This window comes from Epinephelus lanceolatus, chromosome 6 (assembly GCF_041903045.1).
Source record: "Epinephelus lanceolatus isolate andai-2023 chromosome 6, ASM4190304v1, whole genome shotgun sequence".
In the NCBI taxonomy this organism is placed as follows: domain Eukaryota; kingdom Metazoa; phylum Chordata; class Actinopteri; order Perciformes; family Serranidae; genus Epinephelus; species Epinephelus lanceolatus.
Genome location: NC_135739.1, coordinates 37788577 through 37924196, shown reverse-complemented (window position 1 = coordinate 37924196; position 135620 = coordinate 37788577). Strand labels below are relative to the sequence as shown.

The following is a 135620-nucleotide window of genomic DNA, read 5'->3' as shown; positions in this document are numbered from 1 at the left end:
TAAGGGTCTGGGGCTCATAGGACATGGTGTTCGTATAAGTAATTTCAAAAACAGACATATTAGATAAACAGTGATATCAGATCATTTTTCCAGAGCTAGAAATAGATTAATTTGTCAAACTATTACTTCCAAGGTCAATATGAACTTGAACTTTAGTACATGACCATGTGCATATAATGCCTGTGTATGTATATGTGCTGTATCATATATTTTTTTATGCCTCCATGCTGTCTAAAGCTGTGGCCGGAGGCGTTATGTTTTCAGATTGCCCATCCATCGGTCTGTCCATCCCATACTCTTGAATGTGGTATCTCATTTAGCCTTGATGGAATTTCTTCAAATTTGGTGCAAATGTCTTCTTAGACTAAATTATGATGAACTGATTAGCTGGTGGTGGTCAAAGGTCATGATCATTGTGACCTTGTGTCCAATGCATTCTCAAGAACACATTATCTCAAGAAGGTCTGGAGGAAATTTCCTCAAACTTACAAATTTGCAACTGGACTCAATGATGAACTGATTAGATTTGGTGGTCAAGGTCACTGTGACCTCCAAAAACATGTTTTTGGCCATAATTAAAGAATTTGTATGCTAATTCTGATAACATTTCACACAAGATAATGTAGTGATGAAATTTTACATCCAAAAGGTCAAAGGTCAACTTAACAGTTACATCAAAGTTCTGTAAAAACAATTTTCTGGCCATTACTCAGCGTCATAACTTAGGGACAGAAGGGGAGACATTTGGTCAGATACTGAACTGGTGACCCTAATCTTGGGTGTCCATCTTGAAACTGTGCTGATTGCATAGATCTTCCGTGATGTCAGGTTGAAGATGTGTGGGAAGCATCCAAATTTTTAGAATTTGTAGCTTATTTACAGCAACATCTATATTTGAAGCACCATCAGCTTTCATGGCTACATATGAGTCTGGGCAGACATGGATGTAAAGTGCAACTTGACTGGTTTGCAGAGGTATACAACAGGGAGGCAGTAATTCTTGTTTTAATGATTTTAAAGAGGAGCCTTTAGAGACAAGCCTTTGGGCTAAAAGACATCAAAATAAACAAGACTTTAGGTGAAGCTGTTTCTGCAGGTTCGGACCAAAATTCTTGGTCTCCCTCTGGATCTGAGGACAGAATGATCCACTGAGGCTTTTAAGCACCCCTTAAAACATATCAGTCTTTTCTGGCTTTAACCTACCTCACCACGTTTGCAAATTGTAGTCGTAGCTCACTGACTTCACTCTTTTTATTTTATAGGTCTACATGTGTTAAAACTGTAACTCCAATTTAAGTAGTCATCTCTCTCTAATTATTTTTCCTCTTGATGTAAAACCTTCTTTGTGTGGTGCTATATAAATAAACCTTAAACAGCTTTAAGTTGTTTTGGAACATCAAATGCAGCATTACTTTCCATCTCATATCCCCACTGGCTCAATTCAAAGTGTCTCATCTTTCCTGTTTAGCATCTTACCGGTGAAGTGCAGTGAAGTGAAGTGATACAGCAGCCAAGGCAGCGCAACACAAACACACTGGCTCCATTTCTCCCTCTCCTCAAGTAAGTGACAGCTGCAGATTTTTGGACCATCCCTCCCTCCAGGATGCCTTGACAGTCCCCCCGTTGCCATGGCAACAGAGGCAGTAAGGCTAGCAGTTGTGACTGATATGCTGCTGAGGTGTTTCCCAATCTGACACCCTGGCTTCCTCTCTCACTCTCTCTCTCTCTCTCTCTCTCTCTCCCTCTCTCTCCCTCTCTCTCTCTTCTGTCCTCTCTCTCTCTGACTTTCTTTCAGGTGGTTTGAGATGATGAGTGCAGCTGATGTGTTTGTATCTGTCTGCACCACGGTGACACAGCGCCCTGCCCTGCCGGCTCATTGTGCTCACTGACATTTCTCCAAATTGAGGCTCTGACATCAAGGACGAGGTGGTGCAGATGAAAGCTTCAGAGGTGACCGAAGCACACAAAACCATCCCACCGCCCAATGCAAAAATACAGACCGTCGGTGAGTGGAAGAGGGTGCAGACATGCAGTGGTGTCCATGTGTGGTACAAGAATCTGTGTGTGTGTATGTGTGTGTGTGTGTGTGTGTGTGTAGATGTGTAGAGCAAGTAAATCCATAAATTTATAATAAACGTTGAAAATGTCAGACTAAGTCGAGCAGCTCCCAAACCAGGTGACCCTGAGATTGCAGCTTTGATTTGTCAGGCACCCTGCTCTCATAATCACAGCTGGGTGATTTCCTGTTTATGGACCCAGTGTGTGTGTGTGTGTGTGTGTGTGTGTCTGTGTGTGTGTGTGTGTCTGTGTGTGTGTGATGGCAGCCAGTTGGCAGGGAGACACAGAGACAGATAAATGGGACCTTAGCAGACTGGGATCTTGAGCACATTCATGAATAGGAGCCCTCCACTGGGGCTGAGGAAACTGCTGCTGCTGCTGCTGCTGCAGTGTTGTTTGCATTCATGAATAAACCTGCTTGCTGTCATTCATACAAACACAATTAGCTCCATGCTTCTCCTGTGGAAGACAGGAATAGATGAACACAGAAACCAGCTCTCATGCATAAACAGTGATATTTATACAGCTGCTAAAAGACCTTGTGAACCGCATTGTCCGCATAATCACTGTGCAAAGCTAAATGGATTCGTTCTTACATCTTTACATGATGTTAGCATGTATGAACATGCTGAAACAGGAGGTCAAAAGAATAATCTAATGAAAGAAACCTTTAAAGCTCTCTTTGACACCTCTATGCTGTTGCTTTGATGTATTTTTAAAGCACACAACAGCCCGCAGATTGTACGCATGCATCCATATGCACAAGAGGAGAAATGAAAAAGACGAGAGGAAGACACAAAAACAGAGTCTTCAGCAGTAGGCTGTGTGTCGAAGTGTGTGTTTACGTGTGTAAATGTGTGTGTGGCCTCTTGGGTTGCAGTGTGTGTGTGTGTGTGTGTGTGTGTGTGAGTGTGGGAGTGCTATTGAGAGATATTTTTAATTCTGTGTGTCAGCTCCTCTCATCTCCCTCAGCAAGAGATGTCGGAGGAAAACTGAAAAACATTTCCAATGCAACCATCATTTAAATACACACACACACACACATGCACGAGCGTCTGCTTGCATGCACATGCGCACGCACACACACACACACACACACACACACACACACACACACACACTCGTGCAAAAACACATGCAGTTTCAGAACGCTTTCATATGGCACCAGTTGCATCTTTGAAAGTTAAAAAAAGCTGACAGATTGTCGGCGTTTTTTATGAATTTCCCTCTGAGTGTTTGTGAGGGAATTTTACATGAACACGATTAAAATATGAATGCAATCCTGAATGGATACAATTCCAGGAGCATCCAAATGAATGATAAAAATCGTCCTGTCAAGCCACAAAAAAACACTGACACTGAAAATGATAAAAGATTAAACAGACTAACTGCTCGTCATGGCTTCTGAGAAATCAACAGCTTCTGCTGTTCACTTTGAAAGAAAAAGGGTGCTTTTAATTCTCTTGACACCTCTGAGCCACAGTCACTAAATAATACTTCACCATACGGTAGATAATGACAATAATAATTCCCTGTGGAGCAGCACTCGTCAACCTAATGACTTTCTTCCATGCCACTGCTTTTAGGAGTGTGTAAAGTCACTGTGGACTACAAAGTAGGATTAAAGTCATCCTGGTGGAATACGCAGGATTTCTCTTAAGTAAAAAGGTAAATGGATTTTGCTCACACTCTTATTCTCAGTGAAGCTTGTGAACAAACACAATTGTCTCAACCACACATCACACAGCAGGGTGTATACTCTGTTCATGTGGCCACCCTCAGCATGAAAGATACTCTGATTCTATTTGACTATCCAGACATGACAGATCTACAGACATACACAGTGTACTCCAAATGTGTGTTTATAGATTAAAAAAAATAATAATGTTTTTGAGCCTCTCCTGGTGCACCAGCACATTATTAGCTCCATGGCTGTTGAACATTTGGGATGGATCCCAAAGGTGAATCACAGGAAGATTAAAATGGTTCCTTAAATGACTTGGAAATTTAGTATCTGAAAAGGTAAATACGTACTTGAGGCTGCTGCAAAGCAGATTGCCCAGGCACCAGACTAATCTGCGAGATCATGTTTTATTTGCTCTGGCGGATACATCAGGTCCCCCTCCACTTTGGACACATTTCCAGCAGCCTGAGAAGTGCCGGGCCAATCACCCATTTATCTAACATGGGACAGCTTTGAGACAGAGGCCATAAAAAGGAACACTGTTAGGGCATTTTCAAAAACAACAAAGATGGCTGCAGCTAATTTGGAACTTTTTGTTTAAGCCACTATCACATCAGTATTGAATAAACTTTTTGCTTAAAAAAAAACAATCAACTGCATGCAAAGCTTTACCTGAGAAGAAAGGTATGTTTGCAGACCATCCTACAGGACTCGGCAATTATTTAATATACCAGCTCATAATGTACCACAACCAGGAGAAACCTCAGAGATCAGGGCGAAAGTAGTCTGACTCACAGGATGTTGAATGTAACTGTTAGCCTGCCCATGGTCAGCTATTTAAGATGCCATTCTCCCCTCTTTCACTTTCTGTGTCTTACTGTTATCACAATCCCATTTGATACAGTACAACAAAAATCTCTGTGCTAACAACCTACACGCTAAAAATTGCAAGTTTTGACGAAGACTTGGGTCATATAATAAAGCACGTCTGCTTTGTTCTTTTGGTGAATTGTTGTAAAAATCTACAATGAATGAAACAACTTGTGAACGCACCATGGAAAACACAGACCCTGTTTCACAGGACTCTTGCTGTCAATCCGTTTCATTTTACCCTGGCAGCAGCATGGTGACTTCACCAATGTACTGATCCATTCCACGCCACACAAGCTTCTGTGATATCATCGTAATAATATTCTGCATGAGCCAGCAGCATCAAATGTTAGTCCTCCTATACATTATATAAATTATATAAAATTTATCACCTCAGGTCTGTGTGCTCCAATATACTTTCCCTGCCCTAATATGCTGTGATTAGCTGTCAGCTTTATTAAAGGTGCTTGTGGTTCACATTTGTGTCAAGGTTTCCCTGACCAGAAAAATGACAAGTGTTCTAGTGCAGTGGTTCTCAACCTTTTCCATGTCAAGGACCCCTAAATTGATACACATTATGTCACAGACCCCTATTTGATAATATTTCACTTCAGGAACCTGCACCTGACATGATGTTGTTGTTAGATATGATGAAGACCAGAATTCTTAACTTGTCAAATACAGTGAAACCTATGATCAGAATAGTCGCGTATGATGCTTGCTCACATTGGGAACACCTCTGGAATAAATGAAATAGTTAAAATAAAGTACTTCCCTGGCTTCCTATGGTTGAAAACCACTGACCAAGCACCACAAGGGCTTACATTTCCTGCTGCATCTGCCACTCAACCACATCAATGATATGTATTTAAGTGGGGAACTGCCAGTGGTGGAAGGTAACTAAGTACATTAACTGTAAGCATTGTACTTAAGTACAATCTTGTTGTACTTTATTTGGGTATATTTCTACTTAACTATATTTCACAGGAAAATATTGTGCTTCTTTACTCTGTGTTTTATTCTAATGTTATCTGACGGCTTTAGTTACTAGTTACTTTTCAGATTAAAAATGTACTCAAAACCCTATAATCATTTTTTCTACAATGATAAGGATAAGGATTTTATTACCAAATAAAGTTTATGATGTGTATTTAGTATGGCAGTTCACCTCATCTGGCTACACATTAATAGTAATCATAGAGTAGGCTACTAATAATCGGGTAATATAGTATGACAGGGGCCATTCTGCTGCCTAATAAGTACTTTTGCTTTTGGTAGTTTAAGTACTTATACTTTTACCTTACTAAAATGTTGAGGGATTTTACATGTAACAGAGTATTTTACAGTGTGATAATGCTTCTTGCTGTATCAGTTTTAGCTAACTAATATGTTATTTAGCCCACACTGGATGATCTTACTTTGAAGGTGACATTTCTCCAAAAAATTGTGTTAATTAATGTCTTTGTTCACAGCTGGTGAGGAGGTGATAGTTCAGGCAACTCCAGACACCAGTACAATTAGCTGCTGTATTAAGTGGTTTCTGAGGTTGCCTTGGTGACAGAATGAGTCGCAGTAGCAAGCTGAAGAAGTTTGACTGTCATCATCTCAGATAGCAGTGGGAAACAGCCATGCATGTTTGTGAATGCACTGCTGCTGACCTGGGCCACATGGCTGCCATCATATCTGTGTTAAAAACTATGGAGGCAGCAGCTGCATCCACTCACTGTCTGGAGGAACCCATAGGTTAGAGATCTTAGTGGGTGGTTGGGTGTACAAATAACTTAATGAAACATTAATCACTCGGAGTAGATCAGAAAACAGGTAATGATTGTGTTTTTGTAGGAATTACACTGCATGCAGAAATCCCCCAAAAAGGCAGGAAAGTGAAGTAGGCTGCAGTACAAACCTGATGGAGCATCACCAGCGAGGATATCAATTGTCTCTAATGTCTGCTGGTCTAAGACTTCAGACAGTCAAAAGTCAGCAAATAATGAATATGATGACTTTACTTATGCTCATTTGTCTTATTACTTTTAGTCAATTAAAAGGAGAGTAAAGGGAGGTGGACAATAATTTCAACACTGTTAATCTAATGTGGATGTAAAGCTGGAAAACAGCACTTTAAAAAACAATTCCAGTTTATTATGGCTCCGTGCTGGTGACAGCTATGGCCAAAGGCGTTATGTTTTTGGCTTGTCCGTTCAAATCCTCAGAATTCAATATCTCAAGAATGCCATGAGAGAATTTCTTCAAATTTGGTACAAACATCTACTTGGACTTAAAGGGGAACTAACATTTTTTTCAACCTGGGCCCTATTTTCCAATCTACTTTTGTCTAAATGAGTGATAGGATGTTCAATATTTGACATTTCTCCAGTACTGACCAGGGCTGACCTGCCTGCAGCCCGTGAGCGCGCGCTATATTAAATAATAGGGCACTCAGACGGCGTCAAACAACATCAAAATATTATCTGACAACATAAGGGAAAGGAGAAATGAACGTCTGTGTTTACCTTTAGCTGGATTCGGTCATGTTCCTCTGCCTGTTGCAATTTTAGTATATGTGCTACCGAAGTAACACTGCTCTCTCTCTCTCCTCATCCACTCTTCAATTTCAATGAGCTCTGCATCCATGTACGTCTGTGTACTCTGTGTTCAAATAAATAGGGTCCATCCAGATCCAGTTGGTCAAAATCGGATAAAATTTCGGACATGTTTGTTGTGGCAAGTCAAAACACTCAGAGAGTGAAAGTCTGGCTCTGAAATCTCACGTCCCACGAGATCCTTCTTCTTCTTCTTTGGTGTTTTACTATACAGTCTATGGTGTTTTACAGCATTTGGTCTCGCAAGATTTGAGTTGTTGCAGGAAGTTACCGCTGGAGCAAGCTTACAAATGCGATTGTTTGGAGTAGTCATGGCTGAATTTTTACCCGATTATGATCAACTGGATCTGGATGAGCCATTTGAATTTGATGACCGCCCGTATTTATTTGAACACGGAATACGCAGACGTACACAGAGGCAGAGCTCATGGAAGAGGGATGAGGAGAGAGAGAGGGAGAGAGGGAGCAGGCAGAGGAAGTGTTTTGACTTGCCACAACAAATATGTCCGATTCCAGCTAAAGGTAAAGACAGATGATCATTTCTCCTTTCCGTTATGTTGTCGAATAATTATACTAACAATCCGAGCCTATCTGTGTGAAAAAAATGCACTTTTAGTGGACGTATTTTGACGTTGTGTGACGCGGTCTGAGTGCCCTATTACTTAAAATAGCGCGGGCTGCAGGCAGGGAAGCCCTAGCTTTGTACTGGAGAAATGTCAAATATTGAACATCCTATAACTCATTTAGACAAAAGTAGATCGGAAAATAGGGCCCAGGTTGAAAAAAACGTTAGTTCCCCTTTAAAGATAAAATTGTTAGATTTTGGTGGCAGGGGCACAGATGGGATTTTTGAACTGGGGGGGACCAAGCTGTCTGCTCCAACTCAATAAGTTATTTTGTGTAAATACATATACACACACATATATATATATACATATATTACATATATATATATGTGTGTGTGTGTGTATATATACATATGTATATATATATATATATACAGTACAGGCCAAAAGTTTGGACACACCTTCTCATTCAATGCGTTTTCTTTATTTTCATGACTATTTACATTGTAGATTCTCACTGAAGGCATCAAAACTATGAATGAACACATGTTCATTAGAAGAGATAGAAGAGATTTGTTTGGGCCAAGAAACACAAGGAATGGACATTAGACCAGTGGAAATCTGTGCTTTGGTCTGATGAGTCCAAATTTGAGATCTTTGGTTCCAACCGCCGTGTCTTTGTGAGACGCAGAAAAGGTGAACGGATGGATTCCACATGCCTGGTTCCCACTGTGAAGCATGGAGGAGGAGGTGTGATGGTGTGGGGGTGTTTTGCTGGTGACACTGTTGGGGATTTATTCAAAATTGAAGGCACACTGAACCAGCATGGCTACCACAGCATCCTGCAGCGACATGCCATCCCATCCGGTTTGCGTTTAGTTGGACGATCATTTATTTTTCAACAGGACAATGACCCCAAACACACCTCCAGGCTGTGTAAGGGCTATTTGACCAAGAAGGAGAGTGATGGAGTGCTGCGGCAGATGACCTGGCCTCCACAGTCACCGGACCTGAACCCAATCCAGATGGTTTGGGGTGAGCTGGACCGCAGAGTGAAGGCAAAGGGGCCAACAAGTGCTAAACACCTCTGGGAACTCCTTCAAGACTGTTGGAAAACCATTTCAGGTGACTACCTCTTGAAGCTCATGGAGAGAATGCCAAGAGTGTGCAAAGCAGTAATCAGAGCAAAGGGTGGCTATTTTGAAGAAACTAGAATATAAAACATGTTTTCAGTTATTTCACCTTTTTTTGTTAAGTACATAACTCCACATGTGTTCATTCATAGTTTTGATGCCTTCAGTGAGAATCTACAATGTAAATAGTCATGAAAATACAGAAAACGCATTGAATGAGAAGGTGTGTCCAAACTTTTGGCCTGTACTGTATATATATATACACACACACACACACACACACACATATATATATATATATATATATATATATATGTATATACGTATATATATATATATATATAGATAGATAATTGTGAGTTTTTGTTTACCAATAAACATTGGTTAACAAAGGCCTACCTGATCAACACTAGCCATACATGATCAAACTGTTATTTGTCTGGTATATCAATCACGCACCAAAACTTCATGCCTGCAGGCCAGGAGGACAATGTTCTTCAATCTTATAATTTCAGTTAACAGTTGCTGCTTACTGAAATAACATTATACATAAAAATAACAATATTAAAGATATTCACCTACAGCCTAGAATGCTGTTATTTTACATTTAGCCTACTTCAGGTAAGTCCAAATGCCTTCTTAGTATTGTCAGACTAGCTACTCAACATTACAAAACAAATATTTGCCACATCTGGGAAAGTCAACAGGTATAGGATATTTACATCTTTTGGTTCTTGAAAAAAACACTGTGATTATTTTTCTTACTTCTCTGGCTTCATCTGGCAGAAAAATCACCAGCTCAGTCATTAGACAGTTGTATATGATCACTATGGTTACCGCTACAGGCACAGGCACAGCTACCAGCTCCTCTTAGGACCCCGGGGTCGAGAATCATAACTCTGACTTACGAGTACAACTGAACGCACCATTAGTCATAGCACAAACACCAGGCTATCAATGGATGAGCTGTGCAGTGTTATTAACCGAGAATTACGTGGAAAATTGAGCACCTTGCTTTCCCAACTCAGCAAGGATCTGCTCAAGCCTTTCCCCTTCTTGAATCGGTGTAATGTGGATTGATCACTGACAAGGCTACTGCCGCTGCCATTTCAACTTTGTGCTGCAATGTAAGTTAGCCTAACTAACGGAACATTGATCCTCTTTTTTACCTATGTGTGGGGGGGGGGGCAGTGGGGGGGGGGGCAGATCAGGGTCACTATAAATCTGGGGGGGACATGTCCCCCCCGTCCCCAGTGCCATCTGCGCGCATGTTTGGTGGTCGAAAATTAAAAGTCAGTGTGACCTCACAAACCATGTTTTTGGCCATAACTCAAGAATTCACATGCTAATTATAACAATATTTCACACAAATGTGCAATAGGATATAATGATGATGTAATGACATTTTACATCCAAAAGGTCAAAGGTAAACTTCACTGTGACATCATAATGTTCTGTAAAAACCCTTTTCTGGCTGTTATTTAAAGGAGTTATATGTAAGAAATCTAAAGCAAATAGTTGTAAAATCATCCTAATATGTCACAGAGACTAAGGAATAATGTTAATAGAACATACTGATCTCACCAACAACAATAGTACAGCCAGAATATTTGCATTTAAAAAAAAAATTATGGTCCGCAAATCATGTTTATGTTTTGAATTTGTGTTTTGGCCTGTTGTGCCACCCACCGCCGTCTACCAGTCACGCAGTCAGTAGAGTCTCAGCATCAGTTACAGTTACGACTGAGCTACAGCAGCATGGCAAGCAGCATTAGCAATGTCCTGGTACATAGCATTAGCAGCCGGCTCCTCCTCAGCTGTATCCCGGCAGCAGTGTTAGCAGCAGAGAAGCCGGACTTGCTCGAACGGTCCGCTGGAAAACCGAAGATCAAGGACGCGGCGACGCAGCCCTGCCACGGCAGCCGCCCGTGGGCAGACAAATCAGTCTCCAGCGTTCCGCTGTCCAGCAACCTCGAATCTGTAGGGGAGAGGGGGCGGACACGACTCGTGGAAGTATTTTGAATTTGAGTGCAGTAACCGTTTTGGCCACATTCTTACATACAGCGCCTTTAACCTCATAACTCGGAAACAGAAAATTAGACATTTGGTCAGATTCCGAATGGGTGACACTAATCTTGGGTGCCCAGTTTAAACTGCTATGACTGTATAGATCTTCTATGCTGCTGGGGGGAGGGTGTGTGTGAATTTGTAGCTTCTCCGCAGCAACATCCATATTTGAAGCATTGTGTGATTAGAAAAGACCAGCATGGAGAAATGTGCCTTTGGTGTGAACGGCCAGGCGACTGCTCGTGCAACAACTGACATATCTGAGCGCTGTTGTGTGTAGTGTGAACATGGTGTTAGCTAGATTGTCTCAACCACTTTATGTGGAGGTTGAATTGGAAAAAGTTCCCTAAAATCTCTGGTGATACACAGCAATCCACGAAAGCAACAGCCAATGACACTGTATACGCAATTTTGCACAGACAGAAACTGAAAATATGATGTTTGTAACTTTAAAAACTTTAAAAAGAAAGATCCTTTTAAAGACAATGTTGAGAGAATATCTAAAATACAATCACCTTTAAATGCTAACTTTAGGATATCCCCTGACCTGAAGGACTGAGAGTCTTCATGTTGAGAGAATATATTTTTCAGTTTGATTTTTAACTTAAAAATCATCCTGACTATGTGTGTCTAAAAGGAGGCACAGAATAATTAATAAAACAGAGCAGACTGTGATGAAGGTTTCCGCTCTCATCGTCCTGATGTTAATAGGAGTTAAAGGCATTTTCTCTAACTGTTCTGAGAGTGCGGTTCAATAGTTTCATTATTTTCAGATGAGGGAATAGCAGGTGGCCAGTCTGATCAATGCAGGAGAGACAGAGAAACCCTCGGTGACCGCGGTCTGGGGTCGACTTCACAATCAACCTGACACATCAAATATTCAGCAGCGGCTCTGTGACGCTCTGAAGAAGCTCGCAATAGAGACAGAGGGGAGAGAAAGCCAGGGACATAATCACAAATCACCAGGATCTGTGTGTGTGTGTGTGTGTGTGTGTGTGTCTGTGTGTCTGTGTCTCTTCACACTTAACACCGGCACTTATCCCCCCAACGGATTATAGCTCCACACATCAAATATTAAAGTGGCGGTGTGAATTATTGATCCCAATCAATGTTTGCAGATCAGAGCTCTCAGCTGGCAGAGGAGGAGCTAATGAGTGGAGGCTAAATGGATAGATGAGCAGTGCTGTGGAGCCCCAGATACACTCCTGCTGCACAGAGGTGCTGATGATTAACTCTGTGATGATTATCGAGACAACTCACATGTTACAAGCCTACCAGCATCATGCTTTTTTCCAAAGCAAAAATGTACCAAAAATATCTGTCCTCAAAGTCCTCAAAGCTTTTCCTCAAAATATGACCAAAGTGGAAGATTGTTGGCCTTCTCCAATCACTTCTGTCTCTGTCTCTCCACATGAAATAATCCAATGCAATACAATACAATACACTTTTACAAGCCAAAATATATTAAAAAAACAAAACAATCGCTTACGTAAAACATCCCCAAAAGTGAAGCCAAAACATCTCAGTCGCCCCCTGGTGGCTGGCTGCTGTATAGGTCATTAACCCCGCCACATCTCTATGTTAGTGCATGGGACATGAGACAAATTAAAATCTCAAAATACACCTCAAATAAATTTTTCCCAAAGTTATTTTCTGTCATTTTAGGTACTTCTCATCACCCTGATTTACGTTCGAATCTCAGTTTTTTTGTGTTTGATTCTAATTAGTGATCTGATGCTATAAAAGGGGGATTTTATGTAATGATTGAGAGCTCTGTGTGCCAATCAGTGACCTTCAGATCTACAAGCTAAATGCCAACTATTCAATCATCCAGACAAAGATAAGCTATCTTTTTTATGCTAACTGAATGCTAACAAAACATAGGCTCATAATGTATAATTAATCTACTGGTATCCACCAAAATGAAATACCTAATATTTTCCGACCTTTGTGCCTGACAGTATACCATACTACATTTAGTGTTTTGATTCTTATTCGCTGTGTAGTGTTTTGTGTTAGTTTGGCAATTCTTTTTGACAGTTAAACAGCCAGCAGACAGCACTCTTATCCTTATCCTTAAAAAGTGACCGTTGCTGTTGATAATGACACATTCCCATTCCCTATTACCTGGTACAACAACATCATACAGTGGCAGGGCAGTTGATGTAATGCTGCAATTCATTATACTCAGAACTCGGGGGAAAACAACGACCTCCAGCAGGTAAATGTGCAAGGGAACAGTTATTCAAGTTCGCCTACATAAAAGCACCTCACATCACAGCAACATGGCAGCACACACTGAAGTGAACTGGGCAGAATGACCTTTTCATCACTTTTTACTTTATGTAGTATTTGTGCTGTCAAACGCACTGTAGCAGTGTTGTAGCTGCGATTTTCATTGAGTTTATGTGTGCTTTATAGAAGCCTTTGTGAGCACGCAGATGTCTGTCTCCGTCTGTGTCGCCGTCCAAGTTTATGATTCTGGCTGTGGTGGTTCACATTATTACCCTCAGCACCCTTTTACACAATTTTGAACCGTTGTACATTATTTGAATGAGCAAAGAAGAACAAGACACGCCGTTTCTTTTTGCTAATGATGCTGTGGTAACTGATGAAGGTTATCTGTATGGCAAATCTCTGAACCTTAAAAGCATCTACAAACCCGGAATTATCGATTTCCTACTTGAGGGGGATTTGCAGCAGTATAATCCATAGGCAGTATAAAGAATGCGTAGGGAGGGGGCGGGATGGTGGATGGACCAAACAAATACAGGACTTTTACACAGGAGACTGCTGTTGGTGTTCCAAAAGTCAATACTGACTTATTTTAACTGTACATACTTCCATACATCACATAAGGTGACGTATTTATGGGCCCTTGCGTGCCCTTATGTGACCGGCCTGCTCCACCACATAATGCAGTGCTAAAAGGTCATGGTCATTTCATTATTTCTGTGAGATCAGGTTGGAAAGTCCCAGCAATCAAACATTCGTAGCAGGTTTGTAACGTCACGAAAACTCTGGTTTTCCACATGACAGTCGGATGCACCACATAAATCAGGCTGTTCATAAACTGTTCATACATTTTCCTACAAAAAGTCATGCACCCAAATTCATGCATATCCTACATAATCATGAACCATTAATTTGAGCATAACCCACATATTTTGGAAGGCTGTGATCACGTGATCAATGCACTGATGGGCGTTAACAAGGAAGCAGTCCTAAGCAGTCTCTAAAGATGCAGGTTGGGGTGGTGGATGGGTCACAAAACCATGGACTTTCCCAAGGAGACGTGTGTTTGAAACAGTATGAACTTTGAGGCATTTTAAGGTACGTCCTCACCATGTTTCTTTTGCTAAACCTAACCACAGTAACTTTACTTACCTAAACATAATCTCTGTGTCTTTAAAGTAATTACGTAACTGTACGTTAAGGATGTAATAGCATTTGCGGGGCACTAATTTAATATCATACAAACTGTTGTGTGTGCATTTTTGTAGGATATCATATAAACCTTTCTATGAGAATATGTTGCATAAATACATATGTAGGTTTGGGTGTGTACCTCTATATTGCAACAACAGCGGTGTCCCCAAATCTTTTGGTCAGGTCTGCAGTTCCTACACTGTTTACCCACTCTGAACAAAACACCCTCACAGAAAAAAAAGCTGAAAGTCCGCAGCTTCACCTCTTAGTCACTGTTTCATTTCGAATCCAATGTGCTGGAAGACAGAGCCAACACAACAAAAATGTGTCACTGTCCAATACGGCACTGTATTCCTCTGTCTGTTTTTCCTGCACACACAGACTCACATACACACACTGACACACTCACAGGTAGAGCAGCTGTGAGCCCCACATCTGATTATGTTATTGACACTAGGCAGGAAACACAAGTGGAAGCGTGCCTGATCTGAGTGTAAAATACACAGAGGACAAGGCTGCTCCATCACATTAAATGACATAACTAGTTTACATCAGGGCTGCTTTACAGCGCGCAGGGAACAAAACTGACAGATTAGCACAGTGGAGCCTCGCAATCCATAAATCGGTTTGTTTATGTACTAGAATAGTTAATGCAGCGTGCTGGTTTGCCAGCCTTAGTTGTGTCTGAGCGTCTCTAAACCCCCGGGGTCTGTGCTACAACTGATGATTAGCATTTACATAATGAGCTAAATGTTAGCTGCTGCCTTAAACTGCTACTTCTCAGCTGAAGGGGGCAAGCTGACCTCCACAGAAACAAACAGGAAGGCTTGGGGAAGGGGACAGTGTTAAAGTTCAAAATGGTGGAAATCTATAAAAGAAATTCTATTTTTGGAAGTCTTTTTAAGGAAGGTTTGATGATAGTTAATATTTTTTTATAGTTAACAAATCCCATGAAAGACCTGAAGCAACACTGAAATAATCCTACTTACAGTTACTGTGTGTGTATCAGAGCGTGATAGATCTTCCTCCTCTGTGCCATAGAGCTCTGTCGTTGTCCACAGACTACTGCATTAAAAATGCATTAATGAGCCACACTGTTGCACTGGGTGACATGCTCCTTCATTATCATGAACACGCACACTGTAGTTTATTTTGACTGAATCTCACATACACCATCCGGACCAAGGGGGACCTTGAGGCAATGTGTTCTCATTCCAACTCGTCAAATGTCAGTGGACTTTCGCATGTACATATGACATGCTAGGTATCCTCCTGCATCTGCTGACAATGTTCTGGGATGCTGAGTTAATTTACACTTGTTACATGCATTGTGTCTTTTTTAAAGTACACTTCCATTTGTATAGAAAAAATGTACAGTTTCTGCTCATCAGATGCACATAGTCTATCTCAAATTTAACTTACAATGTCAGTGTAACACAGCATATTTATTCTTAATTCTTTGTGCAACAAAAGCACATGGTTAGATTTACATCTTGATTTGGCTCAACATTCACACAGGAAGCAAACAGTGGGCTCCCAGGTAAAAGTCTAAGGTCTAGTGGGCCCATTCCCCTCCACTTCTGCCCAGCCTGTCGGGACATTCCACCATGTAATAATTTTACATTGTTACCAGTAGAGTTACAAACTGAGGCCAGCCAGTGCATTTCATAATGCTGTGAAAGTTGCCTTTGTGTGTCAGTATCTTATGCAAACGTCTTCTGACTGATAGCATCAGTATTTGATGACTTCAGTTGGTGGCTGCGAATTATACAAATTGTACCAAATCGCTGACAAAGCAGCCTTAACATTAATTTAATTTTTCTTTTTTGTAGGACTACAGATTAAGCAAACAAGATATAACTTAAAGGTCCAGTGTGTAGGATTTAGTGGCACTCAGTGATGAGGTTTCAGAACTGAATGTTCTCCCGAGAACTACGGTTGCCGACACGAAAATACGAAAACTTGAATGGCCCTATTTAAAGCCAATGTCTGGTTTGTCTCTTCTGGGCTGCTGTAGAAACAACATGGCGGACTCATTGGGAAAGGACCCATGGAGTTCGCCAAAGCATCATACATTTGATATGTGATTTTTTAATTTTTTTCGTTTTTGTATGTAATGTGATGTGATGTTTGAATGTTTAGTATACATAATTGTTTGATTTATGTGTCGGCCCCTAAGAAGACTAGCTGATGCTAGGCCATTAGCTAATGGGGATCCTAATAAACTAAGCTAAACTTAACTAAACCTGCTAGATACAAATGGCTCATTCTAAGGTTAACACAACAATTCTTATTTTTAGTTGATCATAAACTAGTGAAAACATGGTTATGAATATGGTAGGGATGTAACGATATGGAAAATTTGATATCTCGATTATAGTGACCAAATTATCACGGTAAACAATAATATTGCGATATTTTTTTAAGTGCTGTAAAATGTCCAAAAAATAGATACATTGAAATAACTTCACTAAATCTTGTAACTTACCTGCTAAGCTTATCATACTAAAATGTTAACAGCCAATATCTTACATTAAAATGAAACTTTCACATTAAAGGGGCAAGGGATTGGCACAGGAACAGAAAATTTTATTTTAAATTAACAAAATATGTAAACACATTACAGGAGCAAAGCTTATTTGTCTGGTGCATTTTAACAGTCAGCAAAATATGTAAACAATTTATTTATTATTTATTTATTAGCACGAGAGGAAAAATATATATATAAAACAAAACAATGCAAGAGTAGAACAAAAGACATACAATATATAGAATATATATCACAAATGTGCAGGAGAAACCAAAAAAAACCCTAAGGGCAATGGTCATCATTACACAGAATAATTCACACATTAGAAGTGTACATGTGAGTCAGGGGATTACCTGTATGAGAAAAGGAGTGCATCCTCTCGGTCAAAGGTTAACACGACAGCGCTTTATGTTGTTTCCTTGGGCTTATGTCGAGAAAGCATAACTGGCCGTCTATATAGGTTCTAGCTCGCCATACAATAACCATAATCACAGTGATTCAATCATAGTTGATCTCAATTAGCGTTACGTTACGTCGGTTTATATTCTGTCGGCTCCGCTCAGTGTTTTCAGCTCTGTTTCGTTTTGAAACACTTAACGTTAGCAACATAGCTGCTAATACGGCTATTAGCTACTCAGCTAGTATTAGCTCCTAAGTGTCTTAAACGAAAATGGAAAACCTAGTCGCCGTTTAGGAGGACAGATACGGCTCAAATGTCCCGTATACGTCGAGAGTTACACATTATGACAATCTTAGTAAAACCGAAGTCCCTCACACAATAACGACGTTTGCATAGCATAACTTGCATTGGCTGTAAAGCTGTGGATGATGGTCACGGAGATGAGCCAGCAGATTTGTAGTGTTGCTACCCTTCGCAGAAACTTTCTTTCTGCATGTTCTGCACACAGGATAGTTGTCCTCCTCCAGCTGTCCCTCGGCATTCTTCAGAAACCCAAAGTACGCCCAGACCTCAGACTTTGTGCGTTTAGTTGGGGGGAAAATGTCCTGAGTGCCGCTATCACCACCTTCCATGTTTTCATTCTTTGTGTTTACACATGGTACGCATTCACACAGCGCCTGCATCGCGAGACTTGAATGAGGCTGTTATTACATGTCCTGATAATCCACCGCGATAATGCAATTAATTTAAACATAAACGGTAATTTTTACCGTGTAAAAATTAACCGAAATTTACCGTAATATCAGTAATCGTTACATCCCTAGAATATGGTATTCAATTTCTGCCAATATATGCCCCTAAATCCAACACACTGGACCTTTAAAATAGCCAGCTGCTGGCTCAAACTATATATTCACTGGACAGACATAAGAGTGGTATTCTTCTCCCCCCTCTATCTCCGAACAAGAAAGCAAATAAAATAGCCTCCTAAATGCATAAAACTTATTTTAAATACCCCAAAATACATAAAACATCTCTTGTCCTTAAGGGTTTGTCATTGAAAAATCAGCATCATCTGTATCTCCATGTCTTTGCTCCTCTACACAAGGCACAAATCCTCTGCCTCTTCCTCGTCTTCTTCCTCTCTATCACAATCTGTCTTCTCAAAACACAGACAGCTTGCCTGACCGCCTGGAATACACATTCGGATCTGCTTGTCACTTCACATCTCCCTCGCCTTTGTCTTCCCTTCTCTTCTCTCCACCTCTATCTGTCTCGCTCTCTTCCTCCTAATCTCTCTATCTGTCCATCTCGACCTCCTACTATATGTGAGCCATGCTAGGCGATAGAGACATTCAGCTTTTAATTCTTCAGCCAAGCAACCAAGGGACGACCAAGTGCAAGAGAAAAGGGGGGCTCTAAATCTAAAGAGTGGGGGCTCTAAATGTAAACAGTGGCACGCAGAGCAGCTTAAGAGGGCTATAAATAGAGGAAGAGAGGGAGCAAGCAAGAGAGAGATAGCGCGAGAAAGCTTTGCTTACGGAATAAAAATTGCTCCCGACAGTCAGGGATTAGTGCTTCCCTGGAGGATTTTCACTCCAAAACCCTATCTGGGGCGATTGGGAAGAGCACCAGCCTCAGTCATCTTAATTCAGTTAAACCCTGACCAACACATATAGACAACATAGATGCTTGTTTGTATGCAATCATACAGAAATGTACTGAGATGCACACATTTAGCTGGAAGCAGCAGAGGGTGAAGCAGGATAAGTGTGGGGCTGGGGGGGGGGGGGGGGGGGGGGTGGTGATGGGGGGTCAGTTTGAAGAAGATGGAGAATATAGAAATAGAAATGTGGTACATACTGACTGAGCTGGTGCAGATGTTGAGCTGTGTGTTTTGGTGGGGCATAATTGAAAGATACACCACACTCAAATGCTACCATGCATGTATACACACACACAAACACAAACACACAAACACACACACACACACACACACACTACTGTGAGCCTCATTACCAGCAGATTACTCAGCACCTGATCCTGCTAAGCTTGTTAAACAACACTGTTCTGCAGCAAAGGCATACACACACACACACTCACACACACACACACACACACACACATACACTCAGAGTGAGGTACTAAGAATAACTATTGTCGACCAAAACAAAACACTGGAAACATCCTCACCAGTAAAAATGGCTGACGTTCACATTGTCACTGTCTGATGGAAAATAGAAATAAAAATCACTAAAGTGCAGTCATTTTCAAAGTAGTTTTATAGATTTTTGGCCACAAGGGGGCAGAAAAACATCAAAACAAACTGACACATAAACCGCCTTGTCTTCAGTTCATGAAGTTAGGGCTGATGACAGGTCTAGACCCCAAGATACTGGCCCAGTAATGTCCCAACCCAATACACATAGCTCATTTACACTCGACTACAATCCCGTGTGGTGTGTCAGAGGGTAAGAAAACAGATGCAGCAACTGGGACACATCACAACCTGTCCTGCTTAGAACAACTTCTTGATGGTCCTGACAGGCGGAACAGTGAAGTTGGTCACTGTCACCTCCTTTCAGATCACCTACAGCAGTGATACTCAACTTACAGGCCGCAAGTTGAGTATCACTATGCAAAATCTGGCCTACAAGTGCTGGGTGCCCAATTCACAATTAAAATAAATTGATTCACGCTGGGAATTTATTTTTGTACTTCTAATCAAAGTAAGGGTCCAGAGTGCATAAAAAGCCTCAGAATAGAGCTTGTTTATCAGTGCCAGGGGAGGACCTCCTGGAAGTCTGGGCTAACATGAATGTCCTCGAATCTTAGAAACACCCCTCTGTACACCTGACCTCTGCGTGGTTGACCTTAAGTATGTACATCACACAAATCTTGAAAGATGGCAAGCTATGATGGCCAGTCTGTAGTGTCACTCGGCCAAGTCATGGCTAGTCATGGCTAATCTGACATATTGTGTAGTCTGATACCAGCATTCTGAGTTACCAGACAATCACCTGTTTACACATCCTGAAGAGATAAAGCAACTTCTAATTGAAGATAAAGTCAAACAAACCAAACAAAATATCACCTTATAAAAGGAACTACAAGGAACTTTCCTTTTGTGTTGATTTTGGTGGCCCCTGTGGACATAAGCAGTAATGTTTCCCAGAATGAAGACTGCATTTCCCATGAGCCCCAATGCCTCGTATCATAAAGATCTTGATCTGGCTACTGCGTGCATTTGTTTTGGAAGCGAGAGAAAGGGAGACACAACTTATTTTTAATACTATTTCCCTTCTTAAACAGCTGTTTGCAGGATGCATAGCAGTAAGGTAATGTATCTATTTGTGGCTATGTAACATTAATAACTGTAATATGGCAATGGTTAAGCAAAATTAACTTTCTTTTAGTCCCGTTCATACACCTAGGTTACTTGTAAGCTTACAACTTACAAATTTGATTGCCCAGTAATGGTAATTTTGTTGAGAAAAAAGTTAGACAAATTACATGCCCGTCGAGGAGTAAGTGGGCCAATTAAAAATCGGTTTTGAATTCTCTCCAATCCTGCAGATCTCTTTCTGTTGAATAATCAAGGTTGAGCAAACAAGGCTGGCTTGTGTTTTGCCCCTGCTATGTCGCTATCCCTTGCAGTACTTTTTTGTTCTACGGTCACTCCTTATCTTTTTCTCTTTGCTGATCCTGCCCCAGTATAAGCCATAACTTTCAGTTACATTGTGACCTGGTTCTCTGAGTGAGGATTTTCTCCCCACCCAGTAGTTACATCATAACTATGGGAATTATCCCCATCTGGGGTAATCCATGTGGAAAATGAATGATCTTTAAGACACACCATTTTACACGGCTGGCATGCGCCAGGCTATAAAAGCCCCACCTTGCGCATGCACCCACTGATTTACATTGACCACCAACCACCCAGTAGTTGGGAACCCTTTAAGACACACCAAAAAGGGGCCCCAGGAGACAGATGCAGGTCCATAAGCCCCCCCCACCCAGCATTTGAATGAGACATCCCCACCGCCAGGTGCATTAACAACAGAAAATACCCAGTAGGTGTGTATACAGAAAAACACCAATGAACTATAAACAAATGTACAACATCTTGCGCATTCAACGGTCAGTGACACCACCAGACGCTGTGTGCAACGTACCAATGCCCAGGCGCCAGGCGCCAGATGCAACCATGAGCACAACCAACCCTGCCAGATGCAGGGATTGGGTGCAGGAAGACCGCTCAGTTGGCCAGCTTGCTGCCAGGCCACAGACAATAATGTACAACATCACCCTGGCTGGGTAAGGCGCCCCCCTCAGCTCAGGGGCATGGAATTACATGACCTACTGTGTGGTGGCAATCAGCATACACTCCCCAACAGAGGTGCCAGCAGCCACCTTCAGGCAGTAAAATCTGGCAAATGTGGATGGACTTGACCATGTAGCAAGTGCACAGACCTCAGAGAGGGTGGCACCCTGCCACAAGGCCCATTAGGTAGCTACACCTCATGTTGAGTGTGCCCGCGCACCTACCAGTACTGGCATGCCCACCCCTCTGTAAGCCTGCTGAATTGTCTCTGCAACCCAATGAGACAGCCTAGCTTTCGACACCTGCTGGCCCTGGCACTGGGCCTTAAAGCAGATAAAGAGTTGGTCTGTCTTTCTAAATGCTGCAGTGCGCCGGACATAGACCTTCAGGGCTCTAACAGGACAGAGATTTGAGTCTTTTTGACACTCATTACCCTTCTTGGAGGGGTTGTAGGTTCGCAACTCAACCAATTGATTCTGTGAGTCTGTGAGTATGTTTGGCAGGAATGCAGGGTTTGGACACAACATAACACCAGTGTCATCCGGCAAGAAACAACAGCTCTTATCTACTGACAGAGCGTGCAGTTCCCCCACTCTCTTGGCTGACGTCACTGCCAAGAGAAAAAAACACTTTAAGAGACAGCCAAGTAATACTGACTGACTCAAGAGGCTCAAAAGATTCCTGCTGCAGGGCAGCCAACACCTGACCCAGGTCCCATGGTGGAATGGCCGGCCTCCTGATGCACAGTGCAAGCCTCTGCGCACCCTACAGGAACTGAGAAATGAGGCTGCAGTCACCATCTGCATCCTATTATCCCCTGTACAAGCAGCCTTGATAGCTGCCAATGTGCCTCTAAGAGTTGAAGGTGATTTTCCTGCCTCCAGCAGCCCCTGCGGGTACAAGAGCACCTCTGGGGGAGCACATGTCAGTGCATCGATCCGGTTTGTTGTGCACCATGATGCAAAGAGCTCCCAGTGGTGAGAGTATGCAGCCCTTATAGACGGTGCCCAAGCACTCTGCATGGTCTGAACCACTGACTGTGCAAGTCCCAAGCCTAGCAGACTGGCCCTCTCAGGGGCCAGGCCCAAAGTCTGAGCCCCTGTGTAAAGGGATGGAGCAGGGCCCCCTGCGCCTGACTCAGAAGGTCCCGCTGGACAAGGAGCTCCCATGGCCTCCTGGCCAGGAGAGGCACCACCTCCGAGAACCATGTCACGTGGGGCCAGTTTGGGACCACCAGGGTCAGCTGCACTTTCTCCTTCCGAACTCTCTGCAGCAGATTTGAGAGGAGAGTGAATGGGGGAAATGCATACAGCAGGCCTTGAGGCCACTGGTGTGCCATGGCATTGACGCCCACAGGGGGAGAGTCCTACCCCATGGAAAAGAACACTGGGCAATGAGCATTGTCCCTGGTTGCAAACAGATCGGCCACTGTTTTGCTGAAGCGGAACCAGATCTCCCCGACCACCTCCCATTGCAGCCTCCAGTCCCGTGGACTTGGGCCTCCCATGTCTGTACCCAGGTCCACAGCCTGTGTGCTATTCTGCAGAGGTTTGGGGAGCCCAGGCCCCCTTGCCTGTTGACATATGCTGCTGCCACTATGCTGTCGGTTCTTACAAGCATGTGATGGCCTTGCAGACTCAGGAGAAAATGCTTGAGGGTGTGGAAACAAAAGTCAAATGGTTGGGAGCTGGGCCAGAATGCTCGCGACCTTGTTCCCATCTTCTCGAACAAACTTTCTTTGTTTCTATTAAATACCAAAAACTCAAATGCTTAGAAGTCAAAAAAATCACTGGAGACACGTAGAATCAGATGCAACTGAGTTTAATGTGCTCGCAGTTTCCACTTTTTTCCTTTCATCCTACCACCATAACGGTGTCATATTTCTGCTGAGCTTTCAGTTTTCTCCTTTCATCCTAAACCCCGGCTCTTTACTTGTACTCGTAATGTTTTCCTGAGCAATCTAAGACCGCCTCCTCTTACCAGGGTCATATCAGGACAAGCTGTAATTCCCCTAACTTTCCACCAGTGTTTCTGAGCCCATCCTCATGCTATTTTTAGAAATGACGCCTAGGTACTTCTCCACCACAATACTTAAATGCTCAGTGAGTGTGTGTGTCATAAGAATACATAAAATAATAAACCAGTGGGTGTCTTGTCAGTGCACAGAGTACATTGCTTCAACACGTATCTTTAAAAGTCAACTTAAAGGTACAGTATACACACTTAAGTAAAAATTACACTACAAGGGCCAGGTGAATGGTTCTCAGTTCTACAGCATTGATATGCTGGCCCCTCCAGTGGGTGCTCCAGACCCCACTGTTCCCCCTGCAGGTCCCGATTAAAACTCAATCTTCTTCCTTCACTTCCCTGATAGCTGACTTCACCATGTGCTGTGCTGGTGGTCTGCAATTATGGAAAATGCAGCCACCCTCATCAGAGAAGGTATCGGATTTGCTGTCTAAGGGCAAGGGAAGGCTGGGAGTGATGTAGCGTCAGGACTGAGGCGTGGGCTTGGGCGTGGGCCTGGTTTCGAGCCTTCATGGCTCTTCATCAGATGTCTTCTTCAGAGCTGTGAAGGCTTGAAGCATTTCTTGTTATGTGGTAAATCCATATTTTTTGATTTTTATTAAAACTCACCAGTGTGCAGCTTTTTTCTTTTTCCATGTTTGTTCCTTAGCCAGCACCTGGACCTCTACTACAATGGATATGTGCCCTTTTGAAATTTTTCTACTACAGCATGGACTGTGATGGCGCCTGGATACCCAAAAACTTGTCATAGCACTGCCAGTCGCTTCACCCTGCTCTCTCATGAGCTTTGGAGGAAGTGAGGAGACACATTGTAGTTCGGCTATTAGATCCATACTACACCCCTCCTCTAGCTGGCCAACCAGAAGCGCTGGTACAGGTACAGTATGGCACCTGTGTACACCAGCTGTGTCTGGACTGTCATGGCTCCATGTATTTTTCCCAAGAAGCCATCTATTACCGTGCAGTTTCTCGCAGTTTGCAGTTCGCAGTTCGCCTTGCCCAGCAGGGACTTTGACGGAGCCACCAAGGCAGCCAAAGTCTGGTCCATGGGGGGGCAATGGCCCACAGTCTATCCTCCCCCGATTGACAACTGCAGCCATACGACGACAGAGCCCCAGCAGTCACCTCCTCGAAATCAGAAAGGAGAGGTGACTGCTGGTCATTCTCCTTTACAGGCACCTGCTGCCCCTATGAGGCCAACTCATCATTTTCTAAGGGCCCAAGGTCAAGAATGTCTATCTACTCCTCTGACCCAGTGGAGGAGTGGCTCCTATCCAACCCAGCAGAGGGCCCAGGAGCACCCCCTACTGAAACTATAATAGTAGAGGTGGGGGGCACCCTGATGGGCCCCCGTCCCCCACTACCAGACCCGCCAACCTAGAGCGCTTAGCTGGCTGCAGGCCCTGAGAAGGGGCTGGTGGAAGTCTGCCAAATGAATGACAACAGGCTTCCCTTTGCCTAGCAGACATGCAGAGGCAGTTCATGCATGAAGCTAAATTATCACGAGCAGCACTGCATAGTCAATTCCCAAACATAACACACAGCAGTCATGTTTCATGTTTTTTTTAAAAAAAAAAAAAAACATTACAAACCACACAAGAAGGGTCCTGCTGGCTTTGGAGATTGATGTCACTGTAGTGTGACCAGAAAGTGCACTGTTTAGCTATAGAAATAGTGCTGCTAACTGTCTTTAATTATATTCCCTGAGCCTACAGATGTGAGTGTGGCCACAGTATGGATTTTTTTTTTTTTTGACACCAGACAGCAGGACACTTCTATTGGAGGGAGATGTGTTTTAATGAGAAAATGGGAAGCCTCCACAGGTGCGAACCGGAGAACCAGCTACACCTTGCAGTGGCTACCTGTGGAGGTAAGCCGCTAGCCGCCCCACGGCGCTAAGTTGTAAACTGCCCCCCAATTCTATCAGGTTTGAGCAGGCAACTAAACCCCAGAGGAACGTCACGAGCTGCCCCCCAGCTCTGTCGGATTTGAGCCAGCAATGACCTCCTAGAGGGATGTAGCATGCTGCCCCCTGACTGAGTCAGGCTCGAGCGAGCTGCTATGCCTCCACCATGACAGTTGTGGAGCAGATATTGGACAGCTGCAATACACGGATATGGCACCCCTCTCAACTGTTTCACTCATTGTCAAGAAGAAGAAACTGCATTTAGCTATCCTCAACAGGGACCCGCGAAGGCCAGCTCTCCAACCTAAATGAAGGTAAGTGGACAAAATGCTAAACTGCTCTCTCTTTACTTTCTTCTCTCACATCGACTCCGACAGGTGGAAATCAGTGAATCAGTGAGTGAATGCACAAGGTGGGGCTTTTATAGCATGTAGGCCAAGTAAAGTGGTGTGTCTTAAAAATTATTAATTTTCCTCATCAAGTACCCCAGATGGGGATAATTCCCATAGTTACGATATAACCACTGGGTGGGGAGATCATCTCGATACAATAGAGAACCACAAAATATGACATCAATAATAAATTATCTAAAGGAAAATCTTCTCCTGCTTCCTTTTAACTAACTTACGTGCTCGTCACTGTGACACTTTGCCTGGGAAAATGTAAACATAGTTTCTTCCGTTCTACGTGCTGTAATTCATTTTATCTTATATGGCAGGGAATCAGACACATGGACAAACATTAAGAATAGCGATGGAGAAATAAACAATCTTCTTGCTGATGGGCTTGTTTGCTTATATAGGTCATACATGCATAACCTGTTAAAAACTCCTCATTTAAGGTGTTTGGCAACATGATAGCAAACAGTTGCCTTTTACAGCTCCAGACTGGACCAGACAGTAAATGTGCTGCAAAACCAAAACTATGATCTATAAGAGGCTTAAAAAGTCTGTAGAGCTGCAGTCAAGAGAGTCTCAGCCCTTCATTTTACTATTAAAACACTTTGAAAGCCTTTTGGATTATCTCATAAAGTTTTAACAAGGTTTTTCTTTTCTGACTTGATGAAAAGTTTTGGAGATAAATGTCTGTGTACACAAGTGTACGTGCAGAGGCCCATGCGCCCCTTTACTGCTCAGCAGTGTGTGAGAAATGATGTGGGAAGTGTGTATACAGTAACAGTGCTGCAGGCTTCCTTCTGCTGAGGCGCTACACACATCTTAGTTCCCACAGCAACACATTAGCACTCAACTCTACCATGGTAGAGCCAGTAAACAAAATCCGTGTGTGTGTGTGTGTGTGTGTGTGTGTGTGTGCCTCTGAACTTCAATCTTTATGAGGACCAATCTGATTGTTAGGCCTTAGAAGTGAGGACATTTTGAAAAGTGTGGACAGTTTTGAATGTGAGCATGTCTTGGTATGTAACAGCATTTTAGAAATTTGTTATCAATACTGGAACATGAGGACATTTTAACAAAGTGAAGATATTTTTGGAAAATCAGCACATTTTGCAAAAATAAGGATCAAGATATAAGGATTATAAGGATTTTCAAAGTGAAAACATTTTTGGAAGGCAAAAACGGTTTTGGAAATTGAGTATATTTTTGGAGCAGGAAGACATTTTCTCAATGTGTAGACATTTTCTGAGAATAAGGACATTTTTGCAAAGGGAAGGCATTTTTTGTAAATGAAGACAATTTAGCAAATGTTTGGATATTTTTCAGAGAGGAAATATTGGAGCCCAAAAACATTTTGGGAAAGTAAGAAAATGTACGATACTTGTGTAAATTTAAGTGGGGACCTTTAGGAAAGTTACTACAGTTTTGGAAAGTAGGGACATTTTTAAAATGTTGGCATGTCTTTGGACTGTAACAAAATTTTGGAAAAATGGGATAAATTCTGGAACATTAGGACATTTTTTGGGAGGTGAAGACATTTTACAAAGTAAGAAAGTTCTTGCAAAAAAACAACATTTTGCAGCATGAGGAAATGTTTTCAAAGTGAGCACATTTTTGGGAGGCAAACCCATTTTTGGAAAGTGAGAAAATTTAGGTCATGAGGACATTTTTCAAAAGTGAGGACATTTTGAAAATTCACAATACTTTTGGTAATATTTTTATAGTGGGGACACTTTGCAACCCAAGAATGTTTTAGAAAAGAAGGGACATTTTTGAAATGTGAGCATGTCTTTGGATTTTAACAGCATTTTAGAAAATTGGGATAAATTGTGGGGCATGAGGGCAATTTTGGAAAGTAGGATATTTTGCACATATATAATACTTTTACAAATTGTAGTGGGGACATTTTGAAAAGTGATAACAGTTTTGGAAAGTAGGGAAATGGTTTAATGTAAGTATGTCTTTAGGCTGTAACGACATTTAAAAAATTGAGATTCTGGAACACAAGGATTTTTTTGGAAAGTGACATAATTTTACAAAGTGAGAAATTTCTTGCAAAGTGAAGACATTTTTTTGTAAATTAGGACATTTTTGCAAAGAGAGGATATTTTTCAAAGAGGACATTTTTGGACGGCCAAAACAAGGAAATTGAAGACATTTTTGGAGCATGAGCACTCTTTTTAAAAAGACATTTTACAAAATTAGGATATTCATGCATATTTTGAAACAGCGGGGACTGTTTGGAAAGTCAAGACATTTCATAAAGATGTTTGGGGATTAAGAATTGTTCACTTTAGGGTTAGTGCAAGGGGGTGTATTATCTGAATGAACATCCTCACCTGTGTGTAAGTACAAACCTATTCATATTCCTGCAAGTAAAAACAAAAAGTACATAATATTTGCATGCACAAAAACACTGAGACGTACATGGAAGATGCATATCCTGGAAGATATTTTTTTCATTAAAATGTAACTAAAGTTTTCAATGTGATGAATAATGATTCATACTGAAGACTTCCTCCAACTTTCTGTCAATGCAGACACACAAGGTCCACACAAGAAGAGAAATCTAAGAAAATGCACACACACACACACACACACACACACACACACACACACACACTGTACATAAATCCTACACAGTCATACTGCAGATCCTCTGGCTAAAGTTTTTTTTCTCCCCTGAATGAATAAAGTATAACTTTTCCTGAGTGTGAATTAAAAATCGATAGCGCTGAGGGTAGCAGGTATGTGGATGGATGGAGAAGAGGGTGGGGGTGGAGGTGGGGTGGTGGGCGTCTGTGGAATCAAAGTTAATTCACTTTCACAGTTTGCCAAACGAATGAATAAAATATGATGCTCCAGATTGAGAAGAAGGGGAGAACGATTCTCTAATTGGAATTTCTGTCAGCTGAACGAGAAGTTGTGGAGAGACAAATTATTCACACACACTCATGCATACACACAGGCACACACTCACACACACACATACTGTACATTTAATCAAGTTGGTCCATTAGGTAACCCAAGGTGTTGGCATGAGCCCCGTCCTTGGCGATGTGGGAATATAAATGTCTACATTGATTAAAATAGGACAAAAATGCTCTGTTTAAATGTGACTCTATATATACTAACTTCTACAACTTTATTCATGATCCACTATTACTTTGCATCTTATTTCGCTCCTTTTAACGAGCCAAATGGCTACAGAAATACAGAAAGTCAAACATGCGGCCCGAGGTGATAATTCTGAACAAATACTAATGAAATATTTTCAAATGTTTATACAAAATAAAGCTGACAAATTTCTGGGAAATCAGCTACACTGCCTCCACCCTCCAAGTCCACACAAACACAAGCTCCTGTCCATTACAGGTTACATGTGGGCACACAGCTCATAAAGCTGGTGGCAAGAAGGGCTGCCACAGAAGGGGAATGTAACCGTGCTGACGTGGTTGCTGGTGACACAGTGACATTGACAGACATATTTACCAAAACATCACGGGGGCCTTGGCTGAAGAGGAGAAGACGCTGCAATTCTTATCTTTATTGCAACACTTCTTCTAGCCCACCATCATGGTTTACATCTGTGACTGATTGACAGACAGAGGGGGAAGAAGTATTCAGATCCTTCCAGACTGTGCTATGTTTTCGCCTTTTATTTTTGGTGGATCCAGGGTGTGCTGTCTGCCATAGTGTCTTTCTTTTCTTCCACAAGGAGTCACCTAGGTCAGAGCCTTCTAAATCCTACAGATAAAGGTCTCAAGAAAATAAAGATATATCAAGATGTTTTCTTAAAAATCCATTGTATGTAAAAAGCCTGTATTTTAACCTGTAGTTAAACACTGAATCTTAATTGGGGTCTTCATGCACCACTGGTTGGGGATGGAGACCTGACCTCCTGACCTCAGTTTTTCTAAAATTCAGGATGTTCAATCCTTAAAAAACCATAACAAAGTTTTCTTTAAGCTGCCATCCCAAAAAAGCCCAGACTGCTCTGACTGGGCGGCACTTCTGGGTCTTCTGAATTTCAGCAACTCTGTGCCATCATTGCAGCCAGAAGGAATGACTGCAACAGATTATAGCAGCACTTTCTACCATGAGAAATCACCAACAAAAGTTTCTAAATACAAGCGGACATGTTTTAGCAGGAATTTGATCCAAAATCTGGGATAAACTGACAACACTAGCAACCAAGATTACTTGTATCCCTGGAGCTACATGAAGCAGTGTAGGCTACATAATGTAAACACTTGCAGTAATGTGCCTGGAGCAGATGACCATCAGTGTCCGGGGTAACGGGTTACAAAAATAACATGTTACAGTAATATACTATGTTTTAGCAGAAATAAAGTAATAGAATGCATTAACAACGAGATTTGGGGTTTGTAAAAAACATGCTATATTTTGAAGTATAGTGAATTTCCAACACAGAGATTTTATTTTGAAGTGCTGTTTCTTGCTATAGAGTGAGTGACTAACGGACAGCTACTTTACAGAGACAGCAAACCAGCTTGACGACATGGCCAAATGCAAGTATGATGCTGGATATATTAAACTGTGTGGACCTCGAACTGATGACTGAAAATGTTATATTAAAGTCTGACCAGAGCACAAAGCTGGCATCTGGTTCTCCTCCTGACAAAATTATTGTGTATATGGAAATTTAAATAAAACATTGTGAACATGCCCTCAGTGCAATGTCACAAATGGAAACAATTTTAATTCAGTATGTAACTTGTCTTACTGTCCTACTATGTCCTGGAATGCATGTAGAGATTTAACTTTATATTACTAATACAATAACTTAAGCTCATGTTGTACCTTATTAAGGTGGAGCTCACTTTACTATATTTTGTTGGGTAGTTTGATCCATAGCAATACATCTAATTTTGTAAATCAATCATATGTTTTGCATATAAAACCTAAAATTTCAAATTAAGTATAGAGCTGTTAGTTTAATGTAGCTGACTAAAAACTGCAGTATTTCCCTTTCAACTGTAGTGGACTACACAGTATGGCATGAAGCTGTTAAACTTTGATGCTGGGCACTCACTAGCAGCTTGCATGTTTATTTAGGGATATTCACCAAATTTGCACAGCAAAAAAGTAAATTAATGAAGATGTAAAAACTAGATTTTGGCACAGGGTCCTTGTACAAGACAGGCCCAAAATATTAAAAGAATAGTATGACATGTTTGGGAAATGAGCTTATTTGCTTTCTTTGCAAAAGGATTTGGATGAGAGGATTGATAGGCCTAGGACTTGCGTGACTATGGTAAATATGAAGCTACAGCTAGCTTAGCTTTGCTTCGCATAAAGACTAGAAGCAGGGGTAAACAGTTAGCCTGTCTCAGTCCAAAGGTAAATATAATAATAATAATCTTTCCTCTAGTAACTCTAGAGTTTACTAATACCTCGCATGTTTAAATTCGTACAAAACAATGAAGTGTAAAAACTCTGATGTGTGCATTATTGGAGGGTTTTTCGCAGTGTTCCTTTAAAATGTAAACAGTCTCCCAAAATAGCTAAAATTGTATGTGAATAGTGAGTGAGTTCTTGAGGCTGATGAGGGCGGTGTGTTTACAGGATAAAGAACTTGTATTTTCAGACTCATTACACTCTGACCTACATTTTTCCCTTGCTTGCATCGCTTCTCTTTTACACCTTATTTCTCTCTCTCTCATACAGCCTCTCTCTCTCTCTGACAGGCCTAGCTGGCAGTACAACTCAGATTGGTGTGAAATCGCCGCCTAACAGGCGGGAAATTGGCTCTGTTATTTTTGGAGCAGAGTCATGGGGGACAGTCGGACCATCATCCTTTCTCTAATGAGCAGGTGATGGAGGCGTAGCTGGGGAAGGAGGGAGGGATGCCCGCGTCTCAAACACCACACACATGGCAGATGTACAGATGAGAGTGGAGAAGGAAAACAGCACTACTGTAGCTGAGAGAAGGAGGGTGAGGAGGAAGTGGGAAGGAAGAAATGAGAGGCAGTGATGAGATTTCATGTGGCTAATATGAATATCACCATCAGATTAGCCAAATATTAATAACCTCTGCTGCCACTCCTGCAAATGAGCGTTAACGGAGCTGGACTTGGCCTGTGCACAGTGTGTGTTTATTGTGAGATGATGGAAGTCTGGTGGGGAGGGTTGTTTGTGGCCAATGAGGAAAGTGTCAGGAACAATACCATCTTTAGCCAAAGCGCATCGTCTATATCAGGCGGTGGTTCCCACGCTTTTTGTCTGATGTACCCCCACAGCACTGTCAGATTTGTCAAGTACTCCCTCATCAACACTCCCATCATGGTCTAAATGGATTTCTACATCTGTAGAAAACGTTTTTAAAGGACAGGTTTCCATTTTTTCAAGTCTGTCTTAAAACAACACTCACGTGACAATATGTACATTGAAACATGGGTCGCAGTCCAAACATGAGTCGTGGGTCCATTCTGAATGGACCGCATGTTTTTTAAAAACACACTATTTTTAAGTGCAGTGAATTTCCAGCACATTGGTTTTATTTTGAAATTTCCTGCTGTAAAGTTAGTGACTAATGGATAGCTAATTGTCAGAGACAGCAAACTAGCCCGCCAATATGGATAAACACAATCATGACGCTGAATATATGAAACTGTGTGGCCCTTGAACCAATGACTAAGGAGAAATCTGGACCTTGTAGCTGGACCAGTTAGGAACCACTGATTTAGAAAGAATGACACACTTTTTGATGTGACAACCATATCAGCAGGACGGCATCTGTCACAAATCTCTAATAAAAAATAAATCTATTTTATGATGTGACAACACTGATTAAAGAGGCCCCATTACACTTTAGGGGGGTTTACCTTTTCTTTAGTCTGTTATACAGCATTTTTGTGCATGTAAAAAGTACAAAGTAACAAAGCCCAAAGTCCACACCAAGGAGAGCTCTCTCTTCCGCAGCAGACACTGCTCCTACATTGCCCGAAACACCTATTTGCATTCCAGCCTTTTCTTCTGTGACTTGGTTACATCAAAATGTAACCCATTTTCTATGTGCACAGCACCCACCTACTTAGGCAAGGTCTCAAACAGGCCTAGTTAGACCAGAGGCCGGAAAAGTTTGAACTGTTATCGGTATGTTGAGGAGATGCAAATTATCCTTGTATGGACTACCAAGGAAGATGAAACAAGACTAAGTCAATAAGGGGTTAAAATTCATTTTTTACAAGCATTCTTCAACAATATAGGCCAAACATTTTCAGACCTACCAACCTTGGAGAATATTTTTGAGTACACATGCGAGTGCGCTTTGCGTGCGAGTTGAAAATTTACAAGCGCGCTAAGCGTGCAAGACGGAATTTTTAGCCCATCAAAGTCTCACTAAGAAACCCAAAGCTGGAAACCCTGACAACCAGCGGCAAAGATATTGTTTGAACATTTTTGAGCATCAAATACTTAGGCTGAACGTCTATGCTCCAATTTGTGTTCATTCTGCATCAATTTGTGTTGGAACTATATTTATTTATTTATGTCAACAAAAAGTGGAAGGAAAGGTCCCACACACTGTCCTCACTGGTAAATACAAAAATGTATTTCCAGATAAACGTTTTGGAACAAAATACCTTCGTCTGACTACAGTGTGCGGGACCTTTCCTTCCTGTACCTGCAAGCTTGATGCTTTGTCCAACGCACCAGCAGAGTTGGGTATAACGCGTTACACGTTGATTACGTTTTGCAGTAACGAGTAACCTAACGCGTTAGTTTGCTGTTTGAGTAATCAAATACTTAAGTACATTTTCAAACAAGACATGAGTTACTTCCGTTACTTTTAGAAGGCTGGTCCTTCAGCTCCGAAAAAGCAACGGCTGTCATTTGGTTCTAATAACGGAGATAACGTTAAACCTATCAGTCTGAAAGAAGCCACAGAGCTTGTGGCTCGCTACATGGTCGGAGAAATGCTGCCGTTGTCTACGGTGGAGTCTAAATAGGTGGAGTAGGACTCACTGACAGACATATTTCAGACTCAGGACTTGCATTATGCCTGGTACACGCTACACTCTGGTACACACCAATTATCCCCGGTCGTCTTTCATGGTGTGTGTGATGTCATCGGGTTATTCTTGTCCTGTTTTTATTACTTTGACTATTATTTGAGTCACTGCCAGAACTGTGTCTGTTCATGTGCCAGCCGACATGTTGTTGTAGTCACCTAAAAGCGTGAGCAGATGGCAGGAGCTACATTTGAAGTATCATATGTAAACTATCAAGCTACTGTATCTTCCACAGGAAGTTCTGACAAATGTTTCAGAATAAAAGTCTATTTAGAAAATGGAGGGATTCTCTCAGCCAAGGTTATAAGGGGCTTTTAATTTGAAACAAGTGTTGAGTTTGAAATCATGGTGAGATATGTTAACTTTACAAAGACAACAGAGCAGATAAAAAGTAAATATATAAACACACAGAAGGATTAATAAATAACGGACCATCTATAATGTAGGTTGTTTCAAATGAAGCTGGGAGCCTCTGCAGTTGTGGTGAGTAAAAGCCCTGCCGTTATTTGTTAATGTTATTACTTTATGTCCGACTGTGAGGATGTACCATTGTTTGTTAGCTTGATGCTAATGACAGTAACGTTAACTCAGCGGGTTGACAAAGTGCCTCTGCTGTTTCACACCATCATTTCCCCCTTTTACTCTGTGTGGTAACATCCCTAGAGGAAATATTAAAAACGCTGGGGTGTTGTTGTCATACAGTTGTCTACGGCAACAGATCGTTCTGTGTTTCTACTGGTCAAAGTGACGGCTGTCATGGGAGAACTGGATCTCAGTGAAGGGCAAGTGGTCCATAACTTTAATTTTGGAGACCAAAAAATGTAAGCTTAGCGCCCTGTGGTCCATTGCCCAATAGGAAATGTAGAATACTCAAAAGTACTTTAAAAGTGCTTGAGTTACTTTTCTCAGGGAGTAACATTGGAAGTACTTTTAAAGTAATTGAGTTACTTTACTCAGGGAGTAACGCAGTAAAGTAACTGGTTACTTTTTTAGAAAGTAACGCAGTAACGTACTTTGATTACTTTTAAAGTAACCCTTACCCAACACTGCGCACCAGTCATATAATGTTTTACAGCATGCATTAGCCTTTTTTGTCTGTAAACAAAAAGACAAAATTCTGGCCGAGCTGATATTACTGAAATCTACTGAATTTCTATGCACCAATGTGTGCCCATTCTGCATCAATTCATGGTGGTGGTGGTGGTGAGTATTTTATGCAAAAGATGCACCCTTGGGAGTAAAGTGTACACTCTACAGACAACTCGCTTGCCTTCTATTCCTCTCTTCCACTGCTCGTCCTCACTGACCTTTCTCCACACCCCCTATTCAATCAATCAATCAATCAATTTTATTTATAAAGCCCAATATCACAAATCATAATTTGCCTCACAGGGCTTTACAGCATATGACATCCCTCTGTCCTTATGACCCCCTTAGCCCAAACAGAATGGTGTCTTTTTTTTAGGGGTGCTCACTCTCTCATCCTCCTCCTCGTCTGACATTAGCTGGGTTTCCATCCAAATGTATCACAAATTTAAAGCGAATTTTGTGAAAATGCGCAAAAGAAAATGCTAATTTATGCACGTTTCCATTCATTATTGTTTTGCGAGTATTGGGAGTCAACAGGTCGAGCAGAAGGTGGCGCTTCTCATGAAAAATAAAATGCAAAAGACACTGACACTGGAGTAACTACCTCTCTCTAAGTTCACACAGGTGTGTGTATGAAGTAGAAGTAGGATTCGGTAGTCTACATCATTGTTTATTCGCTAAATCTGTTTCCATTGCCAAAAGTCGCATTTTCCTAATATCTATACGCTGACTTTTCCACCCCCTCCAAGCGTAAAAACTTTTTTGCGATATTTCGGCCCTTGTTCAAATTTCTGGTGTTTCCATTCACGTTTTTTTTTTTTTCGCAATTGTTGAAAATGCGAATAAAAATAGGTGGATGTAAACCCACCTATTGTTGTTGTCTACCTGCAACAAGCTTGCTCATAAGTCTAAAACCTTTCAGTATTGGTCACTTTTTGCCCAGCAATCAGAGTAATATTTTCACTTTGGTCAGCTTAAAGATATGTAAAAGATGTTCAAATGTCTTATACTCTACGGACAACTTTACCTGCCTTCTCTTCCTGTCACACTCTGCTCCTCTCCTCACACTGTCCTTTCTCCACACCTCCTATTTAGCCCAAACAGACCGTGTTTCGCATTAGCTTTGCTCCTGCCAAAACACAGTCCTTTCAACCACCGTTAACTTAAAAAAAAAAAAAAAAAAATCAGAGGCAGTCTCTTTGAGAATGGCATTCATGTTTAGAAGTGTCAGAAAAACATTTCAAAGGCACTTGCCAAAGCAACAGGGTCTATTCTAAAATGATGGCTAACGTTAACGCAAGCTAGCAAGCGAGAAAACAATACAGCTAACATTAGCTAGCTAATGGACATCTAACCATGACCTCACTGACTTGGCTAACGTTACATTTCAACAAACACACAGATAATCAAATAATCGAGATTAACGTTATATTAACAAGAAGAGATATAATAATAATAGGCCTAATTGTTACATATTATAATAATTCTCTGTACACTTAACATCTCTCACGGTAGCCAGAGCCCCATGAAACACCGGTTGCGCTCTCGTTGACAAAACATAGGCTGCAGGATGCTACCAGGAGGATCGCTTTGTTTCAGACAAAGATTAGGACACATTTTGACCAATGAAAACTGGTGAGGTGAAACGCTAGGCTATACAAAAAAAGCACCAATTCACATCTGATCTAATCCGAGGGGTGTATAGGCTACAGTAAAATAGCCAACCAGACACTTTCTTTTTTTTTTTGCGTATTTTCAGCGGACTTCTCGTACCTCTGTACTTTGGGTAAGAAATGCATGCTTTGTACGCAGGATGCATGCACGTTGGTAGACTTGCATTTTAAAGTATCCTCTACGTTTTCCTGATGACTGCTTCATGAACTGGGAACAGGTTACATCTGGATTTTCGCAGCGGAGACACGGGGCATTTCACTTTGTTGGGCAAATATGGAGATTTGGGATAACAATCTGTACACTTTTGAGTTGTGAATTTGTTGTGTAAAAACAAACAAGGACGCCATTACATAGAGTTCAAGTGCAGAGTCGATGGTTGTTGCTAATGTTAAGCTGTACACCCAGTGCTTAGCTTTAGACCCCAGCTAACTTGCTAGTTAGCGTAACTGTTTTGAAATGCTTTTGTTTCTCAGGTCATAGTACACTGCTAGCTAGGTGGTTTCAGTAACATGAACTGAACGATTGAATTGTGGAGAATCTAACCATGCTAACTATGTGTAGCATGTCCATGTGGACAAAAGTTTAAACACTGATATTTGTCATGGGCAATCTAAGTAGTGACCGTTAAGTCAAGCTGGTAGCAGATAACCGTTTCCACACAGATTGACTTGGTTAGGTTTGGGAAAGATTGCAGTTTTCATTAAAATTACTACTTTGATAAGGTTTAAGGGATCTTCATCATCATGGTTACTTGGGGTGTTAATTACAAGCTTCATCAAGATACAATATTAGATTGATTCTCTGCAACGACATGATTTCAATTCAATTTAGGGTCAGTGATCCATAGGGGACTAAATCATAAAATATCCTCATTGTCTTTTTCTTGGCTGCTTGCCGTTGCCTGCCTGGCGTTAGACTGCTAGTACTGTTTGAATGTTTATTAAAGATGTGTGCTTGGATGGAAATGTTGGCACAAACGTGCCCTGGATATTTCAAAATAAAGGTGTATCTTAAGATTGTGATATGCATTAATGTTTTCACTTTGCAATGATAATATCGGATGATTGGATCGTTGATCATTGAATCAATATATCAGTCCAGATCAATGTATTGTTACATCCCTAATGGTTACAATATTCAACACATGGTTAAGTTTAGAGAACGGTCGTGGTCATGATTTAAAAAAAACAAAAAAAAACTGACTGTCAACTTGAAGGCCTTGTTGGTCTTGCCATCCACCTCGAACTCCCCATGCTATGTTGTTCCATAATAACATCACCCGACTTCTTCATTTGCTCCTATCCTAATAACTATGGCCACTAGATAGCACCGTCACATTAATGTAAACATATGGAATTTTTTGACTGCTGCTGAAACTGTCGTTCTTATTGAAAGAGTTCACAATCAGTGTGATCATTCCTCATGTTTATACTGATCCCTTCCTAGCATGACTCCCATGTAATCAAACAAGGAAAACAAACAACCCTGTCCACAGTAAATGCTACAAGTGTTGCTGGAGTTTCTACGCATTTGATTAATCTCCCTTCTCCATCTCCATGCACCTTGGAACTAGGTGAAGTTACTCCACAAACCCACAGCCTGCTTTTGCAAAATCCACAGCTATCATTCTGTGTAAAAATGCTATCTAAAGCCCCTTTCCCACTGGACAAAAGATGCCATCACCCACTTTGGCCTCTGTCTTTGGCCTTTAAGTGGGATAGGTCACAATCAGCATTCATTTCTGGGAAAAATGACCATGCAGGTGTTACAGATAGTTATTGGCTCGAGCTCTGATGGGTACTTATGGACACAGGTGGACACGCTAGTTTTGTATTTGCACCTTTTGAGTCATTATGCAGTGACATACCACCACAAATTCTGTCGCAATCCAAGCAGCACTTGTACATTGTTCCAAATTAGTTGGCAGAGTTTAAAAGAAAGACTGAATAAGTAACCGTTTCTTTAAAAAAACAAAAGGCCACTGGCCTCCATGCTGCTTACTGTTTACTCACCTGCTCTCCGGCGTATTTGTGGCATCACATGTGTAACACCAGAAAAAAACAGCAGAAATGGATGCTCATCTACTGGCAATGGAAGCTGAGTCAATCAACTATGTTCAGCGACTTTTCCAGAGTTAAAAAAAAAAACACATATGGGATTCTTTTGGTGGAAAAGGGGTATAAAATTCAGCTGAATCTACTAACTTTGTCACATCACACTGGTTACATCCCTCTTTTGTTTCTACGGACTGTGTTTCTGCCAAGTTACATGAAGGGATATAACCCAGTAGCTTTGAAAGATACTCATATGATTTCACAAACACATTGCTGAAGCTTTAATTTACCTTTGGCTCAACTTTGTTGTGGCTCTAAAACGGTGGTTGTACGTTGCACAGTGAGGTTCTAGGATGGCCGTAGTCGTGGCCTTGCAACAAAAGACAGCCTAGGATAACATTCTGAAAATGTCAGAAATTTGGGATGACCATGTCACAGTGTGACCTTTGTTACAACTTACGTCTACTAACCAACCAATAGAAATGAAATGCCGCACTGGCACTAAACCCAAACAAACAGACGGACAGCAGCTCGCCATGGAGGCAAATGTGCTTAAAGAAATGTGTGAGATTCCAGTAAAGAGGTAAACCCTGTGGAGTTGTGACACCAGAAGCCTTGCCTGTATGATGTGTCCTCCAGCTCTTACCATGAACACGTAAAGAAGGACGAAGCATGGAAGGAACTGCAGTATATAGTGGCCACAGAACTTTAGCTTATGTAATAATGTGACCCTCTATGTTGTGCTTCACAGTTGCAAGAGTAATAACCCATGCAGCATCCTAGTGTACTCAGTATGGAAAGCTATAGTACATCGTAGCCTGCGATTCAGTGGGCACTGTCATCATGCAGTATAGTCAGTAAACATCAAACTTGATGTTGCACAGTGTAGCTTGCACTAAACTTATAAGACTGCTAAAATCACAGTCTGTAGGAGGCTTAACACTTAAAGGTTTAGTCAAGTTTACATTTGTGCTGTTACAAGTGGCACAAGCTGAACATTACACTGAGCTACTCTTGTAGCTCTCTACTTAGACAGCTTGTGGTGCTCAGATGTTACAACTGACTCAGGTTAGCTTGATGTATTGCAATGGTAGAATGTAAAAAAATAAAATTACTCAAGTACAATTATTAAGTACTTGTACTTGAGTATTTCCATTTTATGCTTCTGTGTACTTCCCCCTCATTAAAACCCAAAATGGCAGAATATTAATAAGTGTAAATTAGTTCCATCTTAAAATAAGTAAAAAAAAAATAAAAAAAAAAATCAGAGTACTTTTTCCACCACTGTTCTGGTGCAGTTCAACTGTCACAGCTACATAGTGTTTTGTTTGTTGTGACAATAACAATACTAAATGTCATCACACTAATTTATATTGTTATGTGGTTATTTTTGTCCTCAACACAAATTTGTGGATATTTGCCAAATCATAATTTCATCCTATTTCAATGAAGTGAGCTACTTCACATTGTTTCCACATACAGTACACCCTGGCAATTGCAGGGATTCCCATCCAGCAGTACTTCTCTGCTACCAAGGACAGTCACATAAATACACACACACGCATATGCACACACACACACACACAGTACTGGACTTGGCCTGTGTGGTGTGTGTATTTGTTGACAATGGAAGTACTGGGGGTTGGGTTGGCTGAGCAAGAGGTGTCAGGCACAATCCCATCTTTAGCCTGAGCAGAACACCTACAACAGACAGCATACAGAGCACCATACAGTTAATACACACTCCTTCACTACCATCCCCATCACCACACACTGCAGTAATAAAGTAATAAGCTCTGATCCTTTCTGATTCACACTGTTGCATCATTTGCAACTCATGCAGTATTTTAGGTAACGCATGCACATATTATGAGGAAGCTCTGCAGTGACACGCTTCGGTTTATAACAGTATTCATTTATTCATTTCTTATGAATATGCTGTTAAAATCATGTCCGAACCTTAACATGCATGTAATAAATCCATCTCCTCATGACTGGTTTGGGGGATGCACAGTCACTGGTTTCCCTGGTTTTACTATGGCTTACTCATGGCCACTGGAAGGCATCATACACAGTATTCATCACTGCCCATAAATTCAGACAACATTGAATTGACTGATACACACACAAAATATATCCCAGGCAGAGCCCACAGATCCTTTAAAAGGAGTCAGGTTTTTTTCCCCACTGGAGGAGTCATAGCTTCAACAGCAGCAGTCAAACACTGCCCCCTACTGTCTGACCTCCAATACTAACTCAGGATAAAATGAGTGATAACATTGGCCTACATGTGACTGTATTTTAACTGTTGTCATTGCTACTTGTTTTCAAACACTCATGAAAAAGTTTCACATTTGTAACTTAAATTTGGTGTTGGCAACAGTCAGTATAGGGCACTAGTGTTGTGTGATTTGGCATCATAGCAACATCTGCTACAATGTTAAAAATTCTAAATTGGAAATGAATTTTTCATTTACAGAAAAATTAAATAGTTGAATCTGTCATCATGTCCTAATTCAGAGAATACATAATTAAAGCTTGACACCACAAAGACAAAATTTATCAACTTGAAATTAAATGCCTTAAGTTGTGTGCATGCCATTTTATCTGTTTAACAGCTTGAAGAAACTTTCCTTTTTGTCTTTCATTTTGTTGGCATTATTTTCAGGAAGCCTGTCTTCACCCTGTTTATGTTGGGTACTCCTTGTATTCAACCCAGTATTTTTGGTATTTGTACCAATAAAGTCCTCCACTGTTAGACAGTCTGGTCTGTGTGCAGCTGACGTCCAGGACTCATCTTTATTTTGTCTCAGTCTCGTGGCGTGCCAGTGCAGGAGGTAAAGTGCTCCCACAGGGGCCCTGGAAGTGGAACCTGGAAAACAAAAAGGAGTAGTTATGTCTATGCTGCAAACGTGACAAATTAGTGATATTTTGTGATGCGCATTTCTGATTGTGATTAAGTAAATAAAACGTACATGAAGCGCATGGTGGCCGGTGTGTCTTCCGTGTTGAATTCAGCCACAGGAACACCTCTGGCTGCCACCTGAGGAGCAAACATGGCTGCTGGATACACAATGGAGGAAGTGCCAACCTGCAGTGAGAGTGAGATTTTATTGAAAATTTGAATGAAGTGAATACCTTGACAAGTTGCATTAGCGTAATTCCTACTGCAAATAATCTTATATAACATTATTTTTCCTCTTTATTTAAACACTGCACAGATCTATTCATTTTTTCACAGATATATGTTACATATCTTTTACTGTGAATTTCTTTTATGGTATAAGGAGTTATCAAAACTTTAATAATTCCTGAGTCTGGAACAAATTTGCATGTTGTCAAAGACATTTGTGAGAAATATCAAACAGTCATACAATTATAAATGAGTATGTAAAAAAAGTGGCAGGCACATAAGAGAATTTAGCAGTAGCATTGATGCCCTTTATAATTTTGGTTATGAACTCTATCATGCAATCATGCAATCTCACACACACACACACACACACACACACACACACACACACACACACACACACGTACCACGAGGCAGAGGTCACAGCTGTCCAACACTTGCTCTGCTTGGCTGAGGATGTTTGAGTTCAGAGTCTCTCCAAACCAAACCACAGCTGGTCTCAGGAGACCGTGACAGCCCTTCTGCTCACACCTGAAACACACACACACACACACACATACACACTTTGTCAAAACAAATAGCCTCATTTGAAAAGAGCAGAGCACTAAAGAGAACATGAGCGCGTGACTTACCTGGGCAGCTGATCAACAGGGATCTGGGCATCAACTGTTTCTGGGTCTGGAGCTCTGAGGAGGCAGTTTGATAAATTCATGTCATTTAATACTGACACAAACTCCCTATCTGATATTTCTGTTTTCCTTCATATAACAGCTACACAGGGCATTCTTCAAATACATTATAGTTAGTAAATCCAAAGCATCTTAGGTGAGATGTGTTTGACTATCGAATCTGTTTTTCACACAATAAAATAATAAAACAAACAACATGAAATACTGACCAAAAAGACACATTAGCCTGAAAACTAACATGCAAAGTAATACTTTCAATACTAATTTATTTAATTTGATCTCATTTTATTTACTAATCTTCTCCATGAATATGTTCATTCCCACTAATGTTTAAATTCAGCTTTAACACAGTGAGATGTTTAAGTCACCTTTATGACTGGAGATTTCATCAGAATTACCATTAACAGTCCGTACAGATCAGTTTTAACGTTACATGATCTGTTCAGATAAGCATTTTGAATCTCAGCACAGGACTTTTGTCATTTCATCCAGAGCAGACACTGGATTTATTAGTGGAACATTTCCGCTATTAAAAACATCCATCTTAAATGTCAGATAAGTGACAGAGTGACATTTCGTTTCAGTCACGTCATCAGGTGTTATTTAGCTGCTGACATCTGACAGACTGAAACAGACTTTTTTTCTGTCATTTTGTGCTCAAATAAATATGATCAATATCTCTTCTAGCACATATTCATATTGTAAAGGACAACAGTCCTATTCAGCAAACGTCAGAGGAAGCTCTTACCCTTTGCCGTCTAGAGCGACACAGATGGGGCTCTTGTAATTGGCTGCTTCATGGCCACAGCTCATACAGCGCGTTCTAAATAGACTTCCTGGATTTATAAAACAAGAGACAACAGATTAGTGCTGAAACAACTCAATTAATTAGTTAGATGAAGAAAAGAACAAGTGCAATAACAAATTGGAGAAACCATCTCTCAATAGAGGAGGTCTGCAACACCACCTATAATGCTGTCCTTTCATCCTTGCCCAGGAGATTTAACAGCTTAACCTCTAAAAACAACGGTCGTTCACAAATGGCCTCATGTGACTCTAACGACTCCAACGACCACTGTTACAGCAGGAGTTTCAACGACCGTCGTTGACACACCATTGGAGCACTAACGAACCAGTGACATCTTTGGCCTTGTGAAACCAGAGGTTAAATACCTGGGTTGTTTCCACACCAGTTTGTCAGACTAGTTCCAGCCTAGTCTGACAAGCATGAACTGATGAAGCCTCTTGGATAAGAGGTGAAATGTCTTCTAAGACAAAACTAAGTCCAGTTGCGTTCGATTCAATTGCCTTGAGATAGTTAGAAGGCAGAAAATTAAACAAGTATTCTAACAATCAATTAATTTTGTGTAATATGTAAAAAAACAAAAAAAAAGCCAGAAAATTTTAAGTCCTATTTTCTCTGGGTTGAAAATGTATATATATTAATCGTTTAAAACTTAAATTATGAACAGTTCTTCCTGTTTTTATGATATTATATGGACTAAACAAATTTGCAACTTAATTATTGGGGTCTATAAAATGGCAGAATATAGTAAATGGAGCACATCACAATTTCCAAATGTCTGAGGTGATGCCATCTAATTTACTGTTTTGTCTGACCAACAAAGAAAAGCAGCAAATCTTCAAAATTTAGAAGCTAATATTAGACAAATTTTGGCATTTTTTTGCTTGAAAAGTTACTTTTTAATTCTTAGTTGAGTGCTAGAATAGTTAAGAATACATTATTTAATCCATGCTGGTATTAGGTGTCTTCAGTGTTTTCTACTTGCCATGTATTTCTAGTATGTTTTTGGATCCAGCACGGCGGTGGAGCTCGTCGATATTTTGAGTGATGACTGTAACTGTACGTCCCTGTTTGCTCAGTCGCTCCTCACACTCTGCGATGGCCTTGTGGGCAGGGTTGGGCTTTTTAGTCAGCATGAGCTCACGGCGGTAGTGGTAAAACTCCCAAACAAGGGAGGGATTCCTGGAGAAGGCCTCTGCCGTGGCAAGGTTCTGAAAGGTGAAAACGTGAGAAAGGGTTATTAACATCGACAAAAATCAACGCTGGTCAAAAAGTTTCTGAGAAGAAAATTATTACCTGAAGCTCTATTTTTCACAATTGTTGACATTCAGGCTTGATAATGGAAGACAGATGAAAGAGCTACAGAGACAACTGAGTGCAGACTCCTCTACACAGCTTCAGAAATGCAATGAAGTTCCCAATGAATTGGTGATCTCAGTTTCTAACTATTTTTAGTCACAGTAAAACTTTCAGCGCACTCCATGGATTGTCTCTGAGATGCTTAATAGATAAAGACTCCTCGACCAGAAGAGGACTGTAGAGTTACTTGTTAAGTTTCTTAGCACTCTCAGAAAAGTTTCCCTCGTGAAAGATTATCACAGTTTTATGAGTCTTTCAATCATGCAATGAAATTTGTTAATATGCTGCTGTGCAGTTTTAACAAATTAAAGTGATAGATTGATCTGTGAAAACTGAAGCAGCAGGAGTAAAATGTTCCTTATTCTAAGGAGGATTGTCGGTTGCAATATGGATATGAGTATTGGGAGGGTAGTTTCTTACATAGTTGATTTACAAAATTAAATTACCCCTCTGGGTCTCCTACTAGTAGGTGTAGGCTGGGAAACCTCGGCGTAGACAGAGAACATGCGAGATTATTTATGTCATCTGGCCTGGGAACATCTCAAGATTGCCCAGGAGGAGCAGGAAAATGTTGCTGGGGAGAGGGACATCTGGACAACCCTGTTTAGTTGGCTGCCAATGTGACACACCCCAGGTAAGTTGCAGAAAATTATTAGATACAAATTAAAATGAATATTGTTGAAAACACTCAGTTGCCAGTTTGTTGTATATACCTAGCTGAAACTAATGCGGTCTAAATACAACAGTCCTGCAATGAATCATCCCTTTATGAAGGTAATATAGTTTTTTCCCCAGACTGTTTAGACTTCACAATCATTTGAAAGGTTGCAGTCTGCGGTGCAATACAGTTCAATAAAATAATAATATGGTTGCAAACCTGTGATTGCCATGTTCTCCAGTAGCCTCCAGTTCCTCTGAAGGTGGGGACTCCACTCTCTGCACTCACCCCTGATCCAGTGATGATGGCTATATGGTTGGCCTTGGAGAAAATCTCCCTGAATGATGCCAGGTCTGAACATTAACACACCCAGAAACACAAATATATGACAGACAAATGATAATAATATAAGTTAGTGGATTTGTGGATGACTTATACTGTATAATAATTGCTCATCAGGAAGAGGAGGTAACAAAAGCGTTAACTGTAAAGAATAAAGACGACCTGAACTTGGTCTGGCCATGTCTTGGCAGCCCCGCAGTCTTTTCAGGTGGCCATGAAGGTGAGAGTTTATGAGGCCTCTACAGGTGAGCTGGCGCACAATCATTGGATTTTGGCTACTAGGGAAAAAAGTATGACTGTGTTCACAATGGAAATAAACACTTTATGCAACCAGTGTGAGTACTGGTTTTACAGTTGATACGTTTGCACACAACGTTATTTTCTTCAAATAACTGCAAGCCAAAGTAGCAACAATATGTATATATATATTAGGATTGTCACTTCTGGCCGCCATCTTTGTTTGTATGAACAAAAAAAAAAAAAAAAATAGGAAAACGAGAATTTTTGTTTGTTTGTTGCACTCTAAACTATTGTTCTGACAACATGGAAATGCTTTTAAGACTGAGGTGAGAGTCTCTAAATAGCCACACAAAGATTTTCTTCAAAGTTTGACTAGTTTTTATCTTTCACTAAAACATTTGCTAAGGTCTGCCAAAGTCTCGTGATGTAAAAGCGACCTGGTGCTAGCTCACACTGTGGTGATTTTTGTTCTCAGGAAGGTCACTGAGGCTTTATAAAGCTAAAAGGTCACCTAAGCACAAAACTAGCCTGCTAACGTTACTTAATTATATCTAACAGTTACCAATAAGACATGTGTAAGGGCATTACAATAGATTCATTCAGTATCACACTAACGTTAGTAAATACTACGATAGTTTTCTTGCGCAATAACAAGCATGGACCTTCCTTAACCGTATTTTACAAAAGCTGTCGATAGCTAGCGTTGAGATATGCTTGCTAGCTAGCTGAGCTAACAGCTTGTGAGCACATTTAACGGAAGCTAGCTAGCGCTACAAAGCCATTGACGACATTACGCTGTGAAGGCAATGTGGTGTGCCCATGGCTGTATATGTATTTCCAGAGATGAGTCGTGGGACCTTTGTTAGAGCTGTATTTTCCTAACGCTCCCTGACTAACGGTAGCTACCTGGAGCCAGGACCATCAGCTGAAGGAGGCAGGAACTGTGTCGTTGTTATCTGTCATTCACCAGCTCAGCAGCTGTAGTTAGTGGATTGGTTTAGCTGTGAGGGAATGAGCCTATGAGGAGGGTGAGCGAGGTAAAAAACAACCCCACCAACAACAACATATGACCAGCAGAGGGAGCAATTCCACTAATGTAGTCTTTTTACTGTATGTGTAATAATGTTTTTAAGTAACATTGACCACCAAAGAGACATCATTGTGGGCAGAAAATACAGCTTCTTGTAGGCATACTTTTGAACTTTTTAGGTTTGTTCGTAATAACTACATATTTAATGTGCTTAATCATTTACTTTTATTCATAAAAGAAGAGTACTCACATCTTACAGTTGAGTAAAAGTAGCAATACAGTGAAATACTGTATTAAAGTAAAAACCCTGCATTCAAATGTTACTTAACTAAAACTACATAAGTATTAGCATCAAAATGTACTTAAACGTACTTATTATGCAGAATTGCCTGTTTCTGAATAATGTTCAGTGATATTATTGATTATAATCACTGATGCATTAATGTGTACATTCTGTCAGTACTGCTGCTGGTAAAGTGATTTTTATATTTTTCTTATATAGCCTGGGTAGCTTGGGTATTTTACCAATGGATCAATAAAGTCTTATCTTAATTTATAATAATACATCAGAATTTATTTGTTGGAAATTTTTAGTATTATTTGTCTGAATCAGAATCAAATAAATGTAGTGGAGTCAGACGTATCATGTTTCCCTCTGAAATGTGGTGAAGTAGCAGAAATGGAAATACTCAAGTAAAGCACTAGTACCTCAAGTCCTTCAATATACAGTTACATTCCGCCACTGACCATAGCTGCCAATCACAAAATAGTTCATATTTACATTAAATCACCGTCCCCTGAGTGTGAATTCTTACTCAAATAACAGTGAACCCATTGAACCCATTTATAATCATTTTTTACTCTTCATTCTCCACTAGAGGCCAGCATTGGATAAACAGAGTATAAAGCACAACATTAACACAGGAATATATTATGGTGTTTCTACTATGATCATTCTGTGTGACCTGAGATTGATTGACAGACTGGTTAATTACTCAAGCAGTCCCAGTGGGGATATTTCAGTGTTACAGCAGCCAGATCATACAAACAGATGAGGCACGCAAGAATAATATTATATGTTTTAGCTGGTATGAGACTTTACTAACATTACAATTTCCCTTTTTGTACTACTAAACTCAAGTGCTCTTTCAACTGGTCAAGGCAAAGGCCTTTTCCACAGTTTCCATCCCTGTAGTCCTACTCCTGCTCCATGTAGGGAGTGTTAAATAATACTGTACAAGAGCTGGCTTTTTTTAAAAAGAAAAAGCAGCTGCAGTGTTTAGTCTATATAGATTTTGACAGTAACCTTATTGGTTAAACTGACAATGCCATTGTCAAAGTACCATGGGCGTTCTCATGGAATATATAAGTTTGGTATTTTTCTTGTCTTTATTTACTCCATTATCTGTAATTACAACATATGTTTTTGTCAAACTTTGAATGCATTTCTATTGGCCAGTCATACAGGTGCTGTTAAACTTAAAGACAAAGCTATTGCCTGTGATGTCAGAAAGCTTCTCTCAAAGAGCCATATGATGGTTTGTTTGCTCAAATCAGAATTTAAAGGTTTGACATTTCTTGAAAATAACTTTAAAGAAAGTGCTTGTAACTGGGGCATTGTCCTCAGTGTAAAGACATGAGATTGGCTATATATTTGCAACCAGCAGGAAAGAAATGTTTTGCAAAATATGACCAAAATTGTCCAAACTGCACACAAGCATGTTTGGATTCTGGATAATGACTACTATGAGTGCTTTAATTCACTAATGACATTTCAGTATTAAGTGTGAGCTTTACTTTTGTTTTTGTTTTTCCTACATTATAGAGTGACTTAAAGGCTGACTCATCCTGAGAATCTCAAGATGTGTGCTGCAAGAAATGATTATTTTCATTATTAATGCTAGATGCTGGAGATTATTTGTAGATCATCTTTTTCTAAAAATAATCAGTTAACTAATCAGCCTAATACATGTCAAATAATAGTGATAATGCAATCTCAAGTTCCCAGACCCCATGGTGACATCTTCAGAGTGCTTAGTTTGTTAGACTAACAGGCTGAAACCCAAATATATTAGTAAAAAAACGAAAAAAAGCCACAAATTCTAACATTTGAGAAGCTGGAACCAGGTTGTTTTTGCTTGAAAAATGTCATTTTAATCAATTAGTGGTCGATTAATTTTCTGTCACTAAATAATTAATTAACTAATTATCTCGTCTCTCCTGTAGATATAGGCTAAGCCACACAGGAAAGGTGAAATCCAGTGACTGATGTGAATGTGCTGTGTTGCTTGTATTGGCCTGTGTGTTCTGAGCGTGGAATTGGAGCTTGAGCAGGTGGAGCTAAAAAAGAAAGGATCAGAAGCTCATCAAGCCTACCATCTCTCCTTCTCCCTCTCTCTTTCCCCTCCTACCCTCCATAGCCATTACAATAGCCCGCCCCCCTCCTACACCGTCTGCCCGGGCGGGTGCACGAGTGGCTGCTGCGGCGCCGAGTCTCTCGCAGTCCCGCCGGTCGCCAGTGGACGCTGCCCGGCTGGCCGAACATGGCGGCGGCCCCGGAGGAGGAGGTAGACCGCAGACCGATCCGGAGGGTCCGGTCCAAGAGTGACACGCCTTACATCAACGAGGCGAGGATCTCTCTGCACCTGGAGACAGGTAGGCAGCCAGCCAGCCAGCGACACGGATGCTCCCCACTCCATGTCGGGGCGTGTTAGCAGTCCCCACGGGGGAATATTATAGGGAATCGGTGTTCGCTGTGAGAGAAATTGCTTCATCGTTTACTGACAGTTCCCACGCATCAGCATGACTTTGGGCTTTCATTGTGCAGCTCTGGCGGTACCCATGGTGCTCAGCTGCACCTGGGTGTATGATAACCACACAGTGACTCACGGACTGAGAGATGAGCTGGGAGAGAATTTCCCACACATAGGCTGGCTTTTATTCCAACTATGCGTGTGATATGCGGTCTGCGGGGCACGGCTAGGTATTGGGAATGTAATTATCCCCGTAAGACGATTGATTGCTATTGCTCCAACCAGACTCCGCCTTGATTGTCGGCTGCAGTGAAATGCTGTGCGAACTTGGCCGCCTCTGGCTACTCATTTAAAATGCAGTTGTTATTATTGCATTTGGAGTAGGGTGAGGAATGGATGCTCCGGCATGCCACATCCTCGCCCTAATGTGATGTCTTAATCCCAGTTAGTGTGCACGAAAACAGGGGAGATAAGTTATTGTTTCCTTTAGTTGCCATGGTCACGATGGTACGCTGTCACGGAGCCTGGATCATCGGCATCATGGTATGGATTTACAGCCGGATCCATGTTCATTTTTTTGTCTTTTTCTTTTTTTTAAAAATAACCTCTTTCTCCTATGAAAATCCCTCCTCATCCTCGAGGGAGGCTGCTTTTATATCACATTAGTGCGGAGCTGTCCACTGCCCCTCGGTGCTGAATATGCCACATAGAATAGGCGAACAGAGCCCGGAGGATTTGTATGGAATCGGCATTCCTTTATTGGTGATCATCCAAATTACATATATGAGAGTGCTGTCTGTTTTTTAATGGGCTACTGCATCCGAATTGTGTTCGACCCTCCCCCAAAATTGGCCGATGTGACAAATCCTAGTCACATGGTGCTGTATAGCCTGGCAGTCTAGGCTAGACTCAAGCCTATATTTTCCAGTGCAGACAGATGCCAATTGCAGAAAATTCCCCTGCCTGACTATTGTTCTGCTTTGTCTTAATTTTCCACCACTGGTCTGTTGGACATGTAGCATGCAATGTCTTAGTCAGTAATGATTCAGTCAAAGCTCTATAGTTAAACAGAATTTTAATGCAAAGGTTAGTGTGTAAAATAATGTGTAGATGTGTTTTATTATTTTAAGCCTGTGTTGTTTTTGCCTCCAGCAAAGCTGAGAATGTGTGTTCAGAGCAGCCTTACATAAATCTTAATGAGATCAGGATTTACTCACTTTTTTTTTTAGCCTGCTTAGACCTTTATGACTCATAGTGCTCAGACCCACCTACCCATAATCTCTCTCAGCTGCCCTCTCTCTGGCCCTCAACAATCTTCCTCTCCATTTTGTTTCCTATTAAATGCAGCACCTCCTCTTAGCGAGATTAGCAGAGCCTTCCCAATATGAGTAACACTATTCTTTCTTGGAGCTTTGTGTCAGGCTTTCCATCAGGCATGGCTTGGATCTGAAGGAGGGGGGGGGGCTCTGCTGTGTCTTGCTAACAGTGCTGCTCCTGGCTATTAGCTGAAAACAGAGCGGGCAGGCTGCAGCTGCATGAGGCTGGTGTGGCATCATCAAGAATCCAGCAGGCACTGCCAGCTACGTCAGAAGAGGGATATTTGTCTTCACACCTTTTTCTTGAACTGCCAAGCATTCTTGATTTCTTTCCTTCCCTTTCTCTTTCTTTTCCCCCCAAAATTGCTTTGGTCTAATCTCATATTTTTTCAGCCATCTGCCCACCCACTCCCTCCATTCCCATTTACTTCATGTTTGTGTGTTTAGCTGCTGTTGTTTTGCATAAATCCAGCCCACTCTTTTCTTTGATGTGTGTCACCATTCATATGTGACAAATATCCATGCCATCTTCAGTGTGCATGTGTGTGTGATTGCCTGGTGTATGTGTGTGTGTGTATGTGTGAGTGGGGGGGGGGGGGGGGGGGCTGGATGTATGTGAGTATCGGATTTAGTAAACAAGAGTTTATCACCAGGGCTTTTGCCAGATGGTTTGTTGTTGCTCTCTTGAGCTCAACCTTGTTTAGCCACATTCTGTGCTGAACCACAAGGTGATTTCACTACAGTTCGTTTCTTTGCTATCAGTGCAGAATCATCTCTCTGCTACTTGTTCGTATTGTACTCCAGGCCTTCATTGATGATTTTTATTAGTATCAAAACAGTTTGGGGAAAACAAACAGCAATTTTAAAGAATAAAACATGTACATAATCACAGATCTTGATGTCTCCTAAACCAATACATAGAGAAACTATGAAGAGTGGCATTTTCTACCCTTTTGAACCCCAATTTAGTCCTCACATTTCCTCTTAAGTGACTTTATAGTTCTTGGAGCTATATTTGTATTATTTAACCAAGTGAAATATTTGTTATTAGCATTAATAAAAACCTTCAGAGGGTTGAGGTCTGGGACAGTGAATGAGTTGTTGAAGAATATGGTGTAGACATGCCAGATTGCTTTTCATTCCCTGTTTCCTACCAACAGTTGACATGTTTTTTTCTTTTATCCAATTCATTGGATTCTTTTGATTGTTAAGTAACCTTAACCAAGTAGTTTTATGCCAAACACAAAATCTAAACACTTATACTGAACCAAACTCAAACACTCATAAATGGTCATATGAATAATTGTTGAAGCAGTCATTTGTAAGGATTTTGAATGATGCTGACAAGCAATGTTGTCTCGCAGATGGAATGTCAGATCAGAGAACACTTGTCATTTCAGAAAGCAATGACAAATCATCTAATTAGCCGTTCAGTTTGGAAGAGATTTTAAAGCTGCATCAATTTATTTGTGCTCTATTTGACAACAACTTGTCAGACAGATGATTTATTATGGCTTTTGGACAATGTAATGGCTAATGCGTTGGCAAACGTTTGCCTACTTAGACATCCAGCAAAAACGGTGCAACATAAACGTTAACTGTGAGTCGTATTTGTCCACCTCATCATTTTGAATTAAATGTTCACTTTCCTTCCAGCTCTGGTTTCTCTCCTGAGAAAAATGTGTGGCTCTTTAGCTCCTAGATTTTCTTTTTTCTTCACCAGCTACTTTCTGATTTTGTCTATCCACTGTTGGTGCTGGGCAGATAGTTCACAGTGTCAGAGCTTGTGTCCGGAAAATTGCTACTAAAAACTAAAAAAAAGACTTATGAGAGTAGTGGACTTCCATAAAACCAAAACAACGAGCTAAAAGAGGCTAAAAAGCTCTGTAGAGCCCAGAGTTGGGTTTGTCACCACAAGTGACCCCTTTCACTTTATGCAGTTTATTTAATTCAATGTTAGTATAAAAATATTAATTAATGCAGCATTAAAGTCCTGTGGGTTCGAGCAATGATTCTCAAGTACAGCATGCATTTGTTATAATAGACCAACCAGTCAGTCATGATTGAGGAAGTTACTAAGAATAACCTCAAACTGAAAACTCTTGCAAAATTATTTTATGCTTATTTATGAGCCCACATCCATTTCAAAGCCTGGCACTCCTGCTGCACTCCCTTGTTTTGAGCCAGTCCAGATCCCAGGAAGCGCGGCTCCGATCCAGCAATGTAAATCCAGGTCAGCTCAGTAAGAGCTTAGCCCTTCTCACAAAGACCAAGACGCAGGCATTACCACGCTCTCATTCAAACACAGAGAGTTCTAATAAAGACCTGAATGAAAGACTGAGACAGAGAGGTCTTAAATGAGAGGAGGTAGAGGAGCAGGAAGAGTCTGAGGAGGAGGACAGGGTGGCAGGATGGAGGCTTTTTTAAGTTGTGGCAACATAAAGACTGGCACAGTGAAAAAGAAACAGAGTTGGCTCTCATCCATAGAATATGGTGGGAACGGTGCACACGCATACCTCCCACTCTCTAAGTGATACTCTTTTGTCTCTCTCCTGCATGCACATACATCAACAGTGCTATCTGCATACATTAGCCAGGCCTTGAGCAGCAGAATGGTAGAACTACCTGGGCAGAATACAAAAGGGACACACGGAGGAAGCATGAGAGCTTTAAATGCAGAGGAGTACTTCCTGCCTTGCTGCCTCCCACCAAACATACAAAACCCCTCACTCTTCCTCCGCTGGCACGCGGGTTCATCCATTCAGCTCAGACAAGCTAACCATTGTGTTCAGAGAGAAAACCTGAGCCAGGGAAGGCGTCTGACTCAGACTGAAGTTGACAATCAAGATAGTGGGAACGTATCATAGCCTCTGTGATGTCACAGTACAGGAGCACTAAAAAGTTTGGGATAAAGGAAATGACGCCTGTGTATAATCTATGAGGTGTTAAAAATCTGTAACATCAGATCATGACATTTACCTTCTCATGCTTACCATGCAAGTGTTCCTCTCATATTTATGTCTGCCATAGTTACAGTATGAGCATCACAGTGGTGCTGTGGTCAGCACTGTTTTCTGTGTGGAGTTTGCACATTCTCCTTGTGTCAGCCACAAATTGCTATTGGTGTTATTGTGAGCCTGAATGGTTTTCTGCCTCTATGTGTCAGCCCTGTGATGGTCTGGAGACCTGTTTTCTGTCTTGACCTGTCAGACCAGTGTCAGCTGGGATGGGATGGTGTTAGTGTACTCAGTTTGCAGCTATGACACAAATCATTGCACTTTTGTACTGACAGGAACAGATATAATACGTAAGTGCTGACAGGTGGCAATCAGATCAGTTTAGTTTTCTTGTGAACAAAGTTTCTGTTTACATATATTGTTCTTCACCCAAATGCACTGTATATGTGACTGAGGTCTAACAAATGTGTTTAAGTAATTCCCGTCCTCATTAAACATTAGCAGTCATTGAGCATTTTAAAACCTGCCTTGTTTGGATCCATGTTAGCTAACCAGCAGTCTTCTTCTTCCCTGCCTTTGTTGGCTCATTGCTGTATTTCTTGGCTTATTACAGCCATCCGTTGATCTGTAGACACGATGTGAAACCATTGGCTGCACCGGGTTTCACCCCACCCATGTGCACTACCACATGCGTGCCCCTCGTGCGCAAGACACAAATAAAACCCACACATTTAAGATTTTCCCAGAGGTGTCTTACCATCTTTTGTTATTTGTTTAAACATTTTTGCAGCTATGAGAAGTTCCTCTTGTTCCTCTGCCTGTCGCACTGTGAGAAATATGTACCGTACATAATTAGCACACTCAAAATTCTAGTTTTTTGTAGATGCATTATTTTAAATGTGCTAAATTTTGGTACCACTTTATAAGGCACCCTTTAGTGATTAATGGCTTTATTAAAGGTTAATAGATCCTTAGTGCTTTATGGGTTAGTAATAAGCTAATACAGTGCTACTGTAAGAACATGTTTTTGTCTGACATTACTTTTGTATTAATTTTGTCACTTCCAGTAAATTTCCTCCCAAGGTTAGCCTTTAGAATAGAACTAGGACACAGTTTCTGTGATTTTTGTTTCCCTGAATGCCTTTTGATGGGCCTCAGACAGCATGTCTGAACTTGTTGTATTCATCACCCATATGTCAGGGAGGGCTAAAGTGATAGTAATACTAGTGGCATACCAAGAGAGGACACATTTCCAGCTGAGATAACGCAAAAGTTTCTCAAATTGCCATGTCTTGTGGGTGCATTGCGTTATGGGCTGTTGAAGTAGTCTGTCACTGGAGAAAAATGTCTCTGACTTCTGTATATGGATTTCTTCCAGGATGAATGTTAGAAGATGGAGTGTTGTTGATGTTTTTGAAGTTTGTATTTCTTTTTCTTTTAGAACTCACTGGCATCTGTACTGTAGCATCTGTGATGGAACCCTGGAAGGGATTTTTTATGCCTCTGCGCCTGCAACAGCGGTGACCAGTGGCAATATGTTTTTGGGTTGTCCATCCATCCCATTCTCGAGAACACAACATCTCAAGAATGGCTGGAGGGAATTTCTTCAAATTTGGCATAAACCATAAACTCGGACTTAAGAATTCATACGCTAATTATGACATAACTTCATACAAATGTCAAATGTACCTAAAGGGACAAAGATCAGCTTCACTGTGACATCATCATGTTCTGCAAAAACACTTTTCTGGCCATCATTTTACTTCATATCTCAGGAACAGAAGGGGAGACATTTGGTCAGATACTGAATTGATGACACTGATCTTGGGTGTCTATGTTTCAGAATTTGTTGCTTCTTTTCAGCAGCATCCATATTTGAAGCACTGTCTGCTGTCATGGCTACAATTTAATGTGATATAATTTTTCTCACTCCACCACAAAGTCATTGGTTTTGCTGATTTTGAGCTTTAGGTGTTTGTCATTGCACGTGAGAACTTTGTACTCCTCTGTAAAAATAATTTCTGAGTGAAGACAGCATGTTTCTCACTGGAAATTATTTGTACATGTCAACAACAATACAGTAATAACTTCCATAACCTTTTATTAAATTCTTCGAGAGTCTTCAATATTTATAGAGTTTGGACAGACATGGATGAAAACTACAGCTTGTTGGCAGAGACGTACAATTGTGAGGCGGTAATCCTAGCTTTAGCATGAGTTTATTCCCCTTATCTTTGTCAGTTTCTGAACCCAAAAACCTTAAATTGGCCAACAGATTATCATGCAAATGGGTGGTGGAGGTTGCATCACCATAGCTGTTGTTTATAGACTGAGACAGCTGTCAGTCAAAGAAACACACCACCAAACATGTTAATTGTGAAGTCTTAATATCTTTTTTAATGAAACCACAAATTGTTACACATTGAATTACAGTAGTGTACCTCTCGTCTAGTTAACACCATGTGACTTTGTATTTTAAAAGAGAGAGAGTTCAAGTCACTTCAGCACAGCCTGAGATGAAATTCTGGGGTTTTGCTCGAGCCCATTTAATCAATAACAAGGGCCGATGTCATTAGCTGATTACTGATATGTTACATGTTGAAGAAATCTCAGTAAATAAATGTTTTCAGGTTGCAGTTTTACAGATATCTCATTGTATTTGTTCTCTTTTTAAGCTATGGTTATTATTTATAGCTTAATTTTCAAAATGACTAGAATACTGTTTTGTATTGACTTGCTTTATATTTACTGTCCTCTGATGTCTACTGTTTTGTATCTTTGATGCAGATGTTACATGTGCAACTATTAACTATCTGGCTTTAGCATAATATCAATTTTTTTCTCAACAAAAATTCCTTAAAATGATTGTATTTATGCACAAAGCAAGTACAAGGCAGCATATCTATATTAGATTTTTTTTAAGTCTTCTACTACTTTTTGCAAATTCTGTGTCCTCCCAAATTTAAGTCAGGCTCATGTCAGGCTATTTCTTTGTGCATGGTGCATTCTGTAATGTCATTTTCTGGTTCCTAATCCCTTATTGGTTGCCTGCTGTGTTGTACTCCTCCTCATTTTATAGTCAGTCTATGAGCCTCTCTTTGATATTTGTCCCCCCTGTGGTTGCTTTTAAGTGTGCCCCCTTGTGGCACTTAACCTGTGGGGTTAGCTGCAGGAGTTGTCCTCAGACAGAGAACACACATACACATCCAAACCACAAAATGCAGACATCACCAGGAGCTGTTACAGCGTTTTAGATTTGTTTGTTTGTTTCTTTCCTTAAGTATGCTGTCTGTGTTGGTGAAGGCCACCTATCAAAACAGATGAGCTGCATACAGGAGACAGAGAGAGGGAGAAGAGAGGGTGACTCATATCCCGGTGATATGCCAAGTCTCACATTCACACATTTACAGGAATGCACACACACACACACACACACACACACACACACAAACACAACCACACACATACACGAGCTCCTACAGGCTCTGCTGTTCTGTCACTTTCTATTAATTCAGCACATAGCGGGTCCAGTCACAGAGAGGAGGGAGGGAGGGACGGGGGGTGTTGAGGCTTTTGAACAATGAATGGCAGCCAGCGAGCAAGAAAGAGATCAAGAAACAGTAGGAAGAAGAGAAAACATTGAACTTTTTGTTGCCTTTGAACTCACAGACTTCCTTTGTCCTTCCTCATCACATCACACCTTATTTAACTCTGTTCCCCCGTGTTTGTTGCTGTGTTGATGCTGACACTTTTCTAGACAGACGGAGGAAGAAAAAGAGACCAAACAAGACACAGAGGCTCATGTTGTCTCACAAAAACAGTGTAAAACCAAGTTTTTTTATATTCAACATTGTGTTCGATTTTATTTATATAGCTCAAAATCACACATTTGCCTTAAATGGATTCACAGTTTATACAACACATAACATCCTCTGTCTTTAGACCATTGATTTCAATATGAAAATACTCCACTCCCCGACAAGAAAATTGCGAAAAAAGAGGAGCTACAAAGGAGATTTCCTTCTTTCCATGGCTGTCTTGCCTCAGGATATTAAGTAAGTTACTCATGTGACTGAATATACATTGCATAAATACAGTAGCTACATACACTTTCTGAATAAAATTGCAAAGTCAAAACATAATTCTTTCTAAACACACCACACCCTAACTCTATCATGATATTTGATATCACAAAACATGACAGAGGATATTGTACATGCTTCTTCTAGTCTCGAGCTTAGGAACCCTAGGCCTGAAAAATGTTGGAGGCTGGAGGCTCACTGACTCCTTATGGGCATGTGTCGTTTACAGCAACAAATTAAATTAACTAAAATTAATCAATTGTTTGTCAACTGGTTAATCCATGAATCAATTTTCTGCCTCTTATCTAGTTCCAGGTCATGGTAGTTGATTAATTATGTCACAAGAAACTAAGGATGAACTGATGTTCCATCGTTATTTGAAGGGTATGAGGGTATTACTGTAAAAAGGGTGTTTAATTGCATTCAATGATGTGTTAAAATGGTCTGATAATAATGACATAACGCCAGACAGACAGTCTATCAGAGTGTTTATGCACATCCTGGAGTGATGATGATGAGAATTTTGTCGATTTAGCACAGTTTATCCACTGGAAGCCAGAGGAAGCAGCCTCTCTTTGCCCCACCTGACTTCCTGCTTGTCTACTGAAGAGAGATGCTGTGAAGTCTGGTAGAGTTAGTAACTGGGCAGTGTCCCTGCTGTGTGGCTAAATGGCAGAGGGAGTCTGTTGTAGACTCCAAGCAGCAGGTCTCCACCTCTCCTGTCTCAGCAGCAGAGCAGCACATTAACTTTGCATACTAAATCTCTGTCAGGACTGTAGTCTCAGTTTGGGGCCCAAATTAGCAGCAGCGTCATCAAAGCCCAGGGGATGATTAATACTCTTTGCCTGATGGAGATAGAAGCCCAGATGGGATGAGGAGGTGATACAGTTTGTGGGGTAATGGATAGTCATCAGAAATAGACGAGAGGGAAGGTTATGTGGTTGTCCAGTATGACATTAATCATATAGACAGTAATGACCATGAATTTAAAACCTCTTAACACAGGAGGAGGATAGGTTGGGTTTTATTTGCTTGAGACTTCAGTCATTCGCCCAAAACAGTGGAGAGGAGTGGAATGTCATATTCATAGCATCAATAAACTCAACAGCAGTGGATCTTTGCAGAATCAATGTCCCGGTCTTTCAGAATACTTAAAAGACTATTGCTTTTGTAGAAAGTAGTTCCTATGAAATCTATCCACTGTGAGATTTATGGATTTTTCAGAGTAACTGGGGCTTTGTTTCTAGAAAGTCACAAGTTTGCCTCAAGGGTTTTACAACTTGTACAGAATAAAATGCTATTTATCCTTCAACCTGTTGATATGAATAAAGTAAAATAAAAACAGTGCTGCATGAACATAGCAGACAGAACTTGCAATAAAAATGTACACCTTCTTCTTTCGGCTGTTCCCTTTGAAGGGAAATTTCGGTTTCTTTCAACCTGTCTCCTATTGTCCTAAATTTGTTTCAAGTGACTAGTGACATAAAAATAATAGTCAGCATGTTAGCCGTTAGCCTAGATACAGCCGGGCGCATAGTAGCGTCAGACCTGTTAAAACGTAAGTGAACGGGCAACCTTCAAGTGCAAAGTTAGTCCACTAAACAAGCTTTTTATATAAAATTTTTAGAAATATATCTCATGAGCTCTAGATAAAGCCCAGCTGGATACTACTCCAGGTGGAGGTGTCTCATCCTCGGTCACATCCAGACCTTGAAAATAAGGCTGCAACCGGTCCCATTCCTTGCAACAGAGGCATTCCTCTTCTGTGGGCACTGGAGCACAGCATTCACAGGTACACCACCAATCTCCAGAGCTACTCAGCCTTGCAGCAGCCATTCCTCCTCTCTCGTCCTCTACCTGTTGCGCCTCTCTCTCTCTCCTCCTCCGTTCTTCAATTTCATGAAGCTCTTCGTCAGTGTATTCTGGCTCAAATAAAGAAAGGCGGCCATCATACTCTGCAAAATCAAATTCCTCCTCCAAAAGTCGAAGTCTGGCAAAAAGTCAGCCATTATTCTACAAATCTTTCATAAAATAAATGAATGAACTTTTCAGGCTACCGTCCGGTTCTGCCTTCCAGCTGTTGCTGCTTGTTCTCGCGAGATTTCAGACACGGTATGAGATTGCTGCTTGATCTCGCGATATTTTGGCCGCGCTTTGGAAAGCAGAGGTAAATGGTAAACAAGCATGGCACCACACCGGTAAGGTAAGACAACACGTTTACATGTCGTTTTCTATATATTCTCTGACATTAATCCTAACGATATGAGGCGGTCTTTGTGGAAAAAAACCTTGTTTAGTGGACTAACTTTGCACTTGAAGGGATGCCCGTTCACTTTCGTTCTAACAGGTCTGACGCTACTATGCGCCCCGGCTGTATCTAGGCTAATGACTAACATGCTAACTATTATTTTTATGTCACTAGTCACTAGGACGATAGGGGACAGGTTGAAATAAACCGAAATTTCCCTTTAAGGTTCACCACAGCGAATCATCTGCCTCCATATAACCCTATCCTCTGCATCCTCTTCTCTCACACCCACTGATTATATATTCACTATCCCTCCTCTTCCTTCGGGACAATAAAGTCTATCTTATCTTATCTTACTTCATATCCTCTTTCACTACATCCATAAATCTCCTCATTGGTCTTCCTCTAGGCCTCTTGCCTGGCAGTTCCAACCTCAGCATCCTTCTACTGATATATTCACTATCCGTCCTCTGAACATGTCCAAACCATCTCAGTCTGGCCTCTCTGACTTTATCTCCAAAACATCTAACATGAGCTGTCCCTCTGATGTACTCATTCCTGATCCTATCCATCCTCGTCACTCCCAAAGAGAACCTCAACATCTTCATCTCTGCTACCTCCAGTTCTGCCTCCTGTCTTTTCCTCAGTGCCACTGTCTCTAAACCAAACAACATCGCTGGTCTCACCCCCATCTTGTGCACCTTTCCTTTTAATCTTGCTAATACTCTTCTATCACACATCACACCCGACACTTTTCTCCACCCGTTCCTACCTGCTTGCACACGCAAAATAAAAATGTACTGTACAGTACAGCAAATTAGAGCTGAAACAATTAAGATTGGTTAATAAAGTAGTCGATCAGAAGAATATTCATCTGTACTGCAACTAGGTTTGCAGGAGATTAGTCGACTAGTCAACTAATCGTTGCTACCTTCACTAATTGGCACCAGAAATACTAAACTTATTGATAAAACTGTTATTGTTTCATTAAAGATTTATTTTCCTAAAAATTATTGTTTTTTATGAATATTGTTTGTAGTTAGTAGTTGTTAGTTTTGTAGAATAATGTGCAGTGTTCATAATGCATGGTACAAAGTGCCACACATTGCAGCAACATTTAAAATACAATTTAATTATTGAAAAATGCCATTGACAAAATTTCATATGACTTTTATAATAACCACAAATGTTTTATCTTATAGATTACATTATGCTCAATTTTGACTGTTTTGTGAGTGTTTTACTTTTAGACTAGTTGACTACTCTAAATTCAAACTACCATTTATACGTCGGTTAGTAGTTAGGAACTAACTCCCTGTAACTGTAACAGCTTTTATATTCCATTTATCACTGTCTAATCAAGCAAACATGGCAAATATTTGTTGGTTGCAGCTTCTCAAATGTAATGATTTATTGACTTTGTGTGTTTTATTCTTTATCCTTTTTCACTACATTTAATAGATCTAAAAGATTAACTGATTCATTGATAATTAATTGAATAAATAATGACTTGGTTTGTCACTAGGAATAGCACCTTTTAAGTAACATGTAGTCATTTGATCCAGTGTCAGTATTAGAATGTTCATTAGTGCAGATAAAAGTGTAAATGTAAGTTTAAAATATTCAAATAACCCCAGCTCAGCTGACTCATTAAAGAACAGTAGTTATGTTTTTCTCTACACATTCTGAACTCTTCTCGTAGAGTGGAGCAACAGCGCTTTAACAGCATGTATTTGTTAAAGTGGGCAGCATTTAGCTTGGAGGCATGATTTAAAAGCCAGTTTGACCTGTGAACAGTGGGCCAGCATCAGCAACAGTGCTGCTATTGATCAGAGCATTTTCATTTGGCAGTTAGAGTGTGGAGCTGTATAGAGCACTGTAATTGTTCATTTATTTTACTTAAGTTTACATTGAAACAGCTATATATTGGTATACTGCTTTTGAAAACACAAGTTAACAGGTGTTTTTCAAGAAGAAAAAAAGGGAAAGCAAGTAGTATTAAGTGTTCAGCCCACATAACAAAATGTATAAGATCAAGGACAGAAACTGAGACTCTCAGAGTCCAACAGCAACAAGAACTAAAGCATGAGCACCATAAGCTGTCAGCTTAAACATAAAAAGAAAGTAGAGACAAAACAGCAGTGAGAGGACAGAAACCCTGATAATTAGGGTTGTCTATCTGGGCTTCTATCCTCTCACTGCCAGTGCACAAATATGGCCATCCTGAGCCACAAGCACATATACTGTATCAAAGTTCAACTCTGTTTTATTTTTACATCCGTCGGTTAACAAGCTTCAGAGTCAGTGTGGTAGCTCATTAGAGTTGTCAGGTAGACTCAGCACCATGGAGATGTGACTCACTGCTCAGGCAGGTCAAGGTGAGATTGATTCAGTCGACGCAGATGTGGATCTCCATCACAGTACAAAGGCGCAGAGATAAGAAACTCTATACGGCTGCTGATGCAGTAACGTGACTGCGCTGAGAAGGAGACAGTTCATGAGAAAAACATGCTCAGACTGCTGGCACCAGCAGATGGATGCTGTTGGACAGGATGGTTTATGGTGAGACAGATGTAAAGAGCTCAGTGTCTTACAGATAGAAAATAATCTGACAGCTGTACACACCACAGGCTGTCTAGCAGAGGACATACTGCCATCTCTGATGTGTCAAGCACACCTGTGGTCTCATGTATGTGTGTGTGTGTGTGTGTGTGTGTGTGTGTGTGTGTATGTATGCATTCACACATGTATTTCTGTCTGTACATGTAAGTGTGAGGTGGTATGTTTCACAGCTTGACGTATATCTGAAAGTGCGCCAACTTGTCAGACACATAGAGGCATGAAGACCATTACTGTCAGCAGCACATTGAGTTGTAACCTGCCAGACCTTTGTGCCCCCACTGAGCCCCTCGAACAGGAAGCCTTTCTGACTGAAACCAAGTGACACCTCCTCCCCACTGCACTTCTGTTTCTTGTGGCTCTTTTTAATGCAGTTGAAATTCAGATTAATAAGGCAGAGGGTGGAATGAAATGAGATTTCGTTCTTACGGTATGAATAGTTAAAACTATGACAAAGTAAAAATATCTTCATCTAATTAGACTGCACTGTGAGGACTCCTATTTTACATAAGGATATGTCTTTGAAATACTGGTGTATTGATTTCCTCAGGATACAAATCTGACATAACCTTAGTGAAGACTGCACTGAGTGCAGCTCCAGCATTTAAATGAATCATATTGTGTGCTACTTATACACCAACTCTGGACCATTATTAATTCGAAGACATACAGTGCATGACACGATATTGCTTCATGAGGCACAGGAATTACCGCAGCATCCAGCAATATACTCTGAGCTTTGATGTGTAAAGAATAGTAAATACACCCACTGTATTTCTGAGTTGCAATTAGGGCGACCGTGGCTCAGGAGGTAGAGCGACTCTGGCTCCTCCTGTACACGTCTAAGTGACACTTAAGACACTGAACCTCAAATCTAGATAGTTGTAGATTAACTACTATCTTTGTTTGAGTGTGGGTGACTGTCGCCACCATCACCACCAGACCAAGTCGTAAATGGGAATGTGCCAGAGCAAATTAAAATGAACTCGCAGAATCATCTGGTAGTATGAATGGGTAAATGAAAAGCAAAACTCTAAAGCCCTTTGGATGAAGGCACTATATAAATAGAGCCCATTTACCAGTCTTTAGTAACCAAGGACTGAATGTAAGTAAGGTACTATTTTATAAGTTATAGTCAGTAGTTATTTGCGTATTAAAGGAGAAGTCCACAGATTTTACACACCTTATGGTCAGTTTACTCATCAGAAGAAGCACACTGAGCCTGTGACAACAGTTGTATGATGTCTTCTGTGGCTCTAGAGGAAAACTGTCAAGTCTGAGATTTGCTGATGATTTCCTTCGGGCTGCCCCTTGAAACTCAAAGATTCAAATCACTCGGAGACCCTTCATTCGACTGAGATTGTTCAAGTCGCACAGCTGTTTTTTTATTTTTTGTTTGTTTGTTCATGTCAGTAAGTGTGCAGTGCATTTCTGGGGAGTTTTCAGTCCTCTAATGTAGCCGCCGAGTGAGTGCTCCTCACTTCCACGCTGCTCTCCGTTACGGGCAGCTGTGAATCCAGACTCAGGTTGAATCTGAGTGAGCTTGTTCATACCTGGTATCAACATGCCTTTTGGTGACCTGAGCACAAGTGGACAGCTGAGACAGCTCCAGCTGACCAGTTGTGTTCAGATTTTGTTACTGTCACCAGAAGATCAGAGGGCCCTGCGGATGGTTATTACATCCACACTCTTGCTAGCTACTCACTAGCATGCTCGCTAGTCATGTCAGCAGTTGTGTAGGTATAGCTGGTGATATAGCTGTCGGCAGAATTCAACACATATCCCTTCACAGGGCAAATTAGTTTATGTTCACGCAACACTTTGTACCACGTCCTGCACTGATGATGAAGTCCTTGTCGGGGATGCATCAGTTCACATAAGCGTTTCACAACAAAAGATATGTGGTCAAATGCATCCCATCTCGGCAAGTGGTTTGAGACACCAGACCAGACCGCAGTGGGTCTTGTTGACTGTTTACACTTGTATTTTGCACTGTCCACTTGTGATCAGATCACACAAGACCCATGTTAATACCAGGTATAAACAGGCTCAGTGAAACGGAGGCAGCTGCCCCCAAGGGAAAGTGGCTTTGTCTTGTCAGGCTCTGAAATAACATTATCTTTTGCCCTCTGCTTAAAGTGGTAATTTTACAGCTCACAGCAACTTCATACGATAAAGTCTCTGGTACTGTTTGATATCGAGTGCACATTTTCAAGTCGTCATTAATAGTAAACCCCCATAAGCTCAAACTCAAATTTGCTTCTATATTATATTACATGAACATCACTGTCACCCTGAGTGTCACAGCTTTGACTTAGAGTGATCAAATTAACAACAGATAGCTAATATTACAAATTTGGGGTGTGTGAGATTTGAAAGATGTGAGTATGTATCAGACTCAGGAAGGAAGTCTTTAAAGAAAAGATGCAAAGAGATATGCTATCTATATCCATGTTAAATGTAGGATTCAGATGCTTTGGATCTCGAATTAAAAATATGCATATCTTAGTCTGTGCTGCTTGGCTTTAAAGACACCCTCCAATAAAAAGTTTTTCAGCTTGTTAACATGTCAGTGCTGTATTTTTTTTAATATGCAACAAAACTTATCATGAGCAAAATAAGCAGTCAACACCATGGCTGAGCATTTCGGCTTTGGAAATGCAGTGTACCAGTGACAAGTCTCCATAACACAGATTCCAGACAGCCAGGGTGTCATAGGTCACAAACCTGAAGAAACAATCCAGTCAACTTGCAGGGTGGGGCTTTCCATATCATTAGCATAATAACACAGCACAACAAGGGGTATTTCAGCTTGTCAGAGCTGGCAGGAAAACGTTTATCTAACATACACAATGCATTGTTAGCTGTTTGCTAATGTAGTCAAGCTAACAGTTCATGTTCTGTATTAGTGTTAAGTTTCTAACAGTCTAGAGAGCGATGAGCAGAGTCGAAGATAAGCAGGAGCACTAAAGCTGCAAGCAAGCAACGGGTGGGTGGGGATACAGTTGGGGACAAATTTGCGTATTCATAGCTTGATACATATTACATGACACAAAGGTGTAGACTTACGTTTAAGCCATTTTGAGGCATGAAGGGATTTAATTTTCATGTAAAAAAAAAATGTATAAATGTGTAATTTTGTTGAAGAGAGATGAGTTTTTAGGGGTTTATTCAATGCAAGGAAAGGAACTAACTATTCTTTTTTTCTTCATGTGTCTCCTGTGACACCCCACACTTTATTGAAGTACAACATTTAATCGCTGGAGCACCACATCTTTACATACAGTCAGTTTATAAACAAGTTGAGTCCTTAGCCAGTCTAGCAGCTCTGTGAGGCAACACTCAGACATGCAGTCGTGCTCTGAGCTAAATGCTAACGTCAGCATGCTAACATGCTCACAGTGACAATTTCAACATGTTGATGTGTAGCAGGTACAATGTTTTCCATGTTCACCATTTTTGTTTCCATAAGCTAATTAGCACTAAACACAAAGTACAGCTGAGGATAATGGGAAACAGTTTGGTGAGGATTTGGTCAGAAATCATAATACTGACCTGCTGGTGGCACTAGAGGAAGTCAGGGGATCACCAAAGTCTTAAGGATTCATCCTTAGAGCACTGTGGATATCTGTACCAAATTCAATGCAAATGCATCCAGTAGTTGTGTAGGTATCTCAGTCTGCACCAAAGCGGTGGACCAGCAAATAGGACAGGGTGAAATGCCCATCCTGCATAATAAGTATTTACAATTGATGCTGAAGTAGAAGTAGGAAAGCATAAATGTGCTTACGTAAAATATCCGGATACTTCCTGTAAATTAGCAATGGATGCTCTCCTGTGTCACTTTTGTATGTAATGAGCATCATACCTGCAGTCCTCCCACCTTTGCTCCCAGTCACATTAGACAAACAATAGGTCTCAGCCTGTGTGTAAGAGAGTGAGACTATGGATTTATTGATTAGCCCTACACCACCAGTGCTCTCGTCTCACAGCTCCTCCTCATTAGAGAAAGCAACAGCAGTTAATGGGTGGTATGAATCCAGCCACTCATCAAAATAAGACCGGTAGAGGAGAGAGTGAAACCTGTGATACTTGAGATGAGGAGCAAACATTGTCCTTTGTACTTGGTCCATGTTTCCACTTCAGTCAAGCACTGTTGTGCATTCAACTGTCCTCTTCATGAAGCAGCTGTGCGTCTACATGAGGCAAATCCCTGAGGTTATGTATTTACCTGTAACAGTGATGAAACCTGACAAAGTGCATTTACTCAAGTACTGTAGTTAACTGTAATTTTGAGGTGCTGGTACTTATGTATTTTCTTCTCGATTCCACTACATTTCATGGTGAAATACTGTAGTTGTTGCTTCACTGCATTTATCTGGTAACTACAACAGTAAAGTCCTGCTTTTACATCTATGCATGAGTAATAATAATCCAATGGTATAATAGATAGCAGTATAACTTTTACGTTTAATACTTTAAGTACATTTTCCTGATCACACTAACATACTTTAACTTAAGTATCATTTTCAATGCACGAAGTAGGAGGTCTCCTTCCAGACAGCTGGCTTGTTCACTAAACTGTTCCCCTTTCATCTTGCGATACACAGCCTTGTACTTTGAATTTGAAAGCCTTCATGACTCATCATCTGCAGTGAGGAAAATGCAGCGTATGCTTTTGATCTCAGTGTTACGTAAAAGACATCAACACACACAATGTACATGAGTGAAATGATAACATACAAAGTAGCCTCAAACACACATGTCCAAGGCTTTGTGTGCCATGCACCTCAGCTCAGTGTTGCAGAAATGAGGGAGATAACAGAGTCAACTGTGATTAGACACTGACTCCTCCTCACTGGTCTGCACCCTGTAGCACAGTCTGTCACTGTTTTGACAAATTAATTTCATCCTTATTACTTGTGAGCGAGCTCCACCTCCTGGCAGTGGTCTGTTACTACAAACTGTGACCCTCTGTTGGCCTCCACAGAATATAACCAACTGTCTCTCTCACAAGCATATTGACTCAGTTGTGAAGTCTTTTTTAATGCTTTCTAAATTTGACTTGCTTTTATCCCCAGAGAATCTTGAAGCTGTCATCAGTGCCTTTTTTACTTTTATTTTCATAACATTTTAGATTTAGCAGAGAACATGAGTTGCACTACAAAAACATTTCACTACATGGGGATCAAAGTGCTGTCGTGCCTTAGATAACAAAAAAGGAACTTGGAGAGAGAATGCTGATTAGATAAATGCAATAATTAGTGTTAATTTAGAGTTACAAATAATTACCATCCATTACATTTCACTCGTGTCTTTCTGTAAGTAAAGGGTGTACATCATCTTTTTCATTGGGCAAATTATAGCGAGTGCAAATCACACATGTCAGACTGCTTACAGTTGAGATCAAGATTGATTTCAAGATCCTATTGATTACTTTCAAAGTCGCTGTTGTCTTGTGACCTGGTTATATTATTACACTTTTAATTTTATATGAGCCTGTTTTGCGATTTAAGTCACATCTAAATATCTTTACAGTTTTAAATCCATCCCTTTTTAAAATGTAATTTGTGTTATTGTCTTAATTAGGGCTGGGTGGCATGAAGAAAATCAAATATCATGTTTTTGACCAAATGTCTTGGTATTGATATTACAACAGTATTATTGTGCTGACTGTTGGTGCTCTCACAAAATATTTACACAATGAGATTTTTGATAAATAACCATCAGTAATATGGACATAATGACTAAGTGGTTACAGGCAAATAACAGAGCAACAAGAACAGTCTGATAGGTTCAGAAAATAAGATCATTTCACTATAATGCAGCCTTTAAAACCAGGAAAAAGACAGCACTTCCAGTATTATGATATCCAAAATCTAAGACAATAATCTCACATCACTGCATTGATATATCGATATATTGCCCAGTCCTAGTTTTAAGATTATAACTTTCTATTCATTTATATAGGCTACATTTAACACTTTCTAACTTTGTTTTTGGAGTTCCATGTAGCTGGTTTATAAAGTAGATAATGGTGGGAATTTAAAATAACCATAATGTAAAATGCAGTACATTGTCTGTGTAGGTTTTGTTAGGAATAATGATGATTATTGTTGTTGTAATATCACAGTTTCATTAAATATACTTTACATTAAAAGTACAAAAAGATAAACTTGAAGATATGAGAGTGTAAAGCAATGCGATTTTCAAAGTAAAAAAAAAAAGCTAAAATAAAAGGTATTATTTAATAGAAACCAGTCATCGAAAACTCAGAGGAGTTGGAATGTCACTGATGCTGAATGTTAGCTGCAAAGATTCATGTAATTAACCACAGATAAATCATCTGTACCTCAATTTGGGTTTTTAGAAGTCCTCTTACTTCTTTATTTCCAGCTGCTTCAATCTCATTGGCTTCCACTGCGAGGCTGCGTCAAATTACAGCATGGATGTTTGCCGACGACATAGACTAAAACCGGAAGTGAAGTAAGGCTTCAAAATAAAATAAAGAAGAAGAAATTGATTTATAGACATGGAGTAACAATGATCCAGAGTAGATTGTGGACTTTGTTAGGATAAGATTAATCACGATTAGTGATACATTTTTGTCTTTTAGATGAAGTGGAGTATCATCCATTTTAATAACTATAATATTGTGCTCTTATTACACATTACAACATTATTGTTTGAAAAGCAGAGATCAGAACCCTTAAATCTGTGATTAATTTGGTTGTAACATAAGCAGCTGCTCCCAAATGTGCAGCCCTGATTTGGAGTAGCTGTGATTGGTAAATCTGAGTTGTCACACCAAATTAATAAATAGCTGTGCTCATAGAAGAAGAGAGCAGGCTGTTTGCACAATAAGTCTCATAGGACAACCAATTCAATGTCATGGCTGTATGAAAGTAATATGTTGCAAAATGTAGACTTGATGTAAGAAATCTGAACTCATATGTTTAAATTTTCATTGTCTAAAATATTCACACATGTGCGCTGAACTGAATTACAAGTGCAAGTTCGGCTACACATTTATCCCGAGAAGTGTGGCTAAGTGAAGGCCTGCAGGTTTGTCACTTGGTGATTTTGTGAGAGAGCATGTTTGTGAAGTTGCAGTGACCGATTTGAGAGATTGTAATCACTGAGTTGTGGTTGGACTCAATAATGGACTCAGGTTAGAAATAAATGATTATGAGTAAATATTGAATTACAAGTTTGCAGCTGCCATTTTATTTATGTAAATACCAATCTGCATAAGTTTGAATAGTTTTTCTGTGACTTCACATTCAGACCACGAGTGTGTGAATATCTTCTATGACTAAAAATTCCAATTTGCAGCAGCTCACAGCAGCTCAAGCTGTTATGTTTTATTTTGGGGGTTTTTTTCAGGGATTTCAAATTTAGATCACAGGTGTCTGAATATGTTATACAAGTGAAAATTTAAACATACAAGTTCAGATTTTTGCTCAACAAGGTCTCGCCTCAATTTTACAAGCTCCCGCAATTTGCAACACATTTACCTTCATAGGTATGAAGTCCTCCTATGAAGTGGGTACCTGGCTGTTTACTCTTGTTACTCTTCATTTTGTACACACAGTGGGCATTTCCCATGGTTTTTCATTGTATTTAAGCTACTGCACAACACTGACAGAGAGTAGAGAACACAGTACTGACCTCACCTGTCTGTGTCAGACATGTTTTTTTATGTAGTTCAGTAACTGAAATATTCTTGTAGTGGATGGCCTGTGAAGCCAGGTAGAAACATTACTTTCTTTTTAAGATGTAGTCATTTTATTTCCTTCTCTTTGCACACGTAAAGGCTTATTGGTGTGACTCAGCCAGTCACAACTCCAGTCAGAAGAAGCAAGCAGATACATTTCAACCCAAAATTATTTTTTTTCTAAAAACAGTTTGTCACCATGGACGAGACAGTTCTACTCAATTTATTTTATGACTTGTGAGAATCCATACTTTGGCTATTTTGACGTGTGCCAGGCATGCAACAAATAAGCGCCAGTAAAAAAGTTTATGTTGTGGAGACTAAATATGAATCTACAATACATTTCAGTTTAAATACACCTAAAGGGACTGTTTTCAGTCTGGTGTAGAGCAGAGTTTATTTGCAGTTTTTAAAAGTATAGCTCAGTCAAGATACTTTTATTTTGTAAGTTGTAACCGGAAGTAGTAGTAGTAGTAGTATGTTTTATTATGGCAGACTTGTTAGTAGTGGACAGAGCTGCAAACCAGTTGAAATCCCCCTCCACCGGAGTAGAGGGCGAGAGGGTCTAGCCCTGCAGTCCAGCTCAAACATGGCGGGCCGTGGAGGCGACGTGATGTGTTCACGGTCCGGGTCCGGATCCGCCACCGACCGCCCAGCTTTAATGATGCCCGTGTCCGATGAGCAGAAACCGAGGAAGAGGAGGAGAGCTTTCTGCCTGACCAGGATGAAGTCCCGCAGCAGCTCCGGAGAACAGCACCAGCATCAGCCCGCCGCAAACAACAACAACATGCCGTTCATGATCCACTGCCAGATCGGCAAAGAGATCAAGCACATCTGCAGCAACTGTCGAGGAGCCGAGCCGCTGGACGGTGAGAGGAGTTCAGTCTATTGCTGCTGCAAAGACAAGGGGTGTTTATACTCTTCTCTTTTTAGATTACTATTATCATCTGTTGGTGACCGCTCCCTGCCTGTGGGGGGAATCTGCTCTGCAAGACCGGGGAGCAGCACTCAGATCAGCCCTTAGCACTGCCTGTATTTACTCTATTTACTTTTCAGTCACCTTTTAAAGAACTTAGTGCTGTTCCAAAAGCCTGTTGCATCAATTTAGTTTGGCCTGTTTGTGATTTAGTTTAGATAAAGTGAAGTTAGTGTGGAGCATCGTTTCAGACTTATTGTTTTTAGCTGTGTGGTTTAGTTATGTTTCCCTGCATAATTCCCCACATAAAAAACATGTTACTTGGCTAAAAAGATAATCATGACGTTTCTAATTAGTGGATTTGTTAATTTAATTGAAAAAGCTGTTCCTAGTAGGCCTACTAATATCTCTCACAGATGGATGTAGCCATGCAGAAAATCATTGAAAGTGAAGTGCTTTGTAAAGACCAAATCTTATTTCTGAGAGCTGGCTATCTTTTTTCAGCAGTTATTAGTTGCAGTATATTTCCCTCCAAAAAGACCATAAAAACAACCAGCCGATTCAAATGACTTAATCGACCAAAATCTTAATCAGGCTTGCAACTATTGATCAGTGTCATTGTCCATTAATCACTCTCAATCCATATTTGTTTAGTCTATAACATGTCATAAAACTACCTCAGGTGCGCCCAAGGTGACATCTTCAAATGTCTTGTTTAGTCCGACCAACATTCCAGAACCCCAAAATATTCAGTTTGCAATAACATAAAAAGCAAATCTTCACAGCTGAGAATCTGGAGCACGGGTTTATTTGCCTGTACAGAAGAATGGCACATATTACTGTTAAAAGTATGAACATGGCTGCCGGTTAGTTGTCTGTTCATTGAGTAATCGATGTATGGACTCATTGTTACAGCACTGGTGTCATCACACTCACAGCATCTTGGGCTGCCCAGATCAGCCAGCTGTAAAACCTGTCCAATCAATCAACAAGTTAATTTAATTTGAAAATCTCTCTCCAGTAATATCGTCTGTCCGCAGATCAATACAGTCATGAAGAAGAAGATTGCTTAAAATGTACTGTTGATTGGAGACCCAGAGACGTGACTGTCAACCTATCAATTGCTCTCCCACCACAGATCAATACAGACATGCCGAAGATTGATGCTTAATATCTATTTGCCTGGTCAACCCAGAACCCAGCCCAGTATTGAATACAGCTCATTCCCAGTAATAAGACCGTAAATAAAAATAACTAATCCAAAAACATGACAGGGCCGAGAACCTGGATGAGTCAGCTAATGGACTGAGCAGATTCGGTCCCGGCAGCGTCGACTCTTGTTTGGCTGCTCTGAGCTTCTTGTTGAGTGAGTCAGTGTTTTGAGGCAGCACTAAGAAAACAGACCTGGGGTCTGACCGAAAGAATGTCACCCCACAGTGTGAGTCTGAGCCTTCTGACTCACTGCTGCTCTTGCTCCACTGCTGGGGGGGTCCGACAACACCAGCAGGGACAGGACACCACACTCTGTTTACAGGGACACAGATGAGTCAGGAGGGCACAAGACAAGACCCCTCAAAACCACCATGTAATCACCTCAGAAATGAAAATGCTCTGTCTCCTCCTGACTTGAACACACTAATATGTTAGTCATTACGTCTAATATGGATGATATTGTAGAATTGTTTGGGCTTTGATGGAAAAGTTCCTGTTATCTGTGCAGGGAAGGTTTTTGTGCTGTTGTTGTTGTTGTTGAAGGGCCTCTGGATGGTGGCTGCTGAGCTGGTACAGATTTGAACTGACATCCCTCATGTTGCAAGGCCACCTCGAGGCTGACATCCCTTCCTGTCTGCAGCTGCTTACTGGTTCACATTTATTTATTTATCCTCTTTTACCACTGACATACTGGTCAGCTTCTATTTGTGGCCACCATTTCCTTGGTTCATTCTGCCTGATAAGCACCAACCAAAAAAAACTGTTAAGAGTTAGATTTAAGTCAGGAAATTTCTGATCAAAGAATAAAGTAAACCTCAACACCAGCCTTCAGCAGTTGACAGTTGTTGATACTTGGAGCTACAAACACATTTTGTTTGGCTATATAACCTCAGAAGTCATGTTTTAGTCCCATTTGTCGGGTTGTTGTTGTTTAGTCAGCAGGATGTCCCCAAAAACGACATGACAGATTTCACTGAAGGAATAAATGTTTAGTTTTTGGTGCAGATCTGGAGCTAGTGGTGCTACCATGTGTCCTCTTATAAAGCAGTCCCTCCAGGAAGTTGCAAGGTTGCGATCGCAACAATTAACAGAATCCCTGTGATATCTGCGCAACCTTGCAATTTTGTCCAGTCACTGCAACTTCACTGCAAATTTGACTATTTAAAACGAGTAAAATCTAATTTCATTGGAAAGCTGTGTGCAGCGTATTGATTTGATTTGTGTTTATCATGACACTGCTGTTGCAGGACCGGAGATCTCGGCCTGGGACGAAGTCACACACACAGTGACACTGCTGACTGTTAGCATCACATAGCTAACGTGACCCAACAGTTATTGACAGGTTAAACGACAGAGTTGAGACGTTTTGGTGTCGGTGTGAGATTGATGGCTCAGTGTCAGGTGTTGACCGCTGCTGCCAGGCTTTTGCCCAAGCGGCAAAATATGATGAGTAGGGAGGGCATCATGTTGCGATGTGTTAGGTGGAGCTTTTTTTTTTCTTCAGAAGAGTGAAACAAAGTAGTTTCTCTCAATTCCTTGGTTTAACAAACGCATTTTTTAATACTGTAAACACATATTTTTAAGATTTCTTTTCAGAACCGTTTCTCAAACGTATCTCATCAAATGCACATTATTTTAGTTGGTTAGTTTTTGTACAATTTATTTATTGTATCTTCCTTATTTTCTACCAATGCTTCTTGTTATTGTGGTATCCCCTTTGCTGCTGTAACACTGCAATTTCCCTTGCTGTGGAACTAATAAAGGATTAGGCTTAGCTTAAATTTGATACTAGACATAATTGAAAACGAACTCCCATACAGTTTTGTTGCATCTGGTTCTCACATTCTTGTAACCAGAATTTATTTAAAATATATCCTTGAGATTTAAGGGATTTTATTTTCTAGTTATTATTTGTGTTAGTCATTGACCACCTACTACTGCCTGTGCTAAGTCGTTTACCTTTTATAGCTGTATGTTCCCAAACTGTCAGTGTACATGTGAGTCAGAGCGCAGGATCGTTCTTTAAGGACACTTTGGATCTGATGGAGGATAGATGCATCTTGCAGAGGTGTTTGAAACTGCGACATTTCTGTCACATTAAAGGAAGGCACTTCTGATCTGCCTGCTTGCACAGGTTTCCACATGTAAATGTTTCTATTGTTACGTAGTATATATTTGTCTGTGAATATGTGTATCAGTGTCTGCTGGTGCTGGTGCGTGTTTACATCCATGACTGCCAGCTAAAACACTGCCTTCCTGTTTTGTGTTTATTTATCGCCCCTGGCTCTTCAGGCCTCGTGCTCTCGTTCTGTAGAGTCCGTCTCATACAGCAGGATGTTGTGCGTAGTGGCAAAGGTGTAATTTCAAATGAAAAAGTGGTGCACGCTGTATAGAAACAGCCTCCAGCGTGATTACTTTGAAACAACTCCCCATTGGGCCCAGAGAGCTACAGTTCAGAGTCAGACAGTGAGTGGAAAAAGTGGAGGAGGGAGAGACTTGACTTGAAGCAAGGTGTTTTTTTTTTTGTTTAAATAAGTAGAAAGGGTGCTGTGTATATTCACTGTAACTCTTCTTGTTTACACCCTGTTTATGTTCCACTTTCCTGCATATTTAATTTGTCTCTGTCAGACTCGTCAGGAGGTTATTTCCTCGTTTGTGCCTCAGTGAGGCTTCTCTCTGCAGGTCCCCCCTGGTTTAACTGTGATTAAGAGAACAAGCTTTACCTGACTTGATTATGCACAGCCCCCTGAGAGAATGTGTCCCCTGACATTTGAATCACAGACCAAGTAATGATCTGTTTTTCTTTTCAGTGGATTTAAGAAGCCCAGCATGATAACTGAATATTTACTTCCCACCTGACTTAGAGGTTACTTAAGGAAACTTAGAATGGCTTTACATGTAGAACATGGCAGCTAAAAATTTAAAGCGGTTTAAGTCTGAATAGATTTTTCAGAGTACTTCTGTCATCAAATACATGTGATGAGAAATTTATAAGTGTGGTTTAATGTCATGTGACGAATGAGAATTCATTGGGGAGATAGGACATCTTACAGCAGGAGGACATCTTGGACTGTAATTGCTGTAGCAATTATTTTCATTATCACTCAGGCTAATCATTTGGTCTCTAAAATTTCAATAAACGGGTGGAAATGTCTGTCCCTTTTTCCCCAGAGTCCAAGGTAATGTCTTGTTCTGTTAGACAAACAGTCCAAAACCCAAAGATGTTCAGCTCACAGTGATATGAAACTGAGATAAGCTTCAAACCCTCAAATTTGAGAAGCTGCAACCAGAGCATGCTCAGGATTTTTGCTTAGAAAACAGATCATTAATATAGTAGCTGATTTGCTTCCAGCCATTCACCTGATCAATTAATCAGTAAATCATTGCAGCTGTGTACCCTATGTATGTGTTTTTTGCAAATGATGTGAAGAAATGAAAACAAAATACCTTGCGCTCATATATTTTGATTCTGCTGCTATGATGCTGTGGGGAAAAAAGAAAAATCACTGTGACAAACATATTTATTTGTGTGTTTTGTTTACCTGCTTGTTAATGACCTTGTTGTTTGTGTTCTGTTCACCAGCTGAGGAGGTGGAGAGGTTGGCAGCGATGCGCTCAGATTCACTGGTTCCAGGCACACACACACCTCCCATTCGGCGGCGGAGCAAATTCGCCACCCTAGGACGTCTGTTTAAACCCTGGAAGTGGAGGAAGAAGAAGAGTGAAAAGTTCAAGCAGACCTCTGCTGGTGAGAACTGAAACACGCTCAACACAACACCTCCGCCATCACCCAGTTCCTCACCTGTTCCTCTGTAGTAATCTGCAAAGTAGAAAAATGTCTCCCTGTGGCACCTAGCAACAGCAGCACTGATGAATGGAGCTTCAGAGCAGGGGGTGATATAGGGGCTGCAGGAGAGATCTACTCTCTATGATTATCATTATATGAGGCTGGTAAAGCACCAGGAGGCTGCGGGTCAGCTGCTCCTGCTGCTGCTTCATCTACCAGACCATCAACACTGCTGAGCCTGCCTGGTCTGGTTGGAACATGTTTTGGATTAGCCTTACAGTTAGTTAGATATTCACATTGTAATAATGACGTACATTAATGAACACCACAGATTGTTGAGGGTAACACAACATTGATAAATAGTCAACTAATTTGCATTGTTGTCCTCTGGGCTACTAGAGGGCAGAGGGCATGTCAGTTAACATGGCACACAAAAACATCTCATAAATGATGGTGATTGTATGGATCTCCTGTGCTGCCGAGTTGAAGATTTCATTGAATGTTTTACCAGAAATAGACTTAATACCTTTTATAAAATTCCTTCCGAGTCTTCACTGCACACATGAAACTGGACAGATGTAGATGTAAACTGCAACTTGATTGGTTGGTGTATGCAGTAATTCAAGTGTTTTGTTGTTGTTGTTTTAAGTAGATTTCTACTGAAGATCCAAAGGAGTATTGTGTAGTAATCATATGAAAATATAGCAAACTGATCCACATGCCAAGAACTGTCATCCATTTCTCACTTTTTAAGAGATGATACTTACCAAGAAGAAATGAATACCTTTGTATACATATATGAGTGTATTTTTGTGCTTGATATGTGGAGTCAAGTCACTTATATATAGCACACAAAAAACAACAAATATTCACAAGTGCCCTCTAGGGGTGTAAATCACAAGTTTCGTCACAAAATGATATTTTTGATTCTTTGGACAACAATATGGTATTTGCTGCTATCATGATATCAGTACCATTTAGATTCAGTTCAGGGGCCTGTGAATGATATGAGATGATATCAGTAAATAGGAAATGGTGATACAGACGTGTCATGGGAATTTCAAAATAAAGGCGTTACCTTAAAGGTGGCAATATGTATTGATGTTTTCACTTTGCATCGATGAAATTGGATCATTGATCACTGAATCCATACATTGATCCAGATCGACGTATCGTTACACCCCTAGTGGCTTCACAGAAATGAAAATTAACTATTTGTATAAATGTGAAAATACAAGAGACATGTTCACAGAAAACTATTGAATAACAATGACAGTTATGATAACTTTCAAAATAGCAAAGAAATTAAGCTAATTTAAAAGCTAATTCACATTTATTTTACTCTGTCCAAACATTGTGACTCAACGCTGTTAATTATACTGTTCATCAGACAAGACATGCAAACACAGCAGCTGTGAGGAGCTGATTGTTAACGTTCACCGCAGCAACAAATTAGCTTTAAATGGTGATTGTCAGTGTGCCACTGTGTTGTCCTTCTACATCAATGAAATCCATGTTAGCCCCAGTGAGGAATTGTGGATGTTAGTACGTATGTCGTGTGCTCGGCTACAATCTGCACTTGGCAGGAAACTGTGAAACAGAGGAAAGTGTTTAATTTGGCCGGAGAAATGGAAGCTGTTGTTGTTTCTCAGCTGGCTGAATGCTTTTCCATCCTGTTGTCACTGAGAGACACAAACACACAGCGGAGGGGTGAAGAGAGGCTTCCTGCAGCCAAGCTGTCCTCCCAGCTGTCACAGCAGGTTGCTTCCTTTCTCTGTATGCAAATAAATCACAATATACATTTTACAGCACACACACATACACACAGGTAGATGCATGTTGTGAGCACCATGTGTTATCGCTGGACTTCTGCCATCATTCAGTCCAGGTGGTTTCAATTATGTGTGCATTCATGGATCATTGTGGTCTGATACAGAGAAAGTAACTACACTTATTTGTATATTATATGTATTCTCTTATGAGGCTGGGAGATTTGTAGGGTTCAAAGCAAGAAAAATTATATCTAGTATGATCTTCAGTTGTCTTTCTATTTATTCTGTAAGTTTTATAACCAAGAAAGTATGAGTGGCATGAGGTGGTGCAAGAGAAAGTGTAATAGGGAAATGAACATATTTCTGTTTCTTTTTTGTTGATTATTTAGAAAGATAAAAACATCTTTCACAATGCTTATGCCCAGAGAGTGTATCACATTTTAGGAGGACTGACTTTTACCTTATGTTGACAACCTCTCAACCACTACTCCACTAAATATCTTATATATACTGTCTTATTGGGCCATAAAATGTTAACATTTGGCATGTAGGTACTGGTAGTAGACAGTTATGGTTGTATATCTGCTGATATGCTGACCTGCCATTTCCCACCTGCTTGTTGAGTCAGTTACAGAAAACTACAAAATGCTGGAAAAAAACTCAAAAATATTAATATTGTTATATTGTTGTCTCTCCTTCTGCATTAACCTCAGGTCTTTTGGTAATTGGATGATTTTTTTATCAGCCCGTGTTTTGCTGTGGATAATCTTCACATGTCCTGCATCCAACTCATTTAATGAGAAGGACTCCAGGCATCGTACAAACTGACAGAGGCAAATGTGATTAATGAGTGTCTGAGGTGAAAGTCAAAAGCTTCCTGTCAGATAACTGTCAGAAACATAAAGCAGTTATAGCTATGATACTTAAAGGCAGAGAAATCAAAACTCGACTTGACCTGATAGCGGTTGAACTCATGACAAGGAAATAAAGGAAAATATGAAAAATATAAAGTTTGAAAAAGGGAAATAAATGAAATGTGATGATGATTCTAAAAATGTGTAGACATGAAGATAGAGCTGTGAGAAAACTAATGGAAACATTGAGAAATAAGAGGATAAATACCAGTAATGGGAAGTATCAGTGTATCATCTGTATAGGATGTGCAGAAATATCTATCTTATATCTTATATCTAATGCTTTATTAAATTAACATGTAGTGTTTCACTTTGCTCATGCACTGTAGCTTGCTTATGTGCATGACTATCCAAATCTACAATGTGTAAAATGCACAGATGAAGAAAGTGATCTTTCTTTTGAGAGCTGTGGCTCATCAAAAGCTAAGGTTGTGCATTAATGCTTCGAGATAAAGACGATTAAATAAGGTTTGTGTATAAAATCACCATGCAGTTAGACATTGTGCTCCTCAGCTGCATGGCTGCAAACCTTTTGTGTTCAACACCTTTTATAATTCCACTCTCTCTGAGTAACACTGAGCTCGTAGTGAAGTCTGTGCGCAGCTCAGAGGCTCAGTCACAAGATTATTACTGGGCAGCAACAATGATGGAGGCAGCAAACTCACATCTGCTGCAGCTGACACATTTCTCAACACTGATGATGTTCTGAGTATTCAGTGCAAGTTGCCTGATGGTTTTCTGTTTGTTGTTGTTGTTTATTCGGTGTCATGTATTTTCTGCTCCCTCAGTGTTGGAGAGGAAAATGTCCACTCGCCAGAGCAGAGAGGAGCTCATCAAGAAAGGAGTGCTGAAGGAGGTTTATGAGAAAGGTGAGGCTCAAGATGACAAAGGTGTTCAATAAGATGATTTTAATTTTGCCCTTTCATCATGCAAAAATACTGTCTATAGGTTTTCTAGTTACAACTTCTCAGATGTGACTATATGCTGGCTTTTCCCTGTCTAATATCATTTTTCTAATATATGGTGGTTATGGTCTGTTACCATGGAGGGGCTATAACTCTTTGTTCTGTTTGCTAAAATTAATATTGATGATTTTACTTTTTTTCAACATTTCATAGAAAAAAATAGTTGTTAAGTTGAAGATATATATCTTTGTTAAAGATTTTTTTTTAAAAAATTGGTTCCTGGATCTCGGGCTGCAACACTTCCTCCTCTGTTTTTGAATGTCTACCCGTCTTTCATCAACCTATTGTTGACTCTCCTCCTCCTGTTCTTCTTCTCGTGCTCCTCATTCTCTGTCTGTGCAGACGGCTCTTCCCCAGCTGTACGAGACGAGGTGAAGATGGAAAACGGGCGTTCTCCGGTGCTCAGCTCCAGCTTATCAGAGCCTGAAGGTACTGAGATGATGGAAGGAGCCGCTGCAGCTGTAGGTAGGCAGCAGAGCCGGGCACCACTGTTGCCTCATCTCCCACATCACATCATAGCATCTGACTGTTTTTTATTTCTGTGTCTCTTCTCCTCAGGCTCTCTGGAGTTTCAGATGCCAAGTGAGGGTGCTTGTCAACAGGACCACACCCAAAAATCTACAAAGAAGTCCACTGTGTATCCAGCTGACAGCGCCGAGTTGACGCTCTCCAGACCTCCTACGCTACACAAACAACCTCCTGCGCTACCACCCAAACCCTTCAACAGGCTACCTAATCACATTACAGGTAAGTTTATATTCACACGCTCATACTGTAACTGCATGTGTGACACTGCATGCATGACTAATCCTTTCACATCCTCGCTCTCTGTGCAGACGGTGCCCCGGTGAAGTTGCCGTGTATGTTGGCGAAGTTATCTCCTCCTCTACCTCCAAAAAAGCTCATGATCTCCGTACCTGTAGGGAGCATGGAGCCCTCTCCGCTCGCCTTCCAGAAGTGCCCCCCTCCCAGCCATGCTCCAATGGGCGGGCACTCCCTGCAGTACGGAGCGCTACCCCTCCACCCCCCCAGCCGAATCATAGAGGAGCTCAACAAGACCCTGGCCCTCACCATGCAGAGGTTTGAGAGGTGAGCACCAAACTGTGGAAGTTCTGATACAGACACTATTCTACTTTTAAATCTCTTTGAAAGTATTTTAGAAACTTTTCAGGTTCCTGCAGAAGTGACTGCAGGGAAGAAAATACTGTTGTTGACAAAATATCACAAATGTGAAAGTCTGTGTTGTTTTCATCTCTCCTGGTCTCTTCTTAATGGAGGCATACTACTTATATCACCCTCTCCTCCACCAGCTCACACCTCCACATCCATCAGTATGATTGGCTGCCTGCACCCTAATTCTCTACAAACCCGGCTCTGCTCTAGGCAGGTGTTGTTCATGGAAAAGCTTATGACGTGGTGTACACCTGTTTTTTTTTTATTTTTATTTTTACAAACCAATCATTCATTTTACTCTGTTTTGATTCTACCTGCCTTTCTTTAGCTTCTCTGTTTGAATGACCACAGGCGTTCTTTCGGTCGGTTTGTTTTGAGAGTTAAATACCAATGATAGATAACCAAACCCGTGGCTTTGATTGGTCGTAGCCGTGTCCGTAGACTTGTCTCCCCTGTGACACTCTCACATACAGCTGCTGTTATTTCACAACTGCACGCCACACTGAGCACACAGCTCTGACCTTTGCCCTCTCCCACCAACCTGCAGCTCCATGATGCACGCTGTTCCCACGGTGATGATCGAGTGTGACGACGACAAAGAGAACCTCCCCAACGAGGCAGACTACGAGGACCTGCCTGAGGAAGAGGAGGAGGATGAAGAGGAGGATGAAGAAGAAGATGACGAGGAGGAAGATGAAGATGAGGAGGAAGATGATGATGACACATTGTTTACAAGTAGGTGTTTTTCTTTGGGGTATGGAGCATCCACTCGCAGTCGCCTGTTAATATTAATTAGAATATATAAGTATGAAGTGTAGGCATGTGCATGTATGGGCATACGCATTAATGTGTTTCCATGTGGTTGCACAGACGTCACACATGGCTTGAAGCCCTCTGTGCCGCAGTTTGTCATCAGAGATGTGAATTATTTATGACAATAGCATTATGTACATAGATTATTTATTTCATTTATTTTGCACAAGTAATATACACACAATGCATAATACATAAGGGAAGAAAAAAAGGATTCATGCTGGTGAAAATGAAAACAGGTTTATAAAGATTTCTTACACGTGAAAAAGGTCACACTATAAGACAAACAATTAAAGTTGCAATAATTTACTTTATTTAGCCACTAGGGGGTCAAATACCACAAAGCCCTGACATATTATCACATTGTAAAGTTATGGCTAACATGCTAGCAAACAGCTAATAGGTGGTTAGGTTTCCACTTGCTGCTAAATGCTTCACTAAAGCTCCTTTCCCACGGCACAACAAACCTTCTAACAACCGCTAACATGGTTTTTTAATATAATGGGAAAAGTTAAAATCAGCATTCACACCCAGGTCAAATGAGTCTGCAGTAATCACAGGTATTTATCGCCATTGACTAAGCACAACACCCGGGTGAATGTGCTCATTTTAGCCCCTTAACTGGCGAGATGCAATGATGTAACGCCACAAAATATCGCCCATCTCCGCCCAACATCATTCCAAATTAGTCTGCACCAAATTTGAAAGAGAGACTGAATAAGTAAGAGATATATAATATCTCTGGCCAGGCGTGACATCAAACATGACAAATCAAAAAAGAAAAAAAAACACACACACACACACACACACACAGAAAGGCATGCTTGTCTGCTACAAAGCCACATACACAGCTCTGGTCTATGGCAATGGGAAAGGAGTATATAGGCTATTTTTAGCAGGTTTTCCTGTGTTTAAAAAAACTTGTGTACACACCCTAATTTAAGTGGAAAAGAGATAAATGTTCACCAGCTAGCTGTTGATGATCAGGTACACTGTGTTTATGACAGCTTGTTTACTGAAAACAGCTGCCTGCTGCTGCTGGAAACAGACAGTATCATGTGAGGGGCGTTTTAAGATGAACTTGACTGGTGTGAGGAGGCACACAACCACAGGGCAGTAATTCTAGTTTCTTACCGTGACTGCTCGCTACTTTTAAAACTGTTTATGTGTAATGATTCATAATTAAAAGAAAGAAGCACTTACATGAGTGAGCCAACTGTTCAGATCATTATCTCAAATCCAAACTGATCATGAGACGGAGGTTCATTTGAGCCTGGTAGCCTTGGGGAAACCCTGATATAAAACCAATAAACTGTAAAGAAATACGAACAACTATGACAAAAAAGCTACTAAAATTATGTTAGCTTCTGGAAGAAAATCTATACAGGTTTCTTACAGTCAGATTGTAGAGTGATAGTTCACTACAGCCTGGATCTGCATGACAAAGCTCACAATGTTTATTATTAACACACCACATCCATGTTGCTTCTTGTTGTGATCATTTTAGGCACACTGGCCATGAAGGTTTTACGAAAGGACTCCCTGGCCATCAAGCTCAGTAACCGTCCATCGAAGAGGGAGCTGGAGGAGAAAAACATCCTGCCGCTGCAGTCGGACCAAGAGAGACTCGAGTCTCGACAGCAAACAGCCACAAAACTGACCAGGTGATAAACAGCCGCCAAGCTACTGTTCTCTGAGATACCACACACATCATCACACACGTGTACAGGCACACATTACTCCACATGCAGGCCCAGTGACCTGCAGAGTGCTTTACCCCATGTTAGCAGTGATAGATGTGACCTGGCTGCTAAAGGGAGCAGATGATGGATGATGAGTCATAATGGAGGGAGGAGGGAGGAGGCAGAGCTCAGAGGGGTGAGATTAAAGCTGAGGAGCAGCTACGAGACAAGCAGACGTGAGGGAAATAGAAAGTGGAGTACAGTGTGTGGTATGAGGGTTGAAAGGGTCAGTCAAAGTTTAAGTGGAAGGTGTAGGTACAAAACTGTTTCCCAAAATAATCCCATAGCATAATCTCTTATCATTCGTTATATAGAAAACTAGCTATAAGAGATGTATTGAGATGTATGCATCTCAATAAACAGTATCAGACAGATATTTAGACACCTGATTAGATCCACAGTTTTCATCATTATCTATGGTTGGTAAACTGAACATAGAGGTGCGGCTAATGATTTTTCAAGCTAATTTTCATTATTGATTTATATGTTAAGAATTTTCTGAATTGTTTCATTAAGAAAATTACAGAAAAATATGCCTATAACAGTTTACCAGAGACTAATTCCTCAGTTGCTTGTTTTGTTTGACTATCAGTCCAAAACGCAAAGATACTTTATACTCGATTTTACAAGTGTAAAGAAAATATTGATACACTTGAGTATCATGATATTGTTTTGTGATAGTGTATTGCTTCTAAAAAACAATATCAATTTTTACTTGTTAACAGATTTTTTGAAAATTTGTTTACCAAAAGAATCCTGTAAAAACTTTCATTTAATCTTTTTTTAATTGATTTTTTTATTTTTTAAAGTGAATTCCTTTGCTCATTTTATATATACGCTATAGCGTTGAATGGTACTAGGACGGTTATAAATAATAATGCAGATCCCACTGTTCTGATTATAAAGTTAACTTTTTAATGCCTATGGTAGTGTGTTCTTTATACTGAGACAGTTTTCCTTAAAGGGATAGTGCACCCAAAAATGAAAATTCAGCCATTATCTACTCACCCATATGCCGATGGAGGCCCTGTTGAAGTTTTAGAGTCCTCACATCCCTTGCAGAGATTGGCGGGGAGAGCGGCTAGCACACCTATTAGCAGACGGCGCCCCAGTCTAACATCCAAGAACACAAAATTGAATCCACAAAGTATCTCCATACTGCTCATCCGTAGTGATCCAAGTGTGCTGCAGCCCCAACATAAAAAGTTGTTTCGAAAAACGTCATATGAACTCTGTTTTTAGCCTCACTGTAGCCTGTAGCTCTGACTGCTTCTCTGTGCTCCGCGTTCATGTGTGCGTGCTCAGGGTGATCAGTCTCTGAAGAGCAGCAGTCTCGTCAGTACTGATGTCCAGATTCTCAAGTGCAGGCATCGCCAATTCCCAGTCTGAGCAGCAAATACTTTCCTCATCCGTTGGCATTGCTTTGCATTTGAAACAACTACACCACCAGATTTCCAGTGCTCGACTCCGGTATTCTGCGGCTGGCTGAGGGTTAGGCTCATGAGCTGCGGCGGCTGCTTCGTCCAGTAGCCTGAGTTCCACGTCCATATACTCAGGCTCAAACAAATACGGCTCAACAAAGAAATGCTGTTCCTCCTCAATTTCAAAGTCTTCAGACATGTTGGGCTGTCCTTTGCTAAAAGACCATAGTGCAAATTATCTTTTAGCTCTTTGGTTACTGTTGTCTGTCCCTGCGGTGCACGTGTCACGTGATGTAAACACGGGTGAGCAAAGCTCATGCTTTCGCTGGTCTCGCGTAGGCGCGCACACGTGAACGCGCACACGGGAACTTTTTATGTCGGGGCTGCAGCACACTTGGATCACTATGGATGAGCAGTATGGAGATACTTTGTGGATTCAATTTTGTGTTCTTGGACGTTAGTCTGGGGCGCAGTCTACCATTAGCTGTGCTAGCCGCTGCCCCCGCCGATCTCCGCAAGGGATGTGAGGACTCTAAAACTTCACCAGGGCCTTCATCGGCATATGGGTGAGTAGATAATGGCTGAATTTTCATTTTTGGGTGCACTATCCCTTTATATTGCAATGTATCACAATTTATTAAATCATAACCCTTGTATCATGATATGTATTGTATCGCCAGATTCTTGCCAATACACACCCCTATTCAATTGTATAAAACAAGTACTCCATATCCACACATTTGAGAAGAGAAAGAACCAGAATCAGCATTTGGCAATCGATTAGTTGTCTCGGCACAAACTGAATATTACTTTATGATTTCAGAAGTGAATTGCATTTAAAAATTTATTTAAAAAATAATACAAATCTTGCAAATTTAAATGAAGTTGTCTCCATAGCAAATCAATTCAGCTAAAAAGTTGTGTAAAATACTATTTGGACATTTTTCCTTTGAAAAGTGGCTATCATATAAAGGCAGTAATGCACTCCTAGATGTTCTCGTGTGGGAGTACGGAGTGTCGCTGAGAAGATGACATTCCAGCTGAAACATCTATGACTCTTGTCTCTCAGGACATCTTGTCACGATTACCACTTGAATCTTCCAATGAAATCAATATCTTACAGTGTTTTAGTGAGGATTAGTCACAGCAGTGCAATTTATTTTAAAAAAAAACATTTTCCTCCTCTGGCCTCTCTTTTGACCCTCTCACTGGTCACAACCTCCTGCTCTGGGAATCTTTTTACTTCTCTCCTCATTTTGCTCTCACTCACTATTAATCATACCAACTGTATGACTCACTGCTCCCCCTCAGAGCCAGGGCCTGTAAATTCACAAAATACAACCTCATAAAAATGACATCACATGCAGTGTCAGCTTCTCTGCCCAGTCTGTCCACAAGAATAACATTTCTAAAAGAATTGATAAAATTTAGCATGAATCGAGTACAGTGATGATGATCTTAAAGCACACACACACACACACACACACACACACACAAAATCCTAGGAAAAAAAGGTTTTCTGAAAAAGACGTCTTTATTCTTTCAGGCGATTGAGTCAACGGCCGACAGCAGAGGAACTGGAACAGAGGAACATACTCAAACGTGAGTAACTTAATGCATGCAGTAGGAGAGAAGAAAATACATAATGATAATTCCTGTGTGATCAATCTGTCTTTTCTCTTTCTTCCAGCTCGAAATGATCTGGAGGAGCAGGAGGAGAAGAGGGAGATCAAGAGACATTTGTCCAAAAAGGTAAGACAGAGGTGGAGATGGACATAGGGTCTTTTCATCAGTTTATGACCCTTGCAGGAAATATGAATATGGTTTCCGTGGTGACCAAGCTGCCACCCTTCACATTGTAGCCATTTGAAAGGATGATAGCATTATTTGTTACATCATCCTCTTATTTTGTGGTGTGTGTGTGTGTGTGTGTGCCCGCGCGTGTGTGTGAGTTATCGTCTTCATCTCAGTGGCAATTTCAGGACTGTCTCTGTTATTGCACGGTAATGATGATATTAAATTATGGGTATTGATGGATGAAGCCACTAACCCACTGCAGAAAAATATTCATTTCATAGATTTCTTTGTTCGGTTGCATACATATATTTCTAAACTTTGTCTTTAAAAATAATCTAGTCAATAATCCCTTTTAAATTTAATATTTATTTTTTATATAAAAAAATTCTTATGTTCCCTTTGTTTTGAATTACTGTTTACTAGAAAAAACATGGACAATTATGAGGTACACATTTATATTTCAGTACATTTGAGGCAGAGGCAGATTTAAGAAATTAAGTTTCCTATTAATTAAGAAAAAAACTTTTTACATTAGATTGTGCATTCTTCAGTGCTTTCTAGTTTTTTTTATTGGGTATTCAACTTAAGTTACACAAAGAAAAAATAATAGAAAAGAGGATTGTTCTTTGTCTTTCATATTTTATAAAATTTAAAAAGCAAATTATCTATACATTGCACATAAAAAAGAATGTTTTCCCCATATTTTTTAACACAAGCAAAGAGAAATGAGCCAGCTACTCCCCATTAACATAACCCTCAAAAATTAGCTGTCATTCCTGCACAGACACATGTTTGTCAGCATGCATGTTGCAGCGCATGAGCTACTGACACCCATCCTTGCTTGCACCCACTAGCTCAGCCAGAGGCCCACAGTAGAGGAGCTGAGAGAGGCCAAGATCCTCATCCGCTTCAGTGACTACGTGGAGGTGGCTGAGGCTCAGGACTACGACAGGAGAGCAGACAAGCCATGGACTCGTCTGACTGCTGCTGATAAGGTTGACTTAACAAACACACACAACAAATCCAAAGAATGCTTCACTAACTCTGGATTTACCGGTAAGTCATCTGTACATACATACTGTGTAAATACGTGTCTCTTTGTGTGCTGTTCAGGCTGCCATCAGGAAAGAACTAAATGAGTTTAAAAGCACAGAGATGGAGGTGCATGAGTCGAGCCGTCATCTGACCAGGTAAGATCAGGGTATATGCAGGAATGCTGAAGTTCAATTTCATGCATTATTAGAGTTGTTAAAAAAGTCATACTGTACTATGACGTTTTATGACATACTACATTATGACTTTTTAATGAAATGTTTATGACATGTTATACTAAGACTTGTATGACATTTTTATGACACACTGTACTATGACTTTTTTTATGACATACTATTCGAAGACTATGGCATTTATATGCAAATTTATACTTTGGCTTTTTAATGACATTTTTATGCTGTACTATACTATGACTTTTTTGTGGTGTTTTTATGGTTTTATGGTGACTTTTTTGGCATACTATACTACAATATAGCTGGTGAGAAGGCATAAATCAGCATGTCATCATATAGTATATATATTAAAATGCCAAAGAGAAGTCATAGTGAAGTACGTCATTAAAACAACTCACAGTGAAGTATTTTTATAGCTGTCGAAAAAAATCATTTTATTTATTTTATTTTTAAGAATATTTTTATGGCGTTTTTGCCTTTAATGGATAGAATAGCTGGGTGTGTGAAGGGGGAGAGGGAGAGGGAGTGGCACGCAGCAAAAGGACGCAAGCCAAAGTCGAACCGGGGCTGCTGCAGTGAGGACGGAGCCTCTCTGTACATGAGGCGCCTGCTCTAACCACTAAGCCACCAACCAAAATTTTATTTATTTATTTTTTTAAGATATTTTTTGGTCATTTTGCCTTTAATGGACAGGACAGGTAAGCATGAAAGGGGGAGAGAGAGAAGGGGAGGACATGCAGCAAAGGGCCACAGGCTAGATTTGAACCCGGGCCGCTGCAGCAACTGCCTTGTACATGGGGCGCCTGCTCTACCCACTAAGAAAAATTATTTTAAAGAAATTATAATAAAGTAAACCATAAAGAAAATAAGTCATTGTATACAATGTCTTATAAATAGCATTAAAAAGTCATAGTAAACGTTAAAGCCTCATGTGATAGCGGTGAAGTATGGTGCAGGACCACCCAACAGCATTTCTATGAAGTCACTCACTTGTCTTTTTGTACTGATCTCTTCCTGAAGGTTCCATCGGCCATAAGATGGATCAGTCAGACCTCGGGCTTGCTTTTTCACTCACACACACCAAGCCTCAAGTGTTCAGACTGCTACCTGCTGCCCTCATACTGCTAACAACTACCCTTTCCGGCGTTGACTTCAAACTGAAGGACTGGACATTAACACAGCCTGTGTACTGCGGTCATCGCAGGAACATGAGCAAACACTTTCAAAAGTACAAATGGATTAAACTCTCAACTGGCGTCTCCCCTCAGTGGAGATTTTACGGACTTCTTGATACTCAAAAGCTTTTCATTTTTTAGGATGAAGAGGTGGTGATTTGTTTACTTTGCAGCACTTTTGGTTTTGAACAAAGTTTTTGGAAGTCAAACACAGAATCTGTGCCAATTATAAAGATGGGAACAGAAGGAGGTAAAGATGGGACTTTGTTTTTACACAGAGATTTTCTTGCCTTTCACCATGTTCTCATTCTTCTTTTCTCAAATGAACTTTCTTTCCATGGGGCCATGCTTGTGTTGGCACAGTTTTGTTCCACAGATGACATCTCAATAATGATTTCTCATTTTGTGAGAATTAAAATCTTTACAACAGTTTATGCTGTTGTAGGCAGCTGAATCTTAAGCCAAAATGTCCTAAAATCCTAATCAGAGTCCCCAGATGCTCTCTACAAGCCAGTGACAGTAGAAATAAAATTCTCCTAATACATACACACCAATCAACTGAGCAATAATTTCAGATTTTTTCTTCATTTGTCCATCAGTTTATGGGCTGCATCCAAGAGCTCAAAACACTTTTCAGACTTCAGATCCCCTTTTTAAACCAAAGCAACTTGACTTGCTGTGGAAGTCGCGATCTTGAATGCATCCCAGAGTGACTGCTGTTGAGAGTTCAGTAACTCACTGTGTCGCTGTGCCTACAGTATTGTTTACAGGGATTTAAAAGTTGCCAAATTAACTTGTTTTTTGTTTGATACAGAATATCATCTGTAGGCACAGTAAAATGTTGCCGAACTCTCTGCCGAACTACAAGAAAAGAAAACATTTTTTTGTATTTCATTTTTTATTGTCTGAGACAAACCTTTGGAGGTACAGAATATGAAACCCTGCCACCTTACTTTTTGTTTTTTATTGTTTACAGTCCATACTAGGTTCATGAATTAGCAGTTTTGACCATATTATTGGGAGAACTGGTTGATCTGTTGTGTGTGTTCTGACTGTGTGTCTGAGTGAGTGTGTGTGTACGTACAAGCGTCGGTAACATTACTGTCTCTTGTATGTTTAAAAATGTTCTCAGAATTATAAGACTTGTACATAGCAAAGAAAGTAAGCGAGACTTTTCACGTTTTTTTGTAAAGCAGAAAAAACTGCATGTGGGTATTAATTTATTGTGAGTCTTCTATGATGTATGCAGTTTCTTAAAGAAAGAAACTTATTAAAAAAAATAAGTTTATGCTTCCTTGCCTTTTTCCAAACAGACTCTGTGCATCCGCTGTGTACTGCAGCTGTTTACAGTGTTCATGTGGTCAAGTCCTCTCCACAGATAGTTCATCATATTCTTGGGGGAAAGCTGGGAACCTTCTTGTCAATATGAAAATTGGCTCCCAAGTCCTCGTGCTTATTGGAAGTAGCCTGTGATGAGTTTTCAGTTCAGTCATGCGGAGACAAATCCCCACTGACACAGTCTGTTGGTCTCTCAGTGGAGTTAAGAGCCAATCCTGGTTCATCTTGTCAAAGCACCTCAACTCTGAGCCCAGACGTTTGTGGAGCTTTGTGGAGCTATACAGCGTGCACTGGAGTTCCACAATATTTGTGCCACAAGTCAATGGCTTTAGTCACAATGGCGTCTGTGTTTTCCTGTGGTATCTAGAAGGGAACAGTTATTGAGAGGCTTTATATGGGCACCTTCTATAAAGACAAAAACAATGCCTTTCTGTTTGCTGTATGTTATGCTGTCATCTACTCACATTGCACAGAAACTTGACCACGCCTTCAGGCCGGTTGATACCCATCAATATGATTTTATAGCTGAGCAGAATCTCCAAGGCCACAAACACCAGGATCTTACAGGAGCCGCTGATCACCTTGTCCCACACCCTAAAAATAAGCAAAGGGCTCAGTTAATTTGAGCAGTATGAAGAACTGAAGGTATACAGAAAGTCTCATCATCTGTAGAAAACAAATTAGCTCAAGAAGGATACATGTTTAATTTTTGAAGGCTTGTGCAAAATGTATTTGACCATAGTAACATTGTTTGTGCTAAGCAACAAATCAAGACACTGAACTTTAACCGGGCATTTGTATTCTGCTGCAAATGACTTTTCTTTGGTAATCAAGACAATTTGTCTCTTCTTGCTGTTGTGCCCAAAGCTACATGTCTGAATGCAGCTACAGTCCAGTCCTGAATGCAGGATCAGACTCAGTGGAGGAAATACCCAGATCATTTACTTATCAATGCCTAGAGAAGAATACTTAAGGTGAACCTGATGGCATCAGTGTTTGATTTGTAAAATCAACCGACCGGGCAAGTTGGTCAGAGATCTACTTGCCCGAAGTCAGTTTTTACTTGCCCTATAAAAACTGTTTACTTTAAGCGGCTATCAAATAACAAAGACTGCAGTTATTTTTATGTTACGTAATCTTTATTCACACTGTATTTATTAATTAAAACAACATATGTCACGTATTGTAGCTTAATTCCTACACAAAAATGACAGTGTCAGGGCTTAAAGTGAAAAATTTGTCAATCATTCTCCGTCTATAATTTTGCACCCTACTTGAGCCATGCCCACCTCTATTTATTTTTCACCCCTCTCTCCAGTTCTGCTGTATTAACACCGGGTATAATATATTTTGCTTCCATTTCTCTGCCCTGCTCTACTCTACTTCAACGCTACTTAGCTCTCTCTCTACTCTACCAGTAGACTACCACATCCACCTGTTGCACAAAACGCACACAACAGTGTTTCCCCTAGGATGGAGTTGTAGCAGCGGAGGTGAAGCACAAACTTTTTTGTATGCTTGCAAAGCACAGCCTGCTGGGATGTTTCTATGTATCTACTGGCACCAGAAGGGCTCTTTAGGACTAAGTACATACAGTACATGTGTGCACAGTAATGAGCAGGTGAAATGTCTGTCTAGCTTACATATGAGGTGTCTCAAGATTTAGGAACATACAATTTTATTGAATATAATAAAAGTAAAAAGTCACTTGACATGCTGCTGTTTTGTGCTATGACCTATTTAAGTGTTGGAAGTTGTTATTTATGTGACAACGCCTGAACGCAACACAAGCTCAGCATGAGTGCTGTGCTGCTCTGCTGTGCGAGCAGCGCGTTTGTCTGTGCGTAATCAGTCTGTCGATGGTTATTTAGGCTACACACTGTCCATAACAATAGCTTTGTCAGCTGATGAACTGCACCGGGCTCGGGGTCAGGTTTGGTCAGGAAAATGCGGCCGAGCCGCTCTAGCGTGATCACCTGTGTGTGTGGCGGAACTCCGCCGTGCACGATACAGAGAGCAGAGGAGAATTGTTAACGCGTGACCATGTAGAGACAGAAATGACACGATGACATAACACCATAAATAGTATATTGTTATGTTATTATATGAAGCGTCGGTCGTGCAAAATAATATCAATGGGGGCTGTGGGCAGGACATTGTTACACAGCTGTGCCTGTGACTTCAGGCAGAGAGACCGCTGCATCAGAGCAGAAGAGCACGTTTTAAAATACATTTATTTTATCAATTAGTTATTAACTTTTACTATTTTTAGCAACTTGCCCGATCAGACAAGTGAGTTGTTAGTTTACATGCCCGACCGTGAGTTTTACTTGCCCCGGGCAATCGGGCAATCCTTATTGTTGAGCCCTGTTAACATTTACATGCTACAAGACATCATGAGCAAAATAAGTAGTCAGTGCCAAGGCTGAGAACTTTCAGAATTCAGAATTGTTAAATATGCTTATGCTTATGTTACCTAACCAACGTTGTCTCCATGGTACGAACTTGTCAACTGTGACATCTTCCTGTCAAAGTGGCCATACCCCTAACTATGCATAACTTTGGGCCTTAATAACATTTAAATGGCTTCATTTTCCAACCCTAGAGGTTGTCGCTTGGTTCAGACTACACTAACCAAAATTCAACTATTAAGCCTCACAGATTATTTTGTTGGTGAATAAGTTTGCAACTTGCTTCATAAGGGCACAAGAGCAATGGCAAGCTACAGTTGGTCACGGTTAAGATAGTTGAGACCACTGGAAATGTGCTTCAAAGATCTTTCAAAAAAGCCTTAATATTATCATGGTAAACTACAAAGACAAATTTTGAAAATCTCACTGTGGAGAGGAATCTGGGCTGTGTGCTTATATCAGATTTGTGCTGCGGACAGCAAACTGACCTCTGCAGGCTTGATTCTGGCAGGCAGCCAGCAAAGCAGCGTCTGAACCAGAGGCTGTAGGGCAGCCGAGCCAGGGCTCCGGTGTTCTTCAGATGGTTCAGCAGCCGCGGTTCCTCCTGACTCAGATAATGCTCCAGGCTCTTCGGCTTCACCACAACAGAACAGACAGAAGGAGAGGAAAGTACAAAGTCTCAATTCACAGTGACGCAGATTACAAAGTAATGTGATCCTGACTCCTGAGTCATGAGAACTTTGTCACATCTATTCTGTCATTTTATAAACTACATTTACACCATTACCATGATGCATGTTCAAAAGCAGAACTGTAAAGAAAACAAGTCTCTTAAAAAAAGGAGTAAAGTTGACTCACCAATACAAAGTCTTCAATTCATTTTGCTACTTCTGTGAACAATAACTCTTGTCAATGTCTGGTTTTGCTGCTGCTTCCTTATAGTCACTGAGCAAAGCAGCAACATGATATATGTTGCTTTTCCCATGATCAGTTCAGGTGTGTTCTTTTTTGCTTTAGAATTTGATGAAAATCAAAAATCTTAGCATGGTGACCACATGCTATTTTTTGAGAGCTTTGTTTGAAGCATAATCATCCACTAATGAAGGCCACAAGATGTTGACGAAAGTTTGAAAAAAAAAACATCCTGTCAGCCAAGAATTTTCAATCCAACTACTATGTTACAGCTCATTAATAACCCTTCAAGTTCAGTTTGCTTTTAAACAACATTTTTACATTTTATGTTAAGTTAAATATAACTTACAAGGTGGGGTACCGAGTCTCCGAACTTTGTGTGGAACTGATTAACGAAACACTTGATCAGCCAATAGCAGTCGATAGGATCGTCTACGATCTCCTCCATTGCTCGACTGATGGAGAGGAAGTCATCGTTCTCTTCATCCTGGAAGAAAAGAACAACAACATGACAGTATTATACACTGCAGCACCAAGGAATAAAGGAAGCAAACGGAAACCCAACTACTAGCATGGTAGTATCACTGACAACATTTACAGAACACACCTGCAAAAACTGCCACAATCATCACATAAGATACCTCTGTATTCTTCAGACATAACTGAAACTCGAGTCAGAAAAGAGACAATTATTAGATGGAAAGTATTTTTATATTAAATATATTTTCTTATTTCAGTAACTGTGAGTCACACAAAAAAAAAACATGCATAGTTTAAAAAGGCCAAACACCACCGAGCTCTACACTGAAGGCAGACATCTCCAGGATGATTTGGACACATTCCCACTGCCAAATGTGAGTCTGTGTGATTTCCATGTTTAATTATGGTCGCATATATATCTACTTAGTGGGTTACTGAAGTGGAACTGACAACACAAAGAGTTTTGTGCTAAAGATTGTACCTGATGTCCTATCATTTTCCACTAAGGCTTTGAGGTATGGTTCATTATTTAAATGGTACCAGAACCCTGAACTTGCACATGTGAATATAATTAGACCATCAGCTAAGAATCTAAAATGTTGTTGAATGTTTCGGCACTACGTTCAACTCGGATCAAGGTGCCAGCTGATGCCGTTTTTCACCATTTATCATCTAATGTTTTTCTCTATCAGTCTCAGACATGTCAACAGTACACTGGATGTGCTTCGTCTTACCGGGGCAGAGGTCTCAGAGCACCGTGGGAGCACCTGGCTCTCCAGCTGGAACATGCGCAGGTAGACGTGGGTGGAGGGTGTGGACGAGTTGATGTATCTCATCACCTCCAGAGCCTCCAGGATGTCCTGGTACTGCTCCTTCCTGTAGCCTCCCACCAGAGTGTGAGAGTCACTGTGGGGAGGTAGGATGCCTGCAAGAACAGGAGAATCAGTTCATATGCAATTTGGAAATGCAAGCTCTTGTGTCTTATGTGTGAATGCGGGTGTATGTGTCTGTCTTACCCAACAAAACTTTCCACACATGAATTCTGTACATAGAGGGGAGGGGGAACCTCTGACTGAAGGTGCTCAGCTTTTCTAGATCTGACAGAAGAGAAAAAACAGTGGTAACAGGACAAAACCTGACTTCACCTACATACATCAAAACTCAACCACAAACCAATGAGAAATGGGAGGTCGTGGGAATAAAAATCTGTAGATACACTGGTGCTAATACGTAATACGAATGTATTATGAGTCTTACTACCATCACTGATGGTACATGCTCATGTGACAACACCAATAGTTTAATTCAATTTCATTTCATCTAATCTAATTTCATTTCATTTAGTCGTTTTCCAACTTATACAACTCAAACACACACAACAATAAATAAACTAATAATAAATAACAATAATAAGCCATTGCTTTTGAGGCAGTGACAAACCAAAGCAAATTTTGCTGACCGAAATGGTGTGGGCTGAAGCCTCAGCTTATTGCACCTACCCCATCTACATTAATAGTCCTGATTCCTTTTTTTTTTTGGAAAGATATTTTTTGGGGCATTTTTAAGCCTTTAATCGATAGGAGAGACTAGTGTGAAAGGGGGAGAGAGGGAGTGACATGCAGCAAAGGCCACAGGCTGGAGTCGAACCCGGGCCGCTGCGGCAACAGCCTTGTACATGGGGCACCTGCTCTACCACTAAGCCACCCCAATAGTCCTGATTCCTGAACTGTTCTCTTTAGATCTCTACAATAAAAATAAAAGAAACAAGCAAAATAAAAGATATGTACATTAAGTATACCCACAGGTGTAGTTATTAAGTCCACAAGATCTCTATATTTGAGAGCATGTGACTTTACAAATAATTTGTTGGTCAGTTGGTTTGTGATAATCAGCTCTGTTTACAATTCTTATAGCTCTCTTCTGTAGCATAAAATTGGATTTGTGATTGTTTTGTTTGCATTTCCTCAAACCTCCACACAGCAGGTAATGTATGGAACGATAAAAGAATGATACAATATATGTAATGACTAAACTGAGGATGTATGTTTTGTGCAATGTTGCAACAGACTTCAGCATTTATGTCTTTATTTGATTTATGTGGTTTCTGGCATAGTTTGTAGTCTATTACACCTCCCAAAAAAGTATTTCCACTCATTATTTTTATTTATTATTATTACAAGACTGGTACTGGGTTGTGGATTCTTCAAAATCCAGATATTATAAATTTAGTTTTTTTTTAAATTTTTTTTTATTTAACAACAACTAATTAATATCAAACCATCATTTTGAAGTTTTCAATTATATTTCCACTGCCTCCAGACGCTGCTCATATTCTTCACCATAACAAAATAAATTTGTGTACACTATCCCCAAACCATTGGTTCCAAACTGTTCAAGCCATTGGGTCCAGATTTCTCCTTAGTAATGACTTCAAGGTCCACACAGTGTAATACAGTCAGCATCATACTTGAGTTTGGCCATGTGGTCCAGCTAGTATGCTGTCTCTATAAGTAGCTGTCCATTAGTAACTCTCTCTGCAACAGAAAACGGTACCTCAGAATAAAAGCTCCATCCCAGAAATTCACTGTACTTAAAAATAAAGTGTTCTTGCAGTCCATTCAGAATGGACCCACGACCCACCAGTTAGGAAGCACTGCCTTAAACCATTTTTCTCCAGCATGTAAGCCATGTTCAGATAGAAATGTTTGTTTTATGAATTGTTACCTACCAAGAGGATTATCCTTGAGCAGTATTTCCAGAGATTTCTTCTCCTCCACCCCTCTGAAGCCGACTTTCTCATAATATGCAGAGCGGAAATTTCTCTGAGGGTCATCCGCCATACTTCGACCTGGTCAGTGAGTTTTACAGTTCATTGAATTAGCAGTGGCATGATACAGAGGCCAAAAGCTGCCTAAAATAACATTTGGTCTTTAGCTTGCTATTATTTATTTTGATAGCCTGTGATGGAATAAGTTACATTTACTCAAGTACTTTGCTTAAGTACAGATTTGAAGTACTTGTGAGAGAGCTAAAGACTAGAGACCTCATGATATGCAACAGTATGACAATCACATGGGACATTTTTTCGCATTGCGTTCATCTTCATGTAAATTTTCCTGTTTATATTTACCTGCTTAAATCGACGTTAACATTTACCAGAGGATTTTTACTGTTTGGTATTACTGCTTTTACTTAAAGAATGTAAATACCCCCTCCACCTCTGCTGAGAGTATATGGTGCATACTGTGTTATATCATCACACATACGATTAACGTTACAGTAACTAATATGCAACTTAAGGTAATTTTAAGGAGAAAAACATTAGAAAACACAACGTGATAAATCCTTCCATCCAGCAAATGATTCAGAGCGGGCCTAATGACAGCACCAAGCAGTCTTTTGTTTAGGTAAATTACATCACTTGTATCTGTTACGTTAGCAGCATGGAGTGATAAATGTTTGTGGTATTAAAATACGTGCTCCTACCTTGAACAGGTGTGTTTCACGCAGACTGTGTTGCTCTAAGCTAAATTAGTTAGCTAAATTCATAACTTCAGCTAACGAGCTAACGTTAACGTTAGCTACAGAGCCCAACAAGTACGCAGCTTTTACAACTGTAATATTAACGGCAAAAGCACTCTGCTAACTGAAACGTAGGTGTACGTCGTAACACTGTGGACAAATATCAAATGTCTAAAAATGAATGTATGACTTGGTCTGCTAGCGACATGCTAACCACTGTCGTTGTTGTCATTAGGATACTTCCGGTTAGCACTTTCGAAATAAAATAATGAACTACCGGTAAAACTGAAAATTAAATGAAAAATCGACTTGAATATATGTTTATTCTTTGACAATGTCTATAGTATCAATAATAAAATCAACCCAGTCAGGATAATTTACCTCTTTCCCGTCTACAATAAAACTGAAGTACACCACAAACCAAGCAACTAGTAAAGGTCCCAAATATGCTATTATTTTGAAGGCAACTTCAAAGCAATGCAGGCATATTTTCCGGTGTCATGTTCTCCACGCCCCACTGCCTCTTGCCACTGTGACAATTATCTTCATTCGTAACCTAATTCTAAAGAGGTGAGGTGAAGACGGCTCGTTTTGTAACACAAACGCACATTAGAACTTAGATAACACTTGGCCGACCTAAAGGGGAACACCACCTAAATTAAGAATCCCCATGTTATTTCCATGGCTATGCGAAGTTCAATCAATATTTGTGAAAATCAGCTACTCTCTCTCTCAAAGCCAGAAACCAGAGATGTATGTCTCAAACTTGTGATTTCATAGGGTATAAGTTCTGGAACTGCTCCAGATACAATGAATGGGAGCCTGATTTTGGGGACCCACAGAATGTTTGTTTTCTTTATTATAACCAAGTGAGTTTTTTTCTGTTGTAGTGTTCTCAGTTCTTAAGCAGAAATGTAGTTAGGATGGGCCCCAGTGCACGCTATTATGACGGGCCCTTGTGCTCCCTAGTTACTAGTTACAGATGTTTGGAAATTTTAGGCATATATTTATGTTACCAACAGTGTGTCTTACTGCCACTTGTATGTTATATCAACTTAAAGATGCTGCTTGTCAGTCGAGAGTTTTTGCACCTAAACTAGCTGCTGTAAATCGTATCGTCTTGTTGCATGATTAAACAGAGACTTGATGCTGGATGACATCAACATACATAGCACCCAGCAATCATCATTACATATCTGTATATGACAAAAACTACAAAAGAAAGTAGTAAATTTTAACATGAACTCAGTATTTTTCATAGTTAAATTATAGGTTTTTTATATATTTTATGCAGAATGAGCACATAATTTTGTTGTAGGCTAGATTGACACGTATATACAAAAACAGAAATCCATGATGGGTATGGGTTTCCCTTTTGGTAGGCATATAGAAAATCACACAGTTTTTCATTTAACATGAGTTCTTTGAACACAGGCATATTTCCAGGTGGCAGTCGCACCCCTCCACCCCATGGGCCCCAGTGCAACTGCTCTGCCTGCACCTACGCCCCTGTATGTACTCACAACATTCCCCTGGGTGCTCATAGTGTCATTTATAATCATCTTTGTCAATTCACTGTCTATGGAGCAGCTCCGCCCTTTATACCTTATGACATCACAAATTTGAGCTTTAGCTCCCCCCCCCAAAGGATAATGGTATTTATTTACTGGGGAAAGAGCTTTAACAAGTGCTTTTCAGTAGGCTAAACAGACTATGTATCCACTGTCATGTGAAAACATGATACCAATGCAAACATTTTGCTCACGCATAATTAGCCCTCATCTTATAATTACTTAGAACTACCTGTATACAGGAAAATATTGATGATATCTTGCATGTAGGCTTCTGCCCTATAACTTAATAAAGTGAACTTTTGCACATTCCATGGACATTTGAGACAGTCCTGTATGGAATTGTACAACTCTTTGTATGTTGTATATTTTTCTTCAGATTCTGATTGTAAATTTTTCTATTCTATATTTGTTTCTTAACTTTGCAGTACTTTTTTTCATTTTCTCTTGCACCGTAACACCAAGGCAATTCCTTGCATGTGAAAACCTCCTTGGCAATAATCCTGACTTTGATGTAGCTTTTAAAAGTGTTGCATTAAAATTGACCAGACGCAATAAGAAGTCATCAATCCATGTAAGCAAAAGACTCAAAGGTTAGTGTTTATTTTGAGATACTGAGAAACTTTTACAAGACCAGAAGCACTAAACAGCAAAAACCAATGTTTAACTGATTTAGTAAAAAAGTAGTTAAGCTAATATATGTAACCCAACCTTTGCTTCCCTTTCCTCACAAAACAGGCATTTTAGATGTAGATTAAATATAAACCTAATACCATCATGTTAACAATCTAAAGCTTAAAAAGAAATTACATTCCATGAAGATTTTAACAACATTGGTCAAATAGGCCTATGTGTATGCAAAAATATGGCAAACATTTCTGAACCTAGCCTAGTAGGGGCACCAGCAGCTTTGCTAACATACATTTTATTTTCAATCCATATACCTGAAGATGGCTGCCATTAATACTTTAGTTTCCACAAAAAATATCTAGGCAGTGTTCATTGTCATTACCTTTTGAACTATAGCATTTTAAAAGCATAGCAACACCAAAGCTAAAATCTAAAACTATGCAAAAAGATTAAGAACATGATCTTCGGATGATGTTATCTTTAAATTCTTCTCCTTGTGTACAATACACACAAGCTCTTTTCTAAACAATCAGTATACTCTTAACAGATTTATTTGCAAGTATGAATGTGCAGAACATTTTTTGATTTATTTGGCAGATGTTGAGGAGAAAGTGGCGTAGCTAGTATGACTTAAGGTGGTGCGACTAGTTGATGAGTTACTGGGGGAGCCTAGGTCCACACTGCTCCTGCGGGAGCCTCGTCGTGAGCCACTCCTGGAGCCAGTGGTGGATCCTGGGGCAGAGGACACATTGTAAGGACTGCTGATCCCTCTGGAAGACTCGGCTGATGCCTGGAGCATTTTCACCCCGCTGCTTTCCTCCACCAGGCAATTATCCAGAGCATCCTTGTAAGAGATCTTTAGTTTGCTCTTGGGGCAGGTCAGGTTCTTTGTTTGCTGTCTGGTGTCTTGGAGCTTCTGGGCTGCTCTCCCATCCAGCCAGCCCATTTTCACAGCTTCTTCTAAGGTTCTTCTACACCCCATTTCTGGGTCATAAAGTCCCCCTGTTACATACTGGAACTCCAGGAATCTCTGCCCTGCCTCATATGGCAGCCACATCTCCTTCATAGCCTGAGCAGCAGACATCTTCTTCCTGTTTTTTACATCCTCAAAGCCAAAAAAGGCTTTTTGGGCAGGCTTAAGCTTAGTTGCCATGTCGTCATTTATTATGCCCTGGCGGGTGGCCTCTTGGATGCTGAGCCTACGGCCATTTGTGGGATTGATGATTCCTCCAGTGCAGGCCTGAGCCTCCAGCAGTCTCTGGGCAGTGATGGAATCCACCAGACCACGATCTAGAGCCTCTGTGATGGATATCTTCTCTATAGTATCTGTGTCAAAGATGGCACCCACAGGTTCCTGTTCACCCACTGTTTCAACAGGAGAGGCCAGGGTGAATGATATGCTGGATATACCCCTAAAGGAATCAGGTGAATCTTGACCTACACTGCTAAATGAGGTGCTTCGCTCGGTGACAGTGGTGGTTCTTGTTGATGTCACCTTGGAGAGAGTAGGTGATAAGGGTCTTGACAGGGCTGATGATGATGACAATGATGATGATGTCACTGACAATGGAATTGACGCTGCTGATGTTCTCAAAGTCGATGATGATGTCACTGAAGATGCTCCTGGGGATGCTGATGTTTTTGAAGTTGATGATGATGATGTCACTGAAGATGTACCTGGGGATGCTGATGTTCTTGAAGTTGATGATGATGATGATGTCATTGAAGATGTACCTGGAAATGCTGATGTTCTTGAAGTTGATGATGATGAAGATAATGATGATGATCCATGTTTGGTCTTGTTGCTGATGATATCTGCAAACTGAGTAAGATTGATGGTACGTGATCTGTACCGATCTAGATCCGATTGATCAATTACTCCTTTTTCAATCAGCTCGGTAATATCATACTGTCTTCCAGTCTTCTTGTCATTAATGACAAACTGTATGGAACCATCTGGAGCAGTGATAGTGATCTCTTCCCACTCACACTCCTGCTCAGACAGCTCAATGAAGGTATCATAGTCAATATACCCTTTGTCATATGCCTCACGCACTGTCATCTCTTTATTAGTCGCTGGATCCACAATTATCACTCTCCTCTTTCTCCGAGTGTTCTTTTGAGTCGACTCTAGCTTTTTCTTGTCTAAGATAGGTAAAAGAATGAGGCCAGTCTTCTTATCTGTAGTACAGAGTTTCTTAAGCTCCATGTAAGTTAGGTTTTCCTCCGTGTTGGGGTCAAAGAAACCCTTAGTATCAACATTCTGATTGGTCAAGATATTGTTCATTTCCTTATCAAAGTAACCTCTCTTGTAGGCTACATTAACGTCAATACGATGGCTGTGTTCAGGATCAATTATACCACCACTGGCAATCTGGGCCTCCAGTAGACGGATGCCATGACCTTTCTCAACTAGACCTCTCTCTATGGCCTGAAAGAGGGAGATAACCTTGTCAGTACCAGGAAGTTTGTAACCAGTCACAGCCCTCTCTGCTGATAGCAGGTTGTCCTTAAACTCTGGTCCAAACAGTCTTTTGTTGTAGGCATCAGTAACAGTCAGGTATTGGTTGTTGACAGGATCAACTATAAAACCTGAGGCAGCCTGAGCCTCAAGCAGTTCCAAAGTAGTCCCAGGTCGCAACAGTCCATCTTTCATGGCCTGATAGAAGGGCATCACCTTATCACTGGCCTCATCATAAACTCCTGCTATGCAGGTGGAACCTCTCAGGTAGGAGTGCAGGCGGTCTTCAATGTCCTGGCTCGTCAATCTGCCCTCCCTCAGTTGGTCCATATCTGACCGGTCTAATAAGTTTGCATCCACTAGATCTTTGACCAACACCTGGCCCCTGAGCCCCTGTAAAGTTAATGGCTTTTTGGGTTCAGGAAGAAGCAAAAGACCTGTGTTCCGATCTGCTTTGCATTTTTTCTTCAGTGATACATAAGTAGCTGGTTGTTGTGTGTCTGGGTCCAGATAACACTCAGGATACTGATTCAGGGCCTGGTAAAGGTCCTCATCTATGAGATCCCTATCCATAGCAATGTCTTTGGGGAGGAATAAACCAAGGGCAGGGTCCAAAATGCCACCTACAGACTCCTGAGCCTGGAGTATACGTAGAGCTGTATCCTTGTCAATTAATCCCTTCTTCATGGCTTGGCCAGCTGACAGGAGCTTGCCCGTATTTGGGTCTCTGTAACCTATAGTTGCAGATTCAGCTGCAAATAACTTTGATTCATCTTCCTTATCCACTACTCCTCTGGCACACGCTTCCTTTACAGTCAACCTCTGATTAGTTCTGACGTCAACGATGTTGCCTGTTGCTGCCTGAGCATCCAGTAGCATGTCAGCACTTTCAGCAGACATAATTTTCTTTTTCTTGGCTTCTGTAAAAGTCATTTTCCCTTGAGGTCCAGCTGCAACACCAGAAATTGACCCAGTCCCCTTCAGAAAGACCCTCTTATCCACAGACACCTCTGAGACAGTTTTCTCCCCCTTGATTAGTTTGTTGAATGTTAGTTTGTCCAGGACCCCACAATCAAGCAACTGTTGTGCTGTAACTGTCTTACGGACAGCCTCAAAGAGTAGTTTGGAGGGGTCAAACTTCTCAGAGACTGGCAAAAGTTGGAGGCTTGCTTGAGGCTCTGTCTTGCATCTTTCCTTCAATGTTCCATAGCTGGCATCACACTCAGTTTCTGGGTCAAGGTAACAAGCAGGACTCTGGTTTAGAGATTGACGGAGGTCCTCATCCAAAAGGTTATGTTTGATAGCTGCATCTTTGGGGAGGAACACACTGAGATTAGGATCTAGAATACCTCCCACAGACTCCTGGGCCTGCAGCAGGCGTAGCCCAGTCTCTCTGTCAATCATTCCCTTCTTCATGGCCTCAAACACTGAAAGAGGCTTTGCTGTGCTAGGATCTTTGTAGCCTACAGCAGCAGCCTCTGCTGCCAATAATCTGTCACGATCCCTAATATCCACCACTCCTCTGGCACATGCCTCCTCTACTGTCAGCTTTTGATTAGTTTTAGGATCAATGATGTGGCCTGTGGCAGCCTGGGCTTCGAGCAGCAAATCAGCACTATCTTCGGGCATAAGCATCTGTTTCTTGGCTTCTGACAAAGACATTTTTCCTTGACGTCCAGCTGCTACCCCAGCAATGGGCCCAGTCCCCTTTAGATAGACTGTTTTTTCCACAGACACCTCTGGGACAGTTTTCTCCCCTTTCACTAGCTGGTCAAATGTTGGCTTGTCAAGGACTCCACATTCAAACAACTGCTGTGCTGAGACTGGCTTGCGGATTCCATCAAACATCAGTTTGGAAGGGTCTTTCCTCTCAGTGATTGGAAGAAGTATTTGGCCTGTGTGAGACTCTGTTTTGCTTCTCTTCTTTAATGCCCCATAACTCGTATCACGCTCTGTGTCTGGGTCGAGGTAACAAGCAGGACTCTGGTTTAGAGCATGACAGAGGTTTTCATCCAAAAGGTTACGTTTGATAGCTGCATCTTTGGGGAGGAACACACTGAGTTTGGGATCTAGAATACCTCCTGCAGACTCCTGGGCCTGCAGCAGGCGTAGCCCTGTCTTCTTGTCAATTATTCCCTTCTTCATGGCCTCAAACACTGAAAGAGGCTTTGCTGTGCCAGAATCTTTGTAGCCCACAGCTGCAGCCTCTGCTGCCAATAATCTGTCTTGATCCCTAAAATCCACCATTCCTCTAGCACATGCCTCCTCTACTGTCAGCTTTTGATTAGTTTTAGGGTCAATGATGTGGCCTGTGGCAGCCTGGGCTTCGAGCAGCAAATCAGCACATTCTGGGGGCAGGATCATTTGTTTCTTGGCTTCTGACAAAGACATTTTTCCTTGATGTCCAGCCATCACCCCGGCAATGGGCCCAGTCCCTTTTAGATAGACTGTTTTTTCCACAGACACCTCTGGGACAGTTTTCTCCCCTTTCACTAGCTGGTCAAATGTTGGCTTGTCAAGGACTCCACATTCAAACAACTGCTGTGCTGAGACTGGCTTGCGGATTCCATCAAACATTAGTTTGGAGGCGTCATTCCTCTTTGTGATTGGCAGAAGTATTTGGCCTGTGTGAGACTCTGTTTTGCTTCTCTTCTTTAAAGCCCCATAGCTAGTATCACGCTCTGTGTCTGGGTCAAGGTAACAAGCGGGACTCTGGTTTAGAGCATGACGGAGGTCCTCATCCAAAAGATTACGCTTAATAGCTGTATCTTTGGGGAGGAAAACACTGAGATTTGGATCTAGAATACCTCCCACAGACTCCTGGGCCTGCAGCAGACGTAGCCCAGTCTTCTTGTCAATTTGCCCTTTCTTCATGGCCTCAAACACTGAGAGAGGCTTGGCTGTACTAGGATCCTTGTAGCCCACAGCAGCAGCCTCCGCTGCCAATAATCTGTCTCTATCCCTGGTGTCCACTACTCCTCTCGCACATGCCTCCTCTACTGTCAGCTTCTGATTAGTCTGAGGATCAATGATGTGGCCTGTGGAAGCCTGGGCTTCCAGTAGCAAATCTGCACTTTCCTGGGGCATAAGCACCTGTTTCTTGGCTTCTGACAAAGACATTTTTCCTTGACGTCCAGCTACCACTCCAGCAATGGGTCCTGTTCCCTTTAGATAGACTGTTTTTTCCACAGACACCTCTGGGACAGTTTTCTCCCCTTTCACTAGCTGGTCAAATGTTGGCTTGTCAAGGACTCCACATTCAAACAACTGCTGTGCTGAGACTGGCTTGCGGATTCCGTCAAACATCAGATTAGAAGGGTCTTTCCTCTCAGTGATTGGAAGAAGTATCAGGCCTGTGTGAGACTCTGTTTTGCTTCTCTTCTTTAAAGCCCCATAGCTGGTATCATGCTCTGTGTCTGGATCAAGGTAGCAAGCAGGACTCTGGTTTAGAGCATGACGGAGGTCCTCATCCAAAAGATTACGCTTTATAGCTGTATCTTTGGGGAGGAACACACTGAGAATGGGATCAAGAATGCCCCCAGCAGACTCCTGGGCCTGCAGCAGGCGTAGCCCAGTCTTCTTGTCAATTAGTCCCTTCTTCATGGCCTCAAACACTGAAAGAGGCTTAGCTGTGCTAGGATCCCTGTAGCCCACAGCAGCAGCTTCTGCTGCTAACAGTCTATCCCGATCCCTATTGTCCACCACTCCTCTAGCACATGCTTCCTCTACTGTCAGCTTCTGATTGGTTGTGGGGTCAATGATGTGACCTGTGGCAGCCTGGGCGTCCAGTAGCAAATCTGCACTATCTGGGGGCATGAGCATCTGTTTCTTGGCCTCTGATAAGGACATTTTCCCTAAAGGTCCAGCTGCCACGCCAGCAATTGATCCAGTCCCCTTCAGAGAGACCTTCTTATCCTCAGACACCTCTGGGACAGTTTTCTCTCCCTTCATTAGTTTGCTGAACGTTGGTTTGTCCAGGACCCCACAATCAAGCAATTGCTGTGCTGTTACTGGCTTACGAACGCCATCAAAAATCAGTTTAGAAGGGTCTTTCCTCTCAGTGATGGGCAAAAGTAGAAGACCTGTGTGAGGCTCTGTTTTGCATCTTTTCTTCAGTGTTCCATAGCTGGCATCACACTCAGTTTCTGGGTCAAGGTAACACTTAGGACTCTGGTTTAGAGCTTGACGGAGGTTTTCATCCAAAAGGTTGCACTTGATAGCTGTATCTTTGGGAAGAAACACACTGAGAATGGGATCAAGAATGCCCCCAGCAGACTCCTGGGCCTGCAGCAGGCGTAGCCCAGTCTTCTTGTCAATTAGTCCCTTCTTCATGGCCTCAAACACTGAGAGAGGCTTGGCTGTGCTTGAGTCCTTGTATCCCACAGCAGCAGCCTCTGCTGCCAATAATCTGTCTCGATCCCTAACATCCACAATCCCTCTGGCACATGCCTCCTCTACGGTTAGCTTCTGATTGGTTCTTGGGTCGATGATGTGGCCTGTGGCAGCCTGGGCTTCCAGTAGCAAATCTGCACTATCTTCGGGCAGGAGCATTTGTTTCTTGGCTTCTAAGAAAGACATTTTGCCTTGACTTCCAGCTAAAATCCCAGCAATAGGCCCAGTCCCTTTAAGATTAATGTTTTTGTCTACAGACACCTCTGGGACATTTTTATTCCCCTTTTCTAGATCTTTAAATGTTGGCTTGTCCAGGACACCACAATCAAGCAGCTGCTTGGCTGTAACAGGTTTTCGAACACCATCAAAGACAAGTTTGGAGGGATCTACATTCTCAACAATAGGAAGAAGCAGAAGGCCTGTGTGTGGATCTACCTTGCATCTCCTCTTCATTGACATATAGGTTACACCTTCCTCACTTTCTGGGTCCAGGTAGAGCTCAGGCCTCTGATTCAAAACACGATATATGTCATCATTAATTAGGTTACGCTCAATGGCTGTGTCTTTGGGAAGGAACACACTGAGAATGGGGTCTAGGATGCCCCCCACAGACTCCTGAGCTTGTAGTAGACGCAGTGTCGTGTTCTTGTCAATCAGTCCTTTCTTCATGGCCTGAAATACTGACAGAGGTTTGCTTGTGCCAGGGTCATTATATCCTACAGCCGCAGCTTCTGCTGCTAGCAACCTCTCTTTGTCCTCCTCATCAACCACACCTTGATCACATGCCTCTTCAACTGTCAACTTCTGATTAGTTCTGGGATCAATTATGTGGCCTGTGGCAGCCTGAGCATCCAGTAGCAAGTCAACACTATCTGGTGGCAGCAGATTCTTTTTCTTGACTTCTGTGAAAGTCATTTTGTATAGGGGTCCAGTAATATACCCTGGATTTTTTGGACCTTCAATTACCACACCAGCTATTGGGCCTGTCCCTTTTAGGCTGACCTTCTTGTCGACAGACACATCAGGGACAGTCTTATGCCCCTTTACAAGCTGGCTAAATGTTGGTTTGTCCAAAACACCACAGTCAAGCAACTGGTTTGCTGTGACTGACTTACGGACTCCATCAAAAACCAGAGTGGAGGCATCCAAGGTTGGGGGCTCTCTAGTTCTCTTCAGCTCAGTTTCCATGGTTTGTCTGACAACAGCCACCTCTCGCAATTCTTTCTGCATGGATGACAGCCTACTTTTATATGTCTCCTCAAGCTCCCTGAGTTCCCTCATCAGCCTGTCTATTTCACTTCTTAAAGAGTTCTTTTCCCTTTCCAGACGTTCCTTATCTGTGTCATATTGCTTGATCAGGCCCTGCTTACTATCACACTGGTCCTTCCAGTAACTTAAATCCCTCTTCACCCTTTCATTCTCCTCCTGTAGGCGTTGCTTATTGCGAACCTCAGAGTCCAGGGACAGTTTAATGCGACTGAGTTCCTCATCCAGCCTTTGGTTGTGATCTTTGTCCTTTTCTAACAATTGCAGTTTCCGCAAAAGAGCATCTCTCTCACTCACAATTTCACTGTACTGGGACTGAATGGATTGCATCATTGCTGTTGTCTGCAGAAAAAAGAGTGGGAAAAAAGAGAGAAACAGCAGAAAGACAAAAGGTTAGTCGACTCAGAAATGAATTGATGCATTTACTGTATATCAAGAAACATTCACAATACACAACTATACAATCAAACAACAGGATAGAACATATTTGGATTGAAATAAAAATGAAATCAAATTATCATGCTACTATCAAGTTGAACTGCACCTCATTTGTACTAGTGCTAATGAACCTTAATGATAAACTGTAATATTATCAAGGAAGACAGCATACATACTTGCTCTATTCATTTTTGTCAATGAAAACAAAAAGTCCAACATTTTGGCTCGCAGCTTCATTAAGAGCAACAGAAGTGATGTTGCAAATTTAATGTTTCTTTTCTTGCTTGTATTTTTTCATCTGTATTAACGCAAAATTTGACAAAATAGGCCAAAAAAACCACTTGATTTAAAACAAAAAGCTGTTATTGATTATAATAGTAAACAAAACATAAATAGCAAGTCTGCGTGCATTCTTCCAACATATATCTTGCTTTGTTCACATAGCAATGTATTATCGAAAATAATTCCTTTCAGTAAAACAACAAAACAAGACAATGTCTTACAAGACTGGGAAGTAAAAGTATAAAGGCGTTAAAGTAGTCATTTTTTAAAATAAAGTTATCCAGTGGAGAAAAAAAAAACACTAAAATTTTCAAAGTTATTGATTTTCATTGTGAAATCAGCCTTCCCAATCCCGAAGACAAACAATAAATGACACTACATTGTTTATTGCAACTATAACCACAAAACAATCATAACTATTTTGACTACTACTTCATACAGATTGGAATAGTTTCTGTCTACATTCTGTAAACTCGCAAAACAGCACAAATAAATATTGCCGATAGATGGGTGCCAATCTTGATTGACTGGTCAAAACCTGCTTGACAGGGTGCTTAAAATACTGCAAAAAAATGTAGATATTTTACACACAGACACACACACACATATGTGTATGTGTATATATATATATATATATATATATATATATATATATGTATATATATGTCAGTGCTGTTTTTACAAGTTTGCAAAATGTGTTGTTAAGACCATCAAGAAGCCACAATAATTTGATAAACAACAATCAAACTGTATTGGAGCAGACAACTAGTGGTAATGATGTCATGGCGGTGTTTATCACTCTGGGCAGTAGAAGGAAAGGCAAAAAAGCATGCAGACTGAACATCTTTGCACAGTGTGGGGCAGGAAGACAGTGGGTTGGGAAGGTCAGCAGGCAGAGAGGCACACATCATGCTTGCATGCAAGTGACTGACATGCAAGTTTATTCAAACACATACAGACGTATGTGTTCAAATCAGAGTTACCACGTGGGAGGCATCGGGGGGGGGGTTATAGAGGTGTTCCAGCATGCAAGCAAAATTTTTGCCACAGACACTAATAGCTAATTGATTGCTCCAAAGTAGGACTCTGATTTGGAAAGATGAGAGCAGTCCAGGACTAATTGCCAAACTTCCATGTACCTCGGTGGCCTGCGTTTGTATTTTCTCAGTCTCCAGCTTGAGTTTCTCTCTCTCTGAGGAGAGCTCTGAGACCAGGTTGCGGTAATCTACATTGTTACATTCACTGGCCTGCAGCTGCAGCTCCAGAGCAGTAATCTGGGAGGAGAGCTCATCATTAATTCCCTGCTTGGATCTCAGGAGTTCCTCTTTATCATGTCGTGTTGCCCTTAGTTCCTCCTCCAGCCTCAGCTTCTCTTTGGTCTGGGTTTCTGAAATCTCTTTCAGCCTCTGAAGTTGAACAGAGTTCTCATTCAGTACTGTACTCTTCTCCTCTATAGTTCTATTAAGGCCCTCATTCCTGAGGTTTGCCTCTTTGACTCTGGCCTGCTCCTGAAGGAGTTGTTGCTGTAGGGCCTTCAGCTCGGCGCTCAGCTGTGTAACGTGCTCTGCAGAGGTCTTGTTTTGTTTCTCCCTCTCCGACGAAAGCTCTGAGACCAGCTTGCGGTAATCTACATTGCTGCGCTCACTGGCCTGCAGCTGCAGCTCCAGAGCAGTAATCTGGGAGGAGAGCTCATCATTAATTCCCTGTTTGGATCTCAGGAGTTCCTCTTTATCATGTCGTGTTGCCCTAAGTTCCTCCTCCATCTTCAGCTTCTCTTTGGTCTGGGTTTCTGTCATCTCCTTCAGCCTCTGAAGCTGAACAGAGTTCTCATTCAGTGTTGTACTCTTCTCCTCTATAGTTCTGTAAAGGCCCTCATTCCTGAGGTTTGCCTCTTTGACTCTGGCCTGCTCCTGGAGGAGTTGTTGCTGTAGAGCATTCAGCTCAGCGCTCAGCTGTGTAATGCGCTCTGCAGAAGTCTTGTTTTGTTGCTCCCTCTCTGACGAGAGCTCTGAGACCAGGTCGCGGTAATCTACATTGCTGCGCTCACTGGCCTGCAGCTGCAGCTCCAGAGCAGTAATCTGGGAGGAGAGCTCATCATTAATTCCCTGTTTGGATCTCTGGAGTTCCTCTTTATCATGTCGTGTTGCCCTCAGTTCCTCCTCCAGCCTCAGCCTCTCTTTGGTCTGGGTTTCTGTCATCTCCTTCAGTCTCTGAAGCTGAACAGAGTTCTCATTCAGTGCCGTACTCTTCTCTTCTATAGTTCTGTAAAGGCCCTCATTCCTGAGGTTTGCCTCTTTGACTCTGGCCTGCTCCTGGAGGAGTTGTTGCTGTAGGGCCTTCAGCTCAGCAATTAGCTGTGTAATGCGCTCTGTAAATGTCTTGTTCTGTCTCAAGCTTCTCTCCAGCTCCTCCTGTAACCTAAGACGCTCTTCTTCACCTCTCTTTTCTGACAAGTTGGCATGTTCTTGGTTCTGGCGTAGAGTGGTAATGGTGCTGATATACTCTTTCATGGCCATGGTGGTGCTTTCCAGCTCTGTTTCTACCTGCCTTCTTCTGGACACTTCCTCTTGGTTAGCCTTCCTCACATTCTCCACTTGGCTCTCCAGCCCATCTCTCACAGCCTGGAGGTCCTTCATGCGTCCTTGTAACCTGCTCATGTTCTGTTCTACTCTGCTTCGCTCCCTGCTCTCCCTCTCCAGCTCTGAATGCATCTTCCGAAGCTCCTTCTCACACTCCCCCAGTTGGGTCGCAGCCATTGATGAACTGGTTAGCTTCACCTGCAGCTGGGCCATAGTCTGTTCAAGTACACCCTGCCCTTCCTCTGTAGTTTTCCTCCTACGGGTCTCCTCATCCAGACTGTGTGTGATGTAGGCCAGCTCCTCATTCTTCTCCTGCAGAGTCTTCATGACTTCAGACAGCTCCTCTGAATACTGTCTGCTTTCCTCATCTCTCTGCCTTGCTAGCACCTCCACCTGACTTTCCAGCTCTCTCCTCCTGCGGCCTTCCTCTGTGATGACAGCACGCTGACTGTGAGCTTCTTCTTCTGCCCTCTTCCTTTGTTCCTCAGCCTGGCTCATAGACATTCTGAGCCTCCTGAGCTCCTCCTCCAGATTCCTTCTCTCTACCTCCATCCTGTCATATTGCTGCTGGAGATCGGCTGTATCCTCCTCCCTCTGGGCTGCCAGCCTCTGCATATCTGTGCGGCTGATGTGGATCTGGGATTCGTAGCTGAGCTTTAAGTTATTGATCTCCGCACTATATTGGCTCCTTACCTTTGACATCTCTTTCTGTAGCTCCTTGATCCTCACTGACTCCTCAGCCAGCTGCCGCCGCAGCTGTTCAATCTCATAATCCTTACTTGCCCCACTCTTCTCCACCTCCACCTTGGACCAGCTGACTGTCTCCAGCTCTTTCTGCCTCTTCCTCAGCACCGACTCATACTCCTCCTGCTGCGTAGCATAGCGCTCCTCTGCCAGTCTCCTCTTCCTCTTTTCTTCATCAAGCAAGTAGTTGAGACGTGTCACCTCATCGTTGAGGTCCGCCAGCTGGCTCTGACTGGTGTCTAGGCTCTCCCTAGTGGCATTGCACTGCAGCGCAGTGCTTTGCTTCACCTCCTCCATCGATAGCAGCTGGTCCTGTGCTGTGGACAGCTCCAGCTGGTAGCGGGAAACAGCATCTTCCAAAGATTTGTTCTTGGCATTGCGGTCTTGCATGTCCTCCCTCAACAAGCGAAGTTCTTCCTCTAACAGGTCAATCCTGGTGTTACGAATCTGCAAGCAAGACAAAGCAAAGATGTATACAGAGGTACTTTTAAGAACTTAACTCAAGTACATTTCACTGTACTTGCAATAAAAAAAACTTGACCACAGTGTACTTGAATGATTGATTCAAATGGGTTCAACTGATTGTGGAATCATCCAACATCCAAAGAATATCTGTGGTTTCCTTAAAACTGCATTACTGATTTATTTATTTTTTTGCCACTTGGGGGCAGTGCCACAAGCTGCAAACACAATTGACATATTATCACCTCATAAACACCAAGTTGATATGGTTTCCCAAAATACTGGCCAATGTACATATCCACCAGACATGAGGCTATGTTAGATTCACATGAAGTCAAAATTCACTCCTTTTAGCCCTTTTTTTAGTCTCCATCGACCTCTGAGGAAAAATATCTGGCTCATTAGTTTCTAACAGCTCCACCATCTTCACCAGCTACTGTAGTAGTTAACTTTTTCTGTCTTCCATTTGGTAATGGGCAGGTAGTGTACAGTTGGTATACTAGAGCTTTTTTGCTGAAACAAGGATGTGAGAGGTGACACTGAACCAAAACAGTAGGGGTGTAAATCACCAGCTTCATCATGATATGATATTATATCGATTTGTTTGGATGACGATACAATGTTTGCCGATATCACAAAGTCTTTCATGATACGATTTTGATTCGATTCGATTCAGGGGCCTGCGATTGATACAACGCAATACCATATGCCCATCTAACACAATCATTTACATCAACTCACAAAAACAACTAGAATATGATTTTACCATTTTATTTCTGAGCTCTGTTTGTTGTTTGAGCGGAGGCGCGCTTGCCCAGAAATGGTGACACAGACGTGCTATGTGAATTTCAAAATAAATGTGTATCTTTAAGATGAAGATATGGATCGATGTTTTCATTTTGCATCGATATAATCGGATCGTTAATCAATGAATCGATGTATCGATGTGGATCGATGTATCGTTACACCCCTACGAAACAGTAAAGTTGCAGGCCATTAAAAGCTCAGGGGAACTGCCAAATCAAATGAAAACTCTCTGTGGGTTCATCACTACAATCAATTACACAGTCATGTTTTCCATTCTTAATATAAAAATGTTCATTAGGGCAGCTTTGGTATTAAAAAAAAAAAAAAAAAGGTTGAATTTCCAACACTTCAAGACATGTTAATGCAACTCAGTGTTAACTCAACTTTCAACTAACTTAAACTAATTTAGGTTATTTTAACTTAACCAATGGGGACAATGAACATTTATTGGCATCATTATCATGAAAATCTGACAGTGTATTTTGGATGGATGGATGGATGGATGGATGGATAGATAGATAGATAGATAGATAGATGGATAGATAGATAGATAGATAGATAGATATGATGTACATCAGTACCAAAAAAATGTACAACATCAGTACCTTGAGCTCCTCCATGTTTTTGAGCAGTGTTCCCAGGAATCTGTAGTAGTCATCAGAATGAGTGAGCAACTCCATGTAACGGGTTTGCAGTTGTGTAGCCTGAGACAAAAACAAGGCAAACTCAAGGTTTAATTTAGATATAACATCACTTTCCTTCACACATTCATAAAAATTTCAACTATTAGATTATAAGGGGAAAAGACTTTCAGATACTAGCTGGTCACCATATACCAAAAGTTGTTTCTGTGTTTTAATGAGAGAAAACCTCTCCTATTAGGTTTTATTACTTCCAGATTAAGATCCATCGACGGCGACTTTAGCATTGTCCTTTTGATGGGGATGTTGAGCAAAGTCTCTAAACCAGAAGTGTAAGAAGCCAAGTCTGTTTCATAGTCCTGTAAAACAAATACGGTCATAAAATGAATTATTTTGAGAGTTGAGTGTAAAGTCTGTAGACGATATGCATGCCTCCTTACCTTGATAGAATTCACACAGGCTTCATTTTCCTTCAGCACACTCTCCACTGTCTCCCTCTTTGCTTTGATTTCTGAGTTCAGAGCCTTCAGAACACAAAAATATAAAGATGTAAGGTGACTTAAAACACATGGCCAGAGACGCAAAACACAGTAACCAAGTTAATCAATAGCAACAGCGGGCTGAGCAGGAGACCTTCTGGTTATTAATATGGTCGGTCAATGCTTGGATGCTCTCTATCTTGGTGGCCTGCAGGGCGTCTTGTTTTTTCTGTGTGGTATCAATCCAGTCAATAAGGGACGTGCTGGTTTGCTTGTAGTGCTCCAGCTGAGGCTGGTATGCCTGCAAATCTAGGACTCTGGACAAGGAAAAGAAAAAATTCAAAATATAGCACCATGTCTTCAGCGAGTTCAGAGAGTTCCCTTTTACACAAAGTTCTGATCTGACATAAACTGGTGTGAAAAGGTTGTGCTGTCTCTCAGGCTGTAATAAATGGTTATTTTCATTTATTTGTGAAATGTGACACTTTGATGTAATACTTGACAAACATGGCTCAAATATGGGTCATTGGTATAAAATAGATATAAGAGAGAGGACAGCATACCTGGTGTCAATCTGCCCTTGGATTCGTCTCCAGCGGTCTGACAGCAGATTCACCTGATCAGTGTATTTAGATAGCATCATGTCACACCTGTGAAAAGGCCCACCCACCTGGCCATTCCAGTGGGTGGCCTTGCCTAACTCTGCCTCCATGGAGGTCAGAACATCCTTCTTCTGATCCAGCTCTGCATTAATATTCTAAACAACACACAGGAGACACCAGTCAAATGTGACATCCCTGACACTTTAAAGGTATTTTTAAAGAATCATAGCAAATAGCAAAAACAAGTTTCAGGGACTTTCTTACTTTTTAACACAAGCTTTTCTAACTTAAACTGATGGATAACCACTGAGACACTGAGCACTAACATGCACTGGTATTCTGTCCCAGAAGAAAAGGCTGAACTGCTTACTTGTCTGAAACTCTTTTATCTTGCTGAAAAACTGCAGTGATTTTTGCAATAAATGAGAAAATGTTACCTTCAGGGTCATCATGTAATCCTCCACTTCACTGGGCGACAGAGACGTGGTCTCTTTCTCTGTCAGTCTTGCCTCATAAACTTTCACTATATCTTCAGCTCGTGCCACACTCTCCAGCATATCCCTTAGAGCCCGCAGCCTGACAGAGAGAACGATGTGATAAAGGGATAGAGAAAGTAATTCCAGAAAAATGTGTCAATATGTCAAAGCAGCTTCCTTTACAGAAGACAGTTTTGATCATCGTAGTTGTGATCTTGTGTATATGAAGGGTATATGAAATTTAATCTTAGCTTCATCTTGCTATGAGATTTTGATCTTAGTGAGACTTTTGAATGACAAAGCTTCAGTTTGTTTGGTTTACCGCTGTAGGTAAGCTGATGAGCTGCTCTCCAGACTGCCCAGTCTTTGGTTGATGACTCCAAGCTCACTGCGGAGGAACTGGGCTTTATCTGCATCAGTCATGCCGTCCAGCTCCTTCAATATACGCTCCCTCAGACGTAAGTACTCCTCACGCATCAAATTGACATCATGCTGCACCGTCTGCAGGAAAACAGTTATTGCAATGAATATGGGGAATTAAAGTTTAATCCTGCAAATGTTTTTTATATTATTGGTTTATTGGTATACCTCTAACTGAGTGATCTTGAGGCCACAGTCGTTCATCCCATCATCTCCAAGGCAGATGTGAACGTGCTGACTCAGCATGTCCTCTGCACCCTCCAGCCTAAGTCTGAGAGCGTGCAGCTCAGATAAGCTGAGGGAGGATGAGGAGGCAGGGGAGGCAGAAACAGTGGTGACCTTCACCTTCTTCACTGGCTCTGTCTTGATCACTTTTACTGAAGTGCTCTTAATATCTGTTTTCTTCTTTTTCAGCTCCGCTCTTCGTCGTTCTTCTTCAAGTCTCCTGGCCTCCTCTTCACGCCTCCTGGCCTCTTCTTCACGTCTCCTGGCCTCCTCCTCAAGCCTCCTGGCCTCTTCAAGCCTCCTGGCCTCTTCCAGCCTCCTGGCCTCTTCAAGCCTCCTGGCCTCTTCCAGCCTCTGGGCCTCTTCAAGCCTCCTGGCCTCCTCTTCCAGCCTCATGGCCTCTGCTTCGGCTGCAGCATGTTGTTGCTGCTGCTGTATTATGATAAACTGATGGTGTTGCTGCCCGGGTGCTTGTTGTACTTCTATCTGTTCCTGCTGTGCAACTGTGAGTAGACACAAGATATGTTTTTTAGTGAAGGAATAACATGATATTGTGGTTACATAGTTTGACTCTCATAATAAGCACTATTTGCATTCTCAAACCCTCAAGCAATAGTTTCTCTAATACTAAGTTAGTATTATAAGAGGACTTCACATTGAAATATTGAGTCCAGAACAAAGAGTGGCTTGTACTAAACTATGTGTACTATTCATTTTTCTCAAAGTTTTTGGCACAGATAAAGGGATTTTAAGGGCTTCTTAACAATGAAAGATATGACTTTGTTTTGAACATTTTGGATTTTCTCTTTATATATTTGATGCGGTTGCAGATATCAAGTGTTATCAATAAAAATATAGATGTAGAAATTGGGCAACATTGGTGGTAAAGTTGATAAAAAAAAATTAATTTAATTTCAAAAATCTATTATATTCTCAGGAACACTGTCCTCTTTTTAACTGCTGCCTTTTGCTGCCATATCTTTCTTTTATTCTAATAAACTCACACATTATCACCTGTAAATCACAATGCAAATCTAATGATTTGTTTTCATGTAGGGGAGCGTGACATTTTTTTGTAGTACTGACTGTAGGTAGGCAGCTGCACCACCAGCTGGTCATAGTGGGACTGGGCTCCAGTGAACTGGTTCTCGATCATCCTCTTGTCCTCATCACCAAACATCTGGGAGCCGCTGCTGTTCAGTCTGAACTCCTCGTAGTGAGTCTCCAGGCTCTTGATAAGTTTGCGGTATTCCTCAGGACGCATGCGGGACAGCTGAACACACACACAAACATTGTGTTTGATTTACCAACATCCGCAACCAAAAGGTAGATAAAACCCTTCAATTATAATAATAATTTTGAAGACTTTCTATTCTGACTTCAAAGAGTTTATTCCTCACTTACCATGCTGATAGTGAGGGAGTTGATTTTATTGATATCCATGAGGCAGTACTGCCAGGCGATGAGACTCTTAACGTTGATGTACAGCTGATTCCAGATGGACAGGATGGCCTCATAGTACTGCTCATTCCTTTGGATTACACAGAGACAAAATTCAAACCTTAACCTCACAACAACAACAAGGCTTCTTGTACCCAAAACAAACAATTAGTGCATCTTACTTGTTGGCCAGACTGATGCCGAGTGGGTTGGGTGGTGGTACAATCAGGCACACAGAGGGCACTGTCATATCCAGTCCTCCTGGGCCTGTAACTTCCCACTTACTGCGCTGACTGTTGTCCTTCAGGATTGCCTCATTGTCCTTACAGATCACCTTCTGTGAAGGCCAATGAAAATAAATGTCATCAATGAACTAGAATTACTGCCTCGCAGTTGTATGCCTCCGCGAACCTGTCAAGTTGCAGGTACACTTAACATCCATGTCTGTAAGAACAAGATTAGTGTCACAAATTCAGTGTCTGACAAAATGTCTCCCCTTCTGTTCCTGAGATATGACATGAGCAATGGCCAGAAAAGTGTTTTTTTTTTAAAACATTATGACTTTGACTTTGTGGATATAAAATGTCATCACTTCATCATTTTATCCTTGTAAACATTTGTGTGAAATTTTGCCATAATTAGCCTATGAATTCTTGAGTTATGGCCAAAAAGATGTTTTGAGGGCTTTGACCCTGACCACCAAATTCAAATCAATTCATCCTTGAATAAAACAGGACGTTTGTGGGGCGCCGGTGGCTTAGTGGTAGAGCAGGCACCCCATGCACAAGGCTGTTGCCGCAGCAGCCCGGGTTCGACTCCAGCCTGTGGTCCTTTGCTGCATGTCACTCCCTCTCTCTCTCCCCCTTTCACGCTTGTCTGTCCTATCCATTAAAGGCTAAAAAGCCCCAGAAAATTCACAAGAATGAGATGGATGCAAGGTCGTGGTGACCTTGACCTTTGACCACCAAAATCCAATCAGTTCATGCTTGACTCAAAGTGGATGTTTTTGCCAAATTAAAGGAAAAAAAAATCCATGAAGGCATTCTTCAGATATTGCTTTCACGAAAGTGAGACAGACAAAGCCACAGTGACCACCCAAAACTAATCAGTTCATCGTTAAGTCCAAATGGACATTTGTGCCAAGTTTGAAAAATTACTCTCAAGGCGGTCTTGACATACCCTGTTCACAGGAATGGGACAGACGGTCAACCTGAAAACATTATGCCAGGACCTGGCACAGAGGTGTAATATATACAAATAATCAAATCCAGCTCCACAATACAAGTCGTTTTACGATTTTTAAATATGATTATATAATTAATCTGAAAAATAGGAACACATTGGACAGTTCTTGATCTTAGAAGCATATATTTGAGAAAATAAGATTTAACTATTTCCTTGCAGACTACACCCTAAATAAATATAAATTCATTATCAGTGGTGCCTATATGTGGCATGGTCCTTAGAAAACTGACCTGGTCTTGTTTGAAGTCACACAGTGCTTTGACGATGACGGGGCTGCTGCGCTTCTCTTCAGGGTTTCTGGGTTTCAGCCTCACAATGTTCTTGGACTGGTTGACCAGATGTTGAACCTGCCTCTTGTTTTCCATTATCCTCTCCTTCTCCCTCTGAAGGTAATTGAAAAAAACAAAATCAATACCAATAATAATGCAGATCACTAAAAGTAATCATACACTGTAGCTGTTCTGTAGTTTATTCAAACAAAAAAAAAATCCAATTTTACAATGAAAAAAGGCTCAAATAAGAAGAATAAAATGGAGGATACACACAATAAATGAAAACAGTACAAAACAGCTAACCTTATGCCATTATATGAGAAATTTAAAACAAATAAGAGGCAGTTGTTTGTACCTCCAGACCCTTGAGTAGCTCCAGTAGGTCATTCAGTGAAGTGTTCTTGTCACAGGTAAACTTCCTGCGGACTGACTCATGTTCCTTCTGCAGGGTGGTGTACGTCTCATTGGCCTCTTTGAAGAACTGAGATATATAAAAAGAGATCAACAGGAATACATTATTTGGTTTCCCACAGTGTTAGTTTGTGGAAGCAGCCATGCTTTTCTTGACATTAGTCTGTTAACATCAGAAAAAAAAAATGAACACACTTTCATGAAATATACTATCAACATTTAGGGGGGAAAGCACAAGCCCTCATCACACAGAAAAATCCCTATATTTAATGAGCCAGGCAACTGCTGGGACAACCATATGGTAATTTCATTGATCACAAGAGATGAGTAGTGTTAGGATTCAGCTCAGCACATGACAGTGACTGACTGATCACGTCATATGTGCCCTTTGCATCCATTAAAGCCACTATGTGTAGAATCGCAATGTGAGGAGTTCAAGCTGGATCGGTGTGAGGGAAGCAGCATTCAATGTGCTGTCTGCCAAAGTGTCTTTTTTTGAAGCTATAAAATAAATAAATAAATTAAAAAAATTCTGTGCACTGCATTTAAAAAAATATATATTTAAAAAAATAAGTAGAGGGCACATTGGGACATGTGAGAAAAAAGTTCAGCACATAAAGTATAGGTGTGCAAGCAGTTCTAATGGACAAACACCGGGCTGAATCTTTTTTTTTGGAGGATTATTTTGTTTGCTTGTCACGTTTTTTGCCTTTATTCAATAGTCAAGATATAGAAAGTGGAGGCAGGAAACATGAGGAAAGAGAGGGGTACAGTATAAAAATGTTAACAGATGAAATCAAACCCTGGACATTACATTTTATGATACACAACTTTGAAATTTAATCATTAGCTAAACATGCATTTGACCCTTCATTTAGCTCCATTTGGTCTCCACAAACTCCTGAGGGGGAAAATCTGGCTCTTTCGCCGCAAAATGCACCACTGTAATCACCAGCTGGTTGCTAACTGTGTCTGTCTGCCACCTGGTGCTGTGCAGGTAGTGTTGAGTGAGTTTATCAGAGCTTATTTGCTGAAAACAGCTGCACTCTGCACCTGGAAATAACGCTAATGTCAATGAACTGGGATCATGTCCTATCGATTAAAGGCTAAAATGCCCCAAAAAATATCTCTAAAAAAAAAAAACAAAAACCAAAAAAAACCAGATTGTACTCACGTAGAGAAGAAAAAAAGAGACCAGCAATATTAAAACAAAGATGAGCGGCGCAATGTCTACACTAGTACGCACGGCTTCTGTGGTCAATGTAGAAGCCTCGTGCCGATCATAGTGGACACGCTCTGCTGTGGGCATGCTGCACCAGACGTGTCGCGCCGTATCCGTGCCCCATTGTCCCTTAACAATTCCCTCGGGGTTTGTCACTACGAGCAACTCCCCTCTTACATTACAAATAGTAACTCAAAAATATTAATTAAAATGGCTTTAAGTTTTATGTAGTGCCATGCTACCTGGCTGTAAGCTGCATTCTCCTTCAGGTGAACATCAATGCACTTGGTGATTTGCAGGAGCCAACTCCACTGGGTCTGCAGAGTGTCCTTGTAAGCCTGAAAAAAAAAAACAGAGACAAAAAAATAGAAAAATTAAAGATAAGGCTCCTACTTATAAATGCACGTAAACACTGTGTATTGGTGTGATGGTAAAGGGGTTGGTTCACACCTCGATCTTTTCTGAAGCTGGATGGTTGTTCTTCAGAAGGATGTCCACTTTGGCTTTCAGTTTATTCAGGTCCTTCTCTTTGTCCTCCAGGGCACTCATCAGTTGCTGTTACATAACAAGAGCTTCAGTAATCAGAGGGGACACAGAAAACACCAGAATGCAGCTGGAGGAACGCTCTGTGGCTCCACAGGTGGATGACTGACTGCAGCTGCCAAAATCTAATGCATCACAGATGATTGCTCCCTTATGTGATGCAGATTGGCTTCATGAAAAAGCATTAGTGTAATTTAGACACACAGGATTGCCAAGAATGTTAATCGACAAGAGAGACGCTCTTAAAAGATGAAATTAAATGTGGATTTCTGGAGCGTCAATACATCAAAATGAACACCAAGTGTCTCCTGGCTCTCACTAAACTTTTTATCTTTTACTAACCGAGTAGCTCTCCTGCTTCCGTGGGATGTACTGGTCGATGTTCTTGTCTCCCCAGTCAAACATCAGCTCCTCCTCCTCCCTGTCGTTCACCCACATGATCTCCTGGGATATCTCCTGAATGATCCGCTTCAGGTCTTGCAGCTGCTCGGTCCGATTAAACGACATTTGCTGGCAAGGGAGACGAGAGCATGTTTAGATACAACAATTTACTAGAAAATACTCAAGTCTTAGCGAGTATATTGTTTTTTCTTTCACCTGCAGGCTGTCCCATTCCTGATCCAGAGCGTGAAGATTCGGCTTGTCTCCTTTCTTCATCTGTAGGAAGAGAATTAACTTTAGTATCTTAAAATGACCTGGGGAGTTTGAAAGATGTGGGCGTTTACCAGTCAGGGTAACAAAAAGATGCTATTGTTGAAACACTGGAAATGTCAGATCCAGTGATTTTGGAGCTAAAAAATAAGGATATCATGATCGCTGGTGCTTCTGTTTTTATTATTCTTTCTTTAATCGGTCTTATGTTAGTCCCCTAGCCTCATATGAAACACTGACACTGGCTGTTGCTTTTAGAATAGATTTTAAGGTATTATTGATATCTTACAAAGCCCTGAGGCCTCCTTCCATGTAACTTATCTGATCTCTATTGCCCTATGTCCCTTCTCTCACCCTGAGATCGTCAGAAGCATCACTCCTTGTCATTCCAAGGGCCAGATTAATTCAAAAAGCGGACAGAGCCTTTGCAGTCAGAGTTCCTTGACTTTGGAATGACCTGCCTGAGAAGATCAGGGCTGCAAACTCTGTCTCATCTTTTAATACACTTTTAATAACCACCTTTTTCAGAATTGCTCTTCAGTGAATTCACTTGTGTTTTATGACTTTCCCTGTGTTTTACTATGTGCCTGGTTTTTGGCTCGTAGTTTGTTTTATTCTCTCAATGATTGTAAATGTGTTGTTATTGTGAAGCACTCTGTTTTGAAAGTTCCTTTATTAATAGAATTTATTATTACTATTATTATTAGTATTATTACTATTATTATACATACTAGATCACTGAAGTTCAAATACTATATCAACTAATACCCCTTTAAGTGTTTTCTCTAGTGTATGTATATATAAAATGATTTGATATTTGAGGATTTCTGAACAATCTGAGTCTATTTTTCATTATTTATCCTGTTCCTTATGCCAAAAAAAAAAAATTAATGACATACCAAATGATTATCTGTCCTTGTGTTTTGAGATCAAATCTAGATCCATTTAATTACAATTTGTCTTTTATTAAGAATTGAATAGAATTTACAGTAGAGCCTTCTGGGGAGTTACATTATGTGCTCTCTCACAAATTATGTGGGACTTCTGTTGCAACATCACTACATGTGCTTTCAGCCCAGCAGTAATGCTTAATGTGCAGACTGAACCCACCAGGTCATCTTTGGCTCGCTCAACCTCGGCACTCCTCTGGATGGAGCTGTGAAACCTCTGGTGGCTGACGAGCTGCTGATCGATGGCTGCAGGATCGTCTCCCCAGGATGCAGTTTCAATCAGACGCTGAAACACAAAAATGATAATTGATCAGCAGAAACACACAATAAGAATAATGGTGCAGCTGACAGTGTTTACATTAGGATCATTTTGAGGCAGGTCAGAGAGGGAGTTTTAAGGGTTTTTACAAACATTTGCATGATATGCACTAAATGTCACCAGCAGGTGGTGGCAGAGATGGATGGAAGTTGGATCAGGGGATGTTTTTTTTTCTGTCTGTAAATTTATGAGCCTCGTCAGAAAAAAACATCTCTGAAATCTACCACAGGAAAAATTGGTCTGAGAATTAAAGACAAAACCTTCTTTTAATGTGTATTCCCCTGCAGTGCTTCCCAAAAATTCTTGCACATCCTCTTGTGTGTTCTTGTTTGTCTTTAAATTCCTCATAAATTCATTATTTTTCATTTTAAATTTAATTGCTTACAAGCAATGTCACTTCAATCCAGTGTGTGTTACAACACACAGCACAGGAATGCTTTTATGTCCAAACTCTGTATGAACAGTATCCTGGTTTAATGAGACCTGTCAGTCAGTTCCCTGACACTGTTTCCTCCTTTTTCTTAAAGTGACACCACACAAAGATCTTTTTATGACCTTGAATAGCCTTACAAAAGTAGCTGTAAAGATAGACATTTTAAGGCATCAAGCTACAGTAATCACATTGTTCTTTTTGCAATAACTGTGTTTTCATTTCTTGAGGTTTGTTTGCAGATTTTATCAATGCATATGATGGATTTTTGAATGCAAATTGCGAATGAGACTAATTTTATTGATAAAGAAACGATTATTCTGGAGGCTCGTTCAATGTCTCAACAGGTAAACACTTTTTTTAATTAAAGGAACAATCCACAAAAAATGTAAACAAAATTGTCATCATCATCGACCAATAAAATGACAAAACTAAATCTGAGTTTTAAAAGTTTTATCATCAAATCCTTCATCAATAATGAATAATCAATCTCTCCAACTACACACGTAAGTTTACTGTACCATCAATATGTACTATATGTAATATATAGGCCTACTGTATGGTCAAAAAATACACAAATGACTCAATGGACTCATGGGGGCCCCTCTGCATGAAGTCATTTTTAATGACTTTGGATTTCTTGTCAAAGGGTTTCTTCATAATTGTGATATCCCAGCCCAAAAAGTCCTACAAAAAATAGTAAAACTAGGGGAATAGCCTAAACATTCACTTTGAAGATGTCATGAGAAAAAAAAACATCATGAAACATCTTAAGAAAGTGTTTCCATCCCCTCCGTTTGTCCACAGGACTGCAGATGTGTTAAGTGAACTAGGCAATTTGGGCTCCTCAGTTCTGTGGGGAGAAAGAACATCATGTTGTACCTGCCTACAGGGGGTAGTAGGGCCTTTTATGCATCTGGGCCCAGGGGCCCATTGTGTCATAATCCACCTATGACATGGCAATTAATCAGGTTCAAGCTCATTTTAGGTGTTTAATTTAGAACTTAATGCCAGATATTTCCACACTTGAAGTAAGGGTCTGCCATATCATCTCGTTCAAGATAGTACCGGTAGTACTTATATGTGAATGTGCAATACTTATCATAGCATAACAGCCTGTCACAAGTTACAGCCTGATAATGAGAGAAGAAATGGTAGAGCATAAAGGTCCAAGTGGGGGGAAAAAACAACTCAATCATTTAAGATTTTTGCTAAAAGAGAAAATCGCAAGGGTACATTTTTTTGGATTTGGGAGCTGTTTAAATGTGTAATTTGTGGTAGATTTTACTTTGTTGAAGTATTATTATTATATACAGAATCTGAATCTCTCTCTGAGTTACTGCTGTTGTTTATAAACTAAAGAAATGAGAGATCATTTTTTGTTTGGTTTTTACTGAATATTTGGAGGCAGACTGTTAGGTTGACATGTAAAACTATATCATTTATTTTCTTGCAATTCTATGTTCTTAAATTAATACCTTGAAATATTTCAATATTATTTTAGGGCTATATCGCTCACCCCTAACTTGAAGCCATGTTTTTAGTCGTCTTCCAGATTTATTATCTGACATCAAGTGCAATGTGTGTGTGTGTGTGTGTGTGTCTGTGTGTACGCACACCTTTTGCTGTGCAATCCAGCCCATAGCGTCTTGGAAGCTCCTTCCGCCCTCCTCCCAACCTCCAGTGCTCCCTCTGGTGCTCCTCCTCCTGCGCATGCTGCCTGTCATGGCCAAGTGTACGCCCTTCAGCTGGTCTTTACAAATCTCCAAACTACGGATTAGCAAGAGAAAAAGAAAATTGGCAAGACTTGCATGTCACAGACAGAAATGTTTTAAAAGTGAAATCACAAGCAAAGACAGAAAGGGAGGAATCCTTCTTACGTCCTGACTACGTTTTCATTGGGCTGTCCCATTTGTCTCAGGTCCATCGCGCAGCCCTTCAGCTGCTCAATGGTCTCTTTGGCCTTCGCCATGTTGCGCTCTGCATCACCCGAGGCACTGCCCTGCATGGCATAAAATAAAACATTGAGGGTATGTACAAAACCACTCTGCAAGAACAGAAACATACATCCATACATTTTCCAGTAAAAAGTTTCTGTCGATGATGAAATGTGGGAAAAATTTGGGATTTTTCTGTTTGTAAATTGAGAAAGAACCAAAAACTGTTTTGACACTTTTATCCAATTTATTTCATGTCTACCAAACGAAAGTATCTCATAGTGCGTTTCTTCTTTTCTTGGGGTTTCTTTTTTGGTCCTATGCACGTGTCATTAAAAATGTATCATGCAAAAACATTGTTAATATTTTTAACTGGTGTTTTTTTTAAACATATGACATAGAGCCAACACTTCGTCTTTGTTTCTTATAACAAATGCAGCACTTTTACTTTACACTCAATTTGTCAGTTCTGTGTTGATATGCCAAAACTGTCAAAATCCCAGGGAAAAAAACCAAGACCTTGAAAATTGATAATTTCATGACTTAAAAAAAGAAAAGTAATAGAGGCAAAATTCAGTATTTGACGCATTTCATATGATGAGTCAAACGTTTTGCACTTCCGGTAAACTCTTTAGAAAGACAAATAATTCACTAGAAGTTGGCAAACATGAAGCTGAGGGGGCGTGTGTGCGTGTGCGCCTAGATGTTTGCAGACTCACTCTGACAATGTAAAGCTGTAATGGATTCATTGACGGTTGAAATGTCGCTGAAGGGGCTTTGGCTCCAAAAAACAGATCCACCACAGAGATAAACAAAATGCTCTCATTATCAGCCTGGTTCTGTTACATCTTCTGACTGTCACATTCATCAAGTTACTCAATTTACGACCAAACCACATTTCTGTCATTCTCTTTGCATCTTGTACCAACAGAAGTGAAGCTGCAACACAATGCTTTTTCTTTTTGAAATAAAAACCTGCAGAATGAGCTCTGACCCAGACAGGCTTTTATCTGCACTACTGAAGGAAAAGAGCCAGTAAGTGAGGTTAAAAAAACAAAGTATGACTCACAGACTGAAGGGCGTATTCGGCTTTCTTCAGGTACTCCTGGCACTGGCTCTGCAGGATCATGGCCCTCTGGTGGATGGAACCACTGCAGGGGACAGCAGAGTAAACATCAGGTTCTTTACATAATAATCTTCAGCTGCATTATTTGTATTAAATGCATATCCAACGCAATATTACAGTTAAAGCCATCAGATCACAACCTCTCTACTGTGTGATGTAATGAGTTGTACGCAGTTTCACAAATGGCTGATTTTCTCCTCTCAAATTGTTTCATTAGAATTTTTCTGTCAGTCAGTATTTCACAAAAAAGTTCAATTTAGTCAATATCATTTTGTGCGGCAGACTTGTGGTTTCTTCTTCTCTTGTGACCAGGTGTGCACCAGACAAATGTTTGGGGCACCCCGCCAAAAAAAAAAAAAAAAAAAGGAGGGAAGGAGCCCCCCACAGCCAATCCCATTAACACATTTTGCAATGACAACTCTAAACCCTCTTAAACCTCCCATAAAGGCATTATACAGTGTGCTGCTGCCCCCCCTCCCCAGGAAAGGGAAACTCCCCACTAGGTGGGGCCCCTTCTAGCTTCTAGGATCACCACTGCTCATAACCCCTCAGATTTATTCTGTGGGAAGCACTAATTGAGGGCACAGAGTGAATGAATGTCCTGTCCTGTGTGTCACATACAGCATTGCATGTCTTTGAAAAAACACTTCAGCTTTGGGGTCACTTTCTTTCCTAACAATTTCCTGTACGGATGTTTATCCAACTAAAAATGTCTTGGGAGTTCTTCCGCAAAGGTGCATGTAATTAGGCACTAATAACAGAATAAAAATACACATGATACAGTTGATTGTGTCCCACAAAAAGTGATAAAATTGTGTATTATTAAACATTTGGAATAGTTGTTTAATTTTATTTGTTTTTACATTTGCTAACTTCACAAGCATAGAAAAGAAGGCAAGATGGACTATTTAACAAGTCTTTACTTGGAGATCTATAAGACATTATGTTGTAACTTCATATGCTTCGGTCAGGAACGTCAGGAATATCTAATCATGTAAATATAACTGCTATTCTTTTGGTCTGAACACGATGTTAAAATGTGCATTTGTGCATTACTACACAGTAGTAAAATTGTCATTATCATCATCATCATCATCATCATCATTATATGCAGTAGTTACACTGAAAACATAGAAGGTTAGGTTGGCGTCTCTGCCTGAGGGCATTTACTGGATTTTTAAGGCTGATGGGTTTTGATATTTGAAACTCGATAATAACAGATATCATTATATAAGTCAATATCATTTTTCTTACATAAATGTGAAATAAAAAAACATTTCTGAAAAGGATCTTTTATCAAAAAGGTTAATGTTTCTGAACAAATCAAACATACGGGTGGCATTTCTGTGCTGCAGCGTGTGCCAATAACATATCTTGCAAAACTTCCCCAGAACTAACACACACTTCCACAAAACAAAAAGGTGCTGGATGAAAAAATGGAAAGAGATCAGAACATCTGCATGCTACTATTATGTAAGTTTTTGACCTCAAAGACCTTTGTCAGTGCATGAGGATAATGACATAGCTGCCATAAGCTAATATCGGCTGATACATGGGCCCAGCTGATTTATCCATGTAGTTCTAATCATTACAAAATAATAGTGTGACTTTTTCCTTTGAAAAGCCTTAACTCTGTTTTTTCTCTGATTTCACTATAATCAGAAGACCTTAACAAATACCTGCTAATAAATATCAGAATCTACATTACATGAAATTTAAGACGATGATTGGACCCGGATATTAATCAACATCTTTTATCGTGTCAAACATCTTGTGATCATGTTGACCACATGCTCTCTGCCCTTTTCTACAGTAGGCTACCACAGTGACATATTTACCCTGTGGATGACAGTATGGAAGGTCTAAACTTGACACATATGTTTCTGCAAGAAGTGAGTGTTAAGCAGTTGCAGAGGACGGGCCTTGGCAGTTCAGTGTGAGCTATAAATCAAACTCAGTGTCTCCCTCCAGGGTGGGAAGCTGCTGTGCAAAGAGGAAGCTGAAGTACAGTTTAAAAAATCTGCAAAACACATCAGCTTTAATAAGACCTCATTTCAACTTTGACACATTGATTCCAGTGCAGCCTTGTTTTGTTATCACTGTGTATTATTAATGATGAGATAAAAGAGTCAGGTGACGTGGTGACTCCTTCACCAAACAAACTATGCATGCACAGCAGCCAAATTCGTTTCAAACTTTGTATGCAACCTTTCAGCTTGAATGGGGACTGGAGACAACCACTTTATGGAGCATTATGTCATGAGGCACAGCTCCTAAACTGATGTAAATGTCAGGTTATTTCAGAGATCAGAGCTGTGACATTTGCAGAGGAAGAGCACTTTCCTGTAATCAGGATCCCTGCAAATGTTATCATGCGTTTGGTTGGTAAATTTGATGTCTGAGCCGCAAATACCAGAGCTTTTATTCAGCTCAAGGACCATTGTGCCTGCTCAGCGTGTGCAGGGGCGAAATGAATACTGGGATTAAACAAGCTGTCATGGTTAATATTTGATAGCAACCAGCCTTTCAGACTGGCGTGCATCCTCCCTACAGAGAGGGCAACAACATGTCCGTCTGGTTCAAGCGGGGGCAACAAGTGGCTGCCAGGAGAGCGCAGATTTAACAGTTGTAAAAATTAACCAGAAACTCAGTTCATACCTTATTCCGCCTCCCATGCCGCCCGACATTCCGCTCACCATTCCGCCTCCCATTCCGCTCGACATTCCGCTCACCATTCCGCCTCCCATTCCGCTCGACATTCCGCTCATCATGCCGCCCGACATTCCGCTCACCACCATGCCGCCTGGCATTCCGCTCATCATACCGCCCGACATTCCGCCTGCCATCCCGCCCGTGGAGGACCTTGAAAAGGAGTAGGTGTTGTATCCGTCCATGTAGGGGTCGTATCCATTACCGCCTCCGTGCAGGACTTCGCTCCGTGCGTAATACGTCCCCCCGCCAGTCAAGTCGCCTTTGGACCTGTCCAGGCCCTTCTGAGACCCGTATTGACTCATTGTGACACGGAGACGGTAGCCGAAGCTACTCCGTGGAAGCTACCGGGGCAAACTCAGCAGGCAGGTAGGGTGTCTCTCCCTGTCCACCTGTTCTCCGCGGTCCCTCCGGAGCAGACTGCAAACAAACTGTAGGGGAGGATCGTTTTTGGAGGCTGGTGACCACACCTCTTTGCCTCTCCCCAACCTGCTGAGCCAAAAACTTTCCTCCCTGCGCCACTCCCCTGCTAACTCAGCTGGAGGCAGAGTGTGTGTTTGTGCTGATGTCTGTCTATCTTTGTGGGGACCAACGTCACTTTCAGACAAGTGAGGCCATCTTTGAAAAGTTTTTTTTTTTTTTTTTTTAAAAAGGACAGTAAATAGGCTACATTTGTGATAGTGTGGGGGTTAAGTATTTTTTAAAAGTTACTTAAACAAAATAGTGGGGACAGTTTTTTGACACTTTTTCAAAGTAATACATTGTGCAAAGTGAGGACAGTGAAAAGTGACCAGTGAGAACATTGTCTGGTCCTGACTGCTTCAAAGAGCTGTTTGAGAGTTGCTTTTAAGGTTCAAATAAGGATTATATTAGTGTTAAGGTGTGGTAGGGCAGCAGTAACAGTGGTTAAGGTTTGAGTTAGGACCTGGAATGCATCGTTCTGCCTGCTGCTGCTAAACTCTTGAGCTCATCACTTGTTACTTTACCTTAATATATATTAGGCTATCTTTACTTTTATATAGGCTGAACTTATCATTATGCATCTACATTTTCTACATTCCTGTTACATTTAGTTGTCATTTGCAATTACTGTCTAATTCATAGTACTGTATTTAATAATTTATCTATATAGGCCTATTATCCTTTATTTTAACTTGCACTTTTTATGTGTGTGTGATTTTATTTTTATTTTTTTACATATTTAATGAGCATTGTTGGCAGGGGCCTGCTTCTCTGTTATTGTTGTGTGTATGATAAAATAAATAACTTTATTTATAAAATCATAGTTATATTATTAATAATATATTAATTATATCTTTTAAATGTTACATTTAAAATGTCTAAAATGAAATTATACATATAACTTGCATGCTATTTCTTACTTATTTTTGATTTCTTGAAACACCTTGTATCATGTGCACTCTGCAGTAGCTGGATTGCTGACAGCTGTAAAGGTCAAAGAGCTTCAAGATAAACTGCTGCAATGACAGATGATGCATCCACCTGAGCAGGCGTTGCATCGCCTGACCCGACCAGTAGAAATTCAATTAGAAACAACCAAATTATGTTTGTCCTCTCCTCAAACTTTTACTCTACACGACCTCATCATACACTGTTTCTGTTGATTTTAATGGAGAAAAGAACTCTCTCACATACACATAAACACACACACACACACACGCACACACTACTTAAACACTTGCCTCCAGCCAATGGGTGGGACTCACAGGAAAAACAAGTTGAACAGCTGTTCTTGATGACAGTAACGTTGGTTGAATTTTATTACCACAGTTTGAAGACTGTTCAAGTAATAATAAATGAAAAAAGATGAAGGTATACAAACAGTCCTGATTTACAGATCAATGCTTTATTCATGTCTCACTTTTTTGTTTGCACTTATTTGTTATATATGTTTTGTGCTGATTTACAATTATAATATAGGACTCTCAGGTGTGTTTTTTGCATATGTGCTCACTGAAGGTGTCTTTGTTCATATAAATCTGCCAAATGTTCCTGAATTTACCATCATGAAATAGCAGCACTGTGAGTTTGTCTCATGGCAGGGAACTAAAACTTTTCCTAACTTTGCAAATGCACGCAGTGAGCTTCAGTGCAAGTCCATCCATCCATCTGCAGACCCACTCACCTTTTGTGTTTTGTTAATGTAAGCGGTACAAATCCATCATTAAATGATTGAATTGTCATTTAACAGCTGTGTAGTTTGAACAGAGATCTCATCAGAGACCATCATGCGATGACATCATTCCAGCTGCAATACAGTGGTCTGCATCTTAAAACAAATTGCTGGTCAGGGGGATAAAAGTGGGGGGCCAGTTGCCCCTTTTGTTCTTCCTACCCCCCTACCTCTGGCCCCCTTGCTCGGACCACACCCATCTTTGAACTTGACTTTCATTTTGATATCAACTTAACACCTGTAAGTTTTGTGACTGCATCTTGCACATTTCTGACGCTATCACATTGACAAATCTGTCCACCATCAGACAGACAGACAGACAGACATATAAACACCTGGCAAAATCCTCACAGCGGCTTGTGTGGTATTTTCCATTGATGGTGTCACCAGGTTCACATTTTGCCATGCTGACACACACAAACACACACACTCTCACAAGGTGAAAACAATACCAGCTATCATGACATTGTCACGGCTAATAAAGATTACTTTAATTGTTTGAGCTGCAGTCTTTGTTTGTGTGCAGGAACTGTGACCTTTTTACACAGTTTGAAATGAGATGGCAGAGTGGAAAGTCTCAGGCAAACAGTGCTGAGAAAATTGTTAAGTTGTCAAATATAAAACCACCATAGACTCCGAGTGTGAAATATGAAGCACACACATGCATGCGCACACACACACACACACACACACACACACACACACATTCACAGGCTCACTCCCTAAGTCTTCACTCAGCAGATGCAAATCTCTATCTTAATTTCCTTTAATTTCACAGCATTGACAGCACAAAAAGGAATTTCTGTGGGCGGCGGTAACAATGATCTGGGAATGGCAACTCTGGTCAGTCCACCACTTTCTAAAATATCTCAACAACTACTGGATGGATTGCCTTGAAACTTGTTACACACATTCATGTTCTACACAGAATCAGTCGTAATAATTTTAGTGAGCATCTGTCTTTTCCTCGAGCTCCATCGCCAGGTCAACTTTTAATTTGGCCAATACTTTGATAACAAGATACCTGCAAAACTAATCACTTGCATCATTGTAAACTGTACATTGCGCTGAGGGCTAACTAGTCAATATTAGTGTGCTAACACAGCAAAGTAAGATGTCAAACGTTACACCTGCTGAACATCAGCATGTTAGCATTATCACCGTGACCATGATACCATGCTGATGTGCCAAAGCACAGCTCCACAGAGCTACAAGCATGGTTGTAGACTCTTGGTTTTGTTTTCATTTGACCTTTTGACATTTTTTTTTTCTTCTCGTTTTGTTTTGTTTTCCACTAAAACAGCAGCACACATTGCACAGAATTAACAATTTACTGAAGGAAGAAGTGCAAAGAGAGGCAAAAAAGTCAGAGCACACAGATGTACACATGATAATGAATCCAGATGGTGTATTTGCTGTTTTTGAGTCAAGACTGATCATGTCCTACACCTTACAAGAATGCCTTGGCACAGAAGCAGTGCTCCTGCAGGCCATTATTTCCCTCAGACTTTGACCTGATATGGTCCAGTAAAGCACAAAGAATAATGATAATAATAGTAACAGAAAATAACAAAATGTTTGCCAAGAGCTTGAGCTGAGACCCTGCAGTTCAAGGACAGCTGCCCTACACTACTCTGCCACCCAATAAACTCTGCAGCTATTGAGGAATGTAGCATGTGTGTGTTTGTTTGTAACAGTGTGGGATTTGGAGTTATGTGTATAATCATGCAAGAGTGAAAGTACGAGAGAGAAGAGAACAGGAATTGGTATTTTACAGTGTTAGCCGTTTATGATTAATTGCAAAAAGTTGTTTTGCATTCACATAATTGCAGACTTGGTTTGGATGAGTGGGTGCAGAAGAATTTTACCCATCATATTCTGGGATATGACGATTGAATCCAGAAGCTCTGTGCTTTTATTACTATCAACTTAGTCTTGGAGCTTTCGTGTGCTTGCTATGAGTGATTCATGGAGATAATAAGCTGCCCTAACATTTTTCTCAGGGAAAAAAATGGTCCCACCTTACCATCATGTTATTCCCCGTGGCAAATGACATTCAAGAACACGCCTTTGCCTGTACCTTAACTCACACAGGTACACACCTTTTGCCAAAACAGCATTCCAGCACTGGTCGTTGTTGTTTTTTTCTTTTTAAAAAGGCTACACTTTTTGTACTTGAAATGAGGTATTGAACATGAATTATGAATTTGCATGAACATGTTTTAGTGGGTTAACTAGACTTCAGGGGAAACATACAATAAAGACAAAAAAGAATATTGTTATAGTATTGTGCACATTTCATCTGGTGCACAAAAGCCCTTTTAAAACTAATCATTGAATTCAACACATTTACATTTTTTGTCCTCTGGCTGAATGAGTTAAATCATTTTTAGGGTGTGTATCTGAGGCGTAGTCCCAGTGGCCCCACCCTCTCCCATCTCCTTTCATTCCTGATCACTACAGACAGGATAAGGCTTGCACACGTTAATAGGTTTTTTTAAAACATGCCTGTCATATTGAAGGGAGCGTGACAGTGTGTGTGTGCATAAGTTTGAATGGCTCAGGGACAGGAAATGAAAATATTGTGGTGCATTAAAAATCTTAAAAAAACAGGTAAATGAGGTTGTTTAAATCCGGATCATGTACAAGATCAGGAATTTCCTGCAAGCCTCGGATTTGAGAAAGCCATTCATGTCTTCATATCTTGTTATTTTTCTCACTTTTAACTGATTTAAAATGCCACAGCAGGATTATTTAGTCAATAAGGTGGGTGTGGAGTTATTCTGCCAGTTCTTGTCAGTGTGGCTCACTGTTACTTGTAGAGGTGAATTTAAAATGAAACTGTTTGTCTATAAAGCACTGCATGATCTTGCCCACACATTTCCGAGCTTTCTCAATAGCTGCACCAAAATGAAGGACTTCTACCTCCTTTATATTTCGTTAGCTCACTACATTGATGTCTTTATGGCACCTCTAATCAATATTCTCACCAGAGTAAACATGTATGTTTCTGCAAACCACAGATGTTACATTTGTTCAAGATAAGTAACAGTTCCAGCAATGTCATGTGTGTGGTGACAAAACTGGGTGTTTTTATTTTTTAAAGATTATTTTTTGGGGCTTTTTGCCTTTAATGGACAGGACAGATTGAAATTGGGTGAGAGAGAGAGAGTGGGGGTTGACAAGCAGCAAAGGGTTGCAAGCCGGAGTTGAACCTGTGACCGCTGCAGTGAGGCATCGCCTCTGCACATGGGGCGCCAGCACTATCCACTACTCTACCGATGCCCCAAAACTGGGTATTTTTTAACAAGATGTCAGATCATTAC

At 40.9% G+C, this 135620-nt stretch overlaps 4 protein-coding genes across 8 annotated transcripts; 1 reads left to right on the top strand and 3 right to left on the bottom strand.

Annotated features, from left to right (window-relative positions):
* Positions 1–40740: 40740 nt before the first annotated feature.
* Positions 40741–47075, bottom strand: sirt5 (sirtuin 5). Its single transcript, XM_078169041.1, has 9 exons — positions 46979–47075; positions 45995–46110; positions 45710–45843; positions 44455–44684; positions 43417–43500; positions 42612–42665; positions 42387–42510; positions 41822–41937; positions 40741–41718 (listed from the first exon to the last, which is right to left on the bottom strand). Exons 2-9 carry the CDS (start codon positions 46095–46097, stop codon positions 41646–41648), a joined length of 918 nt encoding a protein of 305 aa, XP_078025167.1. The 5' UTR covers positions 46098–46110; positions 46979–47075; the 3' UTR covers positions 40741–41645.
* Positions 47076–49552: 2477 nt separating this feature from the next.
* Positions 49553–90647, top strand: phactr1 (phosphatase and actin regulator 1). Of its 4 annotated transcripts, none has more exons than XM_033622002.2 (13): positions 49554–49757; positions 76506–76670; positions 80184–80264; positions 80703–80825; positions 80919–81107; positions 81197–81449; positions 82081–82268; positions 83854–84010; positions 87056–87111; positions 87200–87261; positions 88161–88301; positions 88420–88496; positions 89553–90647. In XM_033622002.2, exons 1-13 carry the CDS (start codon positions 49646–49648, stop codon positions 89566–89568), a joined length of 1620 nt encoding a protein of 539 aa, XP_033477893.1. In that variant the 5' UTR covers positions 49554–49645; the 3' UTR covers positions 89569–90647. The 4 variants fall into 4 exon arrangements, 2 of the variants coding, with proteins under 2 accessions (XP_033477893.1, XP_033477892.2); XM_033622001.2 differs by lacking the exon at positions 49554–49757 and adding an exon at positions 71280–71663; XR_004501449.2 differs by having other exon boundaries at positions 49553–49757; positions 88161–88496.
* Positions 90587–98654, bottom strand: tbc1d7 (TBC1 domain family, member 7). Its single transcript, XM_033622003.2, has 8 exons — positions 98335–98654; positions 97577–97696; positions 95865–95945; positions 95583–95773; positions 94718–94855; positions 93945–94090; positions 91510–91639; positions 90587–91408 (listed from the first exon to the last, which is right to left on the bottom strand). Exons 2-8 carry the CDS (start codon positions 97686–97688, stop codon positions 91322–91324), a joined length of 885 nt encoding a protein of 294 aa, XP_033477894.1. The 5' UTR covers positions 97689–97696; positions 98335–98654; the 3' UTR covers positions 90587–91321.
* Positions 98655–100516: 1862 nt separating this feature from the next.
* On the bottom strand, positions 100517–130524 carry dspb (desmoplakin b). 2 transcript variants are annotated; one of them, XM_078169040.1, is made up of 25 exons: positions 130050–130524; positions 127335–127416; positions 126209–126330; positions 125948–126098; positions 123740–123865; positions 122576–122635; positions 122321–122488; positions 121886–121990; positions 121678–121773; positions 120158–120283; positions 119761–119913; positions 118468–118622; positions 118250–118376; positions 117932–118118; positions 116789–117348; positions 116523–116701; positions 116162–116300; positions 115686–115879; positions 115277–115439; positions 115084–115167; positions 114895–115002; positions 114608–114706; positions 112683–113180; positions 102306–109032; positions 100517–102248 (listed from the first exon to the last, which is right to left on the bottom strand). In XM_078169040.1, the coding sequence occupies exons 1-25, from the start codon at positions 130403–130405 to the stop codon at positions 101158–101160; spliced, it is 11856 nt and encodes a 3951-aa protein (XP_078025166.1). In that variant the 5' UTR covers positions 130406–130524; the 3' UTR covers positions 100517–101157. The 2 variants fall into 2 exon arrangements, with proteins under 2 accessions (XP_078025166.1, XP_033477595.2); XM_033621704.2 differs by having other exon boundaries at positions 100517–109032.
* Positions 130525–135620: the final 5096 nt, after the last annotated feature.

What these genes read in the sequence shown, in the direction of transcription:
- sirt5 (XM_078169041.1), bottom strand. Translation starts at nt 46,097, where the DNA reads ATGATTGTGCGCCAGCTCACCTGTAGAGGCCTCATAAACTCTCACCTT. An exon ending in GCTGTGACCTCTGCCTCGTG is followed by an intron (nt 41,938 to 42,386) that starts GTACGTGTGTGT and finishes CTCTCACTGCAG; the next exon opens with GTTGGCACTTCCTCCATTGT. An exon ending in CCGGCCACCATGCGCTTCAT is followed by an intron (nt 41,719 to 41,821) that starts GTACGTTTTATT and finishes TTTGTTTTCCAG; the next exon opens with GTTCCACTTCCAGGGCCCCT.
- phactr1 (XM_033622001.2), top strand. Translation starts at nt 71,384, where the DNA reads ATGGCGGGCCGTGGAGGCGACGTGATGTGTTCACGGTCCGGGTCCGGA. An exon ending in GAAGGAGGTTTATGAGAAAG is followed by an intron (nt 80,265 to 80,702) that starts GTGAGGCTCAAG and finishes CTGTCTGTGCAG; the next exon opens with ACGGCTCTTCCCCAGCTGTA. An exon ending in ACAGCCACAAAACTGACCAG is followed by an intron (nt 84,011 to 87,055) that starts GTGATAAACAGC and finishes TTATTCTTTCAG; the next exon opens with GCGATTGAGTCAACGGCCGA.
- tbc1d7 (XM_033622003.2), bottom strand. Translation starts at nt 97,688, where the DNA reads ATGGCGGATGACCCTCAGAGAAATTTCCGCTCTGCATATTATGAGAAA. An exon ending in TGTGTGGAAAGTTTTGTTGG is followed by an intron (nt 95,774 to 95,864) that starts GTAAGACAGACA and finishes CTGTTCTTGCAG; the next exon opens with GCATCCTACCTCCCCACAGT. An exon ending in GCTCTGAGACCTCTGCCCCG is followed by an intron (nt 94,856 to 95,582) that starts GTAAGACGAAGC and finishes CTTTTCTTCCAG; the next exon opens with GATGAAGAGAACGATGACTT.
- dspb (XM_033621704.2), bottom strand. Translation starts at nt 130,405, where the DNA reads ATGAGTCAATACGGGTCTCAGAAGGGCCTGGACAGGTCCAAAGGCGAC. An exon ending in GGCATGGGAGGCGGAATAAG is followed by an intron (nt 127,417 to 130,049) that starts GTATGAACTGAG and finishes TGTCCCCTGCAG; the next exon opens with TGGTTCCATCCACCAGAGGG. An exon ending in GTGACTTCAAACAAGACCAG is followed by an intron (nt 118,623 to 119,760) that starts GTCAGTTTTCTA and finishes TGGCCTTCACAG; the next exon opens with AAGGTGATCTGTAAGGACAA.